Source organism: Marasmius oreades, chromosome 10 (genome assembly GCF_018924745.1).
Source record: "Marasmius oreades isolate 03SP1 chromosome 10, whole genome shotgun sequence".
NCBI classification, from domain to species: domain Eukaryota; kingdom Fungi; phylum Basidiomycota; class Agaricomycetes; order Agaricales; family Marasmiaceae; genus Marasmius; species Marasmius oreades.
This window is the reverse complement of record NC_057332.1, coordinates 2,494,657-2,613,254: the sequence shown is the minus strand read 5'-3', so window position 1 is coordinate 2,613,254 and position 118,598 is coordinate 2,494,657. Positions and strand designations below refer to the sequence as shown.

Genomic DNA, 118,598 nt, shown 5'->3' with positions numbered 1-118,598 from the left:
GCTATCAAGGTTGCTGAACCGCTGCTTTCAGTAAGAAGTTCAAGGTGCCCGAGTGATAGGAGAATAAGATTAGAGGATAGACAACACAGAATTCATCGAGCGCTATCAAACACTTTAGTGCAGCGGTTGAAGACACCTCGTACTGCTGCAAGTCCCTTCTCTCTGCGTTGTATGAGCAGGCGGTTGACTTTTCGTCCTTTAGCGTAGCATCCCTTCATCCTTGGGGGAAGGAGAGGAACAGATTAATCGGATTGGATGGAAGTGGCCAAAGCGGAACAATGGAATGAACGTTGAGGGCTTTGCGCACTATTAAACACGCCATTATATTGACCACTCGGATCGGATGTTTTGGCAAGATCGAGCGAAGGGCGAGGCTTACGGTGTTCTCAATGACTTCGATCTGAACTCGAGGGCGATGGAAAATAGCAAAGCTTCCCAAAAGTAGCGCGCTGGTACGAAACCATATATGCTGTACGACCCCTTCAACTGTGGACACCTACACCGTCATGATTTAGGTTCCATTTTTACGGATTGCTATGTCTTTGTGTGCTTTACGAGGACACCGTCACTGGAAGCACCTGGCCGCTTCAATGAAAAGCGAGCTTCCGTATGATTCTTGGATCACTGGATATTATGAAGTATGAACCAGGATCCCTCCCGAAATGCAAGTCGAAGTCACGGACCCCTTCCCATACTTCGACTCTTGGCGATGCACTGCCAGCTTTTTATGGATATATGGACTTGTCACTTCGCTAGGTTCATCAAGTGATCTCAGCAGACCAAAGATGTGGATTTCACGTTCGACAATGGTCGTCGCTTCATGTGTTAGAGAGATCATGTCGACCTTCTACGGAATCCAGTTGAGTCGCGAATTATCGTATCACGACTTCACTCGATTGACCCTGTTTGTATAGCGGACCATTCGGAGGGATATGCAGGACCATGATTATTAACGTTGAATTAATGACGGCGGACTTACAGGAAGCTCTGGTTCCGTCCGAACGAGTCGGTCACTCAATGTAAGCGAGCGAAGTTGTCGTTGGAAATGCCCCCACATCAACATAACTAAGTCACGATTGACAGGCAGCACTTATGTACGGGATAATTTACGGTTTCATCTGGCCCTTGTGAGTGAAAACTCCCGAAATTGGCCCTTTCTGACGTTCGCGTGGTATACCAGCTTCTACCGTCGTACGGCAACCGTGCATCGTGGCCTTCGTTTTGTCTGTCACCGTTTGACGGTTAGCATCGAACGTGGTTCAACTGGCCTTCACATCGATCTCCCATGACTCCCTTACCAGTCCGTTATAAGAACGCCAGCCACCTGAATCACATCCAGATCCATCGGCTGCTCCTCTACTACCATGTCGACAAAGACGGTGGCCTTAGCAGGCAACGCATTCCTCACGACGGTGCCAGCAGGAGCTGTCGAGGTCATCAACAACAACGGCCTGACCAACTGGAACAACCCAAATACTATCTGTAGCGCTTATTTTCGCATGGCCTCTGCCGCCTCGGTGACTGTCGGGCTAAACGCGTACTTAACCGGCAGTAACAACAGCACTGTCAGAGTCACCGTCAATGGGACCGCGTTCACGGTCCAGCTCGCTGGCACGACTCCCAAAACCTATCCTGTTGGCACCGTCAGTGTGACCGCTCCTGGCTACGTGAAGGTGGACATGCAGGGTGTGACCAAGGACGGTGGCTTTTTTGGGGTCGTGTCGGACTTGAGCGTTACCACGACCTCTGCGCTCGCTTACGCCAATGACCCAGCGAACTACTACTGGTCGCGTCGCGGCCCATCAGTCCACATGGGCTACACCGTTCCGACCAACAGCGAGTACTTCTATAACGAGGTAACCGTTCCCGAGGGCCAGGATGTCGTCGGCTCGTACTTCATGGTCGCGGGCTTTTCTACTGGCTACTCCGGCATCCAGGTCAACTCGGCAACTGAACGTTGGATCCTCTTCTCTGTCTGGGACGCAGATAACGGCCAGAAGACCACGCTCGTGAGCAAGGGTGCAGGAGTTGTCGACAATACCTTTGATGGAGAGGGGACCGGAGGCAAGGCATACCTCGTTTTCAAATGGGCGGCCGGTACCACCTACAAGTTCATCACGCGCATTCGTCCTGATGGTTCAGGCAGTACTCTCTTCTCAGCGTGGTTCTTTGCACCAGAGTCGAACTCATGGCGCTACATCGCCACCTGGAAGCGTCCTTCCACCAACACATACCAGTCCGGCGTCCACTCCTTCCTGGAGAATTTCGTCGATACTCTAGGGTATACTGGTCGCCGTGTGCAATACGGTAACCAGTGGGTACGCAACGTCAATGGTACCTGGTCCGAGGTCACCGCTGGTCGCTTCACAGGCGATGCTACTGCAACCAACGCGCAGCGCATGGATTATGCGGGTGGCCTGGAGAACGGACGCTTCTACCTCCGCAACGGCGGCTTCTTCGCCGACTATGTTGCACTCAACCAGAACTTCAACCGCCCAGCTACTGGCACACAGCCGACGGTCGATGTGAACACCCTGCCGACCCAGTGAAGTGACAACCAAGGACTTTATTTAGTTCTTCTGCTACATGCTTACTACCCTTATTACTTCAAATCAACAGTATTTCACGCAATTTCTGTAAATCTTATATAAGGATGTACTTTTATGTCGCGATTTCGTTTGCACGTATCTGCGCCCTGACTTTTTCAAACTTTTGGATTTGATTCACGATCTACCCATTTTCCACAAATCTCAAAATATTATCTGTCAAGTACGACGCCATTTGATTCTACCCGGATATCCTTTTACTCGTACTTCTGAGCGTGCTAGAATCTCCATCTACGCGACCAATCCAACAGAGGTCTCATGGATGTCGGGTTGTAACGAATATTGAACGAATATTTGAATTTTTGGGACGCGGTTTTTGTTTTCATCATATTTCGGTTGGACTTTCCCCCGAATGATGTAGAACTGACTTCAAGTTCCTGGGCTCGCATCGTTCGTTGACTTCCGGGACACATATGATAATGTTACTAGAACGGCACCCGAAGGCTCATGAGCTCCTCGATGTCATATGCTACTCTTATCTTGCGACAGGTAAGAAGCAGATTTCATACTGCGGAAAATAACATTTTTAAAGCTCTTATAACGATGCATGGAGTGTACTTCTAAGCAACAATCGATTATCATTATCATTCACAACATTCTAAAAAGTAGGTAAAAAGTAAGTAAGAATTAGATTACGAGTATTTGGTGTCTTTCTCAATTCCACTTATAAAACAATATGTATTGTATAAGTGTGACTTTCAGTCGTAAAGCCACATAAAGTAATGTTGTAGATGCTTACGTTGTCACAGATTCCCAACGACCTAGACCACTCTCCGCTGCATTCACGGCACTGATGAGGTCGAGATGGAAGAATGGAGTTTCCGAGGGAAGGGCAGTGCTGAATCTCCCTTCAAAACGGGATATCTTCCTACTCTTAGAGCTTAACGATCCGGAGTCGACTCTCCCTCCTTCAGTATCCTGTTCCCGTAAGTCGACTGAATTTCTGTCTCGTTGGCCATCACGATAAGGAACAACAGCAGCTATTTCCTGAGGGGCCGATGTAGGAGACGATCCAGAGAGGCCAAATCCACCAGCAATTAAAGCTCTTCGGATCCAAGGGGAAAGGATCGTAGCAAAATGGAACTAAGGAAATAATAAACGAGTGAGTGAGAAACTGCACATGGATGTATAGAGGGTAACGTACGTCCACGGGGTGGTTAGCCCACCGGTCCAATTCGTTTCTTGTGTCAATCAGGCTCTGTATCGCGGTAGTATCTATATGCGAACTAATCCAAAATGCTCAACCGATGCAGTGGACTGGAGAAGGCGACTAAGAGAACTTACATTGCAGAGAAGTCAAGAACCACGGCATGAAGGATGGGCTTTCTGGCATTTTCTTCTTGTTCCGAAAGGTCAGTTCTTCCACGACCCGGACCCGGGTCGTTCCATGGTCGATCGCCGACTTTGATTGTGCTGAGGTCCATTCCCCTTCTCATGTGCGTTTTGACGCAGTCGACAATAACGTCATTGACAATAGAGCAGTTAGGATAGAGGTAACTCTCCTCCAAACGGTAAACGATCACGCCGGGTGGAGGAGGGATGACGGTTAACTCTGAGTTAATTACACCGTTGTCCGTCAAGGGTACGAAAACTTCGCGTTCTTCTTCTTGATCTCCTGTGGTCTTCTTCAGAGAAACCTTTCCAAGGAAACCTCCCCGAGGCCGTGCAACACGGATGAGGAGTAGAACGAGAGAAGCAACCACCGAGACGTAGATGCCATATTCGATGGTGGTGAAAACGGTGACTAAAACTGCTGCCAACCAGATGGCGAACTCCAAGGGCGACACCCGCCAGTAGGAAAATACCTGCTGCGGGGATGCAACTAAGTCTGCGACGGCGTGTATGATCACTGCGCTCAGAGAAGCATTGGGAATCCAGAAGAACGCAGGTGTAAGACCGTATAAAGCCACGATAACGACGATGGCAGTAATGATACCAGCTAGAGGTGTTCGTACACCACTCTTCGATTTCAAAGCCGATCGTGAAAATGAACCGGTAGCTGGATAAGCGCCAAAGACCGACCCAATGGTATTGGTGACGCCGATAGCAATCAGTTCTTGATTGGGATTGATCTTGTAGCCATTCAGTCGTCCAAATGCTGTATGAATGGGTTCAGTCGTATTTGAATAGCAAAAGGGAGGGAGGCTTACATTTGGAGATTGCGATGTGTTCCAAGAACAGAATGATGGTGGCGATTGGAAGTTGAGAGCCAAGTGCAGAAACGAGCTCTGGGTCGATAGTAGGGGGCTTAACATGCTGTAAACCTCTGGGTACATTGCCTAGAATCTTAATCGGGTATTTTCCTTTCGAATTGGCTCTATGCCTGACATAGAGCCAGGAAGCAATCGTAAATACGACCAGAATAAGCGCATTGCGAAGAATAGACATGAAAAAGAAGACATGGGCTGTGATCAACGGGGGTAAGTTTACGGTGTTGGGTGCAAGATAATCCTTACCTCGCCGTGGGTACCTTCTGCCAAGATAGTCGCATATAATTCGTATTCCGTAAAGACCCACCAACGCGGGTAAACCCCATGCCGCGTCTAGAGTGGTTATCGGTAGGCGTTTGAGAGTGTTGATAATAACGAGGTAGGTGGCGGAGCGTGTGCTGCCGAAGGACAGAAGGTAAATGAGCAATCGATAGTCACGGCGACGGATCACTGGACAGTACTCACTCAAATCCGGTAATACCCATAAGGCCAGGCACTTGACCAGCAACAATGCTGATCGCTGAACCTGTCATGAAGCCGCTCACAGCCGGTGCGGGGATGAATTCTACCAGCCAACCGATTCTCAATAACCCAATCCCTAGAACGATGAATCTACATGTGAAAGATAGGGTCGTGGCAATGGTAGGACCATCCCACCGGTTGGGATGGGTTTCTTGCACATATTTGATGATTTGGGAGACGGTGAGTGACATAACAGCGACTGGTCCGATGGAAACGTCTTTCGATGTTGCGAAAAACTGTTTTGTACGTGGAACTCGGTCATCGGGTAACGTGAGTAGTCTGATAGATGACTGACACAGTAAAGAAAAACCCCGACAAATGAGGAGTACAAGCCGTACTGTACTGGGAGGGTTGCAATCTGCGATTCACCGTCAGAGAGGTCCTAAGGTCGCGTAGGGTGGCACCAACCTGTGCATACGACATGCCCTGTGGAACAACCACGATACCAACAGTCAATCCAGCAATAACGTCACCAGAAAGCCATTGAAGATCTACGGTAGTCCGTGGGGTATATCACTGGGGTATTGAATATAGAAAAAAAAACAAAAAACTGACTGTAACGTGTGATCCAAGAGAAGATGGGGAATAGACTGGTCAAATAATCGATGACCTAGAGCGTGAACTCGGCGTGAATGAAACAGAAACATGAAACCACCAGATTACATACTCTCTTACGGGGATCTCGAATGCACCCTTTAACCTAGTCCTTCGTAGAAATAACCGGAACGATCTCCTCGGGATAGCCTATGGTGCGTTTACCAAGGTTCTTGATGGTCTTCGACATAATGGGGGGAGCTAAGGACAGATGAAAGAGTGTATCAGCCCTATTATAGTCGGAGGGGATTCAGGGGAAGATACCCTGAGACGCCTTTTCAGGGGAGAAAAGAAGAATATATGTCGAGCTTGAAAGGACTATATTGCTATGAAGCTATACTAAGATTAGCCGCTCTGTAGTGATTTGAGTACCGGATTGCGCGATAGAACATATTTCCCACCAACCATGGGTCAATCGACCCGGAAAGTCGTTCTGATGTTACGCCACCTTTCGTTACCTCCACTGTAGTCCAATTCCATGTAGTTAATTCCTGCTCGGTTGAGGTCGAATTTTCAAAGAGTACCGACTCAGGTTTCTAGCGGTGGCGTAGGCCACGGTATGTCAGTGAACGCAGAAACCGTGGTGGTTGCTGATAATCAGCTGGCTCGTGCCTGATACTCCACGTAAATTACTCTAAATAGGACCAAATACTGCCCTCGGCTAACTACGCTACTAGATCGCGAGCTCGACGTACTCGACCATTGTCATTAATCGGATTGAAGCTTGGGCAAATTGATTATAGCCCCTTGTCTAGACTCCGCCACAGAGTGACTTCCATCCTGAAACTTGGAAATACCTTCATACAGACAGAATATTCAATTGCCAAAAGATATCGACCCATATCATCTGGTTCAAATCTGGTTCCTGTCTGATTCAGGTGCAGGGTGGCTGTTGTCGCCATCACTACACCCAATAACGCCATACTTACTTTAAAGTGACTCCGAGTAGGCTCGGTGCGGGTTACTTCAACGCTACTTTCGACTTCAAGTTGAAATACTACTAAACGGTTCGGATCACTTGAGACGATAAGAAGAAATCAAGAAAGAAGCCGAGTTTCCGCGGGTTTGAACACGCAGGTATACGTACAATATAAGGAGCAGGTTCAGCACGACTTCGATTTTTGAGGAGTACCATGACTCAAAATTGACCTCAACTTGAGGAGTTTGGGCCGTCTTCACAGGATCTTGATCTTTCCCGTCAGAATGAAGGATCGAAGATGAAAGTATGGTTCGTCCGCATCTGGCACCATCGTAGCTTCATTCCATACAGTGAATAAACTCTTCGCCTTGAACAGTCTATGTAAAGTTAATCATAATAATTATTGTTAGTATTGAATATTGAATATTAACCCTCCCTTTGATTGCCCGTTGTTCGCGTGACACTGAATAATAGCGTGGACTGATGATACAAGAGGGAAAAAGGGTGTAAGCCACAAGGAAATCGTGATTGCATTAAGAGGGAATCGAACCCCCGGCGGGTCGAACTAACGACTGTACGAATTAATCATGATGGCAACGACCCAGGTTACCACTACCCCATTAATGCAATATAAATGTGTGGCTCACGGGCAAATATATGTACATGGTGGGCGTTCTCGTCCGATACATGTTGATCGATTTATTAGAGCCCGGCATGCGTGATATCACAGCGTCCCGTTGACGTGAGAACTGGGGTCAACTTGAGGTGCTGCATGTTACGGTGACTGTCCGCTCCCGATCCCAAGTACGAACATCCATGATCCAACGACGATGTGTAAATTGAAGAAATATACATAAGGAGTGGATAGTTTAAGGAATAGCGAGTAAAAATTGTTCCGTAAATGTTAAGTCAGCATCAGACAGTGTAGGAGGAATGCGCGATACCAGATCATCAATAGCGATTGCCTTTTAACATTCCTTCAAACTCTCTATCTTCCTTGGTTTTCAGGTTCAGTGCCAGTTCGTAACGCGTTGGAAACGAACGACATCTCGGTGTGCTCTTGAATCGTGAGCTCTTCGGTTGTGAGTCCGTTCATCGTGTCCCAATTCTGGACATAACCCCGGGGAGCTACTTTTCGTAGGTGAAGAATTAAATGACTGGTGATAATAGAGTGGAGGACCCGTTCAAGGCTATGAAACAAAGATGATGTTCGCGTTTGAGGAAGCGCCATAGTTGTGGAAATACTCACGGAGAGACCATGATTACGAAAGTGGACTGATGAGCACGGAGGAGAGGGATTAGATGGTACAGTATAACCCTCGATAAGTAAACAAATCACCGGTAGTTGGAGAATGACCACGATGTTGATCAACGATGCCACTGTACATAGGACTGAGTTTCTAGTGTCCTCTTAGACAACTAAATAAGCCTCACAGAACATTGACGCGTAGTATATGACCCCTAAACATGATGTGAATTTGAGCATTGTTGTCGAACTCAATTTCATTTAAATCTTCACTTACCATCCTGGTATATAACTTTCACAAGGTTCGATCTGCCGCCTGTCCGATCTAGTAGTTGACATAAGTGGAGAAAGCGACAGAACAAGTGCAGGTTCCTTACAGGCTTTAATTCCGGGTATAGACGTTATTATGAACGCCGCTGCAACGACCTTCAGCCTCCTTAAACCCTCCGTAAAGTTAGCCACAAACCAGTATTATTGACCATTAGCATACTCCAACTCAGGTAAAGGTCCTTGTTCTCCGTCGAACAAAAGCATCCTTGCAGTGGTACTGTGCCGGGGATGTAGAGTTCGGGACCTAAAATATCCTGGGGTGAGTGTGACTTGTAGGGAGTATTCCTCATGAAGAAACTGACAATGGATTCCTCTTACAAATCTCACAAAGAAGAACACCGCAGGAATCGAGCATGACAACGCCAACGCGATCAACATAACCAGAACAGAAGGGCTATTCAGCCAAACAGCCCATATCCGCAATGCAAGGAGGCCTATTCATCAGAGCGTAAGAAAAAACGTGAGGGTACGGGTAAATGGACGTACATTGCGAAATGTGGATCCCTATTATCGTAATCCCTGTATGCATCTCACTGTTTAATCTGATTTTACCTGAAAGAAACCCTCCAAAGGTCATACATGCACTCATCTTTAACGTGACCTCACATGATTTCGCGTTGGACGGGCCCAGCATGTCTGTTTTTTCATTGTAGAATGAGTAAATTTGTGGAAAGCAGTAGTGTGGGTAGACTGACAATAGGTATCCAAGATAACTCGATCCCACAATGGTAGATACCTTTGTACAAGGTACAACAGGTTGAACATCGCAGACCCTATTTTGATCGGCCGTTGTTTTCGAGGACTGAGGGCTGCCCATACGTACTTCAGTTCGGCGTCTAAATTGAGAAGAACGTCGTAGCTGAAAAGTGTTGCTGCAGCAACTAAACGAGTCCGTGAGGGCACACTGCCAAAGGAGGGACACGGAATTTCTGGTTATCGTACCTTGGGCAAACTGTCAATCGACCAGTCAGTGTAAAATCTGTTGAGATTATGAATGTAGCTCACACGAACGAACAACCCAGCTCGAATTGTCTCCAACGCATCCACAGGGGTTGTCTCAACCATTCGGAATTTTGGATATGGGAATGAAGAAGGATGAAAATCTCAAGATGCTTCGACAGGCCCTATAAGTCACCCCGCTAAACAGCATTTTAACTCCAGTTATAGATGCGAAGATACAACAAAGGTCCGAACAGAGAACTTGGAAGGTTGAGATTGACATGTGCGGCATGACGTGTTGAGCTTTAGGGCAGGTTCCGAAAGCAGTAGCCTCGTGGTCGATCTCCGCCTTAACTTTCCGTCGCTACCCTCGCATGCAAACCCCAAACAATCACGATATTGGATGATGCGCCTCGAATAATAGTATTATGATACTGATTATGATATCTTTCAGCGACGTTTACGGATTGTTTACGGATTTCAACCTAGAGTCAAAGCTTTTCTTCCGATGCCAAGTCGACAACCAGGTTCTTCAATTGGAGCCTTCAACGGCACTGGTTGATTACAGAGGTAATATCCTCAACGAAATCCGTTATAGTACCTTCTGATATATTTCGTGGAGTCACGGCCTAGCTAGTGGTCTGTCACAAGCCATAACTTTTGTCTTTTCTTCCCAAGCTCCCGCCCCAAGACGATCGACTGGCGTAATATAAGTTCACCTCGGTCCTTTCACATTCCTTCATTACCATCATTCCAGTAGCTACGGATGCCTTCAACGTCCATTTTGTTCCTCAAAAACCCTCGATTGCAGCACAAGGCGTGCCCGTCCCATCGTCGAAGTGGTCTCGAGGAAAGGGTCATCCGCTCACCTGGCACGCGAGTCCGACGTCTGGACTGCACAGTTAGCAACTCTGTGATAACCCGATGTCATGACCGGTAAGCTACAGAAGCATGTGCCTTAAGCAGCCGGTTAAAATCATTGTATTCAGTATGATGGACGGTCGGGATTTCGAAACATCGGGGTTTCGGAAGAAAGCCGTGATTTGTTATGAAAGTCCGAGGCACCGTTCTGAGCATGAATTCAGAAGAAGTGGGACAGCAGCCTTCTTCGATATGATTACGTTCAACCTGCCAACGGCAACTCAGCTTCTCTTTGGAAAGAAATGGTAAGTGAAAGTTGTGCAGGGTGCTCGACGGGAACGCGGTATTACACGAATTTTCTGCAATGACATGGCCCGGAATGGAGGCCTTCCAAGGACGTTCAGTCGAATACGTCCCTAGTCATCGACATAGCCTTCCCACTCCGCTTCCCACAAACCAACTCAAAGTATTATCAGAACAAAAAGACTTCATTAACGGCTCGTTTAAAGTTCTTTTTTGACCGAGACTTTCCGTCGATAGCGGTTCTATGGGTGGTCACGATTTGAACCTTGAAAGTGAAAACATGACTCTCATGTTCAAATTTGAGCCGAATAACATAACTGAATTGCAAAGGATGGGGACAGTAGTACCAAAGAGCCATCCGAATTGGGGTGAAGAATTTACGAGCGGCGGAAAATCGAACTCTGACTATGGAGTCATCGACGCCTCTCGGCCTGACTCGGACTGAGCACTAGCGGCCAAAATACGCCTATCCGATGAATAAGGCTACGGCTGGGATAGCGACCAGACTCGCCTCAAATCCGAATTTCCGAATTTCGACGGTGTGTCCTGTAGAGCTCGCCCCGCAGCCGTCCATCCTACAACCTGCACAGATCCCGTTAGGACAAACTCAGTGAACTCGTCAGGACCACTCACCTCAAATGAACGCTTGGTCCGGCCAGACTTACCCGCAATCTTACTCTCATTATTATATTCGCCCTGATGGTGATGATTCATGAACAGATACTAGCAAGGATCTGCCACTACGGTGTGGTAGGGAACAATCTGGCTGTTCCTTGGGTTTCAAAGTGCCACCTGACATGGTGGGTTTACTAGTCTCTGGGGGGCTCTATTCATCTAAAAAAGCTATCGACCTTCCTCTGGACTTGCAGCACCGTTTTTGGCGAGACCTTACAGGAAAAAACACCAGATATCGCGGATTTAATTCAGAACAAGAGCAACACCGGGAAAGGGTTATAGAGATCACCCAATCGCCTACGGTGTCCCTTTTCCTTGTAGCATGCATACTTCTACAATGACGTTGCAGTACTAATGTAGTAGAAGAGGGAGTGTCAATAAATAAATGTTCACGACAACGGATCTCCGAGGTCCTTACAATGGGGCAGACAGTCAGAGTTATAGTATAACCTAAAGCTAGTCCTGAAGTATACCAATGGGAAAAAAAAACAATGGGAACCTGGGAAGCGGCGAAGCGTGGAGAAAAGTAAGAAATTCAGACTGGGCCTATCAAGTGAAATGTGAGGACACGCGAAGAAATAGAGCTGACAACAAAAAGACAACCATAAATATAGGGGAGTTAAAATCATACACGCTGCCACGGATGGGTGGGAAGAACCAGATTAGAGCCTCCCGTCACATCGCTCGTCCTTGATGTCTCTGCAGCTCGAGACTCTTGGCCGACCCAGCCCAATGTAAAGGTTCCCCTCCATCATACCCAGTACCCGTTGAATGAAGGCTCGCCTGCTGGGAGTTATCCTTATTCTCTCCCGGAAGCGGCGATTCACTTTCATTCGATTGACGCGCCGGGCCGGAGGTCGGGAAATGTAACGGCTGAGATATTTCCGACGTTGAGTATTCCTCCGGTGAACTGAACACAGTGTTGGCGTGTGATTTCCCCAACGATACCATGATTACGATGAAGGTCGGATAGATGCCCTGGATTCATAAATGATAGTTAGAAGTACAGAACTCGTAGCGACACTGTCAGTCACGAATGCCGACGGACCGTAAGGCTAACAGCAATACCACAAATCAGCGTGTTGTTAGCGGGAGTCATGACATCAAAGCCCGCGATGAGGATGAGTAACTGGAGGTCTTAATGATTGGATCAAACAAAATGATGCACGGATAGAGGTTGGCGCACCCAGACTGCGCAATAGACGAATCCGCTTTCGACGAGTAGGATAAAAACCTGTTCCACTCGAGTAGAGGACATTCTGGACGTTGTACTTGTAGTAAGCATCGATTTTATCTGCTTTCGGTAGTACCTGTGTATTGAATGGTCACGATCCGGCATCCGCCTGGAAGGGTGGGAAAAGCACACCTACCACGCTTTAACAGCAATCAACGATGTCGCCACGGAGTTTGTGATGAACGGAGGTAACGTTAACACAAGGGAGAGTGTGTTGGGTCCTGGGGTGTTTCGCACAAAAACCAGTATGGCCGTCGTTGCGTTTGCAATAGCAGTGCCTATTGATCATTGTAAGGATATTATTCAAGCTTTGGACAAGAGCGCGGACAAGACTAACTTATTGTGCCCAACATGCACACCGCAAGCAATAGCCGGGCACTTAGGCTGTGCGACCAGACTACCCAAGTTCTCCACACTACGATCACGTCTCCGAGAAGAAACTGTAAAAGACTCAGTGAGATCAGATATTTTGAACGTACAGGCGGGAGGTAGAATATATATTTCCTTACATTGAGCCTCATCAGCACCTCGGAAGCAAGTCGAAGGCCAAAAGTAAGTTCTCTTGTGGTGGGTGCATTTAATCCATATGAGCTTGCTTGACGCAGACAGATCATCATGTCGCTAATGATGACACCAAAGGAAGCGAGAAACATGACACTCGTTATGATGAGAAGAAGTATTCTAGCACGGACTAAGCCGATTCCTTTTTGGCTATTAAATCAAAATTAGCATTGACTAGATCCCGCGTGATAGGTACAGCGGACACACAAAAGTAGCCACGTTGAAACAATGAAAAGTAGTGCGTGTATTCCTTGTACGGATGTCAGCCAGTGGCACATAGGGAAGTAGTAGAGGACTCACCAAAGAAAAGGAACTCCAGTCCGATCCTGATAATAACATGCTGAACTGCAAGGACTTGAGAACCGGTAAGGTAATTGGTGTTTATCGATGAGACCATGGTTGGAGATCAAGATGAAGTAGAGATGAGGAAAAACTCATCGAAACAATCCTATCTTTACTTTTATACCTGTAACTTGGGGGCTATTCAAGAGCCAGGGAGGGAATAGGTGGAGTGAATGCTTTCGTCATATGGGATTCCACCAACATTTTTTTAACGGGTCTTGATTGGTTTGTGATCATCCGTTGTGAAGGACGTGCTGATGATCCCGTTCAAAAGAACGTGAGATTTTGGAAGCGCGTTGACTTGTAAGTCAATGGATATACCGATGCAAGCGCCCAAGCTTCAGATCGGAATCCCACTAGTACTGAGATTTAAATTGAAGAAGCCGCAGTGCAACTATTACGGTATGTATCAACCTTCAACGTTTCAACAGTGGGAGTTAGGACATATCTGTTATGATTTGCGGAGCTGTGCATCATTCAAAATACCACCGCCGCATGATGATTAATTCACGGTTGGTGATTCGAGAGGCTCCATCAGGGCCTCAATCGCGAATTTTGTTATAAATGAGGAGTATGGAGTGATGTGGCTAAAAAAAGATTGTTTCTCCAAGGATACGAACATTACTGTCGGGAGAGAACACGGGAGAGTGATTCAGATAGGATGAGATGCTCGTTGAAGAGTCTGGTACCCGGCTAAACAACGCCGTTGAATAATCATGTGACACTGTTGTTGAGGGCAGGCCCCCTGTTGCAGTGACTATCATCGACTCTCGACTATTAGTCAAGCCAGGTGTCACAATTAACGGTAAACGAGTCAAGTGTTACAGGAATTCTGGACGTACTACGACGAGCTCGAGTTCATGAGTCTCGAAAAGAATATGTAGACCGGTAGACCGTAGAAGATGATCCCAAGACGGTGGTACCTATGTCTCTTTCTTACCACACAGTGTTATCGTCTCCTCATACAATTTTCCAACCCTTCCTTCTCCCAATTCCGTGATTTTCCTCCATTCCGTGCCACCTTCCCCAAACACCGTCCTAATCCACCAAAGGAATGCAGTGAGGAACACATCCGCGAAAGTAGGGTTCTCGCCTCCTATAACAAACACCGATGATCCTCGATTACCATGATAGTATCCCTGTACCATTGCCCCCAACTCCGTAACAACCTGCCCCCACAACTTATCTTGTTCCTCAGCAGTAGGCATGGCTTCCACAGCCGCCGCACCCCGGAACTTCTCAACTTCCGCTCTGACTTGTTCAGACTCAAAGTCCCTTTCAGTGATAGCCCGGACGACAGGGAGAATAGGATTTAAACTATTGAAAATGTACCGGCTGAAAGCAGATTGAAGGACGCTACAGCAGGACGAGGTTAGTTGAGAGTAAATCGCTTCGAAGCGCAAATATTCAAACTGTGGTTTGAGACATATTGAACTAGAACAGTACATGTAATACTAGAGTAACATTAAACTTAAATAGTACAGTTCAACTGCAAGTTGACCTAGTGAGCTCAACCTTTAGTTGAAAACTCCGCAGTTCAACCCTCAATATACTGCTAAGTTAATGACGACATCGGTTTGTATACTAATACTAATATACTAGTAACTAAGAATAATTAAGACAGTTAATACAAAATGCTACGTTATAATTGTGAGTAGTATCATTGTTAAAGAGTATTAGAGCGAACGAAGGCTGATGTTACTGATTTTGATTGTGTTACACCCGCGCGTGGGCCTTTGGTGTACTTACCATTTTTGGATGTGGCTGTGCAATCTCTACTGGTAGGGAAATTAGTCAACACATAACCCGTTATGGTAAGTGGGGAGGCAACACACATTCTATATCACCTTCCTCTCTTAGGCTCCAGATCGCTTTGGTAAAAAAATATTATTTCATGCTTCAGTACTCAACTTCTGGGTTGAATAAACTCCAGATTTGAACTTGAGGGAGTTCAACATACACAAAGTTGAACTTGAGGGAGTTCAACATGCATACAGTTGAACTTCTGGGTTGAGCTCAATTGAGTTGAACTACTGTATATATAATATTACAGCAGTTCAACTCAGTTGCCCCAACCAATATTGCAAGTTGATCTCATCCTATCTCGCAGTATTATTAAATGTACTAGCTTATCTGCATTGATATTTCCTACGTACACTCCACATTAAATCGTGTGAATGAATGTATATGTGGTCTAACTCTAGCTACACATACAGATAGATCGACACAATATAAAGTAGCACGTATATATATCATAATATGAACCAGCCTGTAACTGGTAGGCACCCACTGCGGCCAAGGTCTTGTCGGCTTACTAAGCGAAAGATTGGCGATTTCGTGGAACGACTTTTCCAACGCGCGCGTCGGATGACCTTCCGTGCACCAAAACTTTCCATTCACCCACACAGCCTCAACTCCCGATTTGGTGCCCCAGAATAGGGCTTATGCATGTGTAGAATAATAAGTTCGGGATAGATTTTCCATATATAGCCTCAAATGCGACTAAAAACACGTATTTCAGTGAAGATCACCACTAAGAGGTCAATGGCTTGATTTTATGTGCTCGGATCAAAGTTCGGTCTCGAAGGAATTAATCTAGACATCAAAGGATCTCTTAACTATTTAAGACACGTTACCGGGTGGGAACTTTCTTGTCGGAGTTTAAACTGGCAGGCGTTAACCGTAACGAGGAAAATGAGAACGTAAAATAAATGCGCCATGTGAGGGATTCGAACCCTCACCTCAAGAAGTGTGGAACGACAAATCTGACATTCCATATTAGTGCCATGCGCTCTACCAATTGAGCCAACATGGCAATATGCTTTCTGCACCTTCCAATATATCTAACGACTATTTATTCAACAGTTTCTTGACCACAATGATAGTTGCACAAGCAAGCCTTTTTCTGTGAGGGTATGTCGCGATTCCTGAATTCCAATTGAAATCAGTTTACAAAATACAACTAATCAGCTGAGCTCAGACGCTGAACGTGGAACATTGCATGGAACACAGTGGCAATTATATGGTTATTTATTTTTTAAAACTATAATTTCACGTAAAAAAGCATCGGGTAGTACAACCTGACGAGAAACAAACGAGGAGATCTTTGAGGTTTTGTCATGGGTTGGTTGGAGATGAGATGCAGAAACGCTTTTGATCCCAAAATTCGTCGCCACACTCCACTGGCATTTCAGTATCGAAACTAAAAGCAACGGTTGAGTTAATCTGAAGTTTCCAAAATTCAAATTCGATAAACTCACTCTTCCTCTCGCAACGAACCTGGTCTTTCCAACAACTGTTTATCGACGTATATCCAGAACAACCAGAACCCTAATCGGACCCGTGGATACACCTGTACCCCAAAAACGATCAAAAGTCAGCCCGGCGGGCGCTCACAAACCGCTCGCCTCTTCAATTCATCTGGTGAGCTTGTGGTTTATGGGTTTACGGCGGTGCGCTCCCAGTTCAACAGCATATCGGATCTTGAGCGTGGATGGCAAAGGCGGAAGGGGTGGAACATCGGTATGAAGTCCGGTCACAGCGAAATCGCAACGAAGATCAATTTTTGTCGGTGTCTTAAATGCATCCTCCAGTTGTTCCACGAAGCTTCGTCGATCTGAAGCTCCAGACTCGTTGAGCTTGTTCAGCTTCCCAGTGAAATCGAACGACTTCTTCGTATGGTCCTCCATGATCTCATCATCAACAAGGTCGCCATACTCATCGACGACACTGGCGGGGAAGATGGGAAGATGATGGTTCCGTTTACCGCAGGAGTCCAGGCTCGACATCCTGCACTAGAGCAAGCGGTGGATCTGCCTGAGGACTCGGGGAGGCCTGAACGATAATGTGTCCTCTCGCTGATGATCCGAGTTTCCTGAAAAGATGTTCTGGAGTTCGTCAGGGTATCTGAATCAGGCTCAGATAGCTCAAGAACATCGACCGCAACATCTGAACCGCCCATGGTACCAAGCATTCGTTCAGCCCTGGAGGGAAGGGGCCGACTTGTGGTATGATCTTGCTCAAGATCGCTATTCTCGCTGCCTATTTGAGAGAAGGGAGGACCTGTTACAAGCATGTCTGCGGCCTAGGACTGATGTGACTAATCTTATGTACTTCGCTCTGTGTTACGGCATTAATACGGCATGGTCAACATATATTCATTATATACTGTATTGAGTTTATGGGATATGTACGACATGGGCCAGTTTTGGTAGTGTAATTGATAACAAGGAATTGAGTTGAGAATAAATGAATTGAACTACACCATTTAATTGAGAACAAAATTGATTGAACGTGATCGGATTCTTATCACCGATAAATAAGCAACTGAAGTCAAGATCAGCGGTGTATCGAACGAGGGGAATTAAATACCAGGCTTGAACTTGCTTTAACGTGGGGTCTGAAGTGCGCAGGTTGAACAGGTAGGCCTGTAAGTCATTCAGTGAGTTTTGGTCAAGAGAATGAGAATAAAACTTGCCAAGTAGTCCCGGTTCCAATTTCGAATGGAATCCGCTGGTTTACAGAAGTAAATGTTAGTAAGATAATACTTTTTACAAGTCTAAGTACGAATTAACCCTTTGTATCGCCTCCTCAATGATCTCAGTGACTGTTTCTTCGGCGTTAGATGCATATGGATCCTCAACCTCCATCAGGAATTTCTCGTTGTGACGAGACCCACCTTAGAAAGAGGTTGGCGAAAGGAGAGCGAAGAAATTGAGTCACTCACAGTATCGACAATTGACAACTGGACGTGCGATGGCTTCTTCGTCGAGGAGGGTGTGAGCGATTGCCTCTAAAAGAATGAAAATGTAAGTTAAAGTCGGATATTCAATACATAGACGCACCTGAAAGAAAGCGAAGTCGAGCGGGGATCTGGATGAGCCAGACCTGCTCTTCGCCTCGACAGCGCCGCCTCCACTCCCCCATCCTCCGCTTCCAGTCGTTACTGGCGCCGACCTTGACCATTATAGTGTTGGGGGGGGATGTTGCGTCGACGATAAAATAGGCATAAAGGTAGCCCGGACCATCTGGTCTGGGGGAACCCTTTGAAAGGATGTCAAGAATTCGATCTATCGGAGGACATCTGTGAGTAATTCTCGACGCAAATAGTTACTTACCTTCGTTGTTCATCGGAGGTCCGGAAGCTTGAATGTTGAACGGTGGTTGAACTAAGTCAAGCAAATGAAAATGTAAAGTACTTAGAAACAGGAAACCCCGACTCACCGGCAAGTAAGTTCAAAGCGTTGAACTATGATTGGATGTAAGCGACGAAGTAATGAACGAATGGAAAGGACTTACTAAGTAATACGCAGGTACAAACGAATTCTGGCAGTAAGTCAGGCGGAACGTAAGAGGGATTGAAAGCAGGAAACAGTAACTCACCGACAAGTAAGTTCAAAACGTTGAACTAAGATTGAAATGTAAGCGACGAAGTAATGAACGAATGGAAAGGACTTACTAAGTACTACGCTGGTACAAACGAATTCTGGCAGTAAGTCAGGCGGAATGTAAGAGGGATTGAAAACAGGAAACAGCAACTCACCAGTAGATTGTCTCCAGCTGCCTACTTCGTACTCTGCCTGCAAACTTCACCAATTTGATCGTTCGAAAGTAGCCCTACATTGCTTTTCACCGAGTTCCATAGTGCGAGTACCGAACCGCTTGCTGCCTCCAGGCTACCGAAATGTGACTTCAGATGCTGTCTAATCTCCTTCGTGAGACCAGCAGACGGTTCTTGTGTCCACAGATGCTCTCTCTCATTACCTCGCAATCTCTTGACCCGATCCCTCGAAACGTCCGTGCGGGTCCATGACTACTGAGTTATTCATAGCTTCGGCAGCACCGACGAGGGTCGGTTGAAAACTGACGATGCTCCACAGCTTCAAGACGTCGTCCTGGACCTTCTGAATGTTGGCGTGACCTGAAACGAGCTAGCTAGTCGGCATCTCCTCCACGGAAAATTCGTTATTCGGGGAACGGTGTTGTAGTCGTTTGGCTCTCAACGAAAGCAGCACGAGATGGCTTAATGTTGGGACATGCAAACAAGCGAACTTTATAAACAGCAAGCGGGAAGGAGGTGTCAGGAGCAGGAGGAGTCCAGGATAACTCCATAATCTGAAAGGGATATCAGATATCGTGACATATAGGTGAACTTTCGCAGGGACAGTCTCTCACCTTGCTCCAAACGTGACTGGCATGCTTGTTCACCAGCGTCTGCGTTGGATCTCCCAACAGCAACTCGGAGACGATTAGAAAACGAATTTCTTCCTCGCAATCAAGCGCTTTTTGAAGGACGTGGCACCTGTAGCAGTTGGTCGCCAACTCGACGATACGGCCTCTAAAGAAACGTCAAGAACCGTAAATAATAGCGAAGAGAAGGAGATGAAGAAAATCTGAGGCCACGAACCTCATACACGAGACAATCTTCTTCCTCTCCTCAGCTGTCGAGGCAGCTTCGAGGCATCGCTGTACCGCCCAATTACCGAACCTAAGCACTAGTCAGAACCCTGAAACAGTAGGAGCGAGTATATTGAGCACTCACCGATGAGCCATCATCTCGTAACCTCGCACACAAATCGCATCCACAATCTTGCTTCGCTCAGTCGCATCGGCGACCTTCAGTGATTGTTGCAGAAAGATGCTAAAGACGATACCCATTGTTAGTGCCGGTCATCGATATGATAATCCAAATGTTACCTGGCCTGTTGGTCGCTGTTCTTGATAATCCTAGCGACGAAGGAATGATACGGCGGCGAACTCGAAGGATGAAGTAAAGACAAGAAATTGATGGGTTGAAGAGGTTCATGCGAGTCCCTAGGACTGCCTTGAGTGGAGTGCCTCTGATGAGAGTTGGTGTGAGAAGTGGCCTGAGACTCCGATGGAAGAGATTGCTGCTGCTGTTGCTGTTGGCCGCTGGGATATGTGCTAGGATATGGAGAGGCGCAAGATCTGATAAAGGCGAATAATCAGTTCATCGAAAGCAAAGTGATAAGACGAAGACATACGAAAGTGATCTGAGATGCTGAGGTGCGTGAATAGAGTCTTCAATTCCACCACCGCTCAAGCTACTATGAACCGTTCCCGTACCAGAACTGGCTGCGCTTCCATAACCGACAATTCCGAGTCCTACTGCTCCACCCGCTGATGATATGGCATTCGACCCGCCGTTATGACTGATGGAAGGCGGAAGTCTCCCGTCCTCAACCATCCTTTGCCATTCGCCCAAAGGCAAACCAAGTCCAATCGAGCCATCAACCTGAGCTTGCTGCTGATGTTGATACGACTGGAGTGAGGCAGCCGTCGTCTGGTGCTGCTGCTGATGAGCGAGCATAGCTTGATGCTGCAACACCTGGGGAGGAATTTGCATTGACGCCCACTCTGAAGGTAAGGCCGCACCAGCTAAACCTCGAGAGAGCGAATCTGCCATGTGATTGGTATTGCTAAATGAAGGAAGAGAGCCCTCGACCGAACCTGATGTACGGCGAAGGCTTGTTTGGAGTTTTACAAATTATCCCTTCTGCAGCTTGACAGTTTCATGCCAGGACACGCCAGCATCTTTGGGAGCTTCACCCGCTCAGTTCAACGCAATCGCAGTACCAAATTGACCGAAGCTTGAGGGAGATGCGTGGAGAGGAGAGTGCCTTGGAAAGGTCTTCTCGTTGGAGTCATCAATGGACAATACAAAGGCACCACTGGGATGGTTGTAGGCGTGAATCGGATTGACAAGTTTGCAAAATCTCGTTTGGAAGTCACTGTTGAACTAGATATGGTACACGCGGTGGCCAGGTCATCGCCCTCAAAAATACATTACGACCGTCCGCGAACTGCAATCAGGCCGTTCACTCAACGATTTCCGGCCGGTGGCCCGAACAAAATTCTATCTCCCTCACGAGGATTTTGTTCCCTCGATCGTCCAGTTTCGTGCCCGTCCTGTGTCATTTCCTACGTTCAAACACAAGGACAGTGTTGCGCACCAGTTGCCGAGTTTAGTCAGTGGCTTCAGGCAAATGGAGGTGGATGGTAGACATGATGCGGAAGATGGAGGGACTTATTATGGGAACGCTTCGCCAGGGGGGAGCGCCATTTGTGCTGCGGTGGGCCAAGCTTCAACTCCACCTCCTCCGGAAAGGTCTTCTACTCCGCTACCCGAGCATGGATCGAAAATGTGTGGGACCCGAAGAAACTGGATATTTGGTCGCCTCATTATGACAGCTTCTGGCGTTCCCTTCGACCTCCACCAGGTTCGGATTCAGAAGGCTTGTCACCTTCACCTTCGGCCCGGCTCGACCACCTCTTCCGCCACCATCTTTTACACATTGGCATCGGTAATCCAGCACTTCTTCGACTTCCCTATCCTCGTTGATATCGCGCAAGGGGACAACACTGTACTATTTCAAAAAGACTGGGGTATAACGTGAAGGCGGTGGAGGGGAAGCTCGGGAATAAAGGTGGTTCGGTATCAACAAACGAAACACAAGTTCACTGATATTCCGCTGGAAGACGTCGCTCCTTATCGCAATCGACCCAGGTTTGATGCCTTGATGGTCATCGCCAGAGCCGATAGTGATGAGCATATAGGGAAACTTCGTTCGGCACTGTGGAGGTGTCACTACCGGCTCGGGACCTGGCCGAAACACCGAGCATCTCTGCGCTGTTGTCAATGGAGTTGGGGCAAAGTTCAAAAATGACAGAGGGAACTTCTTGAACTGAAGGGGTACCAGGTAGAGACCGTGCAGAGACCAAGCAGACAAGGAATGGGCAAACTTGAGACTCATGGGCCATATTTCAGACGTCACGTCGGAGACGATCACAAAAAAAAACGTCGGAAACCTGGTTCAATCAGCTACGAAAATCTCACGGCGTTCATCCAGTCCCTGAATGCTCCCAACTCAGATCTCGCGACTATGGCTACTTGATTATAGTTTATCACTTGTCTGTATCTAATTCTGCTGTACGTACAAACATTCTTTTTGTATTGGTATCTCGGACAATCTATATTTCCGAAGCACACTAACACTTCCCTTTTGGGAAGCGGGCATTTCGGGTGGCTCCTGCCTTTACAGCATCTCGGCGCTTTTCTGACTTCGCTTAGCGAGATGGTTTTATTCTTACCGGTGATCCGCTTTGCTTCATTAGTTTCTACATTCTCAAGTAATCTCCGCTCCAGTTTATTCAATGATGTTTCAAAAATCGGGACAGGGTGAGTGCGTTCTTTTCTTACCTCACCTCCCTTCGTATTGTTGCTTTCCTGCCTTCATGCCACCCTCCACGCCATCGCCACGAAAGCGAGGGAGGAAAAATGCACGCTCATTGACGAAGCATTTGAGCAAGATGTTCACAGTGGTCTACCATCACCCAAGCGTGTGCGGATATCTAACATGATAGATGAGCGTGGTTCCATTGCTCAATTCACTCCGGTACCTCGACATTACTCCAAGCCCACCCCGGTTTTACCTACTCAACCCGAAGTCCACAACCTACCTCAGGAAACTGCCAATCTTTCCGAAACAGAGCCTGAGGCTTCAGAGAAAGAGGAGCAAGGGTTGGACGAGAAGCTTAAAGAGGACGCGACTCGGGTAGGTAATCTCCTCGTCCTTCTTTCCTTTGTTCTAAAGGTTGTTCTGCAGCGTCGTGCACTCTTGGGAGCCTACCACAACAAGTTGCAACAGGCCGCAAACCTCAAGTTCAAACGAGAGGCTGACCCTACCACTGGAACCCCCCTGTAGTTGTAACTGTGCTAGGGTCCGTTCTGTCAAGTCGTTCAGAGTGTCGAGGACTCCCCTTACTTTGCGAAGAATGTTGGGTCGACTCTCATAAGCACAAATCCACTTCATTGGGCGCTCGTTTGGAACTTCCAGCAGGGATACTTCGTCAAACAAGATATTTCGACTCTTGGATATTCCATCCCCCTTCTTCATGGTGGTGTTCAACGTTGCACTCATGCCAAGGAGCCACAGCTATTCATAATCGCAGACATCAACGGAGTCCACGCGACCAAAGTTACCTTCTGCAGGTGCGAACAGGGGGGGGGAATGGACAAGTGGGCACAGCTATTCACGCTTGGCCTCTTCCCGTCTACCGTTACGGAGCCTCAGTCAGCGTTCACATTTGAATTGCTACGCCACTTCGAAATGTTCGTTACGCAAGCTCAGGTCACCTCACTTCAATTTATGAAGTCACTACGGCGACTGACTGACAATGTTTTTACGGGACATGTTCCAGTAAGTCAGTTTACTTACGTTACATCATACTAACCAAGTTCTTCGCAGGATCTCTATAAGCAGCTCAATGACGTATTCCATATCTGGACGCTAATTGAAGCTGAGCAGCGTTTCAGGTGAACGACACGAAGTACGCGACTGGTCATTGCAGAATCCTTCAAAGAGTTTAGTTGTCCCATGCCCTGCATGCCCCCGACCCGGTGTGAACATGGAGATAGGCTGGGAGAAGGCTCCGCATTCAGTCCAGTGAGTAGCTGTGTAATATCGAGACGATCTCCCTTTAAGATTTTTTAGACATTTGTATCAAACACGATTAACCTTGGATGGCAATTTCCAAGCCAACCATTTCGCCAAAATAATACTGATCCCAATGACGTGTCGATATGGGGAGACAGAGGTTATTACCCTAACTATTCAGCCTATCTAAAACGTTGTGGTTTTGAGGAGGTGTCATCGACTGAAGTACGTGTTGTTCAATTGTCCTACGTCTTTTCTTTTACACACTAAATTTCCGCATCCTACCATGCTAGAAATCCATTTGCGGGCACCTCAATTCCATCAACAAACAGAATAAAGTCAAATTCAAGGGTATGGACATCAGCGGGATCGTGAATTGTCAATGCTGCCATGTATTCGTGCGATCCTCTGTAAATTTGAAGTGCGGCGAGAGGCAAGTCTGTTCTGGTATGGTAGCTCCTCTGAAAACCCGCTTATGTCATTGCTAGATGGGTATGTGTTGATGAATGTCTCAGTAGAGGAATCAGACAGACGCTCCCCTCAACCTAACCAAAAGGTGGGGCAGATTGTGGTCAGCTATGACTCCATGTGTTCCTATTGCAAGAAAATAGTGGAACGATGGACAAAATTACACCCAACTCTTGCTCCGCTTACTAAACAAATACGCTGGGTGATACCTGTTTGTCACTGCCGCAATCACACTGCCAGTTGTGAGCCTCTGTATCTCTATGTCTATAAGGAAGGTGTCGGGGAGTTCAAGGGTGAAACGGCAGAGCAGATTTGGGGCTTCCTAAACGGAATTGGTCCTTCAGTACGACAGATGAGCTTAGGTCGACGCGAGGACACACTGAACCTGTGTATTGGATCCTGGAATTGGAGGAAGACTGTTGGGATAGGTCAGTTCAGTTTGGGGTTTACAGTACTCTGGTTCATTACCTAGCCCATTAGGACGGCAACTGTACAATGAAATTGGTGACCTCAAAATTCGATACGTGAAAAACCGAGACCACCTGCTCGGACTCTGCGAAATCCATGGGATGAAGGCAGTACAGTGGTCTACGATGGACAGATCGCCCGAGTGGATAGTACGAAAAAATTGTCTGTCAAATCGGTTTACATGCACGACAACGATGTGAAGGGTAGGTAATTCCCCTTAACTATCCGCTTACTCCATTGATACGCATATTCTTAGCACCAACGCTGGAGTCACTTGCTGCCCAACTGCGAGTCGCCTCTGAGGAAATTGAAACCCCCTCCGGGAAACAAAGGATGAGCGTAGCAGCTAGATATCTCGAAGACGGCACGGATCTTATGTTGACTCAGTCAGTGTGCTTGTTTCGCGATCACACAAATCAATCTCAACAAACATATAGAGAACACTTGAGGCGACATATCCGTAACCAGTCTGAAGGCTTACCTGATACCAAGGAACTCCTCAAGCGTAGAAACAAGCTCGCCCTGCGTCTGGGAGCCTTTCGAAAGGAGCAGGGGAAGATCATTTCCCCGGATGCTGCTTTGCAGTATACCCTGGGCCTTCCTTGTCATCCAGAAGAGGAGATTCTGTGCATGCCGTGCGACTTTGATGAGGAGGAACGACTTCAATTCAAGCTAATGCCTCTTGCTAGTCGACAGGTCAGGCTTGTCAAAGGCAGGCTCTTTGACATAGTCCGCGTTTTAAGAAGGGATGTGCGTGTCCTCACTGCTGCCCGCGATCGGAAATCCAAGCATGACCGTGGTCAGGCTGCCAATACTCGGTCTACGAACCAGATCCACAGTTTGCAGTCAAAGCGGGACGGGCATATCCAAGACTACGAATTTTTGCGGGGGACATTGCGCAAGTTGGGAGCCCTTGACGAGGATGAATGGCCCAGGCTCAGAGTCGAAGACACATTCCGAAAGTCCACCGAGCAGCGTCGCCTACCTGGTTCGTCACGGATTGAAGAAGGCACGCTTTGGAAAAACATTGGAGTCTCTCGAGTTGACGATGCTGAGTTGGGAGTGCAAATGGAGTTGGGTCAATTACAACTGAATTCGGAGGACGAACCAAGTTGCAGCACTGAATTTCACTTCGTGAGTTATCTCCTAACAGAGTCTGAAATCTTGTGTTAATGTCTCTACTAGGCACGCGGATGTCCAGAGCTCAACGTGACTTCCTTCACGTTTCTTAAATGCATGGCAGTGACATTTCCACATTTCAGCGCGACCCCAAACTACGGACTCGGTGCCACAGAGGACTGGCGACAGCAAGAAACCGTCGGCCAAGAAACAGCATTACAAGGACGTCGAAGAGTCCACAATCGAAAGCCAGCAACGGGCACGCAATGACGGATGGATCTGGACGCCAGGAAAGTTAAAGAGGATGTCGCTAGTGGAGATCCAGCAATGGGAAGACACTTGTCAGTAATATAACGACACGGCGTTAGGTTAAACGTCTGACTATTGCTTAAAGCTGACCAAGTTCAATACTTTCGGGCTGAGGCGGACTACGAGCGGGTCCGTGAAGAGCTCGAGTTCAAGCATAGCTGCTTCGGAAACTCTATACGATATTTCTCCGAGAAACGGGACTACTGGAAGACCTTAGCTTGCACCAGCGTTATATGTGGGCATATTGCGTATGCAAAAAAGCAAGAAGCAATGTATGAAGCTCTCCGGGCTGACTGCGAGACCAAATACAAGCTATGCGGCATTCCAATGCTTGTCAATATTCCGGATGGAAAAATTCTTGGAGATCAAGTCATGCTGTTCCGGGAAATGGAGGAGAAAAGGTTTCCCTTCAATCGGTTCGTCTTTCTGTTATCTTCCCCTTATAATCTGAACTTAGTCTCACTAGATACGCTGAGCGGCCTTGCTTCCGCGATCCTACTGTACATGTAACCGGTTTTGGAGACACTCGTGAAGGAACTGAAGAAGGCAATACCTCATCCTAGGCCAGAATCCTTTTTACATCGAGCCCCGATCTTAGAAGACAAATAAACGGTTCGCCTTGCCTGTAGTTCAACACGTTCAATCTTGTAGATACCCATCCGGACTATAACGACGCATTGCCGGTATGATCTTTCTAGATAACTCGTATGGACTGTAATGGTCCAATGCCAATAAACCCTTGAACGTGTCCGGCCTCTCCGTGGTTCAAGGCTTAGTAACTGCTTCTGCGCAGACACAAAGTCGGCAATGGGATGTAGGCGATGATTGGTTTCTGGTCTACGCCAGGTTTGGGTAATCATGTCAAATTGTTCGCTTTGCCTCTGAAAGCTCGTGGAGCGAAGGATTGACCCGTCCCGGTCAAAACTGGACGTCGGAAAGTCGCGTTGAGGGCAAACCCCCGGGAACACCGTCGGATGCCATTCGCATTTCTTTCGCGACCTCTGAACTCATATACAGGTCTGTTTCAAGGGTCAAGGCTCGAGCGAATCACCAAGACCTCGACATGTAAGACATCCATCTCCTGAAGACGCAGTTGGATTAGGTCAGTGTGGTTGGGTACATTCTTTTTATCATTTCAACATTCATTTCATTTCTTATGTGTTTCGCTCCCTGGGTACACAATCAGTGCCCGAAAATGTTTCTGTTAGCTTTGAAGATAAAACAGATCTTTTAGTGTCTTCAACTGATGTCCAAGCTAGTGTCAGTTCTCAAAGCACCTCCCTCCATCTCAAGGCGACCTCCATCTCACAGCTCCTTGATTGCAAGGAGCCAACACTGTTACCGGGTACAGATAGCCTTCCGAGCCATGATATCACGCCTGGCACCGATATCTGCATTGAGCTGCCGAAACCCTTGAAGAGCTCAACTTCGTCGTCAAGTTCCCGCCCATCAGATGGTCAATTGAACAAAGCTTTCAAGTTTGGGAGAATGGTATCGAAGACTTCCCCCCGAGAAGGAGAAATCACCCATGACATTGTCTGATATAATTCCTCCCCTATCTCGTGTTCGCACTCTCTCCGATTCCTCCTCCGCAGAAGTGGACGACTCAGTTCTCAAGTCAATCTTGGAGAAAGCAACGGAAGTTCCTAATCGTCAGAACGTTCCCCGACCACGAGTGAATTCCGACTCTAGTATCAGGGTTCGAGCGAGGGGTAATGTCCAATCGACCATCCAGTACCGTCATTCTCGCCACGAATCAGGTATGAGCTTCATTGGGTTTGATTCCTTCGAGGAGGTCAGGCGCGGATTCGAGTTCCATGACTATCGGCCAGCTTTCTATCCTCCGAGCACTACCAATACTAGGCGGAACGTTCATGCATGACAGGAATCCACTGTCAGCTTCGCTTCCGTCTCCTCGTATGGTTTCGTTCTCAACAACGGGGTTCCTGATCCATTCGACTACGGATTGCCAAGCTTGCGAGAGAGGCCTTCCTCTGAGGATATGTCATCTATCTCCATGAGCGTAGACGACACATTTTCATTCATGCGTCATCCATCTTATCGACGAAGGCGCATCGAAAGCGATGCCTCTAGCTTCTACTTCAATCCCATTGCTCCTCCAAATGCTCGTGGTCATCGTCGCCAGGAATCCAACATGTCCGTAGTTTCCCAAGGTCCCCCTATCAGTCTTTACAACCGTAGTGCGCACAGACGGAACGAATCTAGTGCTAGCATCAACTCATCCTTTGGCATGCATGGCGCAAACGCACGTACGTCTTGGGTGCGTCATCGCCGAGGTGCATCAGCCGACTCCGTCGACAGCAGTCGTTTATCCGTTGTGCAATTGGGCAGACCTGGTATCGGCGACAAGATGTTTGACATGCCTGACTATGGCGCACCACTCACATCTATCTCGGCTTCTCCAGAAAGTACAATGGGTGAACAGTTTGGGAATCGGACTACTTATGATTACGACTCCATTCTCGACGATGATCAGCAATCCGCTACTGTTGAGGATTCGTTGTTTGAACAAACTGGCAACAGGAGCAGCATTTCTTCGGACTCCGTGTTTGGCTATGATGACTCGGGCTCTCATCAGTTGATGCCTACTACGCATTATCGGCCGTTGTCCTCACTAAGCATGCAGAGCAATCACGCTTCCATGAGGGAGGATGACACCATGATCAGTGTATGTAACTTTCCATTAACTACTATACCCGACCCTAACTCGGTATTCATAGATGCTTGGTGGCGGGCATGTTCGCCGTTGTTCTGTTGGTTCCGTCATACAAGCCTCTCCATGCGTTCGCGTTGGCAAACGGAAGCAACCTCCGGGAACTCAGGTTAACGAAAAGGAACCTGGCCATGTGAAGACCCAGCCCTCGATCGCTTCCACTTCTTCGTCTAAGGTCGGAGGCGAGTGTATGATTCGGGCGAAGAGAGGGGTATATGAAAGACAGAGTTTGGAAGAGGGTGCCTTGATGGCGGATGGAGAGGACCTTTCATTCTCTCGTAAGTTTTCTCAGACGAATTCTAGCAGCCTTATTTCTCTAATTTCGGTTTGACAGTTGGTTCCCTGCCAGTCTTTTCAAAACCTGCGCCCACTTCACGCTCACGCTCCAGCACCTGTACTTCGATTTCAAGTGGTGCCGAAACCCCTCCATTGTCATCCGCAGATGGTTCGTCTGCGTCTGAAGGCTCCCAGTCCAGCATCGATATCGAGCAACTCAACAGGATCCTCTCCAACACTAGTCATCCGGCTGCTATCCGCCCTAGGACTAGAGCTCGTGCTCGAGGACAAGGCCATCGTCGACGTATATCTCAAGCGAGAGCATCCCGCTCGTCCGTATACGAGACAATCGAGGAAGAGCTCTGGAGCGAATCCTCACCCGATCACTCTGTGAGCATGTCGAAGAACAGCCCTACCGCAATCCAGCCGGTATGTGTTGTGGACCCAGATGCGGCCTCCATTCACTCAACTGACTCCTTCTGGCACGACGAATCGCGTGTCGCTTCTTTACGGCGTTACAACAAGTTACGACACGAAGCGGAACATACGGTCAAGGAGAGCCAACGAGTTTGGAGCGATACACCATTTTCGCTTTATGCGTTGCAGTGTAAGTGCTGTTTTTCTCTCCTTCCATGTGTTGCGTTCTGACTTCTTCACTCTAGCATTTGATCCACCCCGGCATCCTGCTGGTATGCAAGCGTTGCTAGCAGACTCTGTGCAGAACTATGGGCCATTGCCCTCAGAGCTTCGCCCTCGCCGTCGACGTACTTCTTCGAGACCTTCGCCATACCCTCAAGCGAGGACAAGCAAGGTTTCCATGTCGCAAGAGTATCTTTCCCATTCGCCTCCCGCAGTACCTCTTCCACCTGTTCCTGCCCGTGTACCCAAGCTCGAGGATTCACCGCTACAGCTGAAATCGGTCAACACAAACATTTCTTCAGCGAATGCCAAGACGTCTTCCCTGAAACTCAAGAAGGTACTTGCCGCTGTGAACAACAACGCCGAATCTTCGGACTCTTTCAACCCGTATATTGCGTTCGGACAAGGTGCGACCTCGTGTAGTCTCTGCGGCTAGACGCACAACGTTGGGTTGGTCTAAGAGAAGTACCGGTAAATCGTCCTCGGATCTCATGGAGAATTCTGGCACCATGATGACGTGAGTTTCTATCATTTATTTAGAGCTCTCGTCGATTTCTGACAGTTTTTGATTACAGACCTGGCGAGACCCTTCGATTGAGTCGACCTCGACCAAGAGGAAGACCAACTCCTGCTCGTCCTCAATCTGTACGAGTTTGATCGTCTCTTCTTGTCCATCTTTCAAATGGTTATGCTCTGCAGTTGGGAAGGTTGGGCTCGATGGTCAGCCTTCCTATCTACGTTCCTATGCCCTATGCCTCAGTGCTTTTGTTACGTTCACCTTCTTTAAATTTCCTCTACGGCCTCCCACGTTTTTTGTTTCTTCACGCTGATGCTCACGACGAGAAGGATAATGACTGCTCACTGCGTCATGTTCACCACGTTTTTGTTATTTCCACACACGATTCTTAACATTACGTTTTCTGCTTTATTTTTCTCCCCCTTTGCTCTGATTTACGCGCCTTTGTCTCCTATGGTTCTGTCATTGTTGTTTTGCTATCGGCCACTGCTTTTGCCCCCTTGCTGTGTCCCCTTGGGGGTTATTTTCGTTTCCTTTTGTCTGTATAGTTTGTGATGATATAAGACAAAAGTACTGTCATGCCTCAGAATACAATATCGATGTATCTTTTCGTAGAACGAATATATGTGCATCAATTCCTCGCTAGTGACTTGCCGGTAAGATATCAGGACGTGTGCTTGAGAGTCGGAACTCTGGTATACATAGATAGCGATGTAGCACATAACTTCTACTACGCAAGCTACCCCTCTCATGAGGTCACTTGCCTGGCCCGTGCGCGCCGGTGCCCGTTATGATCTCCTAAACACTGACAACGCTCTGTTGTCTCTCCTTCTTCATCATTGACAATTTATCACACCCATCTTCTCCGATGGCCGACCCACTATCCGCAGTGGTAACCGCTCTCAAGTGCAAGCAGATCATTCCCGAAGGCTTCATTCCCTCAGTCTTGTTCTCCATTATCCTTCTGGAAAAGAAGCTACCTTGAGCACAGAACTTGCAAGAGAAGACGCCTTAGACGAACCACAGATTGACTTTACGCCCATGGTTATGTCCAACAAGGCAGCTGGCGATTCGACGAGCAGTGAAGGGGAGACGATGTATACGTTGGTTATTCCAGAAGTATGTCCACTGTCGCTAAGTAAGGCTTTTCATAAAACAGCATCATGGTCAATACCTGTCATTCTGCCAGAGTTGGCAAGGTCATCGCAGGTGAGTCACTTGTACCTTGGATCAGCAGTACCGGCAGTTCCAATTTCGGGGACCATGCCGTATAATCTATTTATCTATCTGTAGGCCCAATGTAGCTCCAAATATTATCGGTTTTGCTCACCATTGAGCTTGTTCGGTAAGAAGGTAAATATATACATACAAATGATGATTGGCGCCCCGGCGTCATTGTAACTTGCCTAAATAGTAAATTGCCTACCAGTAGGTTTCGTACAGCCACATTCACACGTCTGCCCGAGGTAATTACACCTACTTTGAACTACAGGACTAGTGCGTGAAACCGGAGTACTGATGGTCAGGATGTCATCGGAATACACGTATCCTCGTGACATGCCTCCTACATCCTCCTCGATATTCTAATGTCCAGAATATGGCTGGCGTCTATGTATTCCAGACATATCCCAAATATATTTCCGTTATAATTTGGACTTAAACAATTTTTTCTCACACATTCGACTTGCAATATAAGTTACCTCGATCGCGACCGCCAACGTGTACCTCTTATCGCGAATCATCAATCCGATTTCCTCTGTCCATTATATGTTGGTTTCTGGGAGTTAGGATGGGTTTGGGTTTGGGTTGGGTTGGACTTATTATGCCCAAGGTGCGTCCGTCAATGCACAATATTATTGACTGTTACGACTTACAATTACGCAGGAATACAATTTGAATATGATTGCAGATGTCAAAGTTTTGGCTTCGGCGGTACCGTTTTAGGGTTCAAGGCGCAACAACATGGAACTTTACCTTCACAAGAAAGCTTATGGAGTAATACACAGGAAAGAAGTGGCAGAGACAGCATTGAGATATATACGCTATCAAGTGTTCTAGAAAATCTCCGCACAGTGAATGCACAAACGGGGACTGGGGATTTGGTGAGCACACTGTGGGGTAACATCGAAGAAGCGTCAGCTAAGAGCTTGAAGCCGCTTTGCGTGCTAGACAGCCTCAGCTGATGCTGAGATGTTCCCAGTGGTTCTAAATTTCAACAAGATTTCAATCCCTTGCAACCTATTAGGAGGATCGAGCACCGACTTCGGTCAGCCCAGCTGCTGGCAGCTATGCTCGCCTCTGTCATCTGACAACGCTCCACAGAAAAAAAAAACATGTATACAGACAACTTAGCGCACACGGTTGAACTGGTCGAGTTGAACCAAACAATGAACCACGAACTGCCGGCCGGTTGAACTCATAGCATAGTTCAACTCGGCCACCAGTTCAACCTTGTTGAACTCGGTTATCTCTAGCTCATTATGTTTTAACATATTTGGTTCTTCTGTATGGTTCGAACTTCAGGTTGAATTTCTCTAGTCCAATAATAACAGAAATGGAGCAAGAATTCTTGCTGCAAGTAATTTTGAAACACTTAGAAATTCCCTTATAATACCGCGTATCCACAGTCTATCGATGGCCTGCTGGTGTAGTAGTTAAGCCTTCTATATATGTACGTGCCCTATATGCTATAAATAGAGAGATAAGTGATATCATTCCTGCTGTCGTGGGTTCGAATCCTGCACTGCTTTAACAAATTATTTCTTTTACTTCTAAGCTGGTTCAACCGCAATTCCGCCGAACCAGTTCAAGCTCAGTGTTATTAATTAATTAATCCGTAAGCATACAGTTCAATACGTAATTGAACCTTAGTTTGATTATGTGCGCTTCGAACCGATATATTCTCAACTAGGCTCGTCCTACTTTTCAAGGACGTGTGTACCGTCTGGGATTAAGGTCGGGGTAGGGTAAGTTGAGTCGAGGTATACGGCGATTAAGAAGGAATCAGATACGACGGCTCCTGTGGAATCATCTTGGATGAAGGGGACGGTGTATTTGGGTGTTCCGTCTGGTTTTTTGCCGGTAGGTGGGGCACCGATGGATTTTGCTGTAGGTGTCAAGTCGAACAAGCCTAGTTCGATTACCTTGTATGGGATCTTCTTCAGGTTGAGTGCGAATCTGTGAAAAGAGATGGATGAGTACTTTCAAGATGACAGCGAGGATGACTTGTTGAGGTTACCTGATTGTTCGAACAAAGGGTGAGGTGCCCATTGCTTTGTCGAAAAAAGATGGTCCAAAGTCGTATAGCGTGATCATCTTACGGGTGACTGTTGGGAGAAGCTTAAGGTGGATGCCTGCGTATCCATATAAGTACTCCCTAGAGGGTGCGGGAATCGCGACAATGAGCAAACAGGCCGTGAACGCAGGTGAGAGTCTACGGTGACCACGCAAGGTTCCCATCCATGGGAGAGTACCTGAAGAGTTAAGCGACATGGCCGAAAACGTCGGCCTTCCTGAATCCGCCCATGCCGGATCCCCCTGCTCGAGTGTACTGAAGGCTAGCCATCGGCAGTGAACATCACCCGTGTCACAGCAGCCCAATCCCTCATTCCGACCCGACGGTCGAACTGCCAGGTGGCGGAAAATTTAGAACACCACGTCGGAAGCTGATAGACACTGCCCAGGATGAAGCTTTGAAGAACCGTTTTGAGGTTGATGTTCTGCCTTGCTACAGGCTCGTTTACTTCTTCTGAGTACTATCGAACCTTGAAAACGGCCCTAGAGTCGCCCAGTCATGTTTACCAGACTGCCCGCTGAATTACAATGATTCCGAGGATAGTCCGGAGTTGGAGCAATGGGTTTAGTTAGGCGTTACAGTGGATTGAAAAAGAACCACCTAGTGCTTCGAGAACCATGAAGAATGTAAATGTCCAATTCCGGGCTCTGGCGCGTTGCCTCTCCAACTAATACGTTGTGATTTTAGTCTTCATATTCTGCCGCTCAGTGAACCAAGGTCTGCTTTAGAACTTGGGTAGGCGTGCTACGAAGAAAAGGGCTATCGCAACCGATTGGACGATCGCTGTAGCCTTCTTTCGGTGTTATTGAGAGTTTTAGCCTCTGCGGCTCTTCTTCTCTTCTTCTGAACGAAATCCGTGATATATGGAAGATATTTTTTCTGTAAGGGCTCGCCAAACCGGTCCCATAAGTCCAGCAGAAGGGTCTATAACACTTTTAGATGAATAGTAGCGCCCCACCCTTGACATCGAGACTAGTGAACGCACCATACCGACTATTGAGTCGAGTGACACTTTGAAACACAACCAGACTGTTCCCTACAATACCGTAGTGGTAGATCCTTGGTGTAATGTCTGTTTATCGTTGATATAAGAAGCATGATGGGGGAGTGAAAAGGCTTGGGACTGCGGCCCGAGCCTGACTACGGCGTCAATCGGAGTTCGAATCTGAACCCTAACTGTATCAGTGTATGGTCCGCGACTTTTCCTCACTCAGTACCACTGTACCGTTCTTCTGTTAATCTGGCACGGCGGTGCGTGTTTTTGTACCCACTTCAACGGACTGCCACACATTCTGGGTTGCATATTTTTTTAGCTAATACTCTATCTCCGTCCTTCAGTGTGGTGGTGGTCCGCGATAACAACTACCTGATCCTCAAAGCTTCAAATCTTGCACTTCACCCTCTGTATCTCGCCTTGGTGTCCCCGAACCAAGCATTGATTTAAAAAATCTGAATTCGATGAGGTGAGTAACCTTGACAAGACTAATTTTGTCGTAATGGGATCTGTGCTGGTTGTAGAACGAGGGCTTTTGGACGGCTCCGACAGCACCCATTGAAATCCGGAGTTGAGGCGGGTCGCTATCCCACTGTTCGTGACACTATTCGTCTGCAAATAGGCCACCACCGGGACGCTCAGGCCTCAGGCCTCAGGCGTTGATCAACTTCATCGCCAAGGCTTACATTCTCATTTACCTCATAATCTCATTCGGTTTAAAATCACATTCGAAAAACAGCTTTAGACGACATTCGGTAGGCAGTTGACAAAGTCTTTTTGCTCTGAAAACACTGACTAACTCAAGTTTGTTTGCGGCAAGTCTTCTGAGTTCCGTGTCATTACAGAATGTTCTCGCAAAACCACGTTCCCCGTCGGCTACGCTGCTCAATCTTCGATTATTATCTCTTTTGACAAAGAAGCTGATCATCCGTGCTGGTTGTAACAGAACGGCAAGTTGGCAGGTACAATGTTATCGAATCGAAGAAGGCGGCTGTCCTCGGTACTGAACTTCTGAATTCATGGTACCTCTCACTTCCGTAAGAAATCACGGCTTTCTTCCGAAACCCCGGTGGTTCGGAATTCCGACCATTTGATCAACGACTTCCATTCGGAATACATTGGCCTTGACCAGCTGTGTTTAAGGCACGTATTTCTGTAGCTTACCGACATTGGTTATCACAGAGTTGTGCTAGTTGCAGGGGCTAAGACGAGTTGAAAGCGTCTCTGATCCTTTCCTCCGGACAACTTCAATCGGACGGGCACACCCTGTGTGATTGAGGGTTGATGCATGTTGAAGAGGAACAGAATTGATATTGAAGGCATCTGTGGCTCCTGGAGTAATTATGAGGAATGTGCTGGTAAGGAACCTATGCAGAGGGTGAAAGGACCGAAGTCAACCTACGACAGTCGTCTTGTACGGGAGCTTGGAAAGAAAGTACAAAAAATCCGTCTCGTAACAGATCACGGGGCGGGCCGTGACTCCATGAAGTGTATCATATTCATAAACAAGATAAGACAACGGATGGTATTAGTATTACGATGTCGTTAAGATATTGCTTCGGAAATCAACCAGTGCCGTCGAAGGCTCCAATTGAACGGGCATCAGAACCGCCTTGATTCTTTCCATGAAATCCGAAAACGTTGCTTATTATTATTAGTACGCGGTGGTTTTCATTGTTCAATGATATTTGTTTGCGGTTTTCATACGACAAAACGACGTAAAGTCGAGTCCTGTACCTGCAGGCACGCAAACACGCAAATAAAGGACCCTCAAGTAGCTACTAAGGCCTTTCAGAACCTGCCCTAAAGTTTCTCATGTTGACTCCAAGTTCTCAGTTCTTTGTTCTATCCTGATGTTTGCGGTTTTCATGCAACAGTGACGGAAAGTTGAGCGGAGATCAACCACGCCCTAAACCTCAACACGTCATGCCGCACATGTCCATCTCAACCTTCCAAGTTCTCAGTTCGGACCTTTGTTCTATCTTTACATCCATAGCTGATGTCAAGATGCTGTTTAGTGGGGTAGCTTAAGTATAGGACCTATCGAAGCATCTTGAATATTTCATTCTTCCTTATTCCGGTATCCAAAAATCCTAATGGTTGAGACACCCCCAGTGGATGCGTTGGAGACAATTCGAGATGGATTGTTCGTTCGGGTGAGTTCCATCCATAATCTCAACAAATTTCACACTGACTGGGTGCTGGTTGACAGTTTGCCCAAGGTACGAGAACCAGAAATTTCGTGCCCCTCCTTTGGCAATGTGCCCTCACAGATGACCCGTTTAGTCGTTGCAGGAACACTTTTCGGCTACGACGTTCTTCTCAATCTAGATGACGAACTCAAGTACGTATGGGCAGCCCTCAGTCCTCGAAAACAACGGTCGATCAAAATGGGGCCTGCAATGTTCAACCTGTTGTACCTTGTACAAAGGTATCTACCATTGTGGGATCGAGTTATCTTGGATACCTATTGTCAGTCTACCCACACTACTGCTTTCCACAAATTTACTCATTCTATGATGAAAAAACAGACATGCTGGGCCCGTCCAACGCGAAATCATGTGAGGTCACATTAAGTATGAGTGCATGTACGACCTTTGGAGAGCTTATTTGAGGTAAATCCATGTTAAACGGTGAGATGTTGTGTAGGGAGTACAATAATAGGGATCCACCTTTCGGAATGTATGTCCATTGACCTTGCCCACGCTTTTTTTTTCTTACGTCCAAATAATAGGCATCCTTGCATTGCGGATATGGGCTGTTTGGTTAAATAGCCCTTCTGTCCTGGTTATGTTGGTCGCGTTGGCGTTGTCGTGCGCGATTCCTGCGGTGTTTTTCTTCGTGAGATTTGTAAGAGGAATTCACTGTCAGTTTCTTCATGAGGAATACTTTCTACCACACTCACGTCTCAGGATATTGTAGGTCCCGAACTCTACATGCCCGGCATGGTACAACTGCAAGGATGTTTTTGTTCGATGGAGAACAAGGATCTTTACCTGAGTTGGTGTGTGTTGATGATCATTAATACCGGTTTGTGGCTACCTTTATGGATGGTCTAAGGAGGCTAAAGTTCATTGAAGCTGGGTTCATAATGATGTCTATACCCGGGATTAAAGCCTGTAAGCAGCCCGCACTTGTTCTGTCGCTCTCTCCACTTACTATGTCAACTTGGGTACTACCAGATCGGAGAGGCGGCAGATCGAACCTTGTGAAGGTTGTTTACCAGGATGGTCAGTTAAAATTATAATGTGTTTGACCAAAATGCTCAAATTCACACCATGTTTAGGGGTCATATACTACGCATCAATTTTCTGTGAGCCTTATCTTAGTTGTCTAATTGGGCCAGAACCTGAGTCCTACATACAGTGGTTTCGTTGGTCAACGTTGTGATCATTCTCCAACTACCGGTGATTTATTTACTTATCGAGGGTTATACTGTACCATCTAATCCCTTTCCTCCATGCTCATCAGCCCACTTTTGTAATCATGGTCTCTCCGTAAGCATTTCCACATTTATGGTGCTTCAAATTCAAACATTATCTCTGTTTTGTAGTCTTGAACGTGTCCTTCACTCTATTATCGCTAGCCATGTAGTTCTTCACCTACGAAGAGTGGCTCCCCGGGGTTATGTCCAGAATTGGGACACAATGAATGGACTCACAACGGAGGAACTCACTACTGAGTATACCGAGATGTCATTCATTTCCAATGCGTTACGAACTGACACTGAACCTGAAACCCAAGGAAGATAGAGAGCTTGAAGGGATGTTACAAGGCAATCACTGTTGATACTGCGCTTTCCTCCTTCAGCACCCGATCCTGACTTGTGTAACACTTTTTGGAACAATCTTTACTTGTTATTCTCTGATCTTCCTAAACTGTTCACTCCTATGTACAGTGGCGGCGTTTTGAAAATCCGAGGTTTTCCCACAATGCTATAATTCTTATATCTCGCAAACCACTGAGCTTCATTACAAAGTGTGAGTCGCAAAAATGTGGCTAGAAGTATCTCGGGGACATATGCAAAAGAAGGGGAGGTTACAAAAAAGCTATGGTCCAAAAAACTGTCATGTTGTGTTAGACCGCAAAAATGCTCATGTAACAATGTTAAAATTTTTTAGCTGCGTTGTCGATTCTGATGAAACAAAGAACACATACCACAAAATGATACTAATAACGGGTGTAGCCACCCTTTGCCTCCCTCAGGGCCTGCACACACCTTGGGAGAGAGTAATACAAGTTGCTGATATAGCCAACATCAATGCCTGCCCATTCCTCCTGCAATGCCTGCCATAATTGTTCAAGATTGGTTGGTAGAGGGTCCCACTTGTGTAGTTTCTTGTCAAGATAGTCCCATACATGCTCAATGATGTTCATGTCAGGAGAAGAAGGTGCCCATTGTAAGATTTTGACTTTACGTTTGTTGAACCAAACACCTGCACGTGCAGATGTGTGTTTTGGGTCCCCGTCTTGCTAGAAAACAATGTCTGTGGGCTCGAGTTTGTAATCTCAAAGGGTGCCGAGATAAGATTCTTCAAGGATTTTGATGTATTGAGCGGCATCCATTCTGCCCTTGACACAATGAAGGCAGCCAACACCATGTTCCATGATGCATCCCCAGACCATCAAATTCCCTCCTCCATGTTTGACTGTTTTCTTGACATTTCTTTCTTTGAACTCTTCATGTGGACAGCGACGACAGTAAACCTTCCCATCTGACCCAAATAGGTTGAATTTGGACTCAACTGTAAAGATGACATCCCTCCAGTCATCTGCATCCAGTTCTGCCATATCCTCTGCCCAAATTCTTCGGTTTTTCTTGTGGATTTCCCTCAGCAATGGCTTGAATCTCCGAATATGCCCTGGCAGCCCTTCCTCCACAAGCATTTCCCTCACTCTCCTTGGGCTTCTGTCTGGAAACAAAGCATGTTGGACATCAGCACCATCGCGTGCATGCCCAGAATTGATCATTTTGACCGCAGCAGGCCGATCTCGAGCTGAGAAAGCTATTTTTTGGCTCATTTTCAGGGTTGGCGGTAAGGGTTGCCTGTTCTTTTCACTTCCTTGTAGTTTGGGTGAGCAGCTTCAATGGTAACCCCAAATTCATGAGCAATGTCTGGAAACTTGAGGCCTTCATTATCTCGCATTCGAACAACACGAGCCTGCTTTGTTGGAGTGAGTTTGACCATGCACAGAGAATCTATACATTATAAGAAACAAGTATGCAAAGAAACAGGAGAATAGACACACTTTTCGTTGAGATACGTGTTGATGAAAGTCAAACAAAGGTAGTCACAATGTCATGTGGTATCGCGTCTCAATGCATATTCGAAATTTTTTCCTGTCAACAAGATTTTTCTTCAAAGTTTTTAAACACATACAGTCTGCTAATGGTTTCCTACATTTCTCTCACTGAAAACATACAAAGATAATGCATACTTCCTAAGCTACACCAAATTCCTCATTCACATGATTGATCGGATTTTTAAAACACTGCCACTGTATGTTTCTACAATTTACATACTCCGGTACAATTACAACTCCAGTTATTCTCACTTTTGTCGAGCTGAGGAATACATCAATTTATAGAACCCCCAAGGGGGGTGCACCCAGGAAAATCTACACACGACGTCTGAACTTTATAGAGGAAGGTGTGGGTGTGACCAGTAAGTAGAAAAAATAGGGTATAAAACAAATACCTAAAGAAAAACAAATCAGTAAGAGAGATGGCAACTGAAGACTCACCTGGCAGGTACAACCTTGACCAGCTAATGAATCCTTGCCTAAAAAAAATCTTCTGGTACTCGCTACCAGACAGGATGTCAAGGTGAGTAGTTTCCAAATACTTGTTAGACTGTTTTCTAAGAGGGGAAAAGACTTTCACATTTCAAGACTATCTATAGCTCTTATACTACTGACTTTATTATATAACTACATATTGTGGACTGCAGAATGACTGTGGAAATTACTGCAGAATGGGTTTTCAATTAAGTTTTAATGAAGTCTGGTCTGGTGAGTCCAAATTGAAGGTGGTGTAAGCAGGAATCAATGAGCAACAATCTTTAGGATTGACAATGCTGGTGTCAAAGCTGACAGAGTAGAACTTGGTGAATCACCGCTTAAGTCCTCTGCTCATAGTGTTCTACAGGTTTTGAACAGTCATACAGTTTTCTGACATGATCTACGGCTCTCTCTAACTGGTCTAGCTGTGCCTATGGCACATTCTACTAGTGTCACTAGCTTTACCTAGTAATTTGGGCTCACTCTAGTTCTTAATACGATACATATTGCTCCGTAGCACTGTTTAAAGTGCAAAAAGAACCTTGTAGCATAGTCAACTAGGTTGCATTATCTCCCCGAAACAAAAGAGGACTGTCCCCAGTCCATCTATGGACTGAGTACAACATCATCTTCTATTGTTTGAATTGATCTATGGCTCTTTCATTTGGTAGTTCTACTAAAAGCCTTCAAAATGGCCTGTAGATCTACACAATCTTATCTACGGCGTACACTCTAGTGTACAACTGTCAAGTCTCTGACTTAGAGAAATTTAGAGCTTGAGCTCTACGCTGACCAGTGCTAATGTTCCCAAAAAGAAAATGTTCCGACATCAAAATGATTTTCTCATGCCAGAACTCCTACGATGCAATGTTCCGTCGTTAATTACTTCCATCATTTCTTAATTATGGCCTCATCATTCTGTAGATGATGCAACAGCCTCGAGGCTTTCATTTCTGTAGATCTGGAATATTCTACAACATTCTACAATGTTCTATAGTCATGTGCTGATTCATATGTTGAACTTCGGCTATTTAAACCGCAGCAGTTGGACTTAGCAGAAATTTTCATTCCTCCCTTCTCCCACTACTCTATGGTCGCTCTTTGCTGCCATTCTTCAAATCTTTTTGCTCACTGTCCCCAACATTTTTGAGGTGAGATCTTTTCTTTTCTTATATGTTTCTGCGGTGTCACATACTAACGCGATACCATAGACCCTATCACAATGCCTTCCAAGCAGGACAAAGGCAAGGGCAAGGCTCCAGCGTCGGAACCTTATGTCCCATCACCCATAATTCTTGATGCTTTGGAGGCCAACCTCCAGTATCTTCATACTTGGATCAGCAACCTCAACAATCACCTGATCACAAAAGTGACAGAGGAACCGCAACTGTTTGTGGAATTCCGCAAGAATAGCTCTTTTCTGGTACGTTTTTCTTGATCCTTAGTTCTTTCAGGGCCAATCTAATCTTGCTGTAGAACGACCTTTACCGACAAATCATGCATTTTTGTGACGAGATGTGGATCTCCCCTGCTTTGCAGATTATGGCTACACTCTCCTTTCTCACCAACGACTGGAAAGTACCAGAAGATGAGTGGATGTATGGGGAATCTGACTTCACCAATCTACTCACCATCCTCGGTGTAAGTGCTTCTTTCTAACTGCATTTTTCTTACTTATTGTTTTCATAGCAGTTTGATTTTGATTCTGAGCCCCCAGAATCCTATCTTCTGAACGCTCCCTGATCAACTCTCCCATCTATGGTAAGTTCTTCTATTCATTTCTCTTTCTTGGATGCTCAGCTTTTACTGTAGCTTCCTTTACCCTCACTTCCAGTTCCTCCTGTGGTAGCTATGCACTCCCAGGATGTTGTCATGGGTTCGCCCCAGACAACCAATGTTCAACCTGCTTTCGGTTCGTCTGAAGCTGGTCCTTCTACGCTTCTGGTTGCTGGACCATCAAGGTCGGCTTCAAAATGCAAGGTATGCCACCTATTTCATCTCATTTGCGTGTTTTTCTTAATGTATCTAGGCTCCTATCTTGCCTACAGCTGGTCCTTCACAACCAAAGAAAGCCAAGGCTGCTCGAACTTTCGTCAAGAAAGTCGCCTTTGTTGAAACTTCTGATGATGCGGGGTCTCCCCCTCCTATGGTACATTCTTTTCCTCTCAATTTATTTCCTTAGGTCTGATGCCTTAATAGCGCTATCAAACCCAATCTCGTGCTCAAAAGCGCTCCACTGCCCTCACTTCCAATTCCAAGGTGATGGTGGTTGATACTCCTATGGAATCAACACCCAAACGAGCTTCCAAGGGTGAAGGCCATAAGGAGATGGCTGAAAACTGAACTCCACCATCCATAGATGAAATGTGGACATCTTCTGTGCCCTCACATGTCTTTCCCGAGTCTTGGATCAGGGAAGCTCGAAGTAAGTACTCCGCTTCTATTCCTATCATCTTTTCTTACACCATAGATCAGACATGGATCTCCAGTTTGATCTTGGGGAGGCTAAGTTGAGCCTCAAATCAATTCTGAAAGCTGGTCGTTCTGTAACTTTCGTGAGTTACGGTTTCTTTTCATCATATACATTCTTTCTAACTGTTTTTGTTCAGTTTGATTGTCTAACACCCTGTGGCTGATGCACCTACTTTGGCTATGCAGATTGCAAACCAATCTGGGCTGCCAGTGGCAAGGCTGGGTGTAGCCCGACATGTGCACGTTGCTTCGCAGGGAAGCAGAAGTACTCTTTCTTTGATCCAGACAGCCCGCGTTTGTTAGGAGTTGTGCACTTTGCACACTCACTATGACTATCAGGACTAGGTTGGGATTAGAGGCAAGATGTATATAGTTAGAGTATCTACTTGTACAGTAGGTTGTTGAATGTTAATGGTGATCTTTGCAAAGCAAAGGGTGCTTGGGTAGTGTCTTTGAGGGGTTTGATGCTTGTAACAATGTTACAAGGCTGTAATTGAGGTTGTTCACACAGTGAGTGGGCTGGTAAGGTTGAATATTATATATTCGGTAGTAAAAACAAGAGGTAAGAGTTCAGAAGAGAGGTAACTTGGGGGGAAAAGGGTACAAAAAATATCTAGGCTGAGGTTTCAAGAGGAAACCTCAGGGCTTTTATACTCTACAGTTATGTAAATAGGTACAAAGAAATAAAGGTGAGGTGTACCTTTGGCACAAACATTACTTGAGAGAATTTAGTAATGAAAAAGTTGCCGGGATGAGGTGTACACTTGGAAAAGGGGTTTTCTCGGGAAAATTAGTAAAAGAGTCCTTGGGGAATGAGGGGTGCTCGGCACGGGGTACTTGGTGAGGCTGTACAGGTTGTGCATATGGCGGAATTGAGTAGGGTTTGTTGGTAGAAAATTATAAGGGGACTGTCCATTGGTTAGTATGTTTCAGTGGGCCAGAAAAGCGAACGGTTCATAACAGTGTTCTGGACTTAAGAAACTCGAAGCAGCTTCGAGTAATAACCTTCGTAAGTTCTTATCATTTATTTTCATTTTCATCTTTTAAATCTCTTCGTCAGTCTTGGCCAGGATCACCCTACAGCTCCATCACAAACTATGTTCTTATGAGCAGATTCAACTGGCTCAGAAGACTACGTACAACACAGCTAAGTTGGTCTGGTCCAACATCCAGGAGAGTCAGAGGGCGCTACGGATGGCTGGGAGGGATCCAGTCGAAGTTTTCAAAGGTCTCAGTGATGATGAAGACTTCAAGATGACCCCTTCCCAGGTCAAAGCTCTTGGTGAGGCTCTTGGCTGGTCTCTCTCTGGTACTGCAGTAGAGGATGTTGAGGAGAATACTCCTCTCTCAGTCTCTTTGGTACATTTTCTTTTATCTATGGGTATTTCCAATTCTTATCTGATATCATTTTTCTAGCCGTCCACTTCCATTAATCCATCAGTTCCCGTAGCTACTCCTATAGTTTCTGAGAAGGTTAGCGCAGATGAAAAGGAATACAGGGGAGAATGACTCCAATGAGTCTTTGTTGGACTCTGATGAATCTTCCACTACAGCTCCTTTTGCTGTAGCAGAGTTTTCTCTGGTCGAGGATGCAAAGGAGACTGAGGTTCTTCCAGCTCCAATTCCTATAAGTCATCTTTTCTTCTCATTCTTTCTTTTCTCATTTTATCTTGTATGAAGTAGAGGTTATGTCTCATGACTTGATCGATGATGAAGCCGAGGAAGCAGTGAGTCTCTCATCATCCTTCTGTAGACTGGTTCTAACCATTTCTTTCTAGAGTACCAAGTATTCAAGTGATGGGGAAGAGGATAGCAAGGACAAAGAAGAAGAAGGGAAACCTTCTGCTTCTGACCTCAAAGGTCTTTCTCCCATCGCTCAAGCAGTTTTAGAAAAACTGGCATGGGAACAATTAGCCCACGAAAAGGCATTTGGCCGTCTGATGTATTGTAAACGGTAAGTCCAATATTCCTGTCTTAGAATTGTCACTAACTCTTTATTAGAGCATAGCCTTTCTTCTTTTTGGACTTGGTGAATCTCAGTGGACTCGAACTTCGTCTATCTTGTAATCTTATCTTGTTCTCTTGTCCTGTATCAATAGTCTACTACTGTAGCTTTTCTTGAAACTTTTTCTCTTTTTGTATTGGACTTGTAGGTCCTCTTATCTTGTATTTTGGCATGCGCTATGGCGCTTAAACTCTCCTTTTGTATTATCATATCTAGTAGTATAATCAAAACTTATTTGATTTGTACACTGTGTGAACTAAGTTCAAATGAGCTCAACTTGAAGCTCTTGTTGATAAATTAAAGTCTTGTCAGCCATAGCTCACATATCCTTATGCTCGGAGTTAGATGAATCTATCCCTAGCACATTGTTCAATCATTCTTATCACTATGCATCGCTTGCGTAGCCCCTCACTTAAACACTTTTCTTAAGTGATGGTTATCTTTTCAGGATCCGTAGAAATATTATTAGGTACACCAGTGTGTTCATGTAGGTGTCCAAATTGCAAAACTTGAATCTATGGTCAAATTTTCAGGAACCTAAGGTACCTCTCCCCCAAACAAATGATCAGTCAACTCCTGTTGACTAGATGTTGGATCTGGGAGTCCATTAGGACCATAAGGTAGAGAAAGTTGTCTATGGCTGGATAGTAGAGTGCAAAAGGTATAAAAGGTTTACCGTAGACAGCCAATTCTTCACTACCCAGCTTCACCAGCCTCCGTAGTAACCAACTCTCAACTCTTACATTCTCCTATCATCTTTAAAATGTCCACTCGTAGCGAATTCGTTCCCACCAAAATCTGGGTTGAACGCACTGCTCCGATTGTCGAACAGGTCAGCCAGTTGCATCCTTACGCCAACAAGCTGTCTGCCGAGCTGTTCACCAAACAGCTTCTCGACGTTGTGGTATGTTCAGCGTCACTCTTCTATGTCTGATTCATTTTAATGCTTCTGCTGTAGGTTCAGACCAAGCTCCAAAGCTTTCAGTCTGCCAAAGACGATGTTGTGTTCGATCTTTATCGTAATCTTGTTGAGATGGTCACCACCGACATCGGGCAGTTCTCCCTCGATAAAAGCGTTGACTTTGCAAAGGCCAAGTCCTTCTACGTCGAGATGTGCGCTGTGCGCAACAAAGCTACTGCTATCAAGCGCAAGAATGTAAGCTCTTATTGTATTATTCTTTCTAATTTTCGATATTGACTTCACCATAGGGAGCTAGCTCTTCTCGCAATGAACTTACTATTGAAATCTCTGACACTGAGGAAGCAAACACTAAAGTAAGCCCTCCAGTTCGTTCTAAAGCTATCTATGGCTCAATCCTATTACCAGAATGACGACTTCAAGATGAAGGACACCACCAAAGGTAAAGACCCTATGAAAATTCGCATTTCCAAAAAGAAAGAGGTCTGTAGATCGCTTTATTCGTTTCGTATAATCATTTCTAATATTTCCGTAGATCGAAGCAAAGCCTGCTAAGAAGGCTCATATCGATAAGGCAGGCGTAGACCTCACGCCTGAATCTGAGGGTGAGTGTCCACCTTGGGACCGTCCTCTCTTTATTTGTAGCCATAGCATCACTTATAACAACTTGTTGGACAGAGGAGAAGAAATGCAGAGAGTCTACACATCTCTCTGTACTCAAGGTTATAGCCAGCATGCCAGCCCATTTTGGTATGGACTCCCTTTCTGCGTCCGACCTCGCCGCCATTCAGACTCTCCTCCATATGGAGGTCAATGCATCAGCCTTTTCAATCCTTCACCAAGGAGCAGTGTACTGGGCAGCCTATGAAAAACTCGTCAAGGTAAATCAACTAGTCCTTTCCCACCTTGCCCTTTCCGCCAAACAGCCAGCTACATTGACTTCAGCACAGAAGGGGTCTACAAACCAGCCTACTGAGGTGGATGCAGGTCCTCCCATGGAGTCTATTCAGTAGTGTATCCTTCTATAGATCACTCTATAACAATGGCTGGCTGTAGCAATAAACGGTGTCTGCTCCTTTCATATTACTGTCATTTCTTATCATGTGCACTAGTTAGATTTTATTAGAATCTAACTGGATTTTTCGGTTCTAAATGTCCAGTCAGATCTGAGAAAATCTAACTTTCTTCTTAGCAGACCTAGTAACTCTTACTGGATTGTCCATTGGATCCTCAAATTCGCTAGGTAGCACAATTTTATTATCAATTTCATTATCATTTTCTGCCATTGTTGCGCCTGTTTTGCACAATACTATAAAAGACTTCAAATTTTGCCCTTAAGAAAGAAGAACAGATAATATTTAGTGGAATAAGAGGACTAGAGATAGCCCGATCTGCTAGTCAAAACCCTAGACCTCTGTTTGAAGGAAATTGAATAGAGAGAGATCTTCGAGAAGAGCAATCCGAAACCTGTAGGACTTTGAGAAGAGAGCTATTTCCAAACCTTCTATGTTCATTGGCCTCTCTGCCTTCAGTAACATGTTTTGGGTAATCAAGGGATATTATACTATTTTGTTCTACTTCTATTAAATATCGAGGAAAACAGATTACAGACAGATTGTTAAGACATTAACAGATATTAGAGTGAAGTTAGAGATCCTGGGCATGAAGACTTCTGAATAAGATTAGACTACTCAGAGACAGGATAAGAGAAGTCAGATAAGAGGAGATTAGAAATAGTCCAAGGTAAAGTGTTTTTGGACATCGAGCAGATTAGGAGAACAAGAGATATGAGATTCATTCAATCATAGCAGCAGAAAGATGTGGAATGGAAAGGAGCGATCAAATATGCAGACCATGCGTCCAACTTCAGACTGGAAGAAAGAGGGGCTTGGACCTACAAGGATTGCACATGGTAGAAACCAAGAAGACTGAGAAGAGCGAGGGAAGAAGAAGATTATACTCAAAAGCGACGAAGAAATGGCTGAAGAAGGAAATTCAATGTCTATTCCAATTCTTTTCTTGTCTAAATCAGAGATTCAGTAGAAAATCCGTTTATTATTTACTTTTCATATTTTCTAGTTCTCCAGCGGTATATAAGGAGCCCTGTAAAAGCTAGGATTCTTTAGTTAGTACTGCCCAAATTCTACGATTAAGCAGGAACTCTCAAAGTGATTGGATTTTGCCCTGACTCTGTCAGTGTGTATTGGTTTTATCAGAACACAGATTTGGATTTGGTATTTGGCTAAGTCCACTTGGGGGCTTTTGACAGATTTGGAATTTGGAATTTGGAATAGTTCACTTGGGAACTTTAGGCACTTGGGCCACAACAGATGGTTTGAGTTTCATAAGCTGAAGTAGGCTTCAGACTGTTAGATTCATATAAATATAAATAAAAACAGATTGGTAGTAGAGAATTCTACTATCTTGAACCAGACTTTACAATCAGAGTTAGTTTTTCTTGAGAGATCAAAGAAGATGTAACCTTCAACAAGCCAAACTTTTGGACCCCCGCCTTAGAGAACACTGAAAGCAATAGATTTGTTGATCTATCTGCTTGGTGTGATTTTCTTGCATTACCATTCAGCCTCAAGTTTTGAGCTCTGTCAAAGATGTAGTCCACTCCAAGTTCATACTCAGTTGGTTCATCTTCATTAGCCATGGCTTCTGACTCATCTTTAGATAGCTGAATTAAATCCTTTATCTCTGTAGGAAGGTCAATGTGATAGCATGCAGTGTGAGGTAGGATGTGAAAGGCTCCGTATTTTCCCCAAAGCAACGTTCCATCCATTTCTGCTAAGATATAAGAGCCATCTTTAGTATGTCGAATGACTATGCAAGGCCCAAAGTATCTAGGGAACATTTTCCTGTCCAAGTTCTTTTCAATAGCAGTATTCTGTACTTGAACCAAGTCCCTGGGTTCAAAATTTAAGGGTTTTCTAGTGTGTATATATTCCCGTTCATACTTGATCAAGCATCTATGCTTTTCTTCTGTAATTCTATCTCACATAGCAGTAATGCAAGTAAAACACACCAAGCAGATAGATCAACAAATCTATTGCTTTCAGTGTTCTCTAAGGCGGGGGTCCAAAAGTTTGGCTTGTTGAAGGTTACATCTTCTTTGATCTCTCAAGAAAAACTAACTCTGATTGTAAAGTCTGGTTCAAGATAGTAGAATTCTCTACTACCAATCTGTTTTTATTTATATTTATATGAATCTAACAGTCTGAAGCCTACTTCAGCTTATGAAACTCAAACCATCTGTTGTGGCCCAAGTGCCTAAAGTTCCCAAGTGAACTATTCCAAATTCCAAATTCCAAATCTGTCAAAAGCCCCCAAGTGGACTTAGCCAAATACCAAATCCAAATCTGTGTTCTGATAAAACCAATACACACTGACAGAGTCAGGGCAAAATCCAATCACTTTGAGAGTTCCTGCTTAATCGTAGAATTTGGGCAGTACTAACTAAAGAATCCTAGCTTTTACAGGGCTCCTTATATACCGCTGGAGAACTAGAAAATATGAAAAGTAAATAATAAACGGATTTTCTACTGAATCTCTGATTTAGACAAGAAAAGAATTGGAATAGACATTGAATTTCCTTCTTCAGCCATTTCTTCGTCGCTTTTGAGTATAATCTTCTTCTTCCCTCGCTCTTCTCAGTCTTCTTGGTTTCTACCATGTGCAATCCTTGTAGGTCCAAGCCCCTCTTTCTTCCAGTCTGAAGTTGGACGCATGGTCTGCATATTTGATCGCTCCTTTCCATTCCACATCTTTCTGCTGCTATGATTGAATGAATCTCATATCTCTTGTTCTCCTAATCTGCTCGATGTCCAAAAACACTTTACCTTGGACTATTTCTAATCTCCTCTTATCTGACTTCTCTTATCCTGTCTCTGAGTAGTCTAATCTTATTCAGAAGTCTTCATGCCCAGGATCTCTAACTTCACTCTAATATCTGTTAATGTCTTAACAATCTGTCTGTAATCTGTTTTCCTCGATATTTAATAGAAGTAGAACAAAATAGTATAATATCCCTTGATTACCCAAAACATGTTACTGAAGGCAGAGAGGCCAATGAACATAGAAGGTTTGGAAATAGCTCTCTTCTCAAAGTCCTACAGGTTTCGGATTGCTCTTCTCGAAGATCTCTCTCTATTCAATTTCCTTCAAACAGAGGTCTAGGGTTTTGACTAGCAGATCGGGCTATCTCTAGTCCTCTTATTCCACTAAATATTATCTGTTCTTCTTTCTTAAGGGCAAAATTTGAAGTCTTTTATAGTATTGCGCAAAACAGGTGCAACAGCGGTTACATGCGTTCTGTGTTTAGCTAGAGCTTGTGCTCAAAAGCCAATCAACTCTTCTCGTGATAGAAACCTATTGGGTAGTTTTACTAGCCACGTAGATTCCACAATATCAAGTGGTAGTATAGGTTCTGCACCAGTAACAAAGAAGTAGGGGGAGCAACCTAGGTCTTTCCTAGTTGTTACTCTATCTGGTTTACATCCAAAAGTTTGATACTTCGACGCCCGTAGTGCCATAAGTAACCCATAGAGTTCTCTTTTTGGTTGTGAGAAGCATGCTTCTCTCTCATTGAACATTATAGACCCAAAGTAATTGTAGAACTTCATTTTTGGGTTTTCGAGGTCTACTTGATACAAGTAATAGCCTACACCTTGCCAAGGCGAATCTACGGCTAAAGTGATACCCATCGGATTCTTATAATCGATGGGCCGTAGCGCTGGTGCTTCACGGATTCCATCCTGAACCTCTCGGACAGCTTCACAAGCTTCCTCGTTCATTTCAAATGGTACAAAAGCTCCAGTGAGCTTATTCAATGGTCTTGTCTTCTTAGCGTAGTCCTTAATGAACATGTGCATTTGTCCTGCAATTCCCAGAAATGATCGATTATCAGTTTTGCTTCTGAAGTTTTTCGGATTCCAAGAGAGAATGATCTCTGCAAACTGCTCTACAGGTTTTTCACCATTGTAGGACACTCTATGGCCTACTACCATTCCTTTAGCACAAAAAATGAAAGCTTTTGGACCTGAAAAGGTACCTTCCACATACTTCATTTGCTGAACTATTCGATTCATGTTCTGTCGATGCTCCCAAATGAATCTACGGATGCCTGGATTCTCAGGGGTCACCTCATAACCTCCATCGGGCAACTCATATATAGTACAGGCCCTTGTATTGGTACGTCGTCAATGTATAGTCTAGTAATTTCTTCCCGTAGAATGTATGTTACATCCTCATAAAACAAAGGGACTGAATTAGTCCATCCCATAGGTAGTTTCACCAATCTATAGCAACCAAAGGGCTTCTGGAACATAGTAAAGTCTCTCGATTCTTCGTTGATAAGCCTCTCATCGTAGCCAACCCAAATGTCTAACATTCCTATACACACTTGTCTGGAAAAGCTATTAGCAATCTCAGCTGTTCCAGGTGGAATCCCAGAATGCTGATCGTGACTGCATTCAGTGGTTCTAACGAATGAACCAACTGTAGACTCTTTCCATCTTTCTTTAGTACCATGAACCACTTAGATCAATACGACGACGTAGTAGGTTCGTACACTCCTGCTGCAATTTTGTCTTTCAAAATCTGGCAGACTTCTTCGTAAATCCCAGGTGGAATAGGGATATTATGCTCAACCCATGGCTTGTGAGGCAACACTGGGAACTTAATCAGTGGGAAGAAATCCGTACAAAATGTTCCACCTTCATCTGCACTCCAAGCGAATTCTTTCTCTTGGATTTTCATCAGATGATGTACTAACTTCATTTCTTCAGGCTATAGAAAGCCTTCATCATGATTCTTTTCTATGATTTCCTTACGTTCTTCTGTATACCGTTCTCCTGGACTGAATTCAGGAGGGTGCGGCGATAGTACTGGCATCCCTTCAAGCAGATCCCCAGTAATATTCCTAAGAACTCGGAATTCTTCTGGCATCTTAGCCAATTGTGGTCGGACTTTAAGCGCTACTGGCTTGTATTTTCCATAGACCGATTGAACTGTATCTTTTCCAAGTGCCATAGCACCTTGGGAAACGTAGTTCTCACACTCTATAGACTACGAGCTACTCAAGAATGTGCTATATGAATTCGTAGGAAGATTTTCTCTTGAAAGCTCCCCTTCTAAGTTGCATAGAGCAAGCCCAATCTCTTGTACACACACATCAAGTTCGATAATGTAGACATTTAGAGAATCTGTAGACAATAAACTCTCATCTATCAGGGTTTCGCCCATATAAAAGTCCTTAGGAAAGTTGTCTATAGTCCCATAGACTTGCAACCATCTTTCCTTATGAAAAGCTAGTTCATTGAACAAAGTCTTTCCACTTTTCTCGGGGTTCTTAGCTAACCTATCCAAATCCAAAGCTATACAGTTGTCAGTTTGGTGGTGATTCTTGTACATTCTCCGATGATAGTTTACTAGTGTAGATGCTTCATTTAGCATTGTACCGAATGCCTTTTCATTTTCAACTGCACTCCCTACAAAATTTCGTAGTTGGAGCAACAGGGGTATCAATTTATTTGGATTTTCTTCAATTTTCGACGCATCAGCGAGATCCTTGAAATTTGTACTAAGCGAATCCACAAGTTCACATAGACTATGGGTGTCTTGAGCCTTCAATAGTAAAGCTCTGCCTTCTACAGTGACCTCACTAAGCTCATCTATCTTATCTTGTTGAGAAGAGTCAGATTAATGGGCCAATTTTTGGCTGTTGAAGCCTTTGGGGGTTGAACCTCTTCTAGTACAAAGCAACCATTCTCGTTCCATAGATTCATCATGTATGGAATCTAGGGAGTTCAAAACTGGTGCTGATGAATATAAAGAAAGAAAACTGTCTGTAGCACAAGGAGAAATAGAAGCACTGTTTTTGTGTTTTGTATCTTCTATGTGTTTTTGGTCTTTTTCATTTATATCAATGTTTTCCATCACTCTTGAATCAGACTGACTAGTAGTCCATTCACTATTTGAAGCTTCTATGAAGGCTCCAGCCAGCTCCATAGGAGAGAATTTTGTATTTATCAAATTTTTATATTTTTCAATTCGTAGAACACCGTGAGCATCTACGGATATTTGTAGAGCCACCTCTCCTTGATCCTCTATCAATTCATCAAGTTGGACTGAAAGTTTGAAGATTCAGTCCCTCGTTGTTCTCTTTCTTTCTGCACTTCCTCTGGACTCTGCGTCCATAGGGTTGGTTCCCGCTTAGGTTTTATCTTAATGCCTTCCCCTCTCATGTATGTAGGGATGACACTTTGAATTCCTTTGTTTGGGCATGAAACTGTAACCCACTGATCTCCATCCTTGAAGTTTTGCACCTTTGATTCCGTTAGGACATCAAAAGGTCTACCCAAGAGAATCTGAAAGGGAGCTTTCTCCACTACATGAAGCTGCAAGTATACTGTTACTTCACCAAACTTAAAAGGTACATTTCGGCGCACTCCTAGTGTTGGTTTCAGTTGTCCATTGGCAGACTGCATGTGAATCACTGAATTCGGATCCCATTGCAAGCCTAATCCTTGAGCAAGCCATGTGTCAATCATGATTATTTGTGATCCACTGTTGATCACCGCTTCTACTCTTTCCGTAGAACCGTTAACCTCAGGAAAGACACATCTGAGTCCCTTGGACAATCCAGCTAATATCATGACCTTCTGTTTTTCTTCAGAATCTAACTCAGTGTGATAAACTTCCACAACATCTCGGTGAACTACTGAACCCACTTCCAATCCGTCTTCTTCCTGTTCTAAGGTTTCGAACGAATCTACGGTCTCAATATTATCTACTTTCACGAACTCTGCTTCTTCATCAAAAGGCTCCTCAGCCGCCGTAGAGTCTTTTACCAGTAATGGGCAAAGTATACCACTCAAGAGTCAACCTAATATCAGAGCTATGGGAGTAGCACCAACACCAAATCAACCCAAAAACTAGTAAACCTCCATGTAAAGTCTATCAATAACTCTACACACCAGGAAAGATTGCAAGGGTGGACTGCTTGGCAAAGGTTACACAAGATCACAGTCTCAATATTGTATGGAGGTCTTATAAAATTAATGTGCAACTGCAAGTGTAAAACACCACAGCTACAGGGGTTCTAGGGTTTGTAGGGGCTCTGTTTATTGTCCAGTGGACTAAGTGGGACTATGAATTTCGTCTACGGTAAGACTAATTCGAACGATTGGGAGACTATTGCCCTCGACGGACATGAAAACTAAGTCCTTGGCGGACACGAAAGCTAAGACCCTTGACAGATCATGAAACAGTAATCAAGACCTCGCCGGCCTACAGACATATAGTTCTCTAGTTTGACCTCAACGGTCTCATATAGTTCAAATCAAATCTTATTGTATCACTGCGCAAAGACAGGGCAAATCTCTCTATTGGGTGTCAAGAGCAGTTACTCATGCACAACCCACTCAGGACTTTCCTATGCACAGGTAGTACTTCTTTCTCTACGGATACATGAGCAGCTTTTATACTACTTCTACACTAGCTTTGTAATCCTATCTCTACTTGTTTCATCTCTAAAAATAATGCACCATAGCTACAAATCCATGCGAAATCTTATCGCTAGGGACCACTACATGTGCAGAATCTTGTCTATGGAGCTTTTCTGTATTCGAATCATATGTTTTGGACCAGTCTGGACCGTTCTTCATTCTTGTTTCAGCATGTAGAGTGGACCTACATAGGCGTACCATGTGGTATTTCCTGCCTACAGACCTTATCCTGCATTTCGACATTATCAAATCATATGGACTTTGTGTGTCCAAGTAGCTCCAGCATATGGATCCAGAGTTCTGAACTCCTGTAGCACATGAACAGTGCGGACTCCAAGATCCGTTGTTCATCCCTGCCTGGTTCCTAGGTACTCTACCCGTGATCTGGGATCTGTATCATGTCTTTTTGTCTTTTCCTCAGATTGGAACTTGATCTATGGTCATATCAAATTTCTCCTAGTCTGTGTGGTCCTATGTCCAATTTCTTGTCAACTAAATCCCCTGTAGAAGTAGGTACTCCTAGTATGAAGGTCTTTTGACTCTGTTAAGTTCTGCTATGAACGGCTCTGTGAAGACTACAAGTCTCCTAATAGTACAATCCCTTGATATGCCAGTGCATAGTAGAATGTAGAGAGTAGAACTCGGTGAATTACTGCCTAAGTCCTCTGCTCATAGTGTTCTACAGGTTTCAAATGGTCATACAGTTTTCTGACATGATCCACGGCTCTCTCTAACTGGTCTAGCTGCACCTACGGCACATTCTCCTAGTGGCACTAGCTTTAACTAGCAATTTGGGCTCACTCTAGTTCTTAATATGATAAATATCGCTCCGTAGCACTGTTTAAAGTGCAAAAAGAACCTTGTAGCATAGTCAACTAAGTCACAGTACTGACATGGAGCAATACCATACGACAGTCAGTCTGTTTTGCTCCGGAAATCCCGACATATCAAGAGAGATCATTGGCAGCCATTTCTTCAAAGCGCACAGGTTATATCGTTGAAGATGACTCTAGTTGTAGTACGTCAAGTCAAGTCAAATATCCACAGGAAAAAGTGTCAGATAATTAGAACTTGGCTTTGGAAAGAGAAAATAACCACGCATCTAAAGCCCAAGTTGTCCAAAACCATACTGTTCGTTATCCTTCAGATTCCCCCCCTCCACACTGGCCAGTTGTTGAACCAATTGATGAGGATGCAGAAGAGGAGAGAAGGAGAAGATTAATTGACAATGGAAGTAATGGGAAAAGGGAGAAGGATTCCACTGAAATGCCCAAGGGTCTAACACATGCTGCCAGACATGACAAAATCATGAGAAAGCCAAACCATAACAGTCCAACCACAGCTACACAGCCACCAATTCCCTCCCATTCTCATGCTTCCACCACATCAATGCACCTCCCCATTTGCCTCAGCAAGCAGCAAGGCAACAGGATCTGGAAGGGTCAAGAGAAACTGAGAAGCAGAAGCAGATGAAAGATAAAAGTGAAGAGAGGTTGTCGTGATGGGAAAGAAAGGAAAAGTGGAAAGAAGGTGAGTCTTCATCCACACTGTATCATACTAACAACATAGAAACTCCCTGGAGACATCAAACGAGAACATTACCATCAAGACTTTTACCCAAAATCGACCATTTTAGCAGTTGATTGAAGGTTTTGACCATCGACTGCTTTTGGCAGTCAATGGAAGATGCGGATCGCTTTGCGGTTATCCAGGAGGAGTCTGAACTGACAGAAAGTAAGACTGGGTCCCCAATAAATCGACAAAATGAGAGCTCACAGTCTGAAAAACAGGTGTATGATGTTAGCAGAAAACACCAAATATTTGCAATGACTTTGACTGGCAATAACCAACCATCAACCTCAACTCAAGTTGGCAGTAACCTTCAAGATCGCAATGATGGTCCAGCAAAGTGGTGGTCATAGAAGATTGGACCACCCTCCCCTACCCTCTGAATCTGTGAACAATCAAGATCAATCGTTTTTGTCACATAGAGACCTTGGGAATCACGGTCTTCCATCCAACACACATGACATTCCATCTATCCCTCCAGCACTGCATTACCAGGCACCACAGTCTGGTTCTTTTCCTCCAGCCAGACCATTACCAGCACCACCTACTATGCCCCCCTTTGTAGGACCTTACAGTCCCCCCCAAGGAGCTGAACAACACATTCGCCAGCCACCAGTAACACCATTTTGTATGGGTTATGAGCAACAACACCTGGTTTGCCCCGGTGTTGCTTCCATGGGGTCTTATGGAACCACTGGAACGGTATATGGGGGACCGCACAGATCGAACTTTGACTTCACCCCTGGAGTCGGTTCTTCTGGTTTATCAGGTCATTCAGCTCCTCCTCCAGCAGGTCTACCACCCCCGGGGCCTTCACCATGTAGTCCTCCTCCATCGTTACCACCAACAGGTCCACCTCCATCACTACCTTCTGGGCCACTGCCACCTCCCCCTCCTTCTGGACCACCAGTGTTGCCAACACCTCCAGGCCCTCCATCTCCACCTCCACTTCCACCTCTGCCACCAGGACCTCCACTGCCTCCCAGATGTTACAAACTGTTCACTTTTCAGGCCCACCATACCCTGCTAACCAGCACAAAGTACCCCCAGCAATTCTCCTAAAGTACTAATCTTATCATAGATCCTCATTATCAGCAACCCCCACTCAATTCACATGTGATATCCCCTCAGTCATTACGGCCTCACGACTCACTCTACAGTCATTCCTTATCAATATTTCCCATGTTATCTCTCCACTAAGTATATACTTCACTCACACACAGTCATTCTGACTCAATCTTTTATCTTTCCATTCATTTACATAGTAAACCTAGTCATACATAGATAAGTAAACTAACTCATATAGATAACACTACAGTATATAAACCCTGAGGTTTTGGCACCAAAACCTCAACCTTGATATTTTTAACCATTTTAACCTCGATATTTTTAACCCTTTTTAACTGTTCTTGACCCTTCACTCTGTAACCCATTTAACTTCTCATAGTAGTGCTGAATTATATTCTGTCTCTACAAACAGCCACCTAGTGTGAAACTATTATTCCAGCCAGCTTTTAAGCTAGACATCACCCAACAGCCAGCCTCCAGGCTAGACACCCTCAACAGCCAGCTTTCAAAGCTAGACAACAACCCAACACTACCTCTAACTACATACATTTTACTTCCTAATCACCCCTCGTAAATAGAAACTACAGGTTTAGTTACCAAGTCCTAACACCAGACCACCACCAGGACCCACAGTACCAACAGTACAGGTGGTTACTTTAAATCAAAATCAGGAAGATCAATCTCTGCACAATGCGATCAACCAAGAAAGCAAATTGGAGATCAAGAAGCTGCGTGAGTTTGATGGTACAAAACATGAGGAATTCAGAGCTTTTATCAATGAATGCATCTGTATGTTTGTTGCCAAACCTCACATCTATGTAACTGACCAAGACAAGGTTCAATTCGCTTCATTGTATCTATCAGGCACTGCTGGACGTACCTTTTAAAACTGGGCAGAAAAAGAGCTGAATGAAGGAGTTATTAAGGCAGCATTACATGTGTGGATAGACTTTGTAGATGAAATGAGATGACTATTTGGTGTGTATGATGAGTGGCTCCAAGCCCAAGCAAGCTTGGATAAAGTAACTCAAAAATTTGGTGAAACATTTGCAGAATTTTCGGTATGTTTCAAAGATGCTGTGCTACTCACACAGTATAATGAACAAGCACTAAAATGGCATTTCATAGCTCAAATACAGAAAGAGTTACGCAACCGATTAACATATGTAGGAGGAATTCTATCTGAATACTGTGATGCAGTTGAAAAGTTGTTGGAAATTGATGGTGCTCGACAAGCACTTACTGACAGCGGCTTGACTAGTTGACTGCAAAATACATATACTGGAGGTTTACAATCTTACTATAATTGATCTTCTGCCTCTAACCAACCTGCAGCCTCAACTAATCCTCCGAAAGGTAGCTGAACAGGACCAAGAGTATGAGATTCAACCAAAAATGATTTGGCCCAAGCCTGAGCTGCTCAGGACTCAGTCCGACATGAAAACTCACCCATGATGAGGATTTCAAGGCAGGAAAGAGAAAAACGGATGGCAAATGGTCTTTGCTTTAGGTGTGGTGAGTCTGGTCACTTCGGTCGCAACTGTACCAACCCACCGGTTGATAGTACTCCTGTGGATTGAGCTTCCGGAAGAGTTGAATTCACGTTCAATGACTTACCCATGGATAGTGATATCCTAACCTATACATTTGATGGCAACGGTGACGCTTATCTACTGGAAAGTACTGATGAAAATGAGACATCTGAGGACACGAACAAAGTTGACCATGCGTTGGGAAATGAGCATGGGACTCAGGACCTCGAGAAGGGGGAGAATTGAGTCCCCACATCCCCCAACCCCCTTCACATGTCAAAAAAATCAATTCTGATATGAGTAGAGCATGTGGAAGAAGATATGGCGATGAAGAGGTACAATTATGTTCTGCTATAGTCTCCACCGTTAATATTAATCCCTCATTCTCAGGACCAGAATGAGTCTCCATCACCTCTAGCTCTGAGGAGGCATTTCTTATTCCTGCACATCTCTTTTTGCTCAAAGCCCCCCCCCCCAGTACCCTCCCTGATTGATTGCAGAGTGTCCCGACTCTTTGTAGATGGCGAAGAAGCTCAGAAATTCCCCTCCAGAATCTGAAAACTCCCCAAACCCATTGTGCCCACGCTGTTCAATGGCCAAGACACCTCTGCTGGTCTTATTACACATGTATTGTCAGCCGATCTGATCTTCACTGACAGTACGAAACATGAAGGCAAGCAACTGCTAATCACTAAGTTGCACCCTTCAGCATGCATAGTCTTAGGACCACCTTGGTTACAAAAGTATAATCCCCCAATAAATTGGAAGGATTTAATGTTCTCTTTCAACGGAAAGGAACTATTGGCAGCATCCATCCCCCACAATCTGTCCTTTACATCGATTTCACGTCTTCCTAGTCAACCACCCATTGAAAACAGAAGTCTGAAGCCTAGCACCCCTTACATCAATTTTGTGGCTGCCCGAAACTTCCTAGCATTAGTAGAGGATGGTTTTGAAGCCTACTTGCTTAGCATTTGACCATACACACCTTCTGAATTTACACCATGGCTGGCAGCTGTTAACGTTTGTGATGACCAAGGACATGCATTGATGACACCCAAAGAACATATTAAATTTGAAAAAGTTGCCCCCAGTGCTTATCATGGATTTGATAAGGTCTTTTCCGCACACAAAGCCAAGGTCCTTCCCCAACATCAAACATATGATATCTGTGTGGATACGATTAACGATGAGTACCCTCCAATTGGCAGAATATACAACATGTCTGAGACCGAGTTACATCCCCTGAAGACTCATATCAACAAAATGCTCAACAAGGGATTCATTCAGCCTTCAAACTTGCCAATCAGAGCACCAGTTCTGTTTGCCAAGAAGAAAGACGGAACTCTTCGACTATACATTGATTATTGCGCCCTTAATTGACTCACAAAATGGAACAACTACTCTATTCCCCTGATTAGTAACCTTATAGATCAACTTTGGAAGTCCATTATCTACACCAAGCTGGATCTCTGAGCCAGATACCACAATGTTCAAGTAGCTGAAGGTCATGAATGGAAAACAGCGTTCAGGACAAGGTATGGTACTTTTGAATATTTGGTTATGCCCATGGAACTTACCAACACACCTTCCATGTTTCAACAGTTCATGAATGAAATCTTCCATGACATGGTGGACATCAATGTCATTGTTTACCTTGACGATATTCTAATTTACTCGCAAACTGAAGAACAACATATTTGCAATGTTTCTGAAGTATTGCAGAGGCTAGAAAAGAATGACTTGCACCTCAAGCCCGAGAAATGCAAGTTTCATACCACCTCAGTCGAGTATTTAGGGGTAGTTGTCTCTCTGTCAGGCAGGCATTTGCATGGATCCAACGAAGGTCCAAGTGATTCAAGACTGGCCAGTAACCCACATGCATGCCATATCATGTACTTAGAAAAACAAAGTGCTAAGCAATTTGTTCTAAGTACATGATATGGCATGTGTGTGGGTGTAACACAATCAAAACAGTTAACACTACCCTGCATCTCAGTCTTGGTTAAATACAAGCAACACTAGTAGCCTCAACATGCACTCTGAATAATAAACCATTCACTCTAGTATACACTTATCTATATACTTTAATTTACTTGAACTACTGTATGAACAACTCAATTTGAGAACAAGTTGATTTTTGAAAAATTGAGATTTTAAGTTAGACTTTCAAGATTGAGATTGAATTGAATTTTTGAGACATTGAGATTAAATTCTGAGAGCATGATTGAGATTACTATATTCTACAGGGCTCAAAGCTACTAATAATATTGTTCACAGTGGGCACTCAAGAGGTCACTCAAAATAAATTTAAATTTTTGATTTGAGTTTGAGTTGAGAGATGTCGTGATGTCTCTGGTTTAAACAAAATGCATGAAACGTTACCATGACCCTTCATCTCACCCTTGCTTAAATACAAGCAACACTGATAACTTTACTTTTGTTCTCTATAATAATCCTTGACTCTAGTATAGACTTATCTACTTACTCTCAATTATTTGAACTTTAAATATCTAACCCCGTTCATATTCTCAACCTTTCCTGTCAAGGTGAGATTGAGTTGAGTTTTAGAGACATTGAGGTTTGAGTTGAATTTTTGGAAATTGAGTTTTGAGTTTTGAGATTGAGATTGAGAATAAATTTAACTTTTGAGAGCATGTTTCAGATTTGTCTTCTTGAAGATCTCTCTCTATTCAATTTCCTTCAATCAGAGGTCTAGGGTTTTGACTAGCAGTTCAGGCTATCTCTAGTCCTCTATTTCCGCTAAATATTATCTGTTCTTCTTTCTTAAATGTAAAAATTGAAGTCTTTTATAGTATTGTATAGAACAGGCACAACAGTGTTTCAGACATTGGAAGTAGTCGGCCTTCTTCGGATGTACACAGCCAGTGGCCAATTTCCACTTTTAGTCATTGCCAGATGTGCATCTATGTGTCAGATCTCTACTCATTGGAAATTCCTTTCTGCAGATCACCTTGGATGGAAGTCTGCACATCTGAGCAATAGCCAGACTTATTTCTAAGTTGATTTGGAAGTTGCCACTACTTCGGCAGAGTATTCTGATCAGCCATCACTGATTCAGTCATTCCCTTAACATGGCTAAGAAGTCCATGAGACCAACCATTACTTCCGAGGTTCATTTCTACAGTTTTTGAAGCTGGTTTATTATCTTGGCAGTAAGATTGTCAGAGTATGCCAACTTCTGAAGCCTTCTACTAGCAGTGTAGGACTCAGCCCTAGTACTTGTGTATCTCTTCAGATTTACCCATATAATAATCATAAAACATAGAAAATATTCTATATTTTGTCAAAATCATCATGCAGACCTGACACCAATTCTCCTATTGTTGTTTTCTAGTTACCATCAGGATTCTCATTATTATTGTTACTGGACAACACTTGGAATGGTTTGTAGCATAATTGTTCCCTGCAATCCAGACTAATGGGTGACTAAAGCAGTCTCAATTCAGAATTTTCATACGCCTCATACTCACCATTGTCATTGCCATCATCATTCTACAGAGCTGGACACTTCAACTCATTCTTCTGGTCAAGACTATCCTCGCCAGTCCTCCCAACTGTACCAACATCAAACTGGACCTGGTGTCCAACCTCCATTTGCCTTTTCACACTTCTCATATTATCCTCTTCCTTGGTTCAGAGGGCTGGATCTGCCTCACACTATGCCTGCACCTGTTCTTCTGTACATACTACCTATGTATAACCCTTCCTTCATCTTATTACTGTCCTCATGTTTACAATCAATTTATGCCTCCTATGTCTGTTCCCTTTTCGAGTTCAGCCACTTCAATCGCATCTTGTCTTTATCATACACAATCTCTATCTATGCCCCATCCTCATTGTCCCCCTCCTTATGCAGAATCCTTTCACCCAATTCCATCTTGTATACCTTACTGCCAATCCTCACCTTCAGTTCAGTGGAATCCCAGACAGTGTCCTTCTCATCCTCCAGTTTATCATGCTGGGATTCTTCCTCAGTCCCTGCCAGTATCCTATTACTAGTACTGCATTAGTAAAATGACATAATGTTTTTTGGCTTTTTTGATGGCAGACAAGCTACAAGCTACTTCTTGTCACTTTTTCAACCATATATAGATAGGAGAAACTGAAAAGCTGTCATTACAGTATTCAACTCTTTCCAAATTTTATGTAACTTGATTTACTTCTATTTGCATGTCTGCACTCAGCACTGACTTGTCTCAAAAGGGACATAGATTGCGGCTTGTTGACTTTCTTGTATTTTTGGTGGGGAAAAAGCTGAAAAAAGTCGGACAAGTCGGCAATGCTTGTTTATTGATAGACTATATAGTACAGAATTCCTGTAACACCCATTTATTATTGATTGCAACATCTGCAGGCTTAACTACAATAGTTGGATAGTTGATACTAAATTGAGTCACCACACCATCAGCTAGTTGGGGCTGTGGTCAATAGATAGATGGTTGGATGGAATATGAAACAGGGGATTGACTGTTAATAGATCTAACCTGCCCTCAACAACAGTGTCAGTGTCACATGATTGTTCAACCCGGATTGTCACATCACTCTCGTTCTCTCTCTCCTAACAGTGACAATATCGCATCCAAAGTCTTTTCTTAGTAACATCACTACAAACTCTGCATTCCTAACAAAATCCGCAATCGAGGGGCCTCTCAGATCACCAATTCGTGGTTAATCACTATTCGGCGCTGGTATGAATGATACCAAGTTATAACAAACTTCTAACTGTTGAGCGTGGGTACATATCGTAATAGGTGGACTGCGGCGCCTTCTTTTCAACCCCAATAGGTTCCGATTTGGAGCTTGGGCGATGACATCAGTATATCAATTGGTGATGTGTTATAATGTGCTTCCAAATTCTCAGGCTCCTTTGAACGCCATCAGTGCATCCTTTAGAACAGGCTGCTCAAGTGCTCAGAATTCAGTCAAGACCCACTGAGAAAATGTTGATGGAATCCGATTCAACAAACAATATCAGATTCGAGTGGGTGAAATAAGCTTTCATTCCACCTACAACATTCAAGTTTCCTCCCCTGGCCTGCAAGCTACAGGTATAAAAAAGGAAGGATCAATGATAGGATTGTTTCGATAATTTTCCCTCAAATCCCTTCTCTTTATTTCTTCTTGATTACCCACCATGGTCATTGCTGCAACGTCGATAAATGCCAACTACCTTACCGATTCTCAAGTCCTTGCTGTCCAGCATGTTGTTATCAGGATCGGATTGGAGTTCCTTTTCTTTGGTGAGTCCTGCACTTCCCTATGTGTCACTGGCTGTCAGCTGACTCTATTCGTGCAAGGAATACATGCTCTACTTTTCATTGTCTCAACATGGCTGCTTTTGTGTGTCCACCGTATCACTCAAAATCTGGCCAATGCTAATTTTGATTTTAAAAGCCGCAAAGGAATTGGCTTAGTCCGTGCTAGAATATTTCTCCTTATCCTCACGAGCGTCATGTTTCTCGCTTCCCTTGGTGTTATCATTATCGACATGATGATTTGTCTGCGTCAAGCAAGCTCATATGGGCGAAACGCACCTATGACGAGGAACCTTACTTTTGACCTTCGACTTGCTTCCGAAGTGCTGATGAGGCTTAATGTAAAGATATCTATATTCTCCCTCCTTCCTGCGCACTGAGTCTTTTACAGTTCCTTCTCGGGGACGTAATTGTAGTGTGGAGAACCTGGGTAGTCTGGTCGCACAGCCTGAGAGTCTGGCTATTGCTTGCGGTATGCTTGTTGGGCACGATAGGTCAGTCTCATGGTCCCCTTATACAAAGCTCTAATAATATCCTTACTACGATTAATACTAGGCACTAGCATTGCAAACGCAACGATGGCCATAATCGATTTTGTGCGAAACACCCAAGGACCCAACACGCTCTCCCTTGTGCTAACGTTACCGCCGCTCATCACGAACTCCATGGCGACCTCTTTAATCGCTCTTAAAGTATGGTAGGTGCTTTTTCTTACCTCCTCATGTCGGGTCCTGAATCCATTCAAACAGGAACTACTGGAAGCAGATAAAACCAATGTTTCAAACTACTACAACTACAACATCCGGAAAGTTCTCCACTCGAACGGAACAGGTTCTTATCTTACTCGTTGAAAGCGGATTCCTCTATTGCGCAGTCTGGGTGGGTCGAACTTCTCTGCATACTATTTTGTTTGATTCAATCGTCAGACCTCCAGCTGCTCATCCTCATCGCGGGCTTTGATGTCATGACTCCCGCTAACAACACGCTGATTCGTGGTATCGCTGTCAGCCTTACGGTTCGTCGGCAACAGTATGCTACGAGTTCTCCACTTCTAACTAACTTCTATCAATCCAGGGCATCTATCCAACCTTTATTGTGATTATGGTATCATTGGATAAATCACACGCCAACACTGTGTTCAGCTCAGGGGATCGCACAACGGAAATATCTCAGCCGTTACATTTCGCGAACTCTGAGACAAGTCAATCGAATGAAAGTGAATCGCCGTTACCCGGAGAGAATAAGGATAATCGCCAACAGGCGGGCCTTCATTTAACGGCCCGTATTGCGTATAATGGAGGGGAACCTCTACATTGGGCTAGGTCAGCTAAGAGTCTCGAGCTGGAGAGGCATCAAGGATGAGCGATGTGATGCGTCAAATCTGGTCCTTCTCGACTTCGCCTATCCGTGGCAAGCAGGTAAGATTTTACCCCCTGTACTTATGTTTATCTTTTTATTGTCAGCGCTTTCTTTTTCTTTGCGTGCCTTCAAGCTTTACATTTCCGAGCCGCTTCCCAGGTTCACGTTTTTTTTCTCCCACTTTTTTTCATCAGGAGTAGCTTTAGTTTATACTATAACTCTGACTGTCTGCCCCATCGTAAGGTCCTCGGTGATTCATTGTCGCGAACATTTATTTAATGACACTCCCTCTTATACTACATTATTCACGGTACTTCAACGTCATTGTAGAAGTAGGCATGCTATAAAGAAAAGGTCATAGTAGCCAACTGGGTGATCTCTATAGCCCTTTCCCAGTGTTCTTGACAGGCTCTTCTGCTATTGTTGCGATACCTGGGGAATTTCTTTCTATAAGGACTCCCTAAAAACGGTGCTGCAAGTCCAGAGGAAGGGAGTCTATAACGTTTTCAGATGCATGAATCGCCTCCCAGAGACTAGTGAACGCAACCATCCCGACTCTTGAACCTGAGTCAGGTGGCACTTTGAAACACAAGGAACAGCCGGAATGTTCCCTACCACCCCATGGTGGTGGCGGTGGCGGATCCTAAGTTGTTAGTATCCGTTCATCACCGGTCACCGCTCGGGTGAATAGAATAATGAAAGTAAGAAGATTGCAGCCAAGTCTGGCTGGACCAAGCGTTCGTTTGAGGTGAGTAGTCCTGACCAGTTCACTGAGTTTGTCCTAACGAGACCTGTGCAGGTTGTAGGACGGCTACCAGGCGACCTATCTGGCACCCATCAAAAGTCGGAGTTGAGGCAGTCGCTATCCCAGCCGTAACGTTATTCTGAATCATCGGATAGGCGTACTTTGGCCACTAGGACTCATGCCGAGAGCCGTCGATGACTATGGCCTGAGTCAAGGTTCGTTTTTCCGCCCTCGTAAATTTCTTCACTCAATCCACTTCCTAACTCGGATGGTTCTTTGGTACTGCTGCCAGCTGTCCCCATCCTTGCAAACAGGTTTCAGACTCGCTTCACCGCCTTCATCACCTCATTCGCTGATTAGTGGAGATAACGAGGGCGGTTGTGGGAATCACCGAGGCTTGTGCATTCAGTCATTTTAGTCGGTTCACGGAAATGCATGTTCTCGCTTTTAGGTCAGGATCATGGAAACGCCCATAGAACTGCTATCGTGGAAAGTCCCGGTCAAAAAAGAGCCTTAGACGAATCGTTGACAAAGTCTTTTTCAAGTCCTGATGATACGTTGACTCTTTGAGCTGAGGGTACGACATCGATGGAGTCCGAGGTACGAGGATCCGTAATTACGCCAATCCGAGTCGATCGCCTCCAATGTGTGGGAGGTTGGGGAAAAAAGAAACAAAGTTATGGTCTTCGAACCGTGACTCACTGAGACACATAACGGATGCCATTGAGATATTAGCACCACGAAACAGGGACCGAAATGTTCATGTACTGGTCAATACCATTAGCCACCATTAGCCAATATCAGCCTGACCTTACCTGATCTATATCTGATACTCAAGTTCAAATTTGATCAAAGCCTTCCAGTCTGAGAGTAAGTAATCAGGTTGACCCAACTGATCAGAGGAGTCCAGTCTGATAATGTCAGACCAGACATCATCAGACTGACCGAGATGACCAGATGTGTTACCTATAAAGGATTTTGATCAGCCTGTTCTTGCCAATTAAATTTTGTCCCAAAGTTGTGGTCATCTCAGGTAAAAAATTTTGCATCAGAAACTTCATATTATTTTAGATAAATAATTACCTATAAACAATCCAAAAATTACAAATTACCAGAACAGTACATCAACATAGAAAAGAAAAATAACCAATTGGCTCAAAATGTAAGTTGTAACTTGTCGTTGCCCAGTCAACTCACTGCCACCGAAACAATAGCCACAAGTACTTATGTTTGAGGTGTTCTAGAGGGAATGTTAGCAAGGTGACGGCGCAGTGTGTAGGAACTCTGGCACTGAGTGTCAGTCCAACGAAGGGAAAAGGAGTGAAGTTAAGACTCACGGACTGCAGAGAAAGGGAAATGGCAGTCACCTATTTAACTGTCGCACCGTGTTTGGTCATATTTGTTGAGGGACCCACAGAGCTCCACCTCTTTTGGAGCGCTGTTGACTCTGCCGCTCGCTTGCATTCCTACCCTGCGTGACAATATGTACATTTTGGGAAATGACGTATGCATGTGCCGAAACACATTCTTTGCAGGAGTCGAAAAATTTTTTCCCCCGGCCTTGCCCCGGCCAATGCTCTAGTCTACAGTGCCATTTACTTCTGAAGGAATTAAAGTAAGCAAAAAGCAGGCTGGGGGTATATTGACAGTAGGCTGCACAGAATTAGGATGGACTGTGATCAACCTATGATGAACTGTCTTAAGTCTGAATGTAGTTGACTCCGTGATGGCATTCTGACCCTGTCTGATTATAATCTGCACTGCAGCTGACCATACATTGTCAGATATCATCAGACTGGGGCTTGCACTTCAGACACTTATCATGCTCTGATTACATTCTGCTCATCTATGCACAGACTGTTAATAAATGTTCACTCAAATTCAGATTGGGATTTAATGATCAATATATTATCATGTACTGATCATGTCTCTCAGATTGACAGTACTTGGTCATATATATCAGGAGTGGACCAGAATTGCCCCGGTTTCGTAGTGTACGGTTACCGGTTACCTCCGACTCGGAAATCAACCAGTGCCGTTGATGGCTCCAATGGAAGAACTTGACTGTTAACTTGGCATCAGTAAGAGAAGCTTTGACTCGGATTTGAAATGCGGAAGCGTTCATCAGCAAAACCCAAGAGTCCGTATCATGAATGGTATGGGCCCACATCCCTGGAACAGTTGGGACAGGATGGGTGTCCTGTACCATCATGATGTGACCACCCCATTGGGTGCAACTTTGTATATTATGTAGCTAAAATTTACAGCATTCCACAAAATATGTCTAAAATGTACAGTTTTGTGCTCATCATGTATTGAAAAAGTACAATACTTTACAAGATATAGTTAAAATGTACAGTAACCCACAAAATGTATTTAAAATGTACAAGTACGGTCCATCATGTAACTAAAATGTACATAAAGCTGGAAAGATGTATACAAGTAAAAATCTACAGGGTATATTGCCCACGGGATTTTTCCACATTGTATATATGGTATATATTTATTTATTTTAGGTACCTTAGTTAGAATAATTATATTTATCAAGTTGGTTTAATTTAAAGATATGACAGAATAATTACCCGGGGATTGAACTTGTAACCTCAAAGTGTGAATGACTGACAGGCAATTTACCAACTGAGCCAACCCAGCCATAAATTTCATGGCTTTGCGAGCTCTAAATACACCTAGCGCGCGCGCGCGGGGAAGATTTGCCGGTGGCACTGCTGATTTGCCGGTACCTTCCCTTTTTGGTTGAGTACCACCAACCCCACCAATCCCGCCCTTGCGCTCAGTTTTAGGAGGTTTTGGACAGTCCTTAGGTCGTTTTAGGGGTTTTCATACACCCTGAATTCAAATTCAAGCTTATATAATTTTTTTAACTGCTGTGTAAATAGACATATGACACATTCTAGACTGTCTTAATAGGTAGGCAAATGGTAGGTGATAAAAATATTAGAGATAGGTGGGAGTATGGATTTTTGGGTGCTGAATCCAGATTTCCACTTAGTTTGAGCCTGGGACTTCTCCCTGTGGTAATATCTACAAAGATATTGAATATCACCCTATCAAGAAATAATAATTAAAAGAGTAGAACAAAAATTGAATCACAGGTGATTTAGGAGTCGAGTTTAGACATACTGACAGGTATAGCCACCGATTATCAGACCTTATGAGTGATAGCTGACCTCTACTAAAAAAATACAAAAAAGTGGAAAATAATATATTCTTAAAGTACTAAGTCAAGTACATGTGTGGTAGGGTGTGTGCACAGGTGTAACTCAATCAAAACAGCTAACACACCCTTAATCTCAGCCTTGGTTAAAAGTAATGTTAGAAACTGGGCCTGGCATTATTGAGGGACTTGGAGAACAGGTTATGAAAAGAAGAAAAGAGATATACTAAAGATTGAGGATTATGACACTACATTCTGCAAGGCTCAGAAAAATATTGAAACTTCTACCAGTATTCCAAGTTATCCTGCCACAGGGTTACGATGGCAGTCAAGAAACATATAGATACTCTGTGTGCTGAGGGTTATGCACACTTATAACTTTTGTACATGTATCAAAATCATGCCTCATTACTTACAATATAAATCAATATGTCAATGACATTTACAGGTCCCAACACCATTAATAAGTCCTTCAAAATTGTTATAATAGCCTATACAGCCAACTACATGATATACAGTCATGTACATTTTAACTCCATCTTGTTAGTCATGTACACAACTAATACATGTCATTTACATCTTGTCCATTTCTCTACATGGTGGTTTATAATGTTCAGGGTATGTACATTTTAGTTGCATCTTCTATGTTTATGTACATGATGGTCCAGAATGCACCAAAATCTACATTAAAGACACATATTGTAAGCTATGTACATTCCAATATCATGATTAATTCTGTAAACTCAATTAAAATAACGAAGTCAAATGTAACAGACGTAACAACCTTACTGACCATGTAAAGCCCTCCCATTCATGTTCCAGAGTCTTGGGTTTTGCTGATGTTGCTGGTCGCTGAGAGATATGTTTAGTAGTATTACTTCACAGCAAGTTACTTTCAGAACCTGCCCTAAAGCTCAACAGGTCATGCACACATGCCGCACGTGTCAGTTAACGGTTACTTCCAAGTTCTCAAGTCGGACTTTTATTCGACCTTTGTTTCATGATCTTTGCATCCATAACTGATGTCCGAGTCAAAATGCTGTGATAGCGGGTAACTTATAGGCTATATCAAAGCATCTTGAAAAATTCATCCTTTTCTTTATTCCCATATCCGAATGGTTGGGATACCCCCAGTGGATGCGTTGGAGACAATTCGAGACGGATTGTTCATTCGGGTGAGTTCCATCAATAATTTCAACAAATTTCACACTGACTGCTCTTCGGTTGATAGTTTGCGGAAGGTACGATAACCAGAAATTATGTGTCCCTCCTTTGGCAATGTGCCCTCACGGACCATCCGTTTAGTCGCTGCAGGAACACTATTTGTCTACGACGTTCTTCTCAATTTAGATCTCGAGCTCAAGTACGTATGGGCAGCCCTCGGCCTCAGTCTTCGACGACAACGGCCGATCAAAATAGCACCAACGATGTTCAACATATTATACCTTGTACAGAGGTATCTACCGTTGTGGGATCGGCTCATTTTGGATATGTATTGTAAGTCTACCTGTGCTACTTTCCATAATATTACTCATCCTACGATGTAAAAACAGACATGCTGGGACCGTCCGAAGCGAACTCGTGTGAGACCACGTATAAGATGAGTGCATGTATGACATTGCCGAACGGTTCCTTTCAGGTGAATTCATGTTAAACGGTGAGATTTTTACAGGGATTATGATTATAGGGGTCGACCTTTCAGAATGTACGTTCATTGACCTTGCCCACGCATTTTTTTTTCTTACGTTCCGAATAATAGGCATCCTTGGATTGCGGATATGGGCTGTTTGGCTGAATAGCCCTTTTGTTCTGGTTATGTTGGTCGCATTAACGTTGTCGTGCGCGATTCCTGCAATATTCTTCTTCGTGAGGTTTGTAAGAGGAATTCATTGTCAGTTTCTTTACGAGGAATACTTTCTACAAAGCCACACTCATGTCTCAGGATATGTTAGGTCCCGAATTCTATATGCCCGGCACGGTACCACTTCAAGGATGTTTTTGTTCGGTGGATCGGAACAAGGACCTTTACCTGATTTGGAGTATGTTGATGGTCATTAATACTGGTTTGTGTCTAACTCTATGGAGGTTCAAGGAGGCTAAAGGTTGTTACAGCCGGGTTCATAATGATGGCTATACCCGGAATTAAAGCCTGTAAGGATCTTGCGCTTAGTTTTGTTGCTCTCCGACTTATGTCAACTTGTGCGCCACCAGATCGGAGGGGCGGCAGATCGAACCTTGTGAAAGTTATATACCAGGATGGTCAGTGAAGATTATACCTATGTTGAGTTCGACCACAATGCTCAAATTTACATCATGTTTTAGGGGCCATATACTACACGTCAATGTTCTGTGAGGCATATTTTAGTCGTCTAAGAGAACACCAGAAACTCAGTCCTATGTACAGTGGTATCGTTGATCAACATTGTGGTCATCCTCCATCTACCGGTGACTCGTTTACTCACCAAAGACTATACTGTACATCTAATTTCTCTCCTCCAGGCTCATCAGTCCACGTTAGCAGTGATGGTCGCTCCGTAAGTATTCCACATCTATGGTGCTTCACCAAATTCGAACGTTAACCTTTATTTCATAGACTTGAACGGGTCCTGCACTCTATTATCGCCAGCCATATAGTTCTTCACCTACGAAAAGTAGCTCCCCGGGGCTATGTCCAGAATTGGGACGCGATCAACGGAATCACAACGGAAGAACACACCATACAAGAGCACACCGAGATGTCGTTCGTTTCCAACGCGTTGCGATCCGACATTGAACTCCAAAACTAGAAGGGATAGGGAGCTTGAAGGAACGCTGGGAGGCGACCGTGATGGCGAGAGCGGTCATCGTTGATAATGTGGTAATACCATTCTTCATCGGATTTTTTTCGCCTTGACCGCCACCTGAAAAATGAAGTGCTGTCTCAGAACTCGTACTTGTACATATTTTCTGATCTTCGCGGACTGTTCCTTCTGATGCACATCCTTTTAATCTACTCCGGTGCAATTCAGATTCGTCAAGCTGAGGCGCACATGGGTTTACGACACTCTCATTGCCTCATTGTTCGTGAGACCGCCTTGGTAATTAAATCTCATCGGTATCTTCACCGGCCTTTTTGTGGCCTGACTGTAAAATAGTTTGGGTCGATGACTTGCTTTGACTCTTTGAAAGGCGTCGTTATTATTGATTGAAGGCCGCGGTCCTCAATATCAATAGCCTCCCCATCACCGGTACTTGTTTCCATTCTCCATGCGACATGTGGCGGAAACAGGCGAAATGGAGATCCAAGCACATGGGTGGTGAGGAGCCTGCCCTAAAGTTTTAAACGTAAAACGTATTCCACGCGTGGCACATCAATTTTCTCAGTTCGGTTCTTCGTTCATAACTGTTGCCAAGATGCTGTAGTGGGTGCCTTATAGGACTTATCCAAGGACCTTGAATGGTTTCATCCGACACTATTCCCGTATCCACAAATCCCAATGACTGAGATACCCCCAGTGGACGCATTGGAGCCGATTTGAGATGGACTGTTCGTTCGCGTGAGTGACCGTAATCTCAACTTCAGATTCAACACTGACTGATCGTTGGTTGACAGTTTGCCCAAGGTACGAGAGCCTGAAGGCCTGCAAGCTCGTGTCCCTCCTTTGGCAATGTTGACCACCCCTATTAGTTGCTGCAGGAACACTTTTCGCCTACGACGTTCTTCTCAATTTAGATCTCGAACTCAAGTACGTATGGGCAGCCCTCAGTCCTCGAAAGCAACGGCCGATCAAAATAGCACCAATGATGTTCAACATATTATACCTTAGTGGCGTCTTTGGTCAACATCACGCTGGTCATTCTCCAACTGGTGACTGGTTTACTTATCAAGAGATTATGCTGTCACTACATCTAATTCCTCTCCTTCGTGTTCATCAGTCTACGTTAGCAGCGATGGTCTCCCCGTAGGTATTCCACATTTATGATGCTTTGTCGAATTCAAACGTTATTTTTGTTTCATAGCCTTGAGCGGGTCCTGCACTCTATTATCGCCAGCCGTGTAGTTCTTCACCTACGACAAGTAGCTCCCCGAGGTTATGTCCAGAATTGGGACACGATCAACGGAATCACAACGGAAGAACTCACCAGAGAGTATACCGAGATGTCGTTCGTTTCCAACGCGTTGCGATCCGACATTGAACCTCAAAGCTGAAGGGATAGGTGAAGGAACACTGAAAGGCGACCGTGATGGCGGAAGTGGTCATCGTGGGTCATCGTTGATAATGCGTTCTCTCCTTGACCGTCTGAGGATGAATTCAACTTTTTTCGGAACAACGTTTACTCGTACTACTTGTACATTCCCTGACCTTCGTGGGCTGTTCCTTCCGATGCACGTCCTTTTAATCTACTCCGGTGCAATCCGGGTTGTCCTCAATTTCGTCAAGCTGAGGCTCACATCGGGTTACCCAAGTCTCGTTGTCTCTTTGTTTGTGATACAGTCAGGCCACAGAAAGGCCGGTGAAGATACCGATGGGATTTACCAAGGCGGGTTTAATGACTTGGGTCGATAACTTGCTTTGACTCTGTGATATCCGAAATCAAAACCTCGCTGAACGATGTCATTCTTATTGATTGAAGGCGGTCCAACGGCCTCCCCATGACCGGTACTTGTTTCCATTTTTCATGCGACATGTGGCGGAAAGTTGAGTGTCTCCACTAGCCGAAAGATGGCGAAACGTAATCGAGATCGAGCACATGGCCAGTGAGAAGCCTGCCCTAAAGTTTATAACGTATTCCACACGTGGCACATCTGCATCAATCTCAGTTCCGAGGTTCTTCGTTCATAATTGGTATCAAGATGCTGTTTAGTGGTGTCTTATAGGACTTATCCAAGGATCTTGAATAGTTTCATCCAACACCATTCCCGTATCCACAAATCCGCATGGCTGAGATACCCCCAGTGGACACGTTGGAGCCGATTCGAGATGGACTGTTCGTTCGCGTGAGTAGTCCATAATCTCAACAGATTCAACACTGACTGGTCGTCCATTGACAGTTTGCCCAAGGTACGATAGCCTGACCGTGTCCCTCCTTTGGCAACAACATTCGCCACTTATTTAGTCGCTGCAGGAACACTTTTCGTCTACGACGTTCTCCTCAATTTAGACGTTGAGCTCAGGCACGTATGGGCAGCCCTCAGTCTTCGAAGACAACGACCGATCAGAGTAGCACCCATGATGTTCAACCTATTATATGTTGTACAGAGGTATCTACCGCTGTGGGATCGGGTTATTTTGGATACATATTGTCAGTCTACCGTCGATACCTCGTCCCACAATTTTACTCACTCTACGATGAAAAACAGACATGCTGGGACCGTCCAACACGAACACATGCGAGACCACGTATAAGATGAGTGCACGTATGACCTTTCAACACGGTTTCTTTTGAGGTGAATTCATATCAAACGCCGCGATTCTTGCAGGGGGTGCGATTATAGGGATCATCCTTTCGGAATGTACGTTCAGTAACCAAACTTCCTTTTTTTTCTTACTACGTTCCAATTAATAGGTCTCCTTGCAATGCGGATACGGGCTGTTTGGTTGAATAGCCCTTGTGTTACGGCTATGTTGGTTGTGTTGGCATTGTCATGCTCGATTCCTGGGGTGTTCTTCTTCGTGAGATTTGCAAGAGGAATCCATTGTCAGTTTCTTCATTGAGAATACTTCCTATGAGGTCACACTCACATCCCAGGATATGTTAGGTCCTGAACTCTATAAGCCTGGCACGGCAACACTGCAAGGATGTTATTGTTTGATGGAGAACAAGGACCTTTACCTGAGTTGGATTGTGTTGATGGTCGTTAACATCGGTTTGTGGTTACTTTTATGGAGGGTTTAAGGAGGCTAAAGGTCGTTGAAGCCGGGTTCATAATGATGGCTATACCTGGGATTAAAGCCTGTAAGGATCTTGCGCCTGATTTGTCGCTCTCTCCACTTAATGTCAACTTGGGTACTACCAGATCGGAGAGTCGACAGATCGAACCTCGCGAAGGTTGTTTACCAGGATGGTCGGTAACAATTATAATGTGTTCGCCTACAGTGCTCTAATTCACCTCATATTTAGGGGTCATATACTACGCGTCAATTCTCTGTGAGGCTTATGTTAGTCATCTAAGAGGACGCCAGAAACTCAGCCCTATGTACAGTAGCGTCGTTGATCAATGTTGTGGTCATTCTCCAATTACCGGTGAGTCGTTTACTTTTACTTATCAAGAGCTTATACTTACTGTACATCTAATTCTTCTCCTCCGCGCGCATCAGTCCACCTTTGTATCGATGGTCTCTCCGTAAGTACTCCGCGTCTGTGGTACTTCTGCGAATTCGAACGTTAACTTTGTTTCATAGCCTTGAAAGGGTCCTCCACTCTATTATCTCCAGCCATATGGTTCTTCACATACGAGAAATGGCACCACCGGCTGAGCTACAGCACAGGGACGGAATTACCACGGGAGAGTTCACTACCGAGCACAACGAGATGTCGTTCGTTTCTAACCCGTTGCGATCCGACAATGAACTTGAAAACCAAGGAAAACAGTTGAGAGCTTGAAGGAATGTCGCAAGGCGACCATGATGATGGCGAGAGCGACCATCGTTGATAATCTGGCAATACCTTTCTTCTCCTTGACCACCCGATGATGAATTCCTGAGTTTACTATTCTCGGAAAAACTTTTACTTGTACATATTCTTTGATCTTCTCAGGCCGTTCACTCCTGATGCACATCTTAAATCTTTTCAATCTACTCTGGTACAATTCCGGCTGTCTTTAATTCCGTCAAGTTGGGGGTCACATCGGTTTACGGAAGTCTCACCATCTCTTTGTTTACCGCCTGGGTGAATTTCATCGGTATCCATCGAGCTTGGTGCCACCCGTCAGTGCTTCAGCCTCAGCACTTGCCTTTCCGTCCTTCGTGGCTCCCACATGATCCCGCGGCCTTCCAGCTGCTATTATGATTCATGTCGGCTCCCCCACGATCACGATGATTGAGTCCGGCCTACTTTGACACCTGGATGAGGCGTGTGACTATGACTCCCCTTCAACCAGATTCAGCTCAATCTCGGAGTGTTTCCAATTCCTAGTAGAGGCTCGAGCAAAGTCACTGGATCCACTGCTTCTGACCGGATTGATCGGGACTTGGCCGTTAGTGCTTTAAGAATGTCACCCAGCTTCGAGCGACATACGCTTAACCCTTCGGACTTCAAGGCTGTACTCAGGGTGCACACCTCGGACTTTTCGACGTCACATCCTCAATTTCGAGGTGCCAACCTCCACCTTGTATTCGTAATCGGCTGTTGAGCGTTGAACCTCACGGCACGGAGGCTAAGCGCTAGTCATCATTGGGAGGGCGAGAATTAGGTTGATGATGGCAGATGCAGCGCCGCTAACGGTGACTATTCTCTAGTCTCACCTATCCAGTCTCTACACATAACGAGCCTTTGCTTGAAACTTGAAACATTCTCCAGTCACCTTCCCGGTGTGGAAAGTGTGCCGTTGGCCGAAAAGCGGGACGGATGGGACTGACTTGCCTTGTTGACATAGCAGACGGCTATCAAATATGCAATATTCACTCTCGGCTTGTTGACCGTGAAATTCATCTACCAGTGATTTACATATTCTACCGGATGAATTCGACGTGTCCAGCGGAACAGGTGGCATGCTCACCAACATCGGCCAATATTTGAGGGGTGGTTGGATTTGTTCTCAGTACAATGTTTCTTTGAAGTTTCACAAAGAATATTTGGATCCACACGCCTAACCACATGGGTTGAATAAAACTAGAATAGTCAATATTTGATAAAGATCAACACTGACGATACTGATTATATTTACTGAACCGAACTATACAATTTAAACGTGACGTTAAACCAACAACGAATTCAAGGTACTTAGTCCTGCAGGAGAAATGCGATATGATCGATTGATTACTCACCACCATGAACAGGTGATCGACGACTAAATGACTCGTTGCGCGCTCTCAAATCGTTATAACTGAGTGGTCGACAAGCGAAGCCCTCCCTCGCAACCCAAATAATGATCACCTTATACGACGCTGGACCAACCCTCTTCCCCGACACATCCTTGGGAGTCTCGCCATACACGCGTAGAGTAATGTAAGTCCCCCGGAGCTGCAGGTCTTTCAATCGGCCCATCAGAGGTCGCAGGACTAAAATTCAACCCGATAGATTGACACTCAACTACAAGAAGCTCCCGTACAAAATCGTCGAGATAACCCTCGACAAGATCGAATCCACCGCTAAATCCATCGGAGCGCCGCCAACCCGCACCGACCCAAAGGACGGAACACCAAAGTACACCGTGCCTATCATTCAAAACTCTGAAACTGGACAGGTTGTATCCGAATCTTTAAGAATCATCGAATACCTCGACGAAACCTACCCTGACACTCCCAGAGTAATGCCCCCCGGGACATGGATCCTTCAATATATGTTCGCAGAAACGATGTTTAAACCCATGCTTCCCCTGTCCCCCGTGATGCGCCCCAAGTTAAACGAAAAGTTCTGGACTCCCGAGTTTATAGCCGGACAGAGGAGAGTTTTCGGAGACGAGTTTATGGATTCGACCTTATTATCCCCAGAGGAGGAAAGTGCCGCATGGAAGACGGCCCGAGCGAGCTATGATTCGCTAGGCGAAGCCTATGGAAAGCAGACAAGCCCTTATATTATGGGCGGGGACGGCCCGAGTGTTGCCGATTTCATCGTCGTGGGGTTCCTTTGGTTTATAAATATGACATATGGAGAAGAAAGTGAGGAATGGAAGGAGGTCTGTAGCTGGTCAGGGGGTCGGATGGGGGTGCTGTGCTCGGAGGTGGTTTCGAGATGTGGGAGAAAACTGCTGTAATGCCGAACTTCAGCTGTACAGCCTGAGACGGAGATGACTTTCGGGAAATAACATGTCCTCGGATTCTGTCGGGCAACCGTCTGGAAGAAATGACAGTACAGCCGAGTCCATCAAGTCTCTGACTTATTCAGAGCGTTGCGTCTTATCACAATCATGATACCTGTATTGATCGTCAGCCTGCTCTGTCCCAACTTAGGGAACACCATGGCCTAAGTTCATCGACGCGGAGCTGTATGTCCTGTTGCAACGGAGTTCCGAGGGGATTTCGGGAAAAGCCTAGGAACAAAACAGCGCGCGCTCGGTGATTGTTGTTCTAATCCCTTTGTCATCCCACAAATACCCAAGTATGCAGGACAAGAGCCTCCTTGATCATAGTTTAACTCCCAATCCTCGGATGATTCACTTCTACGAACTGAAACCGGCCGCGTCTAGGGCAGATTTGTCGATTGGATATCTGCCCTTGACTCGTACTGTAATGTGAGTTGTCTTGATCTTCGATTCTTCGGTGCCAGCATCCTAGAGAAATGCTGACGGGTAAAGCTTCTCATCCACAGACTTATCCTGAACTACAAGAAACTTCCATACCAAATCCATCAGATAAGCCCCAAAGACATCCGAACCAAGTTGAAGTCCTTCGGTATCCTTCTTTCTGAGGATGGCGGAGAGACTCAGTTCACAACGTACCCCATTCTATTCATACACGACACGACCACAAACCAAGTCGTTTTCGACTCCCTCGACGTCGCAGAGTACCTCGATGAAGCCTACCCGGACACTCCAAGAGTGATACCTCGAGGGACACGAGTCCTTCAGCACGCATTTTCGAATAACATCCTCTCAAACATGTTTGCGTTACACCCGGTCTTATGTCCACAGCTCAAACGACACCTGTCACCGGAGGTGTTGGCTCAACAGAGAAAGATCCTGGGGAGCAAAATCCTCGATGTGGAACTTGAACCGGAAGAAGCGTGGAGAAAAGTCAAAGCTAGCTTCGAAGCTCTTGGAAAGGCTTTTGGGAGGCAAAAGGGCACGTTTATTATGGGTGAAGACAGTCCGACGTTTGCAGATTTCACGTTAGTATCGTTCATTTGGTGCGTCAATGTCGCGTATGGGGAGCATAGTCAGGAGTGGGATGAAGTGCGCGGATGGGCTAGTGGGAGAATCGGTCGGTTGTGTGAGGAAGTAATGTCGATATGTCGGTAGTATGTGGGCCGGAGAAAGGACTCGTGGGCTGTAACCGTTTTTCATCGCTAATCATAGCCTTTGTGACTAATGGATAGAGAGAATGTATTATTAGAGCCTATGCACATGAATATGATTCGCTAGATCTGGAAAGCTTGGGGTGGCAGCGCCCTCAATACCACGGGGCCACTTGAGCGACCTAAGTCAAATTTTCTGGGCCATGTGCACGAATATTTCACGAAATCATCGAAAAAGGACCGCCTTTCTCTAGAGCCTACACCACCGAGTTAAATAAGAAATAGTTGGTCACAGCGCAACTTGAGATACTCACTCTCTTGTAAGCTGGCCTGAACACAAATGAGCTTCCTGCAACACAAGTTGATACAAACTGACCCTACCTTTCTTTAATCATTTGAATATACGCTTTCATCTCCTCACTAACAGCTTCAAGCGGTGCCCGTGCAATGAATGCCCCAAGGGTATAAAACATCATGAAATCGGCCGCGGTTGGCGTAGATTCCCCAGCAAGGTAGTTTCCGGGCCCAACAGCGCGAAGCCGATTCGTAATCTAGACCACAAGGTAAAAAAAGAGCCTTTTTGAGGACAAGGGGCACGTGCGGAGTTCGGAGAAAGACGCGAGTCGAAAACTCACCACTCTGCCGAACTTGATGAGATTGGGGTTGATATAGTTCTGACATACATATTTCGTATCTTTTCCGTTCGATTCCGGGTCTCCGAACTTGTAAACATTCGTGAGCAAGGGGAAGAAGAGCAAGGGTTGTAAAGAGCCTTCGGAGAGATGGGTATCTAAACGCATGGGAGTAAAGTAAATTGAGGAGATCCGACGATAATACACCGCACCAAAGACTCACAAAACAGATTAACTGTCCACCTCTCACTTTTCGGCTCTATATAGCACTCAGTTCCTTGACCATACGTTTCAAGTAGATATTCTGAACCATGAGAAACGTTAGCGAAAAGGGAGAAAAAAACTAAAATCGTAGATCGAGGTTACGCACCGACTATTGCACCACTTTCGCCCAAAACGACTTTTTTCGTACCATCTACTCCAGTGTCTACGATACTTGGAGACGTTCCCAATGGCTCCACGGCTCTGAGTTCTGGTGGAGGGCGCCGGTGAACGTTGTCGCGTTTATAGTGCTCAAGGACGTATGGAAGCGAGAGTTCTTCCTGATGAGAAATAGAAAATTTTTCGTTAGCAGGTCAATAATAGAAGAGTATATCACGTACACAAAGCCAGAGGACCCGTTGCGCACGAGAATCGTTCAAGTAGTGTAGGATGATCATGGTATCGGATATGGCGATAGGAACCGTTTTGGAAAAGGGTGGTAAAATTGAGTCTTTGAACCCAATGGCTGGGGTATTGCATTAACCGGGGCTTTCGTGAACCTTTTCCCTCAGCCGTTGGCCATGGCTAAAAATCATCAGCGGCGAGTACAGCGGCGAGTAGAAGGGGGTCGGCAACGGTTCAACATCAACCCTTTGATACTTAATTAGGAAGGAAGGATCAGGTGATCGTCACATGGGAGATTTGGGCGTAAACCTTAACTTGGGCCTTGGCACCTTTCGACCGTTTGGTCAACGACACCATGAACAACTCAGCGGAGCCACATACTCGTGAGTTTTGATTCTCTCCAGATCATGCAGTGATGCCTTGTTCCTTTCCAAGCTCTGATTCTTTTATTCAGATTGAAATCGATTCACCCTCATTGGTACTTCGCCCAGGACCTCCTAGCCGATATTTTATGCTCTGGCAAATACGATATCCCAGCGAGGTGAGACTGTTATGGGTCCTTATAAGCCCTGTAATCTACTACACTGTACCTTCCCCAGAAAGAGGATTTAGACGATAAACTTGTCCTTTTTGTGGCCTCAGAACGCAGCGACGATAGACTGTCCGGACAGTTATCTCCCCTCGGACGGATAATGTCTTAACATATTTTTAGAAGAGTCTCTTCCAGTCGAGGAACTCTGTAGAAGGAGATGTACACTTGAGATCTCGGGAGATCGTGCGGGTATTCGGTGAGTTATGCAAAATTTGAGATAGAGTTCATTAACTGAGTTCTATATTCATAAGAAAGAAAACGTTAACCGAGTGTAATGTCATCGGAAAAGGCGAACTGGAAACATTTGAAACACTGGAGAAACTCGATCCGTCTGCTCATCACATCGCATCCCTCCTTTTGCCACCCCATCAGCTCCCGACAGATTAACACCTCATCACAATGGCTGACTACGGTGCTACCTTGAAACAACGACTGTCTGGAACAAAAATTCAGGTCGCTCGCCAACGTTGCTTTGTAAAGGCATCCATTCTTACATTCTCACAACCTCTAAAAGGGATTGGTCGAAAACAGTGTATAGAACTATTTTCCATGGGGTGAACGTTCGTGTTTTAGCTGCACCTTACTGAGGGAAAAAAGACTACAATCCGTCTCAATAGTGAAGCCGGCACCGGCACGGCAACTTCGCGATTAACCCGGTCGGTCGGAGAAAATCATTAATTATAACGTGGTCCTGCCGTGGCCGCTTATTTTCGGCCAGTGCCGAAGATGATGGCCAAATTTACATCCCGGCCGGAAGATTCGAGCCTGTCTTCAGGAAATTGCGAGGTTCAAGATTGTGTTAGCCTTGATTTGGCATGCAAATTATCCCGGAAATAAGGCACAGTGAATAGGCTTGAATCGATCTCGATCTGAGTGACCACAAAACGGGAAGGTTTTTCTCAGATCCCCATCGGTTATGGGTAGGAAACGGGGATGCCGGGGAAGTGGTGCCTGGGAAGTCCGGCTTGGGCTGGGAAGTCCGGCTTGGGGGAACCAGGTTGTTTGAAGCTTAACTCAAGGCAACTCAAAACGAATGAAAAGTAGTCATTAGGAACATCGGAAGAGACGCGGTCAGCGATACTGAAGGTTGGTGCGAGCTGTTTGTCAGACCAGACACACTGATGAACTTGCATAGAGGGCGGGGATTTGTTGTTTTTTACATGCGAAAAACCGGAGGGCATCGATCTTTTCTTACCTGGTCCAGCGCGAGTAATCTGAGTGACCGTGTGCTGTACCTACTGCATTCTGTGTTTCATGTCTGCCAGCTGTCGTTACTGAGGTTTGTTAGTACGTTGGACAGATCAAGCTACAGGTTTATGTGTACTAATGTTAAGGGACAAGTTGAATGATTGTATAGTAGTACATTTATAGTTACATCCCGTTAAATATGATACTTGTAATGATGGTGGGTTGATGGTGGGTATCTAAACGTGAAGGGACGAGTGCAGGTCAACCGTGTTTCTATAGTATAATCAGGGTATAGAGCGACTGGTCCGGCCCTCGCAACATACCGTGAACATATCAATAGTTCCATGACTTCGAATACGCCAGATGCCTCAATTTGGAACGGGAGAAGAGAGAGAGGTGGCGTTTAATCGTGCCGCAATAGAATAATGATATGAGGGAAAATCAAATTGAAGTTGTTGCTACCGGAATCCAAGGAGCGCCTGGTAAAGATAATGTCAAGATAACGTCAAGATAATGTCAACCTTTGCCAAAACCATATCGAAATTCAATTACTTACGGGAAGGACACCCTGCGCGTCACTTCAACTGCCGTAGCTTCGTTATGACATCCTGCATATCGGAACGATTCCATTCACCACTCCAACCCTGGCCGCAGTTCTGGCGAGCAATACGGCCCTCATTCTTCGGCGAAGACCATGTCGTGCTTATCCACGTGTGTATTGGAACGGCGCTTTCCAAGAACGGAGAATCTGGACGAGGATAAGAGCTTGTGGATTCATCCCAGGACCGTGTAGATCCGGCGTATGATGTCTGGGGTCGTGTCAAGGAACTTCGTGGTTGACCTGTGGTTGTTTTAGGTGTTTCCTGTACACCGTTCTCAACGGAGGGAAGAGATTTATTTGATGCTCTCGGTTTCGGGCGCGGGTGACGCAGCAAAAACGGAGTGGTCGTGTTCAGGGGTTCGAGAGAGTCAGTAGCGAGCTTCTTCGTGGACGGTGCTGGGGAAGAAGGGGTTAGTGTGGGCGACTCTGGTTCAGCTTCTCCGTTATGCTCCACTTCATCATAGTCCTTACTCGGAAGGACTGGACTTGACGTTCCGCACCTGCAGAAACTCGGCGGCGACATCTCCTCTGGAGGCGCCAACATGAAATTCGTAACTGGAACATCAATGGGTTCCAACTCATCTAGTACAGGGAGGACGGGGTCGGTGGGTTCGTCACCTAGAGGGAGGGGGGAGGTAGTCGGGGAGGCACCGTAGAGAATATACTCTGGAGGAACCCGTTCTCCAAACATTCTTGCGGCCTTGTTCAGTTGCCGAAGCCGATTTTCCGCTTCGGATGGTATGTGGTCGAGAAACTCCTCGGATGCATGCGAACGAAATCTAGTACGAGTCGGTGTAGTCTCAGAGATGGAGGAGGACGCAGGGAGTGATGTAGAGGAGGTGGTAGAGGAGGATTGTTTTCCTCTTTTCTTCCAACTGGTCGGAAAGCCGAAGCTCTTCGTACTTGCACTTTTCAAACTGGCATTGGAGGGTGTGGTAGATGATGATGATTCGGAGAGGGCCGCACTGGTAGAGGTCGAAGCTGAGTTCAATCGGGTATGGGTTTTGGCCTCTGCTTTCGGTTTCTTCTCCAAGACTAGTGGACGAGGGGGACGATTCGGCGGTCCCACGCAAAACCCCGAGCCTGAACCGTACATGGACACAGGAGATGGTGGTCGACGGCGGGATTGGGCCGTTTGAGATGATCTTACAGAACTGGGCATCGTACGCAAACGGGCGGTAACTCGAGAGTCCTGCGAAGGAGTGGAACGAAAGCAGAGGGAGATCACAGGCACCACGAATCAGTACATACTTAAGGTGAATCTCATCCCAATGAATGGGAAACCCGGATCTTTCAAGTTGCCGCAATATCATAACGTTCGGAGCACGTGTTGAGAAAGTCGCTGATGGACTCAGGGACAGTCAAATAAGTGACATTTACCGACTTTTCCCCGCCAAAAAGTGAGGTAAAGCCGAAAGGCCGACAAGCTGGTTTCAGGAATATGCGACAAAAACGAGCCAAAACTGCTAAAAAGCGAAAAGTCTTATGTGGACTCGCCGACCCGGTGCCGTGGAAGTGGGTTCCTGGATCGCCTCGTGTGTAAAGTTGCCGCGACCCTTGGGAAATGAAGTATTTGGGGCTGGCATCATTCCCCAACAATTGCCATGGCACTGCCTGCGTGGGGTTCATCAAGTACATCTATTTTGCAAAAGTGTAAGTAGCGCAAGTAGTGCAATTTTTGGACTCGCGTTCTTCACTGTCCGTAGGGGAACGTCCTGCGGGTCCAATAAGTTTCTATGTAAGTAGTAGTAGATAAAAAGTAGCCCAATTTATAACTAGTGTGAGGGAAACCGCCCGACGCCCCAATAACAAATATTGATTCAGCCAATCGGCGTGGAGGTATCACACCATTGTCCCCCTCACCAACGTTGTTCGCAAAACAGAATCACTGCTAGCGACGTCATTGGTGGGAGTGTTGCAACACTTAACGTTGGCGAGGCTCCAACAGCCTCAGAGTGCTGGCCGATGCGTCGGGCTATCTACTACATTAAGGCGGTGCCACAGTTCAGAATTACAGCATAACACCCATCAAGTTATTCCATTATTCATTTAGATAGCGCCATCTGAACTTGACAACGTCGATTAAAAAACTGCATATTTAGATTCAATACAGACCTTCGTGGCTGACTGAGTCACGAACTATCATTATAATTATATCGTGAAGCGGGACCTTGCACAATTAATCCAATTAAAATTCAATCGAATACTCGAACACGCCATAAAGGACGAATCTCGAGACGAAACGATAATAAAGTTTCCGTCCTCATACACTGAGTCCACTGAGTCCGAACTGCCTTAACTGGGTGTTAGTAGGATCAAAGCGGCGGCTCTGATTAGTGGATGTTCTCACGCCTCAAATATCGGTATCCCGCCCGGTCGACGGCTTGAACTTCAACCACTGTGACCTGCAACCTCTTGTGACCTGCAACTTGCATGTCTAACGGATCGCGTACGATTCATCTGCACAACCAATTGATCCATGCAGCCTCTAGGACATCCTTCTTGACTTGATGCCAACTGCTTTCACATACCCATGCTCCAGTCAAAGTTTCGACTGCCAGAGGGAAATCCATTTGGAACCGTACAGGTTCGATTTTCTCTCTCGTTCTTTCATTTTGCGATGCCCATGCTTTTTTTTCTCAGTAAAGGTTTCATTGGGGTCTTCGGCATTATCAATGGAAGGTCCATAACAGCATCTTCGCGATTTTTTTCAACATTCACCATTCTACCCACAATTTTCTCCCTCAATGTTGTAATATGCATGGAAGTCAGCCACGATTATTATGAATATAAGAAGTGGACGCGCGTACGACTCTGAGAGGATGAGTGGAAGATGCAGATGTATCGGGAGGTACGCTTGCCGTGGAGCAATGAGCATCGTCATCTTGCTGTCTGATTGACGATGTTTTCATACTAGTATCACCGGATTCGTAAGGGAGAATTCACTCTTGAAGATGATATGCGAGATACCAGTCATGAGGAAAGGGAGGAGTTCCAGTGATTAACGGATGAATTGTATTGCACGTTGCTCGGCTTGTGCATCTCTCGAACCAGGTGCACCATATTCCTTGTTTACTGACTTGGCTCGATACTTATAACCACCCCAGCGTGGCTTTCCCGAGTTTATTCGGTCGAGACGTTTGTTGCGGACCCGGAGGGCATGTACTAGAGACATGGTTCAGCGTTTTCAACCACGGCGCCTCAAGTACCCATTTCAGCCCTTACCTGACCTTTCCGTGAACCTGCACAACAATCCAATCTCCTGAACCGTATTACCGAGAAGCAATGGGAGGGTCAACTCGATCTTGTCCTGCCCCAAAGTATCGGCGATTGCTCTACAGGTTGTTCCACTCAATCGAGCTGAAGGCGAACCCTCATGGTTGGTAAAGCTAGTTGGACTAGCATGAATGAAAATATACGGTTTGTTCTTCATGTAGATCACCCTCCACCCTCCACCTTACGCAGTCACGTTCCCCCAGCATCGATCAACCAGCTACCCTCACACTCAAGGCGGGCTGAGTGGGGAAATCATGGTTTGTCGTCACCTTCTGGTTCTCTTAACCTTACCGAAGCTTCCTTCCTCAGGGCTTGTATCCCATGTGTTCCTCTATCTTTCACCAGAGATATATGGTTACCGAAGAACAGATGTCTTCCTCTCAACGGAAAGAGCTTTAACCAATTTGAGGCACCCTTCCATCCCCTGTATACGCCCAATTCCGCTGTCCTCCGATGGATTTGGATTTCTCGTCATGATCACCTTGGGAACGGACCTCTACGATTGGTTTCCGACCCTACTGGTCAGTCCACGTTAGCAGAGAGGGAGGGTGCCGCGTTAGGCTTTCCTCGCTATGCTCCTGACCACTTGGTGTTGAGCGATACCTGGTTGTAATGAGTATGATTTTCATCCGGCAACTGAAAGAGATGCAAGGGTTTCGATCCTACCGCCGGCGGATCTGCACGTTCATGGGAGTTCAGGTCTTTGAGACGGTTTCTCCTGGTGACGTCGCTTCGAGATGATATTAGTACGTCTTTAGTATCCACCGTTGGTTCCGATACCAGGAGCTAATCGCACATTCATTTCTAGTATCCTCTTCCTCTGCCCATTGTTCTCTAAACCCACATGGAGTCGATGTGGAAGATTGCGGTTCACGGATTGAGTATCTTGGTGTTAAAGGAAGTCGATGGATAGGCAATTGTGACTCCTTCAAGGTTTCTCCCTCATGATCATACTCATGTGCCGGCGAAATGGTGACGGGCGCTATTGTCAGTCAAAGCGACCGTTTCCCTCGCCAGGACGCCGGCTTCTTCGGTATCCCGGGGCATTGGTATGACAATCTCCCGTTCGCCTCGTGCAGCCCTCCTCTGTCTTATGCTTTCCAATATCTATCGCATCTCCCCGCCACAATCGTAACATTCACTTCGTAACTGTTCCTCCCACTCTCTGTGTACCCTGGAAGGTAGTGCCGTTCGCTCATCCCAATCTATGTCTTCCTCCTCTGGTTCTTCATGTGCTGGAGTTTCCACAGATTCATTGGTTTTGATCGTCAACATCCTGAGTGTGCCCTCACCACTCCACGTTCAACCACTCATCCTCTTCTATTACCACTACACCTCATTGCAGCTCAGGGTCCTCTTCGCGCCCAGCACAGTGAACTGGCGGCGTTGCAGCAGGTTAACGAGTTAAATCTGGCGAACGAGGTGACGTTGAAGCGCAGACATAGCTTGTCACTCCGGCGTGCGGGAAGGAGGTCGGCTACTCAAGGACAAGCCAACATTGGGATGGTTCTGGAATTTTTTTAGTGATTACCATATTAGGTGCTCCGATGTCTAATTTGTCGTCCATCGACCTCCTGGCTTACCACCTTCCACCACCTTCCACCTTCGTGTACTTCCCTCAATTGCTCCTATACCTCCATCTGCTTCCTTTCCCCTGGTTGACTGCTCTGATCTCAACGATCGGGAATTCTCCTATGCGGGAGCGGCCACGCACCGAACGTTTCGCTTGCCGTTGTTACATGACTTAGCATCCATCTCGTCTTGGTTCCCCTGCCCCTTGTCTTTCTGCCCTCCTCGCCGAGTTTTGTGGATGCCAGATGCCATATCCTCTCGTTTGAAGATGTAAATGTGTCGTTCTTCTTCGTCTTCAACTTAGCATCCCTATAAAACCCCCTGTTCCGTCTCTACGCGGACGATGTTTAACGTTTTGTTTATTGACTGCTTCCAATGCGGTGAAGACCACTCCTGCATTTTTCATTCCACATCCTCCCCCTTCCTCCTGTCCCTTCCAGTTTCTGGAACTCCGGGGTGCTTAGGAACCAGGGCGCATTATTGTCTGATCGGTCCACCAGCCTTCATCTACTCCTTGCCGCTGTGTACCACCAGCCTTCATCGTTGATGACGCGGACTTGTCGGCGTTCTTCTTACCCTACGCAAAAGGGTCTACTCTCGCTGCCATATTTCTACCCAATGTTCCGCTGCTCGCTCTTTCGACCCTACCCGCGCCATTCTTATCTCCAACCTTCAGAATCGGAATCTCCTCCCTCACCTCCAGTTGGCAGAGCTTCGCTCTAAACCCTGATACGCGACTAGGTTACGGAAGACATTAAAGATGGTTCTTAGACATACCGTGGCAGCACGAGATGCCTCCAGTTCCATCAATCTATTTCGTGTTAGCGTATAGCTATTTCTTACCCTGTACACAAATTCACCGTTGGATATGCATCCCTGCCGCAGAATGGATTTGAACGATTTTGAAGCGTTTCATTCTGACCGACTTCTTCTCAAGATTTCGACTCGGTATTGCGGTTTACCACTGTCTGCGGGAGGTGGAGAGAAAAGATCAAGATCTTGGAAAGAGGTCGCAGCGTGCCATCGGACCCGAAGACCGTTGGTAATCCCTTGCATCCGAAATGCCGCTTTGACAGGCAGAGGAGAAACCGCCAAGAGTCGACGAACGTCGAAGATAAGGTCAGGGGCGAGATGTCATTGACATGACATACATTTTCCAACAATAAAGCTGATGCCACCAGGAAAACTTAAGGAAGACTTTGGTGTCCACTGGTCCAGGAAATGGTGACTACTGGTTCCTGGTTCTTGCTAAATGGTCTCGCTGTCACGCAGCGCTGGACTAAGATAAGAGAATCCAAAAGAGAGCCATCAACGGACAGATAGCCCGAAACGATCGTTAACCCGATCAGGCCGAGAACGAAGAGATGCCCGCCATTGGCCGATAAGGAAAGGGCGATAGCAAAAAATCACATTTCTCCGTACATTCAAGGTCTTCAAAGCTCATACATTCCGACCCTTGGCTATGAGTCTCGTTGACGGGCAACCGTCCAACCGCTTGCCACCCGTTTGACTTATCGGAGACGCACTGCTTATCGGTGTATCTCGCCCACAATCATTTATATCATAACATTCACCCTGAGGATGTTATCTCCCCCTTCTCTGTCCCCCGCTCCCCTCTCCCCTGTCCCGCCAACACTTTGTGGTTTTTTTAACGACTCGTTCTTCTTTTTCTTTTCAGGAGAAAAGAAAGGGCTTGTCGAGAATGCCTTTTGCTAATGTTTCGTATAACGAAGGTGAGTATCGAATCAGTCCTTCTCTCTTTCCCAGACGTCACTGATATACGTATTGTTGTCCTGTAGCGAGTGATGTTGTGTTTACCGATGCAGAGGGGACCACAACTATCTACAACCCAGGCGATATCGCCTTCATTCTCATCGCTGGAGCCCTTGTGTGGCTCATGATCCCAGGTCTCGGATACTTCTATTCCGGCCTGCTGAGACGGAAAAACGCGTTGTCGATGATTTGGATGAGTATGTGTATCCTGGCGATGGTGTCGTTCCAGGTGCGGTTTACGAGTTTGTCGAATCTGGGCTTCATTCATGAATGTTGATTGTCTTTGTTTCGCAGTGGTTTTTCTGGGGCTATTCTTTGACTTTCGGTGATGGAAACGCGTATATCGGGAATCTGAGTGAGTTCTTTCCTCCTTGTCTATGTCATGAAAAGATAGAGTTGAGAAAAATCTCCTTTTAGGATACTTCGGAATGATGAAAACATACGGTGATCCCTCGCCAGGAAGCTCCCGCCTTCCAGCTCTAGTCTTCAGCTTCTACCAACTGATGTTCGCAGCTATCACGTACGTCTATCCGTTTACACAAACTCGTGACTGGACATTATTCAACGTTTTCTTTTTCCTCTTCAGTCCAATGATCGCCTTTGGTGCCTTCGCGGAACGTGGCCGCCTAGGCCCGATCCTCGTCCTAACCTTCATCTGGACCACCATCGTCTACGACCCCATCGCTTGTTGGACTTGGAACCCCCTCGGCTGGTCCTTCGTCATGGGTGGCTACGACTTCGCCGGTGGTTCCCCAGTTCACATCTCTTCCGGTACAGCGGCATTGGCCGTTTCGATCTACTTGGGCAAGCGCAAAGGCTACGGAACGGAAAGGTTAGCGTATAAACCCAATAACACGAGTTACGTCGTTTTGGGAACGGCTTTCCTTTGGTTTGGGTGGTTTGGGTTCAATGGAGGGAGTGCTCTCAGTGCGAACTTGCGTGCTGCGATGGCGTGTTATGTGACGAATTTGAGTGCTAGTGTTGGAGGGTTGACTTGGATGCTTTGGGTAGGTTTCTTCGAGCTGGTCTGCTTTCTTTGAGTACTCATTGTTCTCGTTTTTCATTTCTTTAAGGACTACCGTCTTGAGAGAAAGTGGTCTGTTGTTGGTTTCTGCAGTGGTGCTATCGCCGGACTAGTCGCTATCACACCTGGTTCTGGTTTCGTCGGTGCTCGTGAGTCATAAAACAACCGACTACTGTACTTGCATCCCAACTGACTCGCGCTACCTTTCGCAGCTGCCGCGGTCCTCTTCGGTTTCCTCGCCGGAACGCTGTGCAATTTCGCCACTCAACTAAAGTTCCTCTTGAAATACGATGATACTCTGGATGTACGTCTGTCCGGAGCTGTTCCCCTCGATATTCAGATCATTCATTCGGAACCCCTTCTCTCTCCCTCCCTTTTCCTTTAGATCTTTGCCTCGCACGCAATCGGAGGGGTCATCGGTAACATCCTCACCGGACTTTTTGCCCAAAAAGACATCGCTGCACTTGACGGATCTTCAGTCATTGCTGGGGGTTGGCTTGACAGGAATTTTGTCCAGCTTGGGTATCAAGTTGCTGATTCGTGTGCTGCGATGGGTTATTCGTTCGTTTTGACTGTGAGTTCCCCCCCCCTCTGTCGGTGCTTGTCACTTTTCACTGAAATGCCCCTCTTCTTTAATCATAATAGACAATCATCCTCTGGGTTATGCACGTTATCCCTTTCCTCCGTCTTCGTGGAACAGAAGAATCTGAAATTGTTGGATTGGATGACTATGAGATGGGCGAATATGCGTATGATTATGTTGGATTGGAACAAGAGATTGGACATGAGGTTGAGATTAGGGTTGGGGATGTCACGAGTGGAGGGAGGGAACCGGCCCATCATGATCATTCGACGTCGAGTACTGTACAGGAGGCGGAGAAGGGTGTGGAGGGAACGAGAAGCTGAGCGTGAACTTTTTTTTTCTTTTCGAAATATTATGGTGTTGGGTTGTATTCCCGTCGTTTCCTTTTATACGTTTTTGCATGACTTCCTTTTGTCCTTTTGTTTTGGATACTCCTACCATGTCCAGTACAACCTTTCGTCTTTTTATGGCTTTTCCTGTATCTACTAGACTATACCAACTCGTGTTAATATCGTCCAGCTTCCCTACCACACCCAAACCACCGAGGCTGGATCATTGTGTTGTGTTTTCTATACGATGGCGTGCCCGCTTAGAGTGGACGCAAGCAAGGGTCTGATTTGTGTCCTTGAATATGTTCGTGTTCAGATGGATACATACAAACTACATCTTCCCCCCTTTCTTTACAATCTCGAACACCGTTCCGAGTGGGAATCGAACGCATTCCGTTTCCGCTTCCTCTCTACCATCAACCATTTTCGATATCTCTTTCTAATTACTTCTTCCCCGCCTTCTTAGCAGCCGTACGTAATCTGGTAATTTGCTTCTTCCATCCAAAACATTGAGTGCAACCTAAAACGCAGGGGGGGAGACGGGAGGGCGTTCAATTTAGATACAAAAGACTCGCTCGAAGATAACGAAAAACGAAACCGATCATGGCATGGGAGGTGGGGAAGAAGAATGAAGAAATAGAGTGATGGCGAGGGTAACGAAACGAAACGAAAACGACGACATACCAGCAGATCCATGCTTCTTACACTGATACACTCCATCCTTGTTCTGTGTCGTCGCAGGTGGCTCGATTGGATCTCTATCGATGAAATCGAACTGTACGATAAACACAACAAAATCGTGTTTCAGACCGATTCGTTCGCAAAAGAAGGGGTGCGTGGGGGAGGAGGAGGGGGAAAAGATCGATGAAACGTGAGTAAAAGCCCCAGACAGAGAATGATTGAAGAAACGGTCTAGGCCCGTGACGTACCCCAAAGAAAGAATCGTTCTCTTCTCTTCCGTCGTAGCTACATTCCTCGCACTACAGAACACGATTTAGTCTTTAGGAAGGGACGACTAGAAAAGAAGAAGAAAAAAGAGTCACGATTTCTTTGAAATGAGAACAGAACAACGCTTCGTTGATCTCGATGGTGGCAGGTGGAGAAGCGACTTCAGCCATAGTGTTCAAGCGTTTGAGCGGTTAGCGATTCACTGGTGTTGATACTGGTGGAGGGGGAAGGAAGGACTCGGAAGATGGTATGAGGCCAATGTATCTGTGGGAATTATAACAGGTCTCGTGCCCACTTGCTCTAGGGATGCATTAGTAGTTCCGGCAGTTCCGAATTCAGGGACCAGGCCGTGTAATCTATCTATCTATCTATCTATCTGGTTCGTTGTTCTATTCGGAAAGGCCTGGAAAGTCAGCTGCCACTGCGGTGTGGAGGGGAGGGTTTGATGGATGTTGCGGGGTAATTTCCCCGGTGATTACGGACCATAGTATGGTGATTGCTGGAAGCTAAGGTTTAGTATCTGTCAGAGTATCATATATCATTCATCATGGAAGTTGAGAACTACGCACATAAGATGGTGTTGATCATCAAGTTTTCCAACACCATGCCGAGGCTGTTGGGGTCTTATGGAAGGTCAAGTTACCCAAGATGCGGCATAGACAGCAAGAACTTAGAAGTTTCCAATAAGCTTTGAGCAAGAAGCAACATGTTATTTGTGTAATAACTTTGGGTACGACGTAAACTGTGAATTCATCTCAAGTTCGGCTCAAGGAATGGAGGTCAACAACGCTAACGAGTCATGGCATGGCATGGGCACTGAGTACAGAACGCCGCTCTGGTGTGTACTTGGGGTCCTTTCTCCCTGCCTCTAGTCGAGGCGCCGGCCTTTTGAGGTCCTTTACTACAGTCAAACTACAGCGTTCGCGTTCGGAACGATAGTGGTGAATCGTGGGAACTTGCTTCCTAAATCAATACCAACTCGGCAGGTCGCCCCCCAAGACTCTTAGCTCCAACTTAGCTCTGTCAAATATACTAACAAGTAAGGAAGCGACGCTGGGCGTAAAGTTTCTACCTGCGCGCTGGCTGTCACAAGCATTCAAAGGATCAAACAACACCCTTCAAACAATTGCTGTGTTCGCCAGCCGAGGCATGCGAATTCACCGAGTACGAGTCTCCATCGAAACCCCAATCTTTTCTCCAAATTCCAATCCACATGCACGGAAGAAGATCCCTCCCTCGCCGTAAGCCACTTCTTTAGTTTCTGTTTGGTTTAAGTCTTCTAATTCGATCAACCTGACAGCGCTCGCCGCTCACAAGCCTTCGCGAATCGAGAAAACAGGAGGCGCAGGGGCCGTTTACCCCGATTCTGTTGGGTAGATGAATGTATCGCCTTCGTGTTTCGTGTCAAATGTTGTAAGTACACAGCTGTCATGATCAGGGTCCAACGTCAAATCTCTTCATCGCCTCCTTTTTGATGGGGAGGGGCGTATAAATCAAACCCGCTTGTTCGCATTCCTTCCTTCCTTTCCTCCTCAGCGCCAGCTCTCACTTCGTTGATCGAAAGCGAAACCACCAAATTTTTTCCTCCTCCTCTTCGTTTCGAACCCCGTTCTCTCTCTCCCCACTCTCCACTAATAGAAATGGATCAAAAACAATATCCTCACCCCGGCCCCATGGTCCAACACCAACAACCGGGCTACACCCCCCAAATGACCATCCAAGGTGGTAACCGCAACGCCAAAAACAAACCCATCGGCTCAGACGGCAAACGCGACTGGAGTGTCGGTCTCTGTGGATGTTCAGACGAAGACGCGTGTGGAACCTGTTTCCTCGCTTGGTGCTGTCCTTGTGTTGTCTACGGGAAGAACAAGATCCGGTTTAATGCTTTGCAGTCTGGCAAGAGGCCAGATAAGGATATTGGAGGGTGTAATGGAGATTGTTGGTTGCATTGTTGTTTGACTGGGTTTGGATGGGGTTGGGTTCTTCAGGTGGGTTTTTCGCATTTTTTGTTTTGCAGTTTGTCCCATTGATTAACCCAACGTTTCTTCCTTCTAGGCCTCGACTCGTTCGGATATGCGTGCACGGTACAACATCGGTGGCGGATGTTGCGGTGATTGCTGTACCGCTCTTTGCTGTACCCCTTGTGAATTGGCACAAGAACATATTGAGTTGGAGTTGGAGGAGAGGAGTATGGGTGGTTACTGAAAACCTAATACTAAACGAACGACCTCTTGGAGTCGACACGTTTTTTCACGCAGTCATGTCATCCGATCGTTTCTTTTCGCTACTACGTTATTTATTGATTTGAGTTTGTAAATATCCGGTGTACGCCAAAACTTATCACTATTCGACGTTCGGAGTCGCTCTATAGTGGTTGAGCGAGGTTCCTTGGGCCAGGAATTTTGGTGTCCGAGATGTCCTGACTGTGTTTCGGACGTGTTTCGGACTGGATTCTTCGCCAACGTGGGCTATCACGATTGCCATGCATACAGTTACCGAGCAGCTCCCTATTTAAACTTCGCCACGGCACGTAACTTACCCCGACTTGCCCCTTGCCCCCGCAGTGGTTTTTTTGTACATCGCCTAGACTCGCAAACGGAGATTTTTCAAGGATCGATATCACCCAGTATTTTCATGTTTGGTTCTTCGTCGTGACTGCACTGGATCTGGGACATCAATATGTATGGTGCCGATGTGTTTGCGCTGCTCTCAAGATGGAGGTATGCAGACTGGAGGGTGCGCCTGTGTGAGTTATGAATTGTAAAGGAAAATCCTGCTATTATTGGTAGTTGAAGTTGTTGAGCATGCATTTGGATCTGTGTTCCATCTTTGTCTGTAGTGGTGAATGTAATGGCATGTGTTCAAGTCATCAGCAAAATTCCAGAAATGTTGCCCCAATACCACGGGTAGGGGTGGTTACAATTCAGTACTATGGTTATAGAGGGTTAAAATAGTCTTATAACATTATTTTAATAGTCTTACAATATTATCACAATGTAAAGCTACTTGATAAAATCATCAATATGAGATGTACCAGTTAAAATACTGTTGTAATACAATTGTCACCCACTGATGCAACACCAGTGGATCTCCATGCTACTGCAGGAAAAGGTTGTTTACCTCTCAATTCATAGTAGCTCGTTGTGGCTGTTGTAACCTCAGCTAGCGCTTCATTGGGCAAACGCTCTTGGTGGACAGGCCAGCGCCGGTTTTGTGACATTTTCGGTGATAAGAACCACCTGGCGCTGAAGTCCATTTCCATTTTTCCCATGACTCTTTTCCCTCCGCCTTTAATGACTTCTCAATGTGACGTGTCTCTGGTCCTTCTCCCCCCATCATCTGTCCTCAGCATTTTAAGCTACGACAACTCATCAATGACGAATTTTGGCATTCTCCGCTCACAGTCTTCTCCAGAATATAAAAGGCTGAATAACTCGAACTCTCCCCCATTCTTCCTTTCCCCCCAACTACCACCATCTCTCGTACATCTATGTTCCTGCCATCACCCTCTAACGTAGATCCGACATAGCTCTGATAGCCTTCGTCACAGCCGTGGCTACTTCAGGGTGTGTGCTCCTAAAATGTTTTCCGTGCTTTTCTAACAATTCAGCCACATTGTCCTCTCATCAGGCTGTTAACCTGTATATATACATTCAACTACCCCTCGTCGACATACCTCACTCCATGTGAGTATTTCTCACTATGCATGCCACATCTTACTCATGTTTCTTCCAGACTCCACTCCTCTCCTTCGACACTTGATTGATATGTCGCGTATTCCTGGTGTGTGTATCCTTTGCACTTTGGTCTTGCTTCCTGTCACTCACTGTATATCCAGGATGTTAACGTTATACAAGTACATGGTTCTATATATACGTGTTTAGTGTAGTATATATCCTTGTACATTAATAGACTGAATATTATAATTTAATTTGCTGTATCTTTTTCAAGTGCATCATAATCAGTTTTATATGATTGAGGGTTTTGATTTTTATAATCTACTGCTACGTCTATGACCCGCTGTGAGCTCCACTCCCTGTTGTAAACCTGACTACCCATTTTATTTTCCACAACCTTGCACTTTGCCCTACAACTTGCTGCAACTCTTACAATTGGTCACAACTCTCAGAACCTGCTGTAAGCTCCACAAATCATTATATTTTCTGCAACCCGCTCTGAATGGCTGCAAACCATTGAAATCTACCTTAAAAGTTGCAACGAAATAGAGGGTTTACAACAGTCTCACAACAGTGTCGTGACTGTATTGTGAGACTGTCACGAACCCCCGACATTAGATAACAATGGGCAGCTTGGGCCTGCCCGTTATACCGGATCGTGAACGCTGTAATGCCATTACAGCGTATTGGGAATTTTGCTGATGAAGTAGGTAGCATCAGACAGTGATGGTGATTTGCAAATTCATCCTTTTGTTGATTTCAACATTGACTGAGGTCACATATCTCTTACCTCCACGCTCAAGGAAGTTTATTCCCACTAGGGTGCCCAGACTGCCATTGCTTATTTTGAGTTCCACAACTACATTCTCTATTACTATGACCGGCATGCCGATCGCCAGTAGAAGTCTCCTGCTATAATTGTGTGCTGCTTTGATTTCAGTCACCCATGCGTCAAGCCACTCCTGGTCCAATATCCACCTATCCAGTAATAACACTTTGGGAATGTCCTAATAATGGGACTGGCAAACACACCTCAACCACAAAGTGTATAAACCAACCACACCAAAAGAATATCCTTAGAGTATGGGGTGGAGGTTGGTATTCTAGGTCTTTAGCTTGCACTAAGAGGCACTAAGAAAGAGAGAATATAGGGATATTCAGTCTTTAAGGTTCAATCAAGGGTTTATTCCTTCTTATCAAATGACAAGACAAAACACTAGCTCAGTATTTCAATAGTTGGGTTTCAACAAAGCTTTTCTGAAGACTTTGTGAAGTTGAGGTTCAAGTTCAAGTTCAAATTCTGATCAAGTCCAAATGCAATTCCAATTCAATATAAGTCCAAAATCAACTTCAAAATCCAAGTTCAATTTCAACAATAGTCCAATTCCAATCTGTTTTTCCTCCATGACAGTTGACTTCTGCTCAGTCCTTGCCTTTACCTTCTACACATGAACTGTCTCCTTTTGCTGCTCTGACTGCTTATTCTGAACCAATTCCTATATTACATTCTTTTCCAACTCATCCCTGATCAAACAATCCGTTCGGACCTTTCTCTTGTTTTAACTCGTTTACATCGCAGAATAATTTTCCTACTGTAGAGTCCTCAAATACTTTATCTCAAGTTCATTTTTCTTCTCAGATGCTGCCCAGATGCTACCCTGATGCAGACAGACAGATGACTGCCATTCCAACTGGGATCTTGCCTCCAATCCAACATCCTTCAGTCCCTTCCTGTTATGGTTTGCTGGTACCTGTACAGAAATATGTGCTGTCATATATTTTACCCAAGGTTTTGCCATCTGCAGTATCGAATGCCATTGCCAAAATAAAGAAGGTGGATCTCTTGACTTCGAAGAACATACTGACTTGGGATCAACAAGTCATGTCTCCCATCACTCACCTTCAATTAAACGGTCATATCTGTAAACCACCACCACCTGGAGTTGTACTGAATGTGTACAACTCACCAGTAGATCTGCCACCTGTCCCTGGTCATTTGTCTTCCGAAATGGCTCAAACTGAATACAATAACTGGCAGGAGAATGATCATGCAGTTTGGCAGATCTTAACCTGCTGAGTGTTGAATGAAACCAGGGCCTGTCTTTCTCGACCTCTCCATCAATGGCAGAGTTACGACAGTTCATGAACTCTATGATCATGTCCATGCGAATTGAGGAATCGGAACTGCTTTAGGTGTGATAGCAGTCAAAGATAACTTATTCAAGACTTCGGCACCTACTCTGTTAGATGTGGAGAAGTATGTTTCACATTACTGAACACAAACTGGTGTTCTATCACATCTAGTGAACTTGCGTGTTTCACATTTGAGAAAACTGATGATGATGGCAATGTCATTCACTGTCGTTTAGGTTATATCACAGAGTGGCATGTTCATTTACTTCTAGGAGGTAGCTATGTTACTGGCTTTAAGTGGAATGGGAAACACATGAAGGGGATGTGTGCTCCATATATTGAAGGAAAAGGTGTTTGGCATCCCCATGATCACAACTAAAACCATGCAGAAAGGCCACTCAACTCCTTCACATGGATACTTGCAGCAACTTTCCTGTCTGCTCTCCTTCAGGTGCTAAGTATTTCCATATCATTTTGGATGATCACATAAACTGGGCATTGCTCCTACCATTGAACAGGAAGAATGTTGCATCCCAACATGTCAAGGATACAATTATGTGGTAACAGCACTAAGAACTACTACTAGGTGCAGCAAAACACACTCCAAGCACGAAATGCACTATCGCGATATAAATCAGAAAAGACCTTAAAGATGCATATTTGTACAATTTTAACACTTATGAGTTATAAATTATGGGATTAATAGGACTAGAGTGAGCCCGCACTTCTAGTTAAAGCATGAGCCTCTACAAGAGACTTTATCCATACAAACTGTACAAAATTAGAAAAGATGAGAGACTTCGCCGAAGTTCAGAAAACTGTATGAACTTTGGGAAGCAGCCGTTTAAAAACCTTCGTTCTTTATTGGAAGGCCTCGTCTTACTCCTGGAATGCTCATAGCAAACATAGGGATTTTATTATACACTTTATTGAAACTTCAACAAAGTCTGGTTGGACTGCTCGGATATATGGAATTCTCGGATATAGAAATCCAAACAAGGATAAAGGAAGGAACATCCAATTCTCACGAATGGAAAACAGAAAGGATAGGGATTTCTCGGAAAACCAAGGAAACACGGACTTCAGCGAAGTGCACGTGGTATTTGATTTCAAGAAAGAAACCTTGGAGACAGGGCCTAGAATCGAGGCTAGATCTTCTCCAAAAAGGAATAGAACAGGAACAGGAAGAATGGATACACTTAAAACAGGGACTTGTTCCCTAGGAAAACAGGAAAATGTGGATATGTTGGGTACTTTGGCGAAGTCAAGTCCCTACATTGCAACCAGGAAACAAGGAACAGATATTCAGTTTAATATTTGATTTGGCACTTCAGCACATAAAACTCTTGTATTATACCCGATTAAGCGAGTTTCTGTTCGACTGAAAGGGATTTCATTATTATTTACCAGTTTCACACACATTTTGGACTTTTACTATTATTTATTAGAAAAACCGTATATAAGGAGGGCAGGAAAGAGGGATTTTCCCCAGCAACCTATGAGTGGAGATGCAGTTCACCTACTAGGATTCGCTCGAGATTTGACCTTTGCCCCACTCTTCACTGAAGTTGGTGTTCTGTGTTTGGAAAGATAGATTAGATTATTGCAATTGAATTTGGTATTGGCATATTGTCTTGGAATTGAACTCTGGATATTGAAGTCAATTTGGACTTATATTGAATTTGGATTGCTATTGTCTAGTTTGGATATTGAACTTGAAACCGAACTTCGGTGAAGACTTGTAAAAGCTTTGTTGAAAAGTCAGATATCGAATTTTGGGATTTGTGAATCATATTGTCACTCTTGTAGTGAAAGAACCTTGATTGAAACTTCTATTAAACCAAAGACCCCACGTATTCTATCTTTCTTGGTGCCTCTTAGTGAAAATTAAAGCCTTAAGAATACCGACCTCCACCCCATACACTTGTGTGCACTCTTCTTGGTGTGGTTTTGGTTTGCGCACTTCATGCTTGAGGTGTGTTTGCTAGCCATATTTAGTGGTGTTACACAGTGTTATTAGTGCAAAACCAAACCCAACACTAGCAATTAGCATAGTTGATTTGTGGAGGTCGGTATCAAAGGATGCTCTCAGCAAGATCACTGAGAACTCTAAGATAGACTTCAAAGTGGAGTTTTATAGGTTCAAACAAATATATTCTGTGTTCACAAGTTCTCAACAAAAGGCTTCTATGAAGTTCACTACTTCGATGAGGTGTTCTAATCTTTCCAAGTTCAAATAGACTAATCAATTAATCCAAATTTGGGTCCGGATGACTCTTCAAGTTCAAATGTTCCAAGAACCAAAGTGCCAATAATCCAAATCAAATTTCAAAGTCCAATTCAATCTTTTCCAAATACAACACTGACTTCAAAGAAGTGGGGCAAAGTATGAGCCAGAGTCCCCTAGTGAAAGCACTTAGGCTTCTATTGTAGGTTACTGGGAAACACTGCTGCTACCACCCCTCCTTATATATGCTTTTTCTAATAAATAATAAGCAAAAGTCAGAAATATAGTAAATCATCGAAGATACTGAGAAATCCCTTTCAGAGATACCAAAGTACTCTTAATCAGGTATAGTACATGTCAATTAGATACAAAACTGTCCAGAATGTAATATTTCGAAGTTTTTTTTCTATTATTTTCCTTATTCCTGTTCCAAGTTGGATATCTTCGACATGTGAATCTGAAAGGTTTTTAAAGACTGTTTCATTAGTTCCCACAAGTTTGGGAACGTCTAAGACTCTCGTCTATAGGGTATTTTGTACTTTCTGTACCCCAGATAACTTGTCAATAGACCTGTGCTTTGATTAGCAGCTTGGGCTTACTCTAATCCTCATATTCTATTCCCATTTTGATTATATTAAGTATAAAAATGTTAAAAATGCCTTCATTTAGATACTAGTAGGTTCTATCTGCAATAGTGGTTGGAATCCCTTGACTGGTCACAGAAACATGGTTGGCGAGTACTTTCTATTTGACTTGATAACGGCAAAGAATTTTTGGAATGATCACTTTCTCAATGGCTCGCTGATCATGGAATTGTTCATGAAGTCACAGCTCCTTATGTACATTAACAAAATGGCAAAGCGGAACATTCCATTTGCACCATCAAGAAAATGATTCAAGTTCCACTTGCTGATTTAGGTCTTCCACTGCAATTCTGGGAAGATGCTGCACTAATGGCAGTCTATATTCTAAACCATGTTCCTACAAAAACTCTTCCTGCTGATGTCACTCCTTTTGAAGCTTTGTTTGGTACTAAGTCAGATCTTTCGGGGTCTCCAAACATGGGGGTGTCAGTGCTGGTTCTTGATCCCACTGAAAGTACAAACCAAGTTGGGTCCTTCATATCGTGAGGCTATTTTGTCAGTTACCATGAAGGGAGTATTGGTTGGCATATTCATGATCAATCTGGGAAATACCATTTCAGCTGTGATGTCAAATTCAACAAGGGTATATTTGGCTGATTAGGAACTGTGCATAGCTTGATCCAACCGTTAATCCTGCCTGTTGACAGGACTGACGTGATCACCCCTCTTAACCATCCATCTATCACTAGCTCCAAGATCTATAATCCAAGTGGGTATTTGACTTCAAATACAATCTGGATGGGCTGTCATTTTGGGTTTGGAAAAAGCTTGTCTTCTTGTTCAAGGTTACAACCAACGACCTGAAGACTACAACCAAACAGAAGCTCCCATGGGATACTGTCATGAACTGAACCAGGAGTAGTACCTACCACCGACTTTTCCACCTATACGGTCAACTGCAGTTGGACTCGGCATATGATCAAGGGAAATATCATGTGAAATGGGTCGATTCATAGGAGAGTACTCCTAATCTTAGAGAAGGGGTCATCAGTATAGGAGTACAACCCTTTCTATTAGATAAGTATATAAGGAGTACTTAGTGGTAGATAGTTCCCTAGAATCTGATCTCCTTTGTCCTCTGTCCTTTGTCCTCCTTTATCCTTTCCTATCTTCACCTTTCGCCTCTGCCCCATTCACTCTGTCGCTCTACATCGTCCAGGTCGCCTTTATTAGGGGACTCACCATTCAGTTGTGGTCTGGACTCATCTTAGAGTCCCTTCTCTTGTGTTAGAGTACATGATGGGGTATGCATGGATTAGATATGTGGTACACTACATTGGTGTACGCTGGGTACCGTCTATCATATGCTCTTGTCGTCATTGGAGTACCGGCTCATGAGGATACGGTCCTCGTCACAGGATGCTCTATTGCTGAAGGTTTACTCTCACTATAGGAGTATGGTTCATGGTTCGTTGTACGGCTCACTGCACGGTTCATGGATATTCATGATATCGGACATCATCATTATTCATTCTCCTTGGTCACCAGCTGTTGTCATCCTCTATTGCTGATAGGCTCGTAGGATGGTTCACCAGCATTAGTCTGAATTACGATCTCTAGGTGTATGCTATCCTCAGCATCAGGGCTCGAGGCTGGCATATGCTAATGTGACTTAGTTGACTATGCTACAAGGTTCTTTTTGCACTTTAAACAGTGCTATGGAGCGATATTTATCGTATTAAGAACTAGAGTGAGCCCGAATTGCTAGTTAAAGCTAGTGCCACTAGTAGAATGTGCCGTAGGTGCAGCTAGACCAGTTAGAGAGAGCTGTAGATTGTGTCAGAAAACTGTATGACCGTTCGAAACCTGTAGAACACTATGAGCAGAGGACTTAAGCAGTAATTCACCAAGTTCTACTCTCTACATTCTATTATGCACTGGCATATTAAGGGATTGTACTATTAGAAGACTTGTAGTCTTCACAGAACCGTTCATAGCAGAGCTTAACGAAGTCAAAAGACCTTCATACTAGGAGTACCTACTTCTACAGGGGATTTAGTCGACAAGAAATCAGACATAGGACCACAGACTAGGAGAAATTTGATATGACCATAGATCAAGTCCCGATCTGAGGAAAAGACAAAAAGACATGATACAGATCCCAGATCACAGATAGAGTACCTAGGAACCAGGCAGGAATGAACAACAGATCTCGGAGTCCGTGCTGTTCATGTGTTACAGGAGTTCGGAACTCTGGATCCATATGCTAGAACTACTTGGACACACAAAGTCCATATGATTTGATAATGTTGAAATGCAGGATAAGGTCTGTAGGCAGGAAATACCATGTGGTACGCCTATGTAGATCCATTCTACATGCTGAAACAAGAATGAAGAATGGTCCAGATTGGTCCAAAACATATGATTCGAATATGGAAAAGCTCCGTAGACAAGATTCTGCACATGTAACAGTCCCTAGCGATAAGATTCCGCATGGATTCATAGCTACGGTGCATTATTTTTAGAGATGAAACAAGTAGAGATAGGATTACAAAGCTAGCGTAGAAGTAGTATAAAAGCAGCTCATGTATCCGTAGCTAAAGCAAGTACTACCCGTGCGTAGGAAAGTCCTGAGTGGGTTGCCTGTGAGTAACTGCTCTTGACACCCAATAGAGAGATTTGCCCTGTCATTGTGCAGTGATACGATAAGATTTGATTTGAACTATACGAGACCGTTGAGGTCAAAACTTGAGAACTATCTGTCCGTAGGCCGCCGAGGTCTTGATTACTGTTTCGTGATCCGTTGAAGGTCTTAGCGTTCATGTCCGCCGAGGACTTAGTTTTCGTGTCCATTGAGGGCAATAGTCTCCAATCGTTCGAATTAGTCTTACCGTAGATGAAAATCACAGTCCCACTTAGTCCACTGGACAATAAACAGAACCCCTACAAACCCTAGAATCCCCATAGCTGTGGTGTTTTACACTTGCAGTTACACATTGATTTCATAAGACCTTCATACGATATTGAGACTGTGATCTTGTGCATAACCTTTGCCAAGCAGTCCACCCTTGCAATCTTTCCTGGTGTGTAGAGTTATTGATAGACTTTACATGGAGGTTTACTAGTTTTTGGGTTGATTTGGTGTTGGTGCTACTCCTATAGCTCTGATATTAGGTTGACTCTTAAGTGGTATACTTTGCCCATTAATGCATAGGCGGTTCACCCTCCTGACAGATACCATCCATATGACTTGTGCTGAAGCAGCAGTGAAAAATTATCACCTGTCCACATTCAACTTCAAAACTGCATTTCTTAACACACCCCTGGAACAAGAGGGGTATACGTCACCCAGATACCAGGATGGGAAGATGTTGGCTGTCCACGATGGCTTCAAGGAAGCTTTATATAGGTTAAAGCAGTCCAGTCCATTTATGAATGGTATCAGAGATTTCTATGTTTTTGATTTCTCTTGGTCTGGTCACTTGCCCAGCTGACCAGTGTCACCCTCTGCAACAGCGTGTCAGTACTGGCTCCGCACTCCAGTACTGGCTCCGCACTCCATCAGCATAACAATAGTATATTGTTAATACATTATAATACTATTTCTTTTGCCTTTGTAAAGGTACTAGAGGGGATTTTGTACAGCAGTGTGGGAAATGTTCTGGATATGTAGGGGATGTTGCAGGACATTTTCCCACTGTCCTAGGGGGTAATATTGATATATATGGGGGTTGATTGGGGCATGCTAGGGATGGTGTAAAATCATCATAAAATCATAAAAATTCTCATTTGATTGTAGGATCATGGAACACTAAGAATTTCTGCTTAATTCAATCAAAAATGGGGTCAAATGGCCAAAAACCCGAAAAACAACGAGAAATGGTACTTGTATCTCAGCTATTAGTCAGTAGATCTGCACCAAAGTTTGGGGATAGGTAGAGGGCATCTGGGAAGAGGTGGGAACGCGTTATTTGATGCGATTTAGACATGTGAACTTAAGAAAGAAAGAAAAAGAGGGAGTAATAACACATTAGGATGTCCAATTAATGGAGCTGGCAAACACACCTCAAGCACAAAGTGTACAAACCAACCACACCAAAAGAATATCCCTTAGAGTATGGGGTAGAGGTCAGTATTCTAGGGCTTTAGCTTGCACTAAGAGGCACTAAGAAAGAGAGAATATTGGACTATTTGGTCTTTAAGATTCAATCAAGGGACTATTCTTTTCTTATCAAAAATGACAAGACAAAACACAAGTTTCAACATTTCAATATCAATGATTCAACAAAGCTTTTATCCAAGGCTTTGCAAAGTTCAAGTTCAAGTTCAAATTTCAATCAAATCCAAATGCAATTCCAATTGAATATAAGTTCCAAATTGACTTCATGTCATGAGCTCACCATATACTCCGAGTACTCCTCCATAGTACTTCACGTGCTATCACGACTCCTCCCATCCTCGCGCTTGATCGTCCTCCCTTTGTCCCTTTGGCTCCTCACCGTTGAGCACTCTGTCCGACTTGTGATCGCTGTAGACCATCGTAGATAGGGAGGCCCCTGCCCACTCGACTCCTTACCCCTTAAGTAGTGTAGTATATAAGTACTCCAAGTGTACAGTAGAACTTCACTCTTGTCTGGTCAATCCTACCTAGGAGTCATTCCTTTTTCCCCTTCTATTGTCAGCTTGCCTCACCCAAGGATCGACCCCTGACACTTCAAAATCCAAGTTCAATTTCAATAACAATCCAATCAAATTCCAATTGCAAAAGATCCAATCAATCCAATCCAAACACAGAACACCAAACTTCAGCAAAGTGAGGGGCAAAGGTCAGATCCTGAGTGAATCCTAGTAGGTGAACTGTGTCTCCACTCATAGGTAGCTGGGGGGAAATCCCTATAACTCTCCCTCCTTATATACACTTTTTGAAATCATAAAAGTTCAAGATATGTACAGTAAGAAACCCGAAGATAATAATAAAATCCCTTTAAGTCAAACAGAAACTTGCCTATTCAGGTATAATACAAGAGATTGTGCCAAAAACCATGAAGAAAAATAATAAACAAAGAATCCTTGTCTGTATCCGTGTCACGAGGACCAAGTCTAGACTTCCCAAAGTTTCTGAGTCCTCCACATATCCTTGGAAACATATATCCTGTTTCACTTGTATCCTGTTGCTCCCTTAATCGGGAAAGGTCCAGTCACTGTTTCTGACATTTTCCTGTGTTCCTGTTTCCAGCAACAATTGTCATGTAAACTTCGTGAGGTCTGGGTTTCCTTTATTTTTATATATTATGATCCTATCCTTCCTTGTGACTGCATGTGGTTCAGATATTGCTATCCTAAATCTGCATGTAGGTCCTTTGTCCAATATATCCATCGTTATAATTCCTTTAAGTCTGAGTTGTCCAACATTACTTTGCGAAGTCAAAGTAAAGTATTCAATAAATTCCCTATGTTCGCTCCAAGCATTCCACAAGTAAAACAAGGCCTTCTAACCAAAAGGTGAAGGTTTTTGAGAGGCTGCTTCTTGAAGTTTCTACAGTTTTTGAAACCTCCCAAAGTCTCTCATCTTCCAAATTTGTACTTTTTATACAGTTTAAAGTCTCGCACAAAGGCTTGTGCTTTGATGTCAGGAGGGTGAACTGCCTGTGCATATGCCGGGCCTCGAGCCCTGACACTGAGGATAGCATACGCCTAAAACAACCCAACACCCACATAGGGTGTACTCCAAGGGGTACCAAACCCCAGTACTCCGACCTACTATGAGATCATACTCCAGACTAATGCTGTCAGACCATCCTACAGGCCTATCAGCAATAGAGAATGACAAGAGCTGGTGACCAAGGAGAATGAATAATAGTGATGTCCAGTATCGTGAATATCCATGAACCGTGTGGTGAACCGTATGATGAACCGTACTCCTATGACAAGAGTAGACCTTCGGCGATGAGAGCATCCTACGATGAGGACCATATCCTCACGAGCCAGTACTCCAATGACAATGAGAGCATACAATAGACGGTACCCAACGTACACCAGTGTAGTGTACCACATACCTGTATCCTAATCCATGTATACCCCATCCTGTATTCTAACACTAGAGAAGGGACTCTAGGGTGAGTCTGAATCCCAATTAGATGGTGAGTCCCCTGACAAGGGCGATCTGGACAACGTAGAGCAACTGAGTGAATGGGAGAGGCAAAAGGTAAGGATAGGGAGGATAAAGGACCAAGGACCAAGGAAGACAAAGGACAAAGAAGATCAAATTCTAGGGAAATATCTACCACTAAGTACTCCTTATATACCTATCTAGTAGAAAGGGTTGTACTCCTATACCGATGACCCCTTCTCTAAGATTAGGAGTACTCTCCTATGAATCGACCTATTTCACATGATATCTCCCTTGATCGTATGCCAAGTCCAACTGCAGTTGACTGTATAGGAGGAAAAGTCGGCAATAGGTACTACTCCTGGTTCAGTTCATGACATTTGACTAGTAGTTTGGGCTCACCCTAGTCTTACACTCCTATATTTTATAACTTGAATGTTATTAAAATGTTTAAAAATTGCATTAGTAAGGCTAAATCTAGTTTGCATTGCGATAGCAGGTATACCGCCTATCTAAACCATCACCTGCCAAATTTGATCTGCAACAAAATGCACTAAATTCACTTAGTGAAATTCCCCTGTCCTCTATGCAAAGATGGGATTTAATTATTACAGTACAGAGTGTAAATACTAATCTTAATTTTACTTAAATTGGCCACACATTCCACTTTGATGACGTTTATGCATACAGTTTGAATGGTTGGCAAGGTGTGTGGGTGAGTCTTAAGTATAGGGGTTGCAGGGTACTCCCAGAAAGCATTATGGACGAATTGAAACATGAAAATATCATGTAGATGGTGTTTATGAAGCAGAATAGATATTATAATTACTTTGAATATTTGTATCTACTCTGTCAATTTTGCATAAAATTTAATTCATACTGCATGACTTGTTTTAATGACTTGCTACAAAACAGCAGAGCCAGATTTGTACCAGAAGACCTTGTACGACAAGGACAGAGTATTCTCCTCTTGCATCACCCAATTTGGTGCAGGGTGTCACAAAAAAGTAAATGCATGTGGGGTTTGTCGAAACTGGCCTGCTACTACCTTATGAACAGTAGTGTTATCATCAGCGTGTTCGGTTCAGTTCGGCGTGGTTTGTACCAGTTTGGGCTTTGATGGGTCAGCAGGAGCCATTCAGGGACACAGTTCAGGCTGAAAACTAGACTCAAACCAGTTAAACTGCTATTCCTGAGTAAATTTTCCCCAGAAAAATATATTAAACTTTTTGATGCCTTTTTGTGACAATGATGGCAAATGGCATCACTTTGGTGTGACAGTAATGGTTCTCTGATGTGATATTTCCTGTGACCAACAGCTACAAGTGATCTGCTGGGTCACATGGTTCAAAAACAGGGTTTCTTGGGCCAAAACTGTTCTATATTTGGTTTTTTCAGCAAACCGTGTATGGAACCATTTCAGCAATTTGGTTCGTGGTTCGGTTTCAAACCAGCACTAACCTGAACTGATGAGAACACTAATGAACAGAGGATAGGGAGCCTCCTTCTTTTTTTCTCCATCATCTTATAGCCTAATCTTTTTTTTTGATATTGTCCTTCCACAAAACCCTCCCAAAGATCCATGGTAATGTCATTACCCTTCTTGAGACCATCTCCCAGTTTACATGTATAGACAGTATGGCCTGTCCACTATTCTGTTTGGCCCTCCACTGCAAACCAAATTGCTGAAACAATTCCATAAATGGTTTGCTGAGAAACCAAACACAAAATAGACAACTAACTCTATCAATAAGTAGTCTATTCTATCCCTTAGCTTGCTCCCACCCTAGGATCAGCCTAGATATATAGAAATATGTATTAGTATAGCTTTCTCTCACTTTTCCCCCCTCCTTCATTGTACTAAATGAGCCAATTCGCAATTGCTCTACTGAATATTATTATTTATATACTGTGAGGAAACTCAACTTCACCTTCAATTCTCAGTTTATTATCTGAAGTGCCATCGAGCTTCTCTAAGCCAAATGTGAAATTTGGTTTCTTACTCGGGATTGTAGCTTGTTTAGTTCTGCCAGCAGAAGTAACCCTGAGAGGGTGCATACTGCAAGTCACTCTTGAGCCATGCTTTCCTTTTCTCTTTTCTCTTTGAGCACTCCAAATATAGATTGGAACAAATGAAATCTGTGATTGAGTGTGATTTTTTAATGCTTATTAATGTTCTCTATTGGTATCAGACAAAACAAGCTATTGAAGATCTGATAGATAGACAGTATATCAGTGTTGTGATGCCAAAAAAATCAAGATGACTTCAATGGACAAACATGAAGTTGGTTCAAGCTTGAAAAAGTATTAGATCTGGGGATTGTAACACCACATTCCAAGGCAATTTCTTTCTCTTTCTGTTTCATTGCATCTTACACTAAGTCTCAATATTTATAACCATACAGTAGCAGTGTTTTAGAAATTGTACAGCATTTATATAAAACTTGAATGCTATATATGCACACTCTTTTCTGTTCCTCCAAACTCTCATATCTGTACTCTATAATGTTGTATTTGCGATCTACTTGCTTAAAATATAAGGATCTCAAGTATTTGTTGAATTAGCATAGAATGTTTTTAAATAACTATATAATTCATCAGATTTTTTGGGCTTCTGTCACTATATATATACTAACTATAGTCTAACTTCTAATTGGAGGGGCTGAGTATATCATGCAGGGGCCAGGACCAATCTGTTTCAAGTACAGTATCAGATTTCTCAGTATAATTGAACTAAAATAACCACTATTTAGCCCTGTTTCATTCTGATCATTGAATTCTATCAGTGTAAAATGTAGTCATATACAAAAAAGTCTCTTGATCTTGATAACCAAAAGATTGAATCACCCCATCTACCTTCACCTTCCACTTCCCATAATTGCTGGCTACACAACTATTTCTTCTCTTTCCTACAGACACCCAACTCAAAAGGCAGACCACTATTCATAGTTGGTGCAACCCCAAATGGCACCCAGTAATGATCATGAAATTGAGGCATACCTGCTTTCTATTGCAGTATGGCCACCCTTACAACTCACTGCACTTGCTGGCCTCATTTTTCTTGAACTTACTGCTTTGTTTGGTCACCTCTCCAGAGGAAGAGTTTGGCATGGATCTGTAATATCATGGGTCATTTTCTGCCTCTCAAACTGTTTACTCTACATTACTGGCCAACAACCAACACAAAGTCTATCAACACCAAAGCATGACATATGCATTGTGCATGCTACATTACTAGTTTCAAACAACACACTGTGAGTTATCTCTGCCTATTGAAAGGAAAATCATTAACAAGTCCACAGGGTTAGCATGATGGATTTCTCACTCTTTCTGGAGGTGAACCATGAGCAGTCATTCTAGCTGTGGACATCCTGTGGCTGAACTTCTTTTATCCAAGCTTTATTGGAATATATTGTCCACTTTTTCACAGAACAAACTGGCATTACAGAGATGGGCAAAGTCACCATTGGTGTGTACAAATAGCTTGAGTGTGTTAGTGCTGACACTAATCTGAACTTTTCTAATAAGCTTCTCATTATTCCCTACCTCATATGGTGTCTCTTGATAATCTCATATCTAGTTGTATGACAACCAACCCACCCTCTAAGATGTTTCAGTATTCTCAAGATTCCTTTCAGTTTGGTATCACACATTCCACCAAGGTTAAATTTGGTGGTCTTGGCCACCAGTACTGCATTTTTGATCATTCTGCAATGTAAGTTGAATATAACTGCTCCCTCAAGCTTATCTTATTATTGAATCTAGCCAGATTGTTGACTGTATTATTACCATGGGATTTGTAGTGGCATATGTGGTTCTGCACAGTGAGTACTTTATCCATCTCTATATACCAGGGTACCATGTTAAAACAGTTCAATTGTTTATTCTATAGCTATGATAGCTATCAACCTTGTCAAAATCAACAGCATCAACCAGTCTACACCTTTCAAGCTACGCTACTTACTGAGGGAATATAACATGCTCTTCATCCAATTCTCAATGATATGGATTGCCAGTGTTATTTCAGTGGTGTATGTATTTATTTATCCAATGTCAAGAGAAGGCACAATTGACCTATTTAACAGATTGGGTGTTATGTTTGTCCTTGAGAAGCTTTCACCCATTTATTATCATGTTTTTGTTCGATCTGGTGGTCAGGCTTTATTGTGTTTTTCTGTAATATTATTATTAACTCTCTATCTTGTTTCAGCACCTTGGGTGGTAGTGGTTGTATTTGGTTTGAAAAAGGTACACAACCATTCACTTCTTGGTTTTTTTTCTTTGGCATCTGGATGTTGACTAGAGCCAATATTATAATCCATTTTTTAGGATATTTGGATGGTTTGGAGAGCACTAGCTTGTGGAGTACTGGAAAAGCTTAAGAGCATGGTTATGGGTATATTCCAAGTAATTAGAGAGCTGGTGAAGACACATACTAATTGATAAGATGTATATTAGAATCCAGAAACTGTAAAAGAACATAAAAACCTGAACATCTGAACTGAGGCTATACTACACACATATGAGAAGACACCTTGATATTGTGCCAATAGTATCAGGAAGAAATCCAACTCCTCAGGACCTCATTATTCACTTTAGATATATATTTTTTGGTCCAGTTTTCTTCCCAAATCTGCAAGGACTAAAAATCTGAGCTAGAAATAGTAATTAGCCAGTTCCGACTCAGTTTGCCTCTCAGCTCTCAGCTGCAGCTTCCGCTATGATAGTCATCGTCATATTAGCGACTTGTGCCATCAGGATCGCTGGGTGGATTTGACGAGAGTCGTGGTAATACAACTTATACAAGTACCGAGGCCATACCACTGACCGAGACCGCCCATGCCAGGTACGAAATAGTGGCCCTGGCTATGTGACAGCCTCGGACCTGAGGAACATGTTCCATTTCTCCGTTCTGTTTCAGCCTTACACTGTGATAGTTCCGGCTTTGAAACTTGAGGCACGTTTTCAATGAATATAATAGCCAAGGGGGATTTGAAAAAATCGGGGGGATGCCGAAATTGATACCGAGGGTTGAAACAGGGATGGAAGTCACGGAAGAATGGGCGGATGAATGGGAGCGGCCCGGAATCATGACCCCCCAAATTTTAATCGACAATAACGGCCATGCAACATAAGAATGACGAAGAACGCCATATAAATTTCGTTTTTGCCAGCAAAAGACACGAAATTACACTTCGAATCTATCTTCGATGCGCATACCTGGGGTTGACCAACACAGAGTGCAAGCTGAAAGGGCGGATATATCTCTTATCGAACCTTTGTACTCCGGTGCCAGTGCAGTGTTCGTATCAGAAAAGCGGGTATAGGTATAAAGTTTATTCTAGTTATCGATCAAATAAGGTATAGAGGGGGGAGGAACCAAGTGTCTACTACTACAAGCTCTCTTCCACCGCGAGGCACTTTTGTTTGTTTTACCCAGAACAAAAAAAAAGCTCATCAGAAGTTGACCTTGGAGATGACGCCCCAGAACTGTTTGCCTTGCGTCTCGGCGATCTCCTTCTCGAGAGCAGAGGGTTGGCGTGAACCGTCGGCGCCAGCGAAAGCACCAGCTCCCCATGGGGATCCTAGAAAAAAACGAACAGAGGGATCAGTTTCTCAGTAATCGCGAAACTGCCCCCATGAAACTTACCACCGTGAGCCTCATCTAGGTTTGAGAAAAGGGCGAACGTCTGGGAGTAACCCAATGGAACGTAGTTGATACCGTGGTGGGCTAAGGTGGAGAGGGATGTGAGAACGGTACTCTCTTGACCTCCACCAGGAGTACCGCTGGTGACGAAAACAGCAGCGTATTTTCCGGCAAGAGCACCCTTGGCCCAGAGTCCACCAGTGGTATCCCAGAACGCCTTCCATTGACCGGGGAAGTTACCGTAACGAGTGGGAATTCCGAAAATGAAGGCATCGTAGTCGACGAGTTTGTGCGAGTCAAAGATGGGGTAGTCGGGTTTGGGTGGTGCGTGCATTTTACCGAGGACTTCGGCGGAGAGGGTCTCAGGGATCCTAAGTAACAGAAAAAAAGAAGGATAAGTACTTGACCGATGCTCGATGAGATTTGGAAAAAACGTACTGGAAGATATTGGCACTTCCACCGGCTCTTGTAAAACCTGTCTTTACGGACTCGGCCACTACGCGTGAGATCGGTTAGGCGCAGTTCTCAACGACGAAGAGCGGTATGACACGTACAGGTAGCAACATGTCCGTACATGGAGTAGATGATGATAGCGACTCTTGGGGGAGACATTGTGGACTGCGGTTTGGTTTGAGTAAGAGTTTGGGGTGGAGGGTCCTGAAGCTTTGAGAAGGAAGAAGTTAAGAAAAGGATAAGGATGGCGATAGGGTTTTTATAGTGTGGGCTCGCACCTTGGTGTTGGGCTTTTCTCCTTTGGCCTTGGTGGCGTTGCTATCATCAAACAGACCTTTTTGCCCTTTCGTGAAGCACATGATAAACTCGCATAAGGAAAGACTGGGTCCTGCTCTTATAGAGAGTCGCCATGAAGATAGAAGCAATACCTCGAAGGGGGAAGGACGCTGTTCGGGGGTTCCGAGTAACCCGTGAGTCTCGGTGAGACAATAGGTCCATTTTTGGAAGTCACAAATTCAACTGGTCACTACACCCTCGTCCGAGATTTGTGTCCCTTCATTCAAACGATTATTGAAGCCCATAGAAGGTTTTGTTTTCATTCTAGCGTGTAATAGCGTGTAACCCGGTGCGATCTTTCTCCTTCTCTTATTCCTCTGTTCCTCAATTCGACAAGTAAATTGACAGGAAATCCGAAAATCGTAACGAAACTCTTGCTGTTCTGAAACTGCATTTCCATCTCCGTTACTCGTATCTACACCCTGTTTCCTCGTCCCGCGATATTCGTGTACTGCATCAATCTGCATCGAGTAACCAAAACTTCAAGGTGGAGTCACCCTTGAATGCAGTACGAAAACTCGGGACCTCCTGCCAACTCCTTGTTAGCAGGTACATCGATAGTCCATCTACCTCTTCGATGCTCCCAGCCAGTTATGCAAGCTTCAACACGGAGAGGAAAAGGATAGCACGGCACCAGGGCTGACAGTCTTTCAAATCCATTCCGAAAGGCGCTTCGCGTCTTTCTGCCCGAGATATGGAAGACTACGGAAGCGTACGTATTCCCGCCCAAGTTCAATCAACTGTTTAATGTTCTTAAACGACACCGGATTCCGGGACGAAGCCATCGTACGGATCGCAGACGTACGAATCGTCTTCGGATGCGCTGAAGGCTCGCTTATAGTTGTGTATCCATCCAGTGTGTCATCTTTCGAGAGAAGAATGGAAAAAGGCGACTAACTCTGGGTTTCTCTCGTGATAATATCGCTCATAACGATCGGGCTCGAGGTATTTTCTACTCCGTCACTACAACGGTTATTGTAGTACACAGCTCGCGCAGGCAACCGATCGAAATGCGCATGGCAAGCGCATGGTGTTCTGGATAGCTTCGACAAAGCTTCGAGGTTGTCGGAGGGAGTTGTTGATCTACAATTATGAGTCCAATCACGGCCGAGATGACGATGACTTTCGCTGTTATGGTACATGATTGCATGCCAGCAGTCAGAACTCCAGACCTCGAGTAGCAATTTTGAATATCATGGATTGATATCAATCTCACAGCCACTTTGGACCCGGGGAGTAGATTCTATCGATGATATCACAAACCGAGGTGTACGGAGAAGGCCCTCAAGGTTCTGGTATTTAGTATTTGCTTCGGCGGTCAATATCCGCTGCCATATGTTCTGTGCAGTGGCGCTGCGAAGAAGAGATCATTGACGCTCGGTGCCAGTGGTACCATATTGTCCGTATCTACAAGCCCGAGTTATACTTAGAAATATTGTATGTAGATATGAAGGAGACTCAGGTATGCAGAGAGCCCGGTCTCGGTCGAAGGCGGCCCAAGGTGCCTCGAAGTTGCTACGATTCTTTAATCTCAAGTTAATCTTTACTACGGAAGTTCAAAGGCTGAATATTATCGACATAATAAAAATTATAGCAACCCTAAATATTGGGGGTATAGCTCAGCTGGGAGAGCAGCAGACTGAAGTTGCCTTTGAAACAAAGAAACAATTCTGAAGGTCCCGCGTTCGATCCGCGGTACCCCCAATTCCTTATATACAGAATGGTTTTGCCAAATTTATATATAATTTGCTCACAGCTAGTTCCATACTCTACATCTCTTCACATAATTGAACGTGATCAGTGCGACTTGCAAGTTGCCCTCACCTGAACCTGGAATTACTTCGAGCTAGCAACAACGTCTTTTCTAATGAACTTACACTCGGATTTGGGCTATTGCATGACAGTCGACCGCTTAGGAAGATCTTCAGGAGTTACGCGCGGTAGTTTGGGCCCTGGAGATGAAAAGAATCGCTGAATGCATCAGGTAAGTCCACCCTGCTTGCGCATCGTTAACTTTTTTGATTGCTCCTGCAATATTAGTTTTGCATACGCTCTTCCAGTTGACAACTTTAACCCGATATTTATGATGTCAAAACCAGCTCGAAGCTTATTCAACGTTGTCAAGCTTGGATTCTGCTCAAAGCGGTTTGGTTGCTACGATTTAGGACACTTGGTTTTTCTTCATGAAAAGATGTAGGAACCATGGGCTGGTGGTGGTTCAACCTTCGACTTCAATGTTCTTCTTTGTAGTAAGGGTGGCTGGGTTGAATCGTTCGAGTGCTAGATGGTATGTGATATGTAAAATTTGAATTTCAGTCCTCACATGTTCACATTCATTAGGTTCACGCTCTCCTGCTTTTTCGAGATCTCTGGAATCAGATATATGGCAAAATTTCAAGAACGGGCTCGGAATGCGGCATAGCCTTCATCATATATATTTGCTTTTATCTATCCCAATTCCAAACCACAACAACGGCTGGCCGCTGTTATCTCTCATATTCGACGTAAACCCATGTTACCGACCAAGATGTCCGTCAAAAACGTTCTGTATGCGTTTCAAAGTTCGGATTTGGACGATTCCACAACCACAGTCAGTCTTTTGGGAGAGAGGTTTTGGGAGGGATTGTGAGCACTGAGCGGGCGGTTTTGATGGAGTCAAATCGATCGGTACGTTCATTCTCCTGATTTGAGGGCTCGCAAAGTTTATGATATTCATTCTTTGATCAGTGATTGGATGCTGGCGCCATAGCTTCTGTCAAGGACCCCCAATAACGAGATAAACAGCCGCCTCCTACGAATAATTAGGATACCAGTGCAACGTGAACAACCTCCTTTCCATTCTTTTTATCTTCCCGGTCGTCACGCGTACCAGACATCGCCTCATTTCGTCTCAACCCATTCAACGACCCATCTCTCGCTCATCTCTCGCGGTACCTTTCCAACCTTTGTCCAAGAAAATCAACGCATTACTTCAACATTTACTTATCGAGAATCCTCATCTCGAATCCGATGTTCGTATACGATCCTCTGGCAGTAAATGGCGAGGCGGGAGGGTCCGATGGTCTTAAGTATGGTGCTGCGAGGTATGCCATAGTCACACGAGCTTTGTTGGTGTTCCTCCCAGCTGACGATGTTTCTTTTTCTTATCGAGTACGGCCAATGACCGGGGTGATACCAGGAGGATCAAGCTTTTGGGCTGAAGTCGATATGCGTATGCGAAAACTGCAGCCGGGGGACATGTTTGGCGGCACCCGCGTCGGTGGTGGGAGGGAAGAGCTTCTCGTAGATGGGCGTTGTGCATACGGGTACATGGCGTGGTGCGGAAGAAGGTATGGGCGATGGAGTTTAGTTGGCTTTAGGATTCACATTGATTGGTCTACTTTCAGGTTTTCGAACATCTTTGCATCAACTTCGACTTGCTCTCGAATCAAGCGCGCGCGATCTATACTGTTACACGGCACGGTGTGTGCATCGTCCAGCTCCATTTTAAAAAATGTTAGATTTACCTAGCTCTAGGTTTCAGTCACCGGATAGTCCTTGAGTTGGTCGGGCACCTCTAGTTGAGGGACTTCACGAAGGCGCCGCTAACTCCATACGGCAGATTTCGAACAACAATTCCGCACTAAGATTGTCGATGCCAGTGCAGATGTGAGCCCAATTTCCCATGAACAAAACCCTCAGATCGTGGCGAGTCGGATCCATTTGTAAAAGACGGAGGCATTTCAGTGCAAGGAAGTTGCTATGATAGCATTTTTCAATGAAAAACTCCTTTGACCGAGAACGGGAGAAGACGAAATCCCGGAATGTGTAATGTGTGGAGTCAACAAGAGAAATGCATTGGAAACCAGGTTGTCGATCGGAGCAAGAGTTTATGTGGATAATTGTGTCCATTGCTTGCAATGCCCGATCTAAATCCTCTCTCTGAAGTCCAAGCAATAATTGGATGAACCCGGGAGAGTATGGACCACGAGATGGTAGAATTACTGCAAGTATCTGAAGGAGCATTTTGTGACCCACTAGCTCCGCGGAAATAGACAAAGCCACGTGGTAAAAAGCATCCACTTCTGACATTAGCGCACTACTGATACGACCCACTCGATAAAGGCAGTCATTGCTCCAGCATTGTACCAATTTTCGTAAAGAACTCGAGTAAGCCGAGCGTGTGGTCCTTAGCAGCTCAGGATCATCTCTACACCGCTCGGTAAGGAGTCTAGTCCACTGACAGGCCAGGGAGTCCTTCCACATCAAGAAGTCGATGTAGAACTCCCTTGACCGTGCCTGGCTGAAAAGGAAATCAGTAAAAGATTGGTGGTAAACGCCAATGTCATCTTCCCAACCACAGACATTGAGTACCGAGTGCATCGCACATAATGTCTGAGCCACCATGCCAGGAGAGAGCCCAAGTAAAAGTTCAATGAATGCTGGAGATGAGTCTGGAACTATGGTGATCACTGCAAGGATGGAGAGCAGACGCTTATCGCAGTCAGGGTTGGCACGTAATACCATGAGATAAAGTTGGTCAAGATCATCGAAGGACGAATAAATCGAAGATATAGAGGAAAGATTGCATATAGTATTGAGGATAATGCAAAGCTGATCAGTTGGAAGTGTGTACTCCATCTTGACAAACTTCATAGCAGTTATCACAAAAATGAATTGGCCATCGGCTTTCTGAACCAGGAGCCAAACATGATGGGGAGATGGCCACGGGTTTGGGAATACAACCTGCGAATAGCTGGGATCTTCTCGGATCTCCTGAAACTGCTGATTGAGATAAAGTTCAATGTCGTACTGGGGGCGGAACGAATCATCCAGTTCGATATGTTTGGTCAGGTCACTGAAACAACTAAATTCTTGTCGAATCCAGGATTCAGGACGGCTGCATATGAGGAACCGTATAGGATAATGGTATGGTTGTTGATACGTGGAAAAAATGACGGATAGGACACGGCGCTGCATGGTAGCACCACCACATTCATCCAGGCCATCGATGATGACCAGGTTGGGGACCCTGTGAGCAGATGACGGGGGAGGATGATTCAGATTTTCTAGGATGAGTTCCTTGTACTGATCTTCCAGCCTAGCCTTGAGGATCCGAGGGTCAGCAACGATTCTCTGGTCAACGAAGGGCTTCAAATGCGGCCTTGTCACTACGAGGCCATGTGTGATGGATAGAAT

General features: G+C 44.9%; 23 protein-coding genes and 2 non-coding genes across 26 annotated transcripts; 14 read left to right on the top strand and 11 right to left on the bottom strand.

The window, feature by feature from the left end:
* Positions 1-1,364: 1,364 nt before the first annotated feature.
* Positions 1,365-2,549, top strand: E1B28_002854 (uncharacterized protein; the record flags this gene model as incomplete). The annotated part of the gene is made up of 1 exon (XM_043159802.1): positions 1,365-2,549. One exon carries the CDS (start codon positions 1,365-1,367, stop codon positions 2,547-2,549), a length of 1,185 nt encoding a protein of 394 aa, XP_043003408.1.
* Positions 2,550-3,341: 792 nt separating this feature from the next.
* Positions 3,342-5,529, bottom strand: E1B28_002853 (uncharacterized protein; the record flags this gene model as incomplete). The annotated part of the gene is made up of 6 exons (XM_043159801.1): positions 3,342-3,689; positions 3,751-3,832; positions 3,891-4,704; positions 4,757-5,011; positions 5,063-5,214; positions 5,282-5,529. The coding sequence occupies 6 exons, from the start codon at positions 5,527-5,529 to the stop codon at positions 3,342-3,344; spliced, it is 1,899 nt and encodes a 632-aa protein (XP_043003407.1).
* A 1,851-nt stretch (positions 5,530-7,380) lies between these two features.
* On the bottom strand, positions 7,381-7,478 carry E1B28_002852. Its single transcript has one exon. It is a non-coding gene; the product is annotated as a tRNA-Gly (tRNA).
* A 235-nt stretch (positions 7,479-7,713) lies between these two features.
* On the bottom strand, positions 7,714-9,650 carry E1B28_002851 (uncharacterized protein). Its single transcript, XM_043159800.1, has 12 exons — positions 9,433-9,650; positions 9,123-9,379; positions 9,007-9,063; positions 8,914-8,946; positions 8,730-8,861; positions 8,564-8,671; positions 8,475-8,513; positions 8,375-8,422; positions 8,286-8,312; positions 8,191-8,231; positions 8,101-8,126; positions 7,714-8,041 (listed from the first exon to the last, which is right to left on the bottom strand). Exons 2-12 carry the CDS (start codon positions 9,190-9,192, stop codon positions 7,840-7,842), a joined length of 783 nt encoding a protein of 260 aa, XP_043003406.1. The 5' UTR covers positions 9,193-9,379; positions 9,433-9,650; the 3' UTR covers positions 7,714-7,839.
* Positions 9,651-11,625: 1,975 nt separating this feature from the next.
* E1B28_002850 (uncharacterized protein) lies at positions 11,626-14,015 on the bottom strand. The gene is made up of 9 exons (XM_043159799.1): positions 13,545-14,015; positions 13,301-13,480; positions 13,208-13,250; positions 12,949-13,150; positions 12,777-12,879; positions 12,576-12,717; positions 12,392-12,515; positions 12,254-12,334; positions 11,626-12,183 (listed from the first exon to the last, which is right to left on the bottom strand). Exons 2-9 carry the CDS (start codon positions 13,395-13,397, stop codon positions 11,881-11,883), a joined length of 1,095 nt encoding a protein of 364 aa, XP_043003405.1. The 5' UTR covers positions 13,398-13,480; positions 13,545-14,015; the 3' UTR covers positions 11,626-11,880.
* Positions 14,016-14,265: 250 nt separating this feature from the next.
* E1B28_002849 (uncharacterized protein) lies at positions 14,266-14,550 on the bottom strand (the record flags this gene model as incomplete). The annotated part of the gene is made up of 1 exon (XM_043159798.1): positions 14,266-14,550. One exon carries the CDS (start codon positions 14,548-14,550, stop codon positions 14,266-14,268), a length of 285 nt encoding a protein of 94 aa, XP_043003404.1.
* An 18,766-nt stretch (positions 14,551-33,316) lies between these two features.
* Positions 33,317-33,821, bottom strand: E1B28_002848 (uncharacterized protein; the record flags this gene model as incomplete). The annotated part of the gene is made up of 2 exons (XM_043159797.1): positions 33,317-33,506; positions 33,568-33,821. Coding segments are annotated over 2 exons (444 nt in total), but the record flags the coding sequence as incomplete, so codon positions are not given.
* A 22,380-nt stretch (positions 33,822-56,201) lies between these two features.
* E1B28_002847 (uncharacterized protein) lies at positions 56,202-56,939 on the top strand (the record flags this gene model as incomplete). Its single annotated transcript, XM_043159796.1, has 1 exon — positions 56,202-56,939. One exon carries the CDS (start codon positions 56,202-56,204, stop codon positions 56,937-56,939), a length of 738 nt encoding a protein of 245 aa, XP_043003402.1.
* A 6,696-nt stretch (positions 56,940-63,635) lies between these two features.
* Positions 63,636-65,118, top strand: E1B28_002846 (uncharacterized protein; the record flags this gene model as incomplete). Its single annotated transcript, XM_043159795.1, has 8 exons — positions 63,636-63,741; positions 63,799-63,841; positions 63,896-64,097; positions 64,148-64,250; positions 64,312-64,453; positions 64,506-64,635; positions 64,691-64,771; positions 64,831-65,118. 8 exons carry the CDS (start codon positions 63,636-63,638, stop codon positions 65,116-65,118), a joined length of 1,095 nt encoding a protein of 364 aa, XP_043003401.1.
* Positions 65,119-70,150: 5,032 nt separating this feature from the next.
* E1B28_002845 (uncharacterized protein) lies at positions 70,151-71,821 on the top strand (the record flags this gene model as incomplete). The annotated part of the gene is made up of 11 exons (XM_043159794.1): positions 70,151-70,210; positions 70,267-70,276; positions 70,341-70,532; positions 70,589-70,645; positions 70,708-70,740; positions 70,795-71,074; positions 71,128-71,186; positions 71,247-71,294; positions 71,358-71,384; positions 71,440-71,569; positions 71,629-71,821. The coding sequence occupies 11 exons, from the start codon at positions 70,151-70,153 to the stop codon at positions 71,819-71,821; spliced, it is 1,089 nt and encodes a 362-aa protein (XP_043003400.1).
* Positions 71,822-72,409: 588 nt separating this feature from the next.
* On the top strand, positions 72,410-73,266 carry E1B28_002844 (uncharacterized protein). Its single transcript, XM_043159793.1, has 3 exons — positions 72,410-72,571; positions 72,628-72,976; positions 73,035-73,266. The coding sequence occupies exons 2-3, from the start codon at positions 72,816-72,818 to the stop codon at positions 73,222-73,224; spliced, it is 351 nt and encodes a 116-aa protein (XP_043003399.1). The 5' UTR covers positions 72,410-72,571; positions 72,628-72,815; the 3' UTR covers positions 73,225-73,266.
* Positions 73,267-73,953: 687 nt separating this feature from the next.
* Positions 73,954-75,620, top strand: E1B28_002843 (uncharacterized protein; the record flags this gene model as incomplete). Its single annotated transcript, XM_043159792.1, has 13 exons — positions 73,954-74,013; positions 74,068-74,077; positions 74,133-74,318; positions 74,377-74,433; positions 74,497-74,529; positions 74,583-74,714; positions 74,776-74,883; positions 74,934-74,972; positions 75,034-75,081; positions 75,138-75,164; positions 75,220-75,260; positions 75,335-75,360; positions 75,419-75,620. The coding sequence occupies 13 exons, from the start codon at positions 73,954-73,956 to the stop codon at positions 75,618-75,620; spliced, it is 969 nt and encodes a 322-aa protein (XP_043003398.1).
* Positions 75,621-76,994: 1,374 nt separating this feature from the next.
* E1B28_002842 (uncharacterized protein) lies at positions 76,995-78,005 on the top strand. The gene is made up of 2 exons (XM_043159791.1): positions 76,995-77,183; positions 77,256-78,005. The coding sequence occupies exons 1-2, from the start codon at positions 77,104-77,106 to the stop codon at positions 77,929-77,931; spliced, it is 756 nt and encodes a 251-aa protein (XP_043003397.1). The 5' UTR covers positions 76,995-77,103; the 3' UTR covers positions 77,932-78,005.
* Positions 78,006-78,277: 272 nt separating this feature from the next.
* E1B28_002841 (uncharacterized protein) lies at positions 78,278-79,134 on the top strand (the record flags this gene model as incomplete). Its single annotated transcript, XM_043159790.1, has 2 exons — positions 78,278-78,408; positions 78,486-79,134. 2 exons carry the CDS (start codon positions 78,278-78,280, stop codon positions 79,132-79,134), a joined length of 780 nt encoding a protein of 259 aa, XP_043003396.1.
* Positions 79,135-79,204: 70 nt separating this feature from the next.
* E1B28_002840 (uncharacterized protein) lies at positions 79,205-80,593 on the bottom strand. The gene is made up of 7 exons (XM_043159789.1): positions 80,365-80,593; positions 80,133-80,304; positions 79,986-80,066; positions 79,766-79,920; positions 79,512-79,681; positions 79,445-79,460; positions 79,205-79,387 (listed from the first exon to the last, which is right to left on the bottom strand). The coding sequence occupies exons 1-7, from the start codon at positions 80,419-80,421 to the stop codon at positions 79,349-79,351; spliced, it is 690 nt and encodes a 229-aa protein (XP_043003395.1). The 5' UTR covers positions 80,422-80,593; the 3' UTR covers positions 79,205-79,348.
* A 1,737-nt stretch (positions 80,594-82,330) lies between these two features.
* Positions 82,331-83,925, bottom strand: E1B28_002839 (uncharacterized protein). The gene is made up of 2 exons (XM_043159788.1): positions 82,705-83,925; positions 82,331-82,627 (listed from the first exon to the last, which is right to left on the bottom strand). Exon 1 carries the CDS (start codon positions 83,909-83,911, stop codon positions 82,724-82,726), a length of 1,188 nt encoding a protein of 395 aa, XP_043003394.1. The 5' UTR covers positions 83,912-83,925; the 3' UTR covers positions 82,331-82,627; positions 82,705-82,723.
* A 2,200-nt stretch (positions 83,926-86,125) lies between these two features.
* Positions 86,126-86,638, top strand: E1B28_002838 (uncharacterized protein; the record flags this gene model as incomplete). The annotated part of the gene is made up of 1 exon (XM_043159787.1): positions 86,126-86,638. The coding sequence occupies one exon, from the start codon at positions 86,126-86,128 to the stop codon at positions 86,636-86,638; it is 513 nt and encodes a 170-aa protein (XP_043003393.1).
* Positions 86,639-89,299: 2,661 nt separating this feature from the next.
* Positions 89,300-91,300, top strand: E1B28_002837 (uncharacterized protein; the record flags this gene model as incomplete). Its single annotated transcript, XM_043159786.1, has 9 exons — positions 89,300-89,330; positions 89,397-89,599; positions 89,665-89,725; positions 89,788-89,890; positions 89,957-90,377; positions 90,444-90,543; positions 90,607-90,698; positions 90,780-90,968; positions 91,040-91,300. 9 exons carry the CDS (start codon positions 89,300-89,302, stop codon positions 91,298-91,300), a joined length of 1,461 nt encoding a protein of 486 aa, XP_043003392.1.
* Positions 91,301-91,574: 274 nt separating this feature from the next.
* Positions 91,575-92,533, bottom strand: E1B28_002836 (uncharacterized protein). Its single transcript, XM_043159785.1, has 4 exons — positions 92,350-92,533; positions 92,236-92,286; positions 91,991-92,081; positions 91,575-91,826 (listed from the first exon to the last, which is right to left on the bottom strand). Exons 1-4 carry the CDS (start codon positions 92,422-92,424, stop codon positions 91,750-91,752), a joined length of 294 nt encoding a protein of 97 aa, XP_043003391.1. The 5' UTR covers positions 92,425-92,533; the 3' UTR covers positions 91,575-91,749.
* A 734-nt stretch (positions 92,534-93,267) lies between these two features.
* Positions 93,268-94,880, top strand: E1B28_002835 (uncharacterized protein). Its single transcript, XM_043159784.1, has 4 exons — positions 93,268-93,495; positions 93,555-93,667; positions 93,791-94,242; positions 94,310-94,880. The coding sequence occupies exons 1-4, from the start codon at positions 93,404-93,406 to the stop codon at positions 94,457-94,459; spliced, it is 807 nt and encodes a 268-aa protein (XP_043003390.1). The 5' UTR covers positions 93,268-93,403; the 3' UTR covers positions 94,460-94,880.
* Positions 94,881-110,878: 15,998 nt separating this feature from the next.
* Positions 110,879-111,366, top strand: E1B28_002834 (uncharacterized protein; the record flags this gene model as incomplete). The annotated part of the gene is made up of 4 exons (XM_043159783.1): positions 110,879-111,015; positions 111,070-111,137; positions 111,195-111,254; positions 111,314-111,366. The coding sequence occupies 4 exons, from the start codon at positions 110,879-110,881 to the stop codon at positions 111,364-111,366; spliced, it is 318 nt and encodes a 105-aa protein (XP_043003389.1).
* Positions 111,367-112,197: 831 nt separating this feature from the next.
* PST2 (flavodoxin-like fold protein) lies at positions 112,198-113,547 on the bottom strand. 2 transcript variants are annotated; one of them, XM_043159781.1, is made up of 5 exons: positions 113,363-113,547; positions 113,186-113,294; positions 113,070-113,127; positions 112,635-113,002; positions 112,198-112,569 (listed from the first exon to the last, which is right to left on the bottom strand). In XM_043159781.1, the coding sequence occupies exons 1-5, from the start codon at positions 113,441-113,443 to the stop codon at positions 112,442-112,444; spliced, it is 744 nt and encodes a 247-aa protein (XP_043003387.1). In that variant the 5' UTR covers positions 113,444-113,547; the 3' UTR covers positions 112,198-112,441. The 2 variants fall into 2 exon arrangements, with proteins under 2 accessions (XP_043003387.1, XP_043003388.1); XM_043159782.1 differs by having other exon boundaries at positions 113,186-113,522.
* Positions 113,548-115,028: 1,481 nt separating this feature from the next.
* On the top strand, positions 115,029-115,124 carry E1B28_002832. Its single transcript has one exon. It is a non-coding gene; the product is annotated as a tRNA-Phe (tRNA).
* Positions 115,125-116,457: 1,333 nt separating this feature from the next.
* E1B28_002831 (uncharacterized protein) lies at positions 116,458-116,954 on the top strand (the record flags this gene model as incomplete). The annotated part of the gene is made up of 4 exons (XM_043159780.1): positions 116,458-116,503; positions 116,572-116,749; positions 116,807-116,882; positions 116,937-116,954. 4 exons carry the CDS (start codon positions 116,458-116,460, stop codon positions 116,952-116,954), a joined length of 318 nt encoding a protein of 105 aa, XP_043003386.1.
* Positions 116,955-116,990: 36 nt separating this feature from the next.
* Positions 116,991-118,379, bottom strand: E1B28_002830 (uncharacterized protein; the record flags this gene model as incomplete). The annotated part of the gene is made up of 1 exon (XM_043159779.1): positions 116,991-118,379. One exon carries the CDS (start codon positions 118,377-118,379, stop codon positions 116,991-116,993), a length of 1,389 nt encoding a protein of 462 aa, XP_043003385.1.
* Positions 118,380-118,598: the final 219 nt, after the last annotated feature.

Coding starts and splice junctions, on each gene's coding strand:
- E1B28_002839 (XM_043159788.1), bottom strand. CDS start 83,911: ATGCCCAGTTCTGTAAGATCATCTCAAACGGCCCAATCCCGCCGTCGA.
- E1B28_002851 (XM_043159800.1), bottom strand. CDS start 9,192: ATGTTCAACCTGTTGTACCTTGTACAAAGGTATCTACCATTGTGGGAT. Junction 8,672..8,729: donor ATTTGTAAGAGGAATCCATT/GTCAGTTTCTTC, acceptor AGGATATTTTAG/GTCCCGAACTCTACATCCCC. Junction 8,514..8,563: donor GCTAATGGTCAATAATACTG/GTTTGTGGCTAA, acceptor AGGTCGTTGCAG/CGGCGTTCATAATAACGTCT.
- E1B28_002844 (XM_043159793.1), top strand. CDS start 72,816: ATGATGTTCAACATATTATACCTTAGTGGCGTCTTTGGTCAACATCAC. Junction 72,977..73,034: donor TTAGCAGCGATGGTCTCCCC/GTAGGTATTCCA, acceptor TTTGTTTCATAG/CCTTGAGCGGGTCCTGCACT.
- E1B28_002842 (XM_043159791.1), top strand. CDS start 77,104: ATGATCACCTTATACGACGCTGGACCAACCCTCTTCCCCGACACATCC. Junction 77,184..77,255: donor CCATACACGCGTAGAGTAAT/GTAAGTCCCCCG, acceptor TCAACCCGATAG/ATTGACACTCAACTACAAGA.
- PST2 (XM_043159781.1), bottom strand. CDS start 113,443: ATGTGCTTCACGAAAGGGCAAAAAGGTCTGTTTGATGATAGCAACGCC. Junction 113,295..113,362: donor GAGAAAAGCCCAACACCAAG/GTGCGAGCCCAC, acceptor TCCTTCTCAAAG/CTTCAGGACCCTCCACCCCA. Junction 113,003..113,069: donor GGAAGTGCCAATATCTTCCA/GTACGTTTTTTC, acceptor TCTGTTACTTAG/GATCCCTGAGACCCTCTCCG.
- E1B28_002840 (XM_043159789.1), bottom strand. CDS start 80,421: ATGATCATCCTACACTACTTGAACGATTCTCGTGCGCAACGGGTCCTC. Junction 80,067..80,132: donor CGAAAGTGGTGCAATAGTCG/GTGCGTAACCTC, acceptor CTCATGGTTCAG/AATATCTACTTGAAACGTAT. Junction 79,921..79,985: donor GTGGACAGTTAATCTGTTTT/GTGAGTCTTTGG, acceptor CCATGCGTTTAG/ATACCCATCTCTCCGAAGGC.
- E1B28_002850 (XM_043159799.1), bottom strand. CDS start 13,397: ATGGTCTCATCGATAAACACCAATTACCTTACCGGTTCTCAAGTCCTT. Junction 13,151..13,207: donor GTTTCAACGTGGCTACTTTT/GTGTGTCCGCTG, acceptor TTGATTTAATAG/CCAAAAAGGAATCGGCTTAG. Junction 12,335..12,391: donor TCGTCTATTGCGCAGTCTGG/GTGCGCCAACCT, acceptor TAAGACCTCCAG/TTACTCATCCTCATCGCGGG.
- E1B28_002836 (XM_043159785.1), bottom strand. CDS start 92,424: ATGGCTGAAGTCGCTTCTCCACCTGCCACCATCGAGATCAACGAAGCG. Junction 92,082..92,235: donor AGAACGATTCTTTCTTTGGG/GTACGTCACGGG, acceptor TTTATCGTACAG/TTCGATTTCATCGATAGAGA. Junction 91,827..91,990: donor TAAGAAGCATGGATCTGCTG/GTATGTCGTCGT, acceptor CCTGCGTTTTAG/GTTGCACTCAATGTTTTGGA.
- E1B28_002835 (XM_043159784.1), top strand. CDS start 93,404: ATGCGAATTCACCGAGTACGAGTCTCCATCGAAACCCCAATCTTTTCT. Junction 93,496..93,554: donor AAGAAGATCCCTCCCTCGCC/GTAAGCCACTTC, acceptor TCAACCTGACAG/CGCTCGCCGCTCACAAGCCT. Junction 93,668..93,790: donor CGTGTTTCGTGTCAAATGTT/GTAAGTACACAG, acceptor TTTCCTCCTCAG/CGCCAGCTCTCACTTCGTTG.